The sequence below is a fragment of the Mixophyes fleayi genome, chromosome 12, assembly GCF_038048845.1.
Source record: "Mixophyes fleayi isolate aMixFle1 chromosome 12, aMixFle1.hap1, whole genome shotgun sequence".
NCBI lineage: Eukaryota > Metazoa > Chordata > Amphibia > Anura > Limnodynastidae > Mixophyes > Mixophyes fleayi.
Window position 1 is genome coordinate 63003357 of NC_134413.1, and position 109254 is coordinate 63112610.

General features: G+C 39.8%; 1 protein-coding gene across 1 annotated transcript; it reads right to left on the bottom strand.

Annotated features, from left to right (window-relative positions):
• Positions 1 to 10219: 10219 nt before the first annotated feature.
• On the bottom strand, positions 10220 to 103949 carry LOC142108302 (vomeronasal type-2 receptor 26-like). The gene is made up of 8 exons (XM_075191936.1): positions 103731 to 103949; positions 100476 to 100663; positions 94485 to 94593; positions 91654 to 91817; positions 84945 to 85236; positions 48495 to 48719; positions 18462 to 18585; positions 10220 to 11121 (listed from the first exon to the last, which is right to left on the bottom strand). The coding sequence occupies exons 1-8, from the start codon at positions 103947 to 103949 to the stop codon at positions 10220 to 10222; spliced, it is 2223 nt and encodes a 740-aa protein (XP_075048037.1).
• Positions 103950 to 109254: the final 5305 nt, after the last annotated feature.

Consider the following 109254-nt stretch of genomic DNA (forward strand, 5'->3'; position numbering starts at 1 on the left):
CATGAGTGGAAACAGGTATCAAAGGGAAAACCAGAGGCAAGAATAGAAAACAGGACAAAGGTTTGAGAGATAAAGGACAGGAACACAGGATTGCTGAATTAGCAGCAAAAGCTCAATAATAAGTGTCAGCTTCAGTATTGATCTTAAACAGTTCCTGTTGGTCCTCCTTCAGATTGGAAGCTCCAGTGAAAACATTTAATTTGACCCAAATGATGCCACATGCACACACAAATGTGCATCGCATTCCCTCCTCTAAATTTGGAAAGGCTCAAGAACTCATTTATTTGCCCAGTACAAGACCTTTCAGGGCTTATTTGTGATTTCACCAAAGAGAGTCCAATTGTAGACATTAAGTTCTAGCAAGCAATTTACCATTCATATTCGTTATGCTAGAAATAGATTCATGGGTAGATTTGTCAAACTTTCCAAAAACAAAATGCAGAGGTGTTGCCCATAGTAACCAATCAGATTCTAGCTATCATTTTTCTAGTACATTGTAGAAAATTATAGCTAGAATCTAACGGTTTGCTATGGGCAACACCTCCACTTTTCCTTTTCAGAGGGCTTGATAAATCAAGAATCAGTCAGCATTAAAATTGGTGAAGTTGGTAAAATCATGTCATCATAGATTACATTTTTATCAGTAAGCAGATCGATGACAATTGTTCAAGCTAAGTTTGCACTGCAATGTATTGTATCTAAAAAAAGGAAGAAATATCCCACAGACAGTAGCCCAGCAATTAAAACCTCTATTTTTTTCTCAAAAAAAAAAGCATATAACTATACCCATCTTTCAGGTTAAAGTGTAATACCCTGGTACCCATGAATACTGGCATATTTGATTTTTTACTACTAAGGAAAAGGCATTGTAGATCTTCTATAAGAATCCCACTCAGCTGCTACAAACTAGAGATGAGCGGGCTCGGATTCCGCTAATCCGAGCCCACCCAAACAGTGCAGATCCGAACGGGATCCGAGTACTGTTCGGATATTTCCGGCGGGCAAAAAAATGAAAACGAGGCTCTGTCGTCCAAGTCTCGCGTCGAATCTCGCGAGGAGTGGGAGGTAGGGCCCAGAACAATTCCATCTTGTACCTCTTTTTTTGGCATTATGTGCTCAAGCTACCTCGGTGCAACCTTTTGGCCTAAAAACAATATTGTGAGGTGTTCAGAATAGACTGGAAATTAGTGGAAATGCTTGTTATTGAATGTTATTGAGGTTAATAATAGCGTAGGAGTGAAAAAAAAACCCACAAAACTGGTTTTTAGCACTTTTTATGTTTTTTTCAAAATAAATCCGAATCCAAAACCTTAAATCCGAACCAAAACCTTTCGTCAGGTGTTTTGCGAAACAAATCCGAACCCAAAACCTCAAGCAAATCCGAATCCAAAACACAAAACACGAGGCACCAAAAGTGTCCGGTGAACATCCCTACTACAAACCTCATAAATATCTTTAACATAGAAGCAATCTTCATTTTATAACCCTGTTGTTACTTTTAAAAAACAAATAGTAACATTTTTACCCAGTGAACATGAATTACATATACATATGAACAATAGTCTGGTAAATTAGTGTCAATTATGTATTCAATTATGACTGAGATAACTGGTATTCATAGCATTTAGTATGGTTTGTTTATTTAGCCACAATACTTAGTTAAATGTTGAGATAGATACGTAATTTAGTCTCATAGTGGGGAGATCTCCAATTAGTGGTCTTAAGACATAGCTCTCTGTGGGTCTTATGTAAACTAGGACACAATGCTTTTATTCTTAAAAAGTAAGCTCAAATTGGGACTTTTTAAAATACATACTATACTGTGTATTCAGAACAACACGTACCTTAAAATATATAAGCTCAGGTATGGTGGGAAGGCTTATCAGAGCTGGACTAGTTGCATGTATGAGGGTTTTTTTATTCTCCAAAGACCAGTTTACAGTAACATGCCAGTGCTGCCAACCTGGGCCTAGCTGCAAAGATTGTAATAATGTGCTTTATAATGTACAAACAAAGTGCTAATCCCATTGACAGTTCACACAAGCATTATGCATTTTAAATGTTCAAAGTGACAGATAGAGAAGATGGTGCCTGTTAGACCCATCTCGTCACACAGAGCTTTATCAGATTTATATTATTTGTGCATCTTGCAACTTTAGGTTTGGCCACAGTGAGGCAATAGAAATCCTTTCATATCAAATGAAAGTAGAAATGTCCTTGTTAAAACAATGGCAAAGGGTTTTTTTTTGTTAATCCTAAAGTCTTATAGCTTTATGAATGATTTAGGGCTTATGCCTGCACAATTGGAGCTGCTACATCAATTTTTACTGAGATCTTTGTGAGCGACTGCGGATCTACTGTGAGATTAATGATATTATGGCAAAGAAAAACTTGGTGCCAATGTTAGAAGTAAGTGGGATTGCTGAAGGAATAGTAGATAACTCATAGACAATAGGATGTATAGTGAGACAGGGGCAACGATTCCACGGTCATCAAATACAGGTAAGTCCAATTTTTTTATTGGGGCATCAAGCAAGACTGATATTGTTGACTCACCGGAGGTATGTTGATCAGCACTGTTGGGTGGCAGTTTGGGGAGAGAATCATGATAGTTGGATGATAATAAGGCCTGAAGTCTGCTAAGTTAGAATGCTGATAAAGAGGGAAGGTGGTTCGCGCTCCCTTGTTTTGGTGTATTGGAAAGAACGCTGCCTGGGGCGCCAGGAAGATAAGGGATAGTCCCAACCCTTAGACAATGTATCTTGGAAGTAGAAAATGGGGGTGCCCTTGGTGCACAAATAAGGTGTAGAGTATAGCAATATAGGACCCTAGTATTTTATTACTGATTGCGTCAAGAAAATGACATAAAACATGTATTGCAGATAAATAATATTCAACAATTATCCCCTAAGGGATCCCCCTGGCGCTAACAGTCAATAAAGAGTAGATTCCAAAATGAAAATGGAAATATGTAGGTAACCCTGCAGCTAAGACACAGTTCACCAAACCGTTAAATCAAAGGAATGCACATTGTAGGTCAAGCGCTGGGGCACCCACAATACAGATATTGCTCTATTCCTATCATAGGATACAATTTACGATGAAGCCAAATTAAAATATTAAATTTGAAATTTTATTCATACACCATCTAATATAACGAATATATAAAAAATCTAAAATATCCTCAGTTTGGAATACAAAGCATCACACAAGTTGGTAAGTTCCATTCAATATATGAAACAGAATATATTCCTTATCTCATGAGATCGTTGCAGAGAGGAACAATTACCTACACCTTCTATATATTCATAACAGGTGAAGCCAATCTCTATGTAGATGAAGATATTATTGCATATGGATACAATATGATGCAGATACCCAAATAATAATAAAAAAATATACATTTCCAATATATAGAAACCGAATACATGCATGGTTCAAAAATTAAGGGAAGGGGAGGGGTTAAAAATAGATATTGGCTAAAAATAATAATAATACACCTGAACAAATGGAATGGAAAAAGTGCGTAGAAAAACTTGCTGGTATTGTTGTCCACCGTATGGTTAACGATACATATATATGTAGAGTATAGTTCCACCTATGCATAGGTAACTGTTGTCATCTATAACTCCTTTGTATCATGTATCCGCTTGTTGAACTTAAAGTCCATATGTATAGCAATAAAACATAACCACGTGTGGCTGTCTTGTAGTGACTTATGCACTTCGGAAAATATAAAATAATAGGGCTTACCCGACTTGATCCGTAACCCAGAGTATAACCGGAATTCAAATACAATATTCCGTCCCCTTCTGGATGATTTCCATAAATGGAGCGAGACGGAGCTTGCCCAGGCTGGATCTGTGATCCGAAGAGTGCATATGACGCAAGCACGTTTTTCCGTCACCTCGTATCTGGGGATACACCCCTTATTTGCCCAGGAACCAAAGTTTCGTTGCAGATAAACCAATTAGTTGCAGCGGAAGCTGTAGTAGGTAATAAATCACTCTCCTTTACCTCTCACTTCTTCACACAGCGCTGTGTTTGACGAGAATATGGAGAGGAATCCTGCTGACGCGTTTCGTCCTATATCCTAGGACTTTTTCAAAGCTGTTAATTCTGCACCTTTGGTTCCTATTTAAGGGATAAGTGGGCGTAAGTCTCTGCAGGTAGCAGGCTGGGTCTGCCAATATAAGTATTTGCCGAAAGTCTGTGAGACTGAAATACAGGGGCTGGCTTTGGTGCCGAGACCGAAAGGGGCTGAGGACTTACCCCATACAGATTGTAACCAAACCTTTTCCCTTTAAATGACTGCCGGGACGCTGCTTTTGCATCCAGATGTAGAGGTGTGTTAGGAGCCGGAGAGTCGCGGATGCGCATGTGGTATGAAGAGAAGTGTGCAGTCTTGTCCTCTATTAGCTTCAATCTGAAGCAGCGGAAATTGGAGCAGAGGGACAGCTGATAGCCTACGTGTTTCACCGAGACTTCTTCAGGGGTAGTTGCAGAGGAAAAAGGGAACAGCTACTTAAGGGTAGTCCAGGGGGAGATTGACTCCAACTCCTATATCCCTTCCACCAGTAGCCACCATAATAATTTGATTCAGAATATACCTAAAGGGCAGATTATAAAACAACGACGCAACTGCTCCCAGCTAGATTAGTATGAGGCGCAGGCCGAGATACTGAGAGACCGTTTTCTGGAAAGGGATTACAATTAGGAGGTAGTCGACAATGCCTTCACCACCATGCGGAATACAAATAGGGAATTACTACTGGGCTATATAGTCAAAAAAGTAGAACCCCCCACCATTCCATTCATCTCTAAATTTAGTCAAGACTCAAAGAAAATTGAGTCTATCTTCAGAAAGCATTGGAAGATTCTGCTAGGTGATGAAAAATTAAAACAGATGCTTCCTGAAAAACCCAAATTTGTCTACACCAAAGCAGACAATCTTAAGAAACAACTAGTCAGCAGCACCATACCCCCTGCAATAGACTCCCAAAAGGGCACCTGGTTAGGTGAAAAAGGAAAAGGTTTCTACTATTGCAACAGGTGCCATGCCTGTAAAACCAGCCATAACCACAGCACCAAGCCCATCACCTCCTATATCTGCCACTCCACCAAGGAGGAATTTACTGTTAATGACAAAATCACCTGTGACACCTCTGGGGTTATATACCTGCTACAGTGCCCTTGTGGTCTTTAATATGTGGGAAGAACGATTAGAAAACTCTACACAAGAATTGCTGAACACCAGAGAAACATTAAGAACGAGTTCGAGAAACACAGTGTTTCCGAACACTTCCGTATCCACCATAATCAGGATCCCTTCCAACTCCACTTTATGGGAATAGAAAAGGTTGCTAAACCTTGGGGGGGGGGGACTACATAAGAATCATTTTGCAAGAAGAGTCTAAATTCATTTTTAGTTTGAAAACCTTGATTCCACAAGGTCTCAACATAGACTTTGAACTAAATCAATTTTTATAATCATACAGTCACCCTTGATTTTTCACCCCAAGCTTTATACCTCATATACCTCCTCTGGTATCTATGCACATTTCTGCTAGTTGTGACTTTGGCTATACATGTATTAATTTGCTGATACAATTGTCCACAGGATTGTGGTTAACCAAATTATACACTTATCAACTGTTTCTATCAAAAGAATGACTATGCATTAATTTATCAAAAGAATGACTATACATGTATTTTTTTTGCTGATAGACTCAATTTTCTTTGAGTCGCGACTAAATTTAGAGATGAATGGAATGGTTGGGGGTTCTACTTTTTTTACTATATTGCCCAGTAGTAATTCCCTATTTGTATTCCGTATGGTGGTGAAGGCATTGTCGACTACCTCCTGATTGTAATCCCGTTCCAGAAAACGGCCTGTGCCTCATACTGATCTAACTGGGAGCAGTTGCGTCTTAGTCTTGTAAACTGCCCTTTAGGTATATTCTGAATCAAATTATTATGGTGGCTACTGGTGGAAGGGATATAGGAGTTGGAGTCAACCTCCACCTGGACTACCCTTTTAGGGCTTGACTTTAGTCTGCAACTCTGAAGAGACATGAATGTTGTAGAATAAGTGGGAACCCCCCCTCAACACACAGACACTGGGGGGCAAAAGGATCTCTGATGGTGCAATATTGCTACTCTCATAATTTTGTTTCTTGTAAATGGCGAGGTGGGGGAGGAACCTCATGCAAGCACTCACTTCTGTCTCCAAGTGCTCAGCCCACCCGACTGGCACATGACACGCTTCAAAGATAGTGGCTGGTGGGGAATATGGCTATGTTAGTACTCCAGTCAAACCATGAAGCAGGTGTCCTAAGGTGAGCTATTGAAGGGCAGAAACCTCCCATGGAGCAGAAGGGCAAAAGCTAGCTTGATCGTGTCAGCATAAATACAGATCATGAAAGCGGGTCTCACGATCCTTCTGACTTTTTGGCCTTTAAGCAGGAGGTGTCAGAAATATTACCACAGGGATATCTGGCTTGTGACAGCCGAGCATTCATAGCAAAGTCGCTTTTTGACCTTTCCATATTGGCTCTTTCTTTGATTGCAACGTAAAATTCCTCAAACATTAGACTGTTCACAGACTAAATGGATGGGTTTAGACCATCATGAAACAAGTTCGTTTTACCTTACTGATGAGGTGTTGTTGAAATAGTTAGCCTTCTTAGTACAAGAGCTTGGCTGAGGAGCCAAAGGAGAGCCACAAGACGCATATCAGAATGCCCCCTAAATGTGATGATACCGCAGTACCGTTGAGCCACTATTGGCCTGGGATAGCTGAGGGACACCATAGGTCTGCTCATCTCTGGATTGAGTACGGATAGATGTGGGCCACCTCTTTACTGCAGCACATTGGAGGTTTGTTGGGAACTCACCAATAAATAATTCATAGACTATCTGATTCTAGGTCATGGTTTCTTGCATAGCAGAACAGCTTCCTTGCTGTGATCCATTGAAAATCATTCTTTGAGCCAAACATTTTCTCCTCCATCTGTTTCCAAGGCTGCCTGTAGCTTGTTGGTGGAGTGGCAGATACCATGTGGCAAAGTCCTGCTGGGACAGCTTGAGTCTATTGTTATCCCCCAGCCCCAGGGAGAGTGCCACAAAGCTCCCTGACATTTGGGAGTGGGTGGCTGAATGGTCAGGTGGTGGGGTCATCCTTTCACAGGCTTAATGTGCCCCTCCTTGAGATGTTCCACCCCAGGATTAATGGTCCCCTCCCATGGCTTAAATGGCAGCCACTGCTCCTCCATGGAGAGGAAGTCTGCAGGGACTCATGCCTTGATCCTGTTCCGGGGAAAAGTGAACATTAGTCATAGGCCAGGGCCAATTTGTTGCTGTGGGACTTAATCTCTGGGCAGCTGACTTCCACCTCCAGGCAAAGAATAGATGGTGGTGGGAGGAAGGTGAATCTGTCCCTCCATTGGCTTAATGTACCTATGCCAGGGCTGTACAGCAAGCCTCTGAGAGCAGGAGTCTGTAAAGTCTCATCTGGAGCAGCAGATAGCTGCTGGTGCCCCATCCTGTGTGCGGAATGCAAGTTAGTGGGCAGAGCCAGACTGGAGGGTAACTCTGTCACAGAACTCTGTGTGTGAATGAAGTGGCAAAAATAGTTAAAAGGAGGGGTGAATGATAGGAAATGTACAATTTCCTGTAAAAAATTGAAATATAGTGACATATATATATATACAAGTTAACCCGTGCATGATACTCATGCATTCTAGTCAAATCAAGCTACTTAAGGTTTTTAAAAGGTTCTTGTCATCTTCATCGCCACACACACACACGCCGCTAGGCTTTTATATATTAGATAATGCTAAGAATTTAGTAGGTCAGTGTAGTATATAACTCCGCCCAGCAGGTGGCGCTGCAGTTTGAGCACTCTGTCGCTAGGCTTTTATATATTAGATATATATATATATATATATATATATATATATATATATATATATATAGATATATATATATATATATATATATATATATATATATATATATTCAGAGAGTGAGCAAGAAGTAGCAAAATAGCAAAATCATTGAAAAAAACATCTCTTAATGATTTATTTAATAATTTTGTTCTAAATTTAAGTAAAACAATTCTGATCTGATGTTGGAGAAGTTTAGTCATAGAATAATTGTGAAATTTCCTAGAGACAAAAGAGATTTTGACTCTAATCCTTATTGTTTAGTAAATACATATTACAGAGGTTATATATGAACCAGTGCAAATTGACATAGGCACTTGCTATTTAGTTTGAATTACTTTTAAAAGTTCAAAATAATATATGTTCTATTAAAGTATTGTTTTCAAATAAGCATTGCTTAAGCGATTGTATTGTGTTTCCAAAGCACAAAGTAATTTATTTTAGAAGATGTAAAATGTAACAATTCAATCCATGATTATAACACAGTACAGCAAATACCAAAAGATAAATACATATCGCTGCGCTCGCTTGCGCTAGCTGGTACCTGCGAAAAGTACTTCACTCCAGAATACTGTGGTCAGACAAGACTGAGGCCAGTGCCAGCACAGCTATATTATATACACTCAGTGTTACAGAGAAAACAATGCATATGACGTGGCTTGCTTCTAAAGGTCCAGACTTCAGGTGGGTCCAGTGTAAACAGGTGCACTACAGAACACAGCGGGTGCTGGGTGTCAGGACATGCTGGCACTTGTAGTTCCCAGTGGGTCCCCTAAGTCCAGCATTCCCTGGCAGCCATGGGTTTTCTGGTGCTTGTAGCACTTCAAGCACAGCATGCCCAGACTGTTCATGGCAGTCCATGCTTGCTAGAACCTGTAGTTCACCAATGTAAAATAGTGTGTAATTCATTTATTTTTTTACACATTTATTACTGCACATGGGTGCGGGAAGAGCCCAAGTACTGTCAGAATTCGGCTCGGTACCCCTAGGGAGGGGGGCCACATTTTTTTGCGGCAGGGATACCCCTGCTGCAGGTTTCCCAGCAATAGAGTCACCATCCCCGGCTGGCTAAGCCTAGAGTTGGTTGGAGGAAAATAGGGGGAACCCCACAATGTTTGTCCTCCCTGATTTTCCTCCAACTAGCACTAGCACTAGGCTGGCAGCACTATGGTTAATATGACTGGGGAGTGGGGATAAAAGAGTTAACGGTTAGATTGTCTTTCTTCAAAGGAATGTCAGATGAAACTAAACAGTTTCTGTTTAGAAAAAACTCATTTAGTTTTTGGAGACTTGTACTTTGCTACACGCTGGCTCAGTGTCATGGAAGTACCACAGCTCTCTGTTAAACAATGTAAATCAAACCAGTGGTAGTCATATTTCAGACGGAAATAATACTGACACGAAAATCCCAACAGTGTAAATACTGACATGGAAAAATACAGACAGTGTGATTGATGCGAGTGGGTCCAGCAGTGAACTGTGAAAAACATAAATAAGTAAAGACATATATATTTTTTTAAACATGTAACCCGATGACAGCGATATTTCTTCAGTGGTCAGTGATCAGAAACGGTGTATCAGATTAATACGGCCAGCTGGAGAGTCAGTGAAATTCACACAGGTCTTGTATTTGCTAAAACTTTGATTTACTCAGACAAACACATCAATTTTGAAGAATAGATTACGTAGACATATCACAATCGCGCAAGAGTATAGTGTATGGCATTATGCCATGAATAGAAAAGTACATATCTAAAGGCTAAGCAGACTAGAGAAAATACATTCGATATGGGTATAATTATATTTCAACGTATTTCTAGAAATGTTGCTATTAAGCAGGTACCTTATCTATATACGTCATAAGACCTTGGTTCAATAAGTTTTGTATTTTGATTATCTTTTTGGCAGCCTTAGAAACTACTAAGTACCCATAAGCATATGGAGATTTAATGGAGGTGTGGGCAGCTATTGGTAAACAACATGTTAGCTTGGTCTCTGAAGTTCATAGAGTCAGTGGGCCCAGAACTGAATGTTTACAGTCATAAGATACAAATAATAATAGCAAGACAATGAAGTCTATAAATCACTTGGATATCTATTAGTATCACCATATAAGGTACATGAAAAACTGCACTCAGATAAGGTGCATACAAAAATACATAGGTATATATATGATTAACATCTCAGTCTTTATACAAGCTGAAGACGGAAAAGAAACCTCTCACTTCCTTAATGTGTTTCATATTTTAATTTATTTAATCTCAACTGTTGCATTAAGTTCTATGTTTGATTGCAATACCTTTATTAGTTAACTCAGGTCTAAAAAGTACAAAATAGCACTTGGGAATAAATATACAGACGACAAGCCCACAGCTTGAAGTCAAAATAGCAAATATCTCCACAGCCACAACATATTTCCCCCTAGTGCTCAAATAAGCTGGAACAAATGATATCCAGACACTGCAGAACACCAGCATACTGAAGGTGATAAACTTGGCTTCATTGAAAATATTGGGCAAATTCCTGGATAAGAAAGCAACAAGAAAACAGACAAAGGATAGAAATCCCATAAATCCAAGAACACAGTAAAATCCAATCAATGAACCCTCATTGCACACTGCTAATATTGTCCCAATTTCATCTTCCATGTTATAGTATGGAAATGGAGGAGCAATTCCCAACCATAAAGCACATATTATTAATTGACACAAAGAACAAAAAATAATGATAGAATTAGACAATCTGGGCCCCAAGAGGTTCCTCAACTTGCTTTCTGGCCGAGTGGCATTGAAAGCAATAATTACAGTCACTGTCTTGGCCAAAACGGAGGAGACTGAAAGTGTAAAGGTGATTCCAAATATTGTTTGCCGTAAAAGGCATGTTGCCTTGATGGGATGACCAATGAATATCAAAGAACAAAGGAAACACATCTTGAGAGATATTAGGAGAATATAACTGACTGTTTGGTTGTTTGCTTTCATAACACGGGTATTTCTGTGTTTTGTAAAAAATGCTGTGATTACACAAGTCAAAGAAAAGAGCAAAATGGATACTGCTGTAAAGAATTCCCCCAGAGGTTCACTGTATGATAGGTAAGAAATGTCTTTAAAGATGCATGCGTCTCTGTTTAAATTAGGCCATTGGTCTTCTGGACATTTACGACACATTTCCATATCTACATAGAAAAAACAATGTTATTAAATCACAAATAAAACATATTTATAAACATGACAAATGCAGCAAACTATATAAAATAGAGATGTGCTTTTCGGATTTTATCCAATCCAACATATCCGAGAATTGGTGTTCCGAGTGAAACCGAGTCATGAACAGGTTTTGGTACCAATTTCATACCTCAAAAGGTGGTAAAATGTAATTTCAGGGAAACTATTGATGGAAAACTTGCGAGAGTTTTGGATCGATATCTCCTATACATAGCCCTTCCTCGGTTTATCATCTACCATTTTAGAACAGACAGCACGTAGAGAGGATGTTAGCTGCAGTGCTCTTCTGTGAAAATATTGTATAAAATTAAAGTACATAACACAGAGTTAAACAGGGTGAAATAATGGCAGAGAAAACAATAGAACAGTTGTGATTATGTAAAACAGTTCTTTAGGGAACAGTTTGCTGATCAATTGGCTTAAATTTCAAACAGTCAGATTGTTTAGATGGAGTAGTGGCTACTGGTTGTTATTAATGAATATATATAGTAGTAGTTTATAGACTGAGTTAGATACATTTTGAACTAACTAGTATATTTAGTGGAGAATAACAGTGTGCTTTTGCTGTATCAAAACTGCATGTAGAGTTGTACCGTAGGACTGAACAGATTTCAAATGTCAAAATAAAAATAACCAGCATAAATATTACAGAGTCAGTATTGCTTTATATAAAGGCAAAATAGTGCAACATCAACATTTAAAACATCGCACAATAAACAATACTAAAGGTACCAAAAAAATTCTGAAAAGACTATAATAGTACCAATGAATTATCGACTACTTTATCTGTGATCATATTTCTGCAGCATACAGAGCTCATTATTTACAGTGACAGTGACATCTGTATTAAGTTGGAAAAAAACTGAGTGTTTGTTTCTGAGGGTCAGCAGCAGAACCCTTCAATAAAGACTATATTCTAAACTTCTTTTTCTTTTTTTAATACTTGTCAAGTTGTTAAGGGTCATTCGGTGATATCTATATTAAGTGGGAAAATAAGGGTGCTTGCGTGTCAGGGTATTTCCTGGGCATTTTCAACATTTAGAGACTGCTTGTAGAAATGTCATCTACTAAGCTACCAACTAAAGCAAGCCCATTAGATTAATTAAACAAAAAAAAAATTACTGTAAGGTGCAAGAGAAACAAATGCTGAAACAGTGCACACACACTAAATTTGGAATGTTAGACAGCATGCATCATGGAGCATGAAAAGGCAGTAGCAATCATATGTCATTAGATGGACAGAGGCATCAGTAGATATTTAGTCAAGTAGATATCCAATTGTAAAGCGCTACATATTTGGCGGTCGCTATATAAATAAATGATAGACGAAGGTGGTCTGCACCCATACTAAAACTTTAAAAGACTATGCACACAATTAATTTTGAACATAACAGAGCATCAATCATACACACTGATGCTACAGAAACAAGCAGAGGTCATTGAATGGACAGTGGCATGAATGAACAGAGTTAGACATTTATAAAAGTAAATAGATGAAGGTGGCTTGCACCCATACTAAACAATTCAAAGATTAGTACTATGCGCTTCTTGATGGGCAGAGCATTCATCAGAGGCCAAGACGAGCTTTCAAATACCTTGTTTTACTTAAGTGATTGTTTATGCTAAATGTAAGGTAGATGTGGGCCATAATGTTGCCCTTGTGAATCAAGCAAGGTGGCTCTGATATACATGCCAGTTACCATGTATATCTACATCCAGCTACCATGTATCTACATACCATTGTCCAGTTTGACATTAAGATGTCAACCTCGATATGTCCTTTTGGCTAAGCTCAAGTGTGGTATCTGACCTAGTATGGTTGGTTCGGGTTGCCCTGAATGGACGGGTCCTCTTGGTTTGATTTTGGAAGGATGGTGTTGTTTGAAGCCCGAGGTGACTGTGCCTCCAGGGGACAGGGCTCATAGGTAACCGGAAATGCAGTGGTGGTGGGCCTGTAACCCTCACCTTGCACAACCCTGGGGTAAAGGGGATTGCCTAAGACTTGCAGCAGAGGTGGTCCCAAAGACCCAGGTATATAAATATGGTATGTACATAAATATGGCATGTATAACACAGCCCAACAAAAAAAATATTTTTTTTAGTAGTGATGGATATTCAAACAAATTTAGGATATTTTGTGGGTGCTGAATTAAAAAAGAAAGCATTCTTTTTCAAATTGGCTCTAGTTCTTGAAATAATAGATACCCTCAACTAACAGCTAACTTAGCCATAACCCGTGCATATGGGAATTTATCAGAAAATTGAGAGACACGCAACCATTCTAGGTGTTCACTCCATGATCATCCTAGAATATTCCCTCTCCGTATATAAGTGATTGGCCACCCAATCAGCAGTCAGTTGGAAGTTGAGCGGTTTGCGTTGTCTATTGTGTTTTACTTGTTTCTCATACATGTTATACATTTCTATACATGTAATTAGTGTAAATAAGTCATGTTGTATATGGGATGGTTGTAGTAACACTTTGAATATACAGAGTGTTTCAAGTAAGAATAAAGTCAACTGGTTGACAGGGAACAAATCATTCTCCCACCGTTTCATATTAAGCTGGGACTAATGAAACAATTTGTTGAAGCTTTGGATAAAGATGACAATTGCTCCAAATACATTTGTAGATCGTTCCCTGGACTAAGAATGGAAAAACTTAAAGCTGGAATCTTTGATGGCCCTCACATTAGTGAACTAATCAAGTGTTCTAATTTCACAAAATGTATGAATGGTGTTGAAACTTCTGCCTGGTGCAGTTATGCTTCAATTGTCAAGAACTACTTAAGTAACCACAAAGTAGACAATTATGAGAAACTGTTGCAAAACATGCTCACAAACTTTAAAAATGTGGGTACTAATAAAAACATAAAGGTGCACTTTCTCCATAGCACTTACACAGATTTCCAGATAATCATGGTGATTTTATGTTAAATTATGCCTATGTTTCTGTACAGTAGATTCATTGGACCATTGTCCCTATTTAGTGTTTGTAATATTCTGAAGAGTCTTTGTCAATGACACAAATGCATGTCATGCAGTACTGCTTTATGTTACATTTTGATCACCCCCAATGTAGTTCAACTGTTCCTATATAAAAATTTAAAATTATTAACAGTAAGGGAGCCATATAGTATTCCTTTATTTCAACCTGCTGTTTTGAAATGCAACTACAGTATAGACATAGGTAAGCTCAGAGGATTATTAAAGGTATATGGAACCCCCCCTCTAGTCCAGGTGTACTGAACAAGATATGCATAGAAACTGCTGCACTTTTATCTCTATTACAGACAAGACCATTCACTGACTCTTTTCCCCGGAGCATTGTGAGTAGTTCGTTATATGTACTGTATGCCTAATTTACTGCCAAATTACTTTGTATGCATTTCATTAGGTCAAACAGTGAGATCAGACACCTCCCAAACTATAGGAACATACTTATATTCATTATACTAACTTTGCCTTTTTCGAGTAGAATGGTGGGATTGGGGGATATGTGACAGATTCTCAATTGTGCCATTTGACCATAAGAAATTTGCTCCATCTGTCCACAATCCTAAGGGTACAACACATATGGCCTGAAATAGTTTAAGACATTCTCCATTTACAAAGCATATCTTGTGGGGAAACACTGCGCATGCACAGAAACAGACACTACGCCAAAGAGCGCTAACTATGCTCCTCCCAGGGAGCTATATGGGATATGACTGTATGGGCAGCATCCAATAATGAGGTAACAAAGCCTAAATGGCCTAAATCATATTATAGAGCCCTCTAATAGTCTAGAATATAATATACTATTAAACAACAATTTTTCTGAGTATAAAATGCAGGCCCCAATTAGCCAGCACATTGGTAAAGGCTGGATGCCTGGATAGATCTAGAACTGCCCTCTCTCCCTCTATGGTGCTACCAACTGTGAACATTTTGGATTTAACCTCTGGTTACACAGTTGTGGGCACTAGTAAACTGCACTATGATTAGATAATAATGACCATATTGCTGCTGTTTCTCATGGAACACGAGCTCTTTATGGAAAAAAATAATGCTACTTTAATATACAATAAAGAAGAAGGCTTAATGTACTGTACCTGTCCAATCCATGATGGTAATGACCATTTATACTTTGATGGTATTGTGGTAGTCAATTTACTATGCAGGTTGCGGCATTCCTAATATGTTATAGCTACCAAACAATGCCATTGGCAGAGAACAAAAATGCTTGCACTAATCTCTACTTTAAAGTTATCCCTCAAAACCATACTGTACATGCACCTGCCTAGTGCACAAACATTTCTCCTGTGATGTCATATCTTTTTTTTTTCTTCAGAAAGGTGAGGAGCCTATCCCTCTTCATACATGATCTCCATTGTGTGTGTCACGTGTCTTTATAAATCTAAAACTTATACTTTATTTATGACCCCCCTAATCTCCTGTCTCATTTGTGTTCTATTGCCTACATATGTCTCTTTTACCTATTGCTTCTTCTATTCCAAAGACATAGCCCGGCTTTCATGCGCAATAAAATGGCCATATGCATGGAAAACTGGGCAGCCAAATTTTCAGAAGGCTCAAAAAAAAAAAGTGTCTGGTGCAGGAATCTTACCATAAAGTGATTGTATATGTGGATTATTAAGTTACATAACTTATTTTCCATATTTGAGTCATTAAGGAAAGTAAGGCAAAAAAAAGGAGTAAATGTTCTCTGAAACAAACCATGTTACGATGCAAAGGTTGCAAATTAGTTTATTATTGTGCACATAAGTTACATACTGGCCGTTTTTTCATCTAGCACACCAATACCTGATAGCTTTATTTTTACACAGAAATTTAAAGTTGATCTAGGACATGCCCTACCCCAACTATAAATCTAAACCCATATTTTAAATTTACCCCCCCCCCCTACAATGCAACATGGTTTTGCCCAGATGCAAAGTTACTCCTTTTTTATGCTTTACTCTACTTAATGACTCAGGCCCTTAGTCTGCTTATATTCCAAATGTGGGCATTAAACCCTGTATGTTGTCTGTGCCAGACTGTAGTGTTATTTGTTGCAGGTTATTATTTAAAGATGTTTAGTGCTACCATTTTGTTAAATAAACTTATTTATTTTATTTTGGATATTTGCCTGGGTGATTTTGAACCTTGGATAGGTACCGGGTGGGCCAGCTGTGCGGCACAGAGGGTTACATTAAACCCGGTATCTTCACAGTAATAAGTATACAATTAATGAAATAAATAAATATTAAGAGCAACTGTACAAGATAATATGTAACAATGAGACATTAATATATTACTGTACTAGTGAGTATGTCACTAGAGATGGTAAAATATTGGGATTAACTGTACTGAAGATTGTTATTAGAAATATTATTATAGTAAGATTATCTGTACTAATAAGAACTATGTAAAATAGTAATAAGTCAACTAATTTGAAATAAAACCTCTACAGTAAAACAGTAAATTCTTAAATTTAAATCAATTATAATTACAACAATAGAATACTAAAACTAGTAGGGAATACTGCCAATGGGTTCATGCTTCTGCTGTGGCCTCTCCACTTCTCCTTTGTGTGGGTCTTTCTACCCAGCTGTTGACCTAGAGCAGGGGTAGGCCACCTGCGGCTCTCCAGGTGTTGTGAAACTACAAGTCCCAGCATGCCTTGCCAGTAGATAACCAGCCGATAGTTGGCAAGGCATGCTGGGATTTGTAGTTTTACAACACCTGGAGAGCCGCAGGTTGCCAACCCCTGACCTAGAGGAACAATATCCACTTGCAAAACAGGTGAGGAACTTGAATACATAATAAATACAGATGTAGTTTTGGACCCACTGTATGCCCTTAAGTTGCTCAAGTTGAAAAAGAAAAAACTAAAGACAGTGCTAGTATAAAATAAATTAAAACTTTTTTATATGAAAAGTCTAAATAATGTAGTGTAATTTAGTATAATGAAAGTCAGAATAATTTAAAAATATGTCAGTATATGGCAGAATAACATGAGCGAATCATGGAGATGGCTGCAATATAAAACTATTTCTTTGGAAAACAAACAATCTAATACTAAAATACATGGATCAAATATAAAAGTATATGTAACATGCAGATCAAGAAATCAGGATAAAATTAATATCTTACATAGAAGCAGGGACTGTCTTGTGACCAATTGCTCAAAAGTGAACAAAAATGACAAATAAGTTAGATAAGGTCTCTCCTTTCCCCAAAAAAATCTGACCACCTCTTAAACATTAGCCTAAACTCTAAACACTTTGTACTAGAAGATCTTTGTCGAAGAGTGTCTCCTCAAATACCCACAAGGTATCTTGTTTTGAGAAAGTTAATCAAATATGCTTTTGGAGTGTGGGAGAATGTTCTGGTCGCGAATCAAAATTATGACCCCCAGCACTGTGAGGCAAAAATGCTAACCACTATGCCACAATCTTTAGAAGTAGGGCTGGTAGACTACAATGAAAAATTAAAATTATAATTTTTAGGGTACGTATGAAGCCTTGGAAGCTAGTGGATAAACTGATTGGAGGAGGAAATGTATTCTTGGAAGTGACGAGCAGCAAGGGAGAAGTGTTAGTGGCAGGAGAGGGGAGAGGCAATCAGTGGGGTGGTGAGGCCATGCTTGATGGCATGCGGAGAGGACGGGAAGAATTGAGGATAGATATGAGATTGTAGATGAAGGCCAGAAAGCAGTGGCTGAGGGCTTTGAAGGTGAGGGTCAGGAGTTTAATCTGAATTCTTTAAGCCAGTGCTAGAAAGTGGCAGAGGGAGAGGAGGTTACAACAGTAAAGTCATAATTTATGAAATTTCAAAAGTGCAGCAAAAATGTCATTTGGTGACATCAGACAAAGGTATTTCACCCATTTTTGCAGTGAAACACAAAAATTTGGTGGCCAAGATGGCACGGTCTGTGGGGATGCAAAATGTTGCATCTTCTAATAGAAGAAACTTGGTGGAACAGGACTTTGCTTCATGACAAAGGGCTAGGCACATGAAAGTGTGTGCTTATGCAGTCATACGCAAAAATTAGATTTTGTTTTGTGGGATGAGATGATTTAAATGGGAAAGATGCATTTAGTGGCAGTCACTATTTTGTAGGTGTTGCACAACATTTTCCTTACAGCAATATTGCAAGAATTGTATGGCTACTCAGAGGCAATTTATTCAAAACAGTTATATAATGTGAAATTAAATATGGAAGGAGGTGGCATCTTTTGAATTTTTTTAAATTCAAGAATCATTCTAAAAATGGTAGTTAGGTGCTGAAATCATTTTTAATTACCTGTTTGATTGGAAAACTCCCATTCTCGGCAGGGTACACATTCATAGCAGCAGGCAGCTGATCCCTTTCCTGTAGATTTTCTATATCCAGGGAGACACATTGTACTACAAACAGACGGTGGAGTCTATAAGGTGAAAAATATGAGCATTAATGTGTTGTAATTGGTGTAATATTATATATATATAATGTCTAAAAAGTATTCAGTGTATAACACAGAAGTAGGGTTTAACATCAATGTAATTAATAGCAAACATTGGAAGGCTGGGATTGTTGTGACTGGTTTTTAATTATTAGCCATACCCGACAGAGGCTGTTGGCTACTTTAATGGCAATCCCTACTCTATTACACTAATACAATGCCAAAATATTCAGATCAGGTATTCCAAACTTTGGTCATTGCCTCTTTGAACATAATTCCAGCTAAAAAATTCATAGATATTTCACATTCCATAATTAGGACAATAACATAAACATTACACATATGATGCTTACACTACAACACTCTAATACAAAACCTCATCAAATGCCCCAATTAGCTTTTGAATTGTGCAAACGACAATGTTATGTTTATGCCTTATATTTGGCACATTGTTAAACATGTTTGCCTGATTACTAGAGATTTTCAATTAAATTAATTAAATTGATCCACAAGAATAAGCAACACTTGAAAATATTTACAAGGGGAACACTGCCAGATCCATTGTAAAAATCCAGACATAAAAAAAAAACATTAAAAAAAACAGCATAATGCAGGATGTTGAAAATTATAAATAAGGACTTGATTTTAAGCAGAAAGGTTCAGTTGCTATCATAAGGATTAAGAAGTTGGTTGCCCTAGATAAATATTCACTTTTTCCTTCCACTTGAATGACCTACATGTCAGCATAGTGTAGGTGGCAGCTGCACAGGGAATCAGGATCAGAGCAGTGAAGAGCCAGATAAATTAACTTCCAAAGCCGTTGGCACAAATGTAGGTTATTTCAAGGCTGCCACCAATACCATAGTGACAGATATTTAATTATTCACTAATTTATTAGGGAAGAATTTTAAGGTGAGGAGAGTGACAAAGTGTTGGGTCAGAGGGGACTTGCCCACTTCTGACAAGAGGCAGTCATTAGCAATACACATGGGGGTGAATTTATCAAGCTGTGAGTTTTCAGCAGGTTTGAAAAGGGGAGATGTTGTCTTTAGCAACCAATCAGATTCTAGATATCATTTATTTAGTACAGTCTACAAAATGATAGCTAGAATCTGATTGGTTGCTTTAGGCAACTTGTCCTCTTTTCAATCCCGCAACTTAATAAATTTACCCCATGGTTTCAAATCAGAGGAAAGTAGCAGGTTCAGTATGTGCGGGTGAAAGTGGAACAAACCATTTAGAGCAGCTTTTGCTACAGCTTTCTCTAGATGCATCCAGCTGTACATCGCTACCAAATGCAACAGTATTTCCTTAGAAGCACCAAGTGTGTACAAAATGAAGAGAAAGTGCACAGTGAGCCCCAAGACCACCAAGCAGCATGTTTTCATTGCTGCAAACAGAGGGTGTTAATTGCGCGTATGACCCAAAAAATCAAATTCTCATAAATGCAATGAAATTTCAACAAATCAGTCAATAATCTGTAACCAAAAGCAATCTGACAGTTCTTTAGCATGTGATAACTCGCTTTCTTGTTTTTACAATGTCCTATTATTTTTTCTCCTGGTGGAACCAGATAAATCTGAATAGCAAAACAAAAACCACCATATTCAAATCCATATAAAGTTTTCAATTACCCTGTGGGTATACGCTTACTCCACTGGATCAAACAGCAGACATGTAAAATAAACAAATCTCTGCAGGACACCGGCAGCCTCTTTCTGCGCTAGTATAGATCACCAGGGATAGCGTCTCACTGGGTCTGTGATCCCCCATTGCCACCAACGCGCTTCGATTATAATAATCTTTGTCAAGGTGTGGGGGAAACTCAGATAATGTCCAGCATTTTGAATTCTTGAAAGCCAATGAAAACAGCTTCACTCCATGTGTGAATAATTAATGAGCTAGCTTCACTGGTTTGCTAATTGTGATCCACCCAAATGTAACACATGATCTAATCCCTTAAATTACAATACATTTCTGTTAATAAGCAATTGAAATAAATATACACAAAATATAACATTATTCTCAATTGCTGACATAGAATCATTCATATTATAGACACAATGCATCAAAGGATGATCCTATAACATAAGTACATCCAAAGGGGCTAAAAGATCTAAAGACACAATCAAAATAAAACTTCATCTTTCCTCAAATTGATATTATAAAAAGACATTATATATTTTTTTTCTATTCTGCCCCAACATTGGGATCAAACTCCTAACCCTAAATACTATAAATGGAAGGTTATCCTCTGTGTCCTAGGAGCCTTTTATTCAGACTTTTAACTTTGAAAGTAATAATGAAATCCACTCGTGATTTTTGTTTTGACGTCAATAAATTTTTATTGAGTTTTACAAAGTTAAATGGGGTACAGAAAAAAGAAAGGGTTACAAGCACAGTTGAAGGAACAAACAAAAGGGTAACAAAAAGGGGGGGAACCCCCACGCAGGGGGTAGTCACTCAATTGAAACAGCGATCTTATAACATGCACGTTACTTTAAGAAGCAGAAATAAAATATACACATTGGTCTTTCTCATAATACACCACATGGGGACATATTAATACCTAGGTAGCTCAAATGACACACAGGCAGAACCTATTCATTAGGCTGGGGTTCCTTTTTGAGGGCTGTTGGGGAGGGAGGGGGAGAAATATTTGAAGCTACTCGTGCTCTGCCGGAGCCCTCTGTGACATATTCGTGCCAGCTAAACCATTTGAAAATTGGATTGGAGGCGGATGACGTATAGGGCACATCTGTTGTTTCCATTTCGAAACTATACTGGATCTTAGACACGACCTTAGTGATGCAGGGGGGAGCAGGGGACTTCCAGTTCTGAGCTATTGCTGCTCTAGCGGCTATTAGTATGTGTCCTAATACATAGCGCTTATAGTTAGGGATCACAGACTGGTATATATGTAGGAGGGCTACCTCCGGGTCAAGAGTGACAGAAACTTGCAGGACCTCCGAAATCAAAGTGGATACCTCGCCCCAGAATGCCTGGATCACCGGGCATGTCCAAAAGACATGATAAACATCTGCTATCTGACCACATTGACGCCAGCAGAATTTAGACTTACTTGGCTATATCTTATGAAGGTGATCCGTGGTGAGATAGAGCCGATTGAGGAGCTTAATATGCATTTCGGTATGATTGATGCATCTAGACATGCGGTGTGAGGAAATGTAGATCTTTTCCCACTGCTGGAGGGAGAGAGTCATACCAATATCTGCTTCCCAACGTGTCTGAGTCGGAGTCTTGGAGGCTGGGACCAGGAACTGGGAATAGCGGTACCAGAATGTTATTCCTCCCCTACTACCCGCCTTTGTTAATCTATCTAGAACCTGAGCTGGTAATGTGGACAAAGCATGGGGGGTCCTGGAGGCTGCCCCCACCCAGTGTCTAATTCGCATATATTTAAACATCTCAGACTGAGGCAGATTGTATTTGTTCCTAAGCACATCGAAGGGGAGGAAAAGGGTCTGCGCAAACATATCCGCCAGAGAGACTATCCCTTTATTTTTCTATACAGTAATATTGATATCCGGCATGAGTTTTGACAATGCTTGGAGGGAAAGATTAAGGGAAGGGAGTACAACGTCCTTGTGTGACCCAATAAATTTATCCCATACTCGTAAGGCATCCGAGATGGAGAGTAATTTACGGGCACCCGGTGGGCGGCCTGACCTAGGAATCCAAAGGAGATCCAGCAAGGGGAATCCTGCATATAAAGCCCTCTCGATATCAACCCACGGATTAGCTGCATGAGGTAGTGACCAATCTCGGAGGCAACTCAAAACACAAGCATCCTGGTAAAGCGTTAAGCTGGGAAGCAATAAGCCGCCTCTTGACTTTGGTAAAGACATACGTTTGTATGTAAGGAGGGGGCGTTTCTGCCTCCAGACATATGACATCATCAGAGTGTGGAACCTATCCATCATTCGTTTTGGTATGATATAGGGTATGGTACGGAAGATATACATAAGTTTTGGTAGCAACATCATTTTAAAAGCCGCTATGCGCCCCAGCCAGGAGACCTCAAAGTCATTCCAGTTCTTAGTCAGTGAGGAGAGGTGAAGATAAATCGGGGAAAAATTAACTTCAAACACCGCAGATAAATTTGCCGGGATATGAATACCTAGATATGATAGGGAATCTTTAACCCACACAAAACTTTTGTAAGCTTGAAAGGGAAGATTGTGGTATATTAATGGGAAGGGCTTCGGATTTTGTGATGTTCAGTTTATAAAATGAAGCTTCGCTAAACCGGTCTAGAATATGCTTCAAAGTTATCAATGAGGTCTCCGGGCTGGTTACAAACAGAAGGACATCATCAGCAAAAAGGCACACCGACTGTCTATGTGGATGGATGTCAATACCTGGGAAGTTATCCGCCTGCCGGATTGTGTGGGCCAGGGGTTGTATAGCCAAGACGTACATTAAAGGGGAAAGGGGGCACCCCTGCCTCGTGCCATTAGTGATGGGAAATGAAGATGATAGGAAACCGTTACTGAAGACTTTAGCGGAGGGGCCTTGATATAGGGCTAGTATGGAGTGAAGAACTCTTCCCTGTATACCAAACTTGCACAAAACCTCCTTCATATACTTCCAATGAAGTCTGACAAAGGCCTTTTATGCGTCTAAAGAGAGCAGAATAGCTTCCTCCGAGAACCCAGAGAGGAGGTCCACAACATTTAATATGCGTCGAGTGTTATCCGAGGCCTGGCGGCCTACTACAAAGCCTAACTGGTCCGGATGTATCAGTTGTGGTAAGAGGGGATTCAGACGATCAGCAATCCACTCGTGTTTTTTAGTAATACAAAACAGTAATCTTTCTTTTAAGAAGCCTTCCTCAAAATGCATCCATAAAAACAAGCCATAATATTTGATTACAAAGTTTCCAATAATTAATACTTGTATGTTCAGAGATTAGTTGTTATCCTACATATAGTACTCCCCTATAAATAACTTTGATCTTTTTTATAAATTGATTTGGGAGCACTTAGGGATCACATATTTCACCAAGTATCAGTAATCCACTCCTCCCTCAAAAGAGATATCTTATGCTTGATTTTAATATTCAAATAAAGCTTCTTGTCCCTAAATATAATCCATAGGGGATTGCGTTTTTTACCATTTGGGCGTTTTATTCACAACCTTTATCTATGAACACACCAATATTTTACACTCAAATTAACGAGTGCAAAATCTTCTTTTCCTAAATCGCAAAAAAAATCTATACATACATAGATAAAACCATAAGGGACTCCCCTATAAAAAAAAACACAACTTCTGCACTTCCTAATTCATATGTGAAATTAATATTATCTATAAATACCAATTGCTGGTCACAGACATTGCATGGCCCACCTATTTAGACACCTCAAATGTTGTGCTTAATTCTTTTATTATAGTAACACCATAAAAACATACGTTTAGTAGGGGTATATTATTTTTAAAAAATCTATTCTAAAAGAAACCATATTAGCTCAAAATCGCTGTTTAATCCTCCCGGGGATAATGAGTTAAATTGGTAAATAAAACGCATCTCAAATTGTGCTAATCTGAAGCTGGAAACTTTCTTTCTCCAATCTCCCTCTATTCTTATGATTCCACAGAAAAACACTATGATATGAATACTATGCGTATGCTCTAGTTTACAATCATAAGAGAGAGAATGTAGGGGATAACCTTTCCTAATGTTACTCAAATGTTCAGCACATCGGGCCTGATTCATTAGTGATCTTATCTTGTGCAATAGTTAAGATGCTTATTTTAAGAAGAAACAGGGAGATAAGAGTGAAGTTAAGATAGATTTTCATCTTAACTTAAGAAATTCTTCACTTACGCAGTTGATTTTGCTTCTTATCAGCATGCACAGACCGGATTTGCTTAAGATAAGCAAAAAACGGCAGATAAGATCACTAATGAATCAGGCCCATCTTTCTTTAAGCTTTCTAGAAGTTCTCTCTATATATTGTTTCTTAAATTCGCATTCTATAATGTAAATGCAATTTTTAAAGTAACGTAATGAACTCATTAATATGATGTACATAATTAGTGGAAGTATATTTAACCTTCTCTATCTTCCTGATTTTGTTTTTTACATTCCTACACATCAAACATGACCTACATATGTGGAAACCTTTATATGTAACGTTATCTTCTTTTCTTTTTAGAATAACAGCTCTTGACCATGTGACTTTTTAAATAGCCTGCTTTTCTTTATATAAACCGGGGAGTGTCAGATATTATGTCTTTCAAATTTGAATCCCTACTTAGGATTGGCCAATGTACAGTGGAGATTCCCTCAGAGTAGTGAGGTACAGATAGGTCTGGTACACAATAGCAGCTGTCCATCACGCCAAAGGAAAATCCAAATAGAATAATGTGGTCCAAGCCAGGTCTGGTACACATGGGCAGATGACAGTCTAGCCGAGGGAAGTCCAGCAAAAATAGTGAGGTCCGAGCCGGGTCTGGTACACAGGAGCAGATGACAGCCGTGGAGTCAAGTGTGTAACCTGTTGTTCTGACACAGGGCTTGCGTCAGAGCGCGATTTATATACAGAAGACAGGCGGAGTTTTGAATTTTCCACCGGGAGTCACATGATCGGTACTGCCGGAACAAGGAAGTAGCAGACGGCCGGCTGCACGAAGATCGTGCAGCTGGTAAGTATTACACTATCTAACCATTTATGATAATGATTACTTTTAATTGCAATATTTTAATTGGAATCTGTTGGTTTATTATAATTTTGGGTAAGTACTAGATCTAAAAAATGAACAATTTCTTAACTGTTTTTCAAATGTAAATTTGATATTTAAAGAATTCAAATTTAGTTTTGAACAGAATTCTTTTTAATGATGTATTCTCACCTTGTCATATGACAAAAACATTGTCTATATGTCAATGACATAGGACCAGGTTCGCCCCTAAATTGGAATATTGCCAAATGTAAAACTCCTCCCACCATCCCATGAACATATTGGCATAATTAGGAGTGATGAATAACATAAAGAAGGAAAAAGAAGAAAAGTACTACCAATGCAGAAGGAACACTGGACAAGTAGCTGCTGAGTCTGATAGATTAGGGACACTTCTACATCAATTCAGATAGAATATCGAGGTGGATAGAAATAATAAATGGACACCACAATATAAAAAAATATTAAAATTGATTTATTTTTATTCTACTTTGTTAGTTTTGTTAGTAAAAAAAAAATGTTTCATACATTGGTGTGTGTGTTTTTTTGTTTCTTTTAATTAAATTTTCTATTCATGTATATTTGTACTATAAAGAAGGGACATTTTGAACATAAATTAATAGTTAATATACATTTATCCTTTTGCACTGGATATTAACTCCCAGACACTTTTAGACATAAGGAAGTTTGTGATGAGGGTAGCAGGGCTAAATAAAATATGACGTCAAAGTCAAGGGGTATGTTTACTAAACTGCCGGTTTGAAAAAGTGGAGATGTTGCCTATAGCAACCAATCAGAATCTAGCTGTCATTTTGTAGAATGCACTAAATAAATGAAAGCTAGAATCTGATTGGTTGCTATAGGCAACATCTCCACTTTTCCACACCCGCAGTTTAGTAAATCTAGCCCAAAGTCTTTACTGTAATAAACAAGGTATTTGTTTGCTTTCCACACACACTATTACGGGCTCAAAGTCATTATGCCATTATAATCATATGGGATCCAGTCACAAAATTGCCATAAATCATTACATTTTAAAGACAAAGTAAAAAAAACAAAAAAAAAGTTGGGTCTCCTAAAATACCTGAAACAACTGTAGGGTTGCCAGCCTATATAAGAACTATCAAAACATGAGGGGCCAAACAGCGTGGGTTGACCCTGATTTCATTGTTACCAGAACTAGGCTTTGCTTCCTGCATCATGGGGTACCCCAGCCATAATGGCAACTGACACCAGAGTAGTCAGAACTGGGCTTCATTCCCCAGAGAGATTTGCTGCATCCCCCACCCCCCAAGGGTTCCCACACCTGTGCTGAAAGCACTATGGCCCTTCCCACTCCCTGTGCGGTGTGTGGGGTAATATTAATAGTATAATCCATGAAATATTTTTGTTCCTTGTGCACTACAGGTCCCAGGATGACCAGGCTGCCATTAAGTAGTACTAGTACTACAAGCACAAGCATACTCCATGACTGCAAGTCCATGCTGGGACCTGTAGTGACCCAAAGAAACATGCAAATAAAACAAAGACACAAGTGTAAACATCATTTTTAACGCTATAAATCATACACACATCCATTGACCATGTTTATTGGTCACGTACATGAAGGGGCATTCATCTGTAACACATTGCGGTATTCGAATAAAACCAAAACCCTGGTAGATTATGCTAAATAAGCTCCTAAGATTTCCCCCGCAAAATAAGCTCAATCATCCTATTAATAACAAGCAGGAAATCCAAATGCCTAGTTTACTCTAACGTACATGAGCCATGTAGTCGTTAACAGCATACTTCCATGGACAAACACATTTGTACTCCAAGCCAAATTTTACTTTACATAAACTGTGTGCAATTAAATTCATCTAGCCATGTACCTTTATATTATTATTATTATTATCATTTATTTGTTAGGCGCCACAAGGTATCCGCAGCGCCGCACAAAGTACTAACAGTAGACTATAGAGGGTGAAACCATACAGAACAATGAACAAAAAGTACCAATACTTCAGAAACTCCGGCTCATCATATGAAGTAAAGATGGAGCGGAAGAACAGGTATGGAGACAGGAGGGGAGGGGGCCCTGCTCATACGAGCTTACATCCTAAGGGAGGGTAAACAGACCAGGCACAAGAGGAGCCAGTTGAGGCAAGAGGAGAGAAGGGAGGAGATGGGGGTTAAGTAGATGGTTTGTAGGCTTTGAGGAAGAGGTGAGTTTTGAGTGCACGTTTGAAGGAGCACAGAGTAGGAGAGAGACGGATGGAACGAGGGAGGTCGTTCCAGAGAAGAGGGGCTGCATGGGAAAAATCTTGGATTCTGGAGTGAGAAGAGGTGATAAGGGTAAAGGAGAGGCGGCGGTCGTTGGCCGAGCACAGGGAGTGGGCAGGAGTGTGAATGGAGAGGAGGTTAGAGATATAAGGGGCAGTAAAATTGGAGAGAGCCTTGTAAGTGGTGGTGAGGAGTTTGAAAAGGATTCTGTAGGGGAAGGGGAGCCAGTGTAAGGCAAGGCAGAGAGGGGAGGCAGAGGAGGAGCGGCGTGAGAGGAAGATGAGTCTTGCGGCCGCATTGAGTATAGAGCGGAGGGTGGAGAGACGGGAGTGGGAGAGGCCAGTGAGGAGGAGGTTACAATAATCAAGGCGGGAGATGATGAGTGCGTGGATGATAGTTTTGGTGGCATCCTGAGAGAGAAAAGGACGGATGCGGGCGATGTTGCGTAGTTGGAAGCGACAGGCTTGAGCAAGGGAATGAATGTGGGGGGCAAAAGAGAGAGATGAGTCGAGGGTCACACCCAGGCAGTGAAGTTGGGTGACAGAGGAGATGGTGGTGTTGTTGACAACAATAGAGAGGTCATCGTGGGATGGGAGTCTGGGCGGAGGATAGACAATGAGTTCAGTTTTAGAGATATTGATTTTTTGAAAGTGCTCGGACATCCAGGAGGAGATGGCGGAGAGGCAGTCGGATACCCGAGCGAGGAGGGTGGAGGAACGATCAGGCGAGGAGATATAAAGTTGAATGTCGTCAGCATAAAGGTGATACTGAAGACCGAAGGAGGAGATGAGAGCACCAAGGGAGAAAGTGTAGAGCGAAAAGAGTAGAGGGCCAAGAACAGAGCCCTGCGGGACTCCTACGGGGAGACGGTAGGGGGAGGAGGAAGAACCAGACGTGGATACAGAGAGGGAGCGATTAGCGAGGTATGAGGCGAACCAGGCATGGACAGAACCAGAGAGGCCGAGAGAGAGAAGAGTTTGCAGCAGGAGAGGGTGGTCCACAGTGTCAAAGGCTGTAGAGAGGTCAAGGAGGATGAGTACGGAGAAGTGACCCTTGGATTTGGATGATAGGAGATCATTAGTAACCATGGCCAGGGCAGTTTCGGAGGGGGCGGTAGCCAGATTGGAGAGGGTCAAGGAGGGAATTGTCCGCGAGGTGCCTGGTTAGGCGGCTGCAGACAATCCGCTCAAGTAATTTGGAGGCATAGGGGAGAAGAGAGATAGGGCGATAATTAGCAAGAGAGGTGGGGTCAAGATTGGGTTTTTTGAGGATAGGAGAGATAAGAGCGTGTTTAAAAGAGGAGGGTACTACACCAGAGGAGAGTGATAGGTTGAAAAGGTGTGCTAGGTAAGAGCAGGCCGTTGGAGAGAGAGAGAGCGAAGGAGGTGGGAGGGGATGGGATCGAGAGGGCAGGTAGAAGGTGGAGAGGAAATAATAAGGGAGCAAACTTCTTCACCAGTTGTAGGGCTGAAGGAGCACCAGAGTTGGTTGATGGGGGGAGGTTAAGCGATGAGGGTGGCGGGAGAAGGGGAGGAGGAGATGTTTAGTCTAAAGGCCTCAATTTTGGAAGAGAAGAAAGTGGCAAAGTCAGAAGTGGAGAGAGAAGGCGGGACAGAGGGGGAGGGGGGGAGAGGAGGGAGCTGAAGGTGGCAAAGAGGCGGCGGGGATTGGAGGACTGAAAAGAAATGAGGGACTTAAAGAAAGATTGTTTAGCGAGGGAGAGGGCAGAGGAGAAAGAAGAGAGTATGAATTTAAAGTGGAGGAAGTCAGCCAGGGAGCGAGATTTCCTCCAGAGGCATTCAGCAGTGCGAGAGCATCTTTGGAGGAAGCGGGTGAGTTTTGAGTGCCAGGGTTGGGGAATAATGCGGCGTCGGCGGATAGAAGAGGCCGGGGCAACAGCGTCCAGGGCAGTGGTGAGGGAGTGATTGTAGAGAGAGGAGTCCTGGTCGGGACAGGCCAGGGAGAGAAGGGGTGAAAGGAGAGTTTCGAGAGAGGAGGAGAAGGAGGTGGGGTCAATAGCATCAATGTTACGTCTAGTGAGGGTGGCTTTGCGCGAGGCAGGAGCAGGGGAGGAGGACAGAGCGAAGGAGAGGAGGTGGTGGTCAGATAGTGGGAAGGGAGAGTTGGAGAAGTCAGAGAGATCACAGAGATGAGAGAAGACAAGGTCAAAGGAGTGACCAAGACAGTGGGTGGGGGAAGAGGTCCACTGAGTAAGGCCTAGGGAGGAGGAAAGGGCGAGAAGTTTAATGGTGGCGGGGTCAGAACAGTTGCCAATAGGGATATTAAAGTCGCCAAGTATGATGGAGGGAAGGTCAGAGGAAAGGTAGTGGGGGAGCCAGGCAGCGAAGTTGTCAAGGAACAGGGAGGAGGGGCCTGGGGGACGGTAGATGACGGAGACACGGAGGTGGATGAGGGAGAAGAGACGGATGGAGTGTACTTCAAAGGAGGAGAAGGAGAGGGAAGGTAAAGTAGGAATGACACGAAAAGTGCAGTTAGGGGATAGGAGGAGGCCCACTCCGCCTCCTGGACACTCGTCTGGTCTGGTGGAGTGGGTGAAGGAGAGGCCCCCGTAGGAGAGAGCGGCGGGTGAAACGGTATCAGAAGAAGTAAGCCAGGTTTCAGTGATGGCAAGAAGATTAAGAGAGTTGGAGATGAAGAGGTCATGGATGGAGGAAAGTTTGTTGCAGATGGACCTGGAGTTCCAGAGGGCACAAGAGAAAGGGAGGGAGGGAAGAGGGGAGATGCAGATGAGATTATCATGGTTGACGGAGCGAGGGGGAGGGTGAGGGTGACGGGTTGGGCAATGAGAGTTGGGCGAGAGAAAGGGGCTAGGGGAGAAGATAGGTATAGGAAAGGAGCGGGGCGGCATGATGAGAGACAGGGGGGACTGGAAATGAGAGAAGGGGCAAGAAGAGGGTAAGGGCAATTAGCGCCGAGGTGAAGGCAACAACAGGGGCCAGAAGTGGGCCAGAGTGGTCGAGTTAGATATGGGCTGACAAAGCAGAGTAAGACAAGAACAAAGGAAGGACTGCAGAGAACAATGAAGTGGAGCAGGAACAAAAGGCAGTGGCAAACACAGTTTAAAGTGCTGTAAAGATAAAATAAAATGGAGATAAATTAATTAAAGTGCAAATACAATTAAGTTAAAATACACTAAAGATCTCCCTCTCACTAAAGATAAAATAAAATGGAGATAAATTAATTAAAGTGCAAATACAATTAAGGTAGAATACACTACAATAAGATAAAATTAAATTGAAGTAAAATAAGTTAAAAGAACTTAAGGTAAATTTAAAATGAAAAATAAGGTAAAATACACTACAATAATATAAAATTAAATTTAAGAAAAATAAGTTTAAAGAACTAAGGTAAATTTTAAAATGAAAAATAAGGTATAATACACTACAATAATATAAAATTAAATTGAAGAAAAATAAGTTTAAAGAACTAAGGTAAATTTTAAAATGAAAAATAAGGTATAATACACTACAATAATATAAAATTAAATTGAAGAAAAATAAGTTAAAAGAATTTAAGGTAAATTTTAAAATGAAAAACACATGGTAGTAAATGTAATGGATGGCCGCAGAGAGCCTATACCAGGAGGAACAGGAGAGTCCAGGGAGTCCAGAGATCAGGGTAGTCCACAGGTAGTCGCGGGAGCAGACCGGAGGGACCAGAGTTCAGGAACAGGTGTGGAGTTACGGTGGGTCACGGAGACAGTCCCAGGAACAGGTTCAGATCAGGAACAAGTGAGGCAGGAGTTCCTGAGGGTTGCAGGGCAGGGGAGGCCCAGGGTCCAGGTGGGAGTCGGCAGCAGATGTCCAGGGAAGCAGACCAGGCGGCGGGAGTCCGGGCTGCGGGAGACCAGAAGCAGGAGATCAGGCGGCTGGAGATCAGGCAGCAGATGTCCCGAGGAGAAGGCAGGTGGGAGACAGGCAGCAGGGGACACCAGGAGACCGTCCCGAGGAGATGGCAGGCGGAAGACAGGCAGCGGGAGTCACGAGGAGATGACAGGCTGGAGATCAGGCAGCAGAGGACACCAGGAGACCGTCCCGAGGAGATGGCAGGCGGGAGACAGGCAGCAGGCATCCCAAGGAGATGGCAGGCGGGAGACCAGGCAGCAGAGGTCACCAGGAGACCGTCCCGAGGAGATGAGGTAGTGAGGAAATGTCAGGCAGAAGGAGCCCTCCGGGAGTGGTTAGAGCCAGATCAAGAGATGCTGGAGACCGAGGAGCGGATGAAGGACAGCTAGGCCGGAGCCGGGGGGCTCGAGTAGAAGATAATTACCAGAGAGATCGCCGGAGGGAGCTCAGCTGGATGCGAGGCTACTGGAGGCAGGGGTGAGCAGAGGCAGGTAAGTTCAGATATCAGTTCATTTATGAATTCAAGAGTGCGCAAGTCATAGATACTACTAAACGTGGGTTTAGCTCAGAATGCATGTCTTGATGAATCAGGCCCTTGGTGTGGTTGGAATAAGTCTTCTTTGTGAAAGTCTCCTGCAGTATTGTGAGCTAGACAAGAACATGTGCAGCAGGCAAATGCCATGTGACTGCATTAGTCACATGACCTCAAGAAAGATATCGCTACACCTATGAACAATACCAAAACAGAAATTTCATATCATGCTTGGCCTTTGTTAAACCCCTGACTGTTATGTTTGTCTAGTCACTATTTAATGAAAATTGTCCACTTCGAATAGTCTGGTTCCAACTCACAATGCCATTTAGTTGCAAAAAGTAACAGAGTAACAATTTAATAAAATAAGTACAGCCGATTACATACGCAAGCACTCTGGATCCAGCATACAGTCATTCAATCCTGAAGTCTGTGGTCAAGAAGACTGTCTGTTGGTCCCAGAGCCCCTGCTTATATGCAGTTGGTGTTATATTGAAAACAATAGAGATGATTTGGCATGTTTCCATAGGTTCAGGCTTCAGGGCAGTCCAGTATAATGCAGGTCATTGGTCAGTTCAAACGATGCCCTCCAAGGGTGGGGGTCAGCTCTCCAAAAGATGCATACTAATCTTCCCACCGAAAGCTGGTTCAAACTGGTCTATTTTCATTACACTCACAATACCATTCTGATCATTTATTACCTATAATCCGTAACTCGCATACGCAAGTTGCAACCTCTTAGCCAATAGGAACCGATCTCTGAGGATAAATAGGGGATTAGAATGATATCAGACATGATATGTTTCCTGTATCCTAAACCTTATCATATTTAACTATAAACTCTATTACATTTGGTTATAAACGACTATGTGTTGGAACTATTTTAAGGTGAACTATTTACAAGTGAATGTGTGTAAAAGTATTCGTTCGTGTTGTGGTTAAATACGCCCTTCCACGCAGTACCGTGCTATTTGCAAATTTTCAAGCAAAGTTAATCAGATCGATGTATATTAATTTGAAACGACTATATCCTGTTATTTGACTCTGACAGACCATAACCCTGACACCTCTCCACACCCATATTAAAGACAGGACCCCAATCTACCCTTCATCAGATCATACATCACTTTGTGTCCCTAGTCGGTAATGAGAACTGCATTACACAACTTCTACTCCATATACTTATACACTCTTTCACATACTACCCCATATGACCACCAGCTTCTCTATTACATATCACCCCATAGGCAAACAAGCTTTTCTCACATGGCAACTTAAATGCCCAGCAGCTTTTCTCTCACATGCTAGCCAATTTGTCCCCCAATTTTTCTCTCATTTGTCACCTCAGATGCCCACCATCTTCTCACCAAAGGCCACCAGCTTTTCTTGCACCTATCACCCCATATGCCCACCATCTTTTCCCTCACATGCTACCCAATTTATCACCCAGATTTTTTCTCCTATGTCACACCATATGCCCAACAGCTTTTTTCTGAACTGCCACCCCATATGCCCACCAGCATTTATCTCACATTCCAGCCAATATGCACACCACCTTTTTTTTCTCTCACACCATCACCTGCTTCTCATATATGTCCACCAGCTTTTCTTTGATATGTTATCCCAATAGGAACAAAACGTCCCCTGATTATAACACCCAACTCTACTACAATCCCTCCACAAAAACATAACTTCCCAAATAAAATAACTATAAGCAAAAAGGGGAACCAAAGAAATGAGACAATATTCTTACTTCTATAATTTATTGAATGGTTACAGTAACATTAAAAAGGACTGCCTCTCCACTGTACAGCTCAGCCACAAGAGTAAAATAGGAAGGACCTCATCTCCACTCCCATTTACATTCGTGGAGGTCCGGGGGAAGCCCAAACCTAGTTTCTTGGAAATACAAAAATCAACCTCAAGCATTTTAAAAAAATTAAGGGGCAAATAACTAGCTATTGAAATGCACAGATACCACATTAGTGGCAAACCATAAGGGTTGGGAGCACAACATTTTGACATATTTTGACATCTTGTCTGGTCTACTGTAAAAGAATTGACCAAAATTAGAGACACCTCTGCTGTAACTCCACCTGATCCTACTCTCAACTATCAACATCCAAAGTATGGTGGAGGATTATTATGAATTTTTATAACATATAAAGACAACAGTTTTATTAACAAACAACAATGTTGCTTGGCAGAAGTAGTGTAAGCATGGATGTCTATATAGACGTGTATGCTCAAACCTTCCACTTTGCTGCTGTTTCATCAGTATTGCATTAAGTGTTTGTAATCTGCACTTTACGTCAAAGGTACCTAGTTATATTTTAATTTTTTGGGAATTGGGGTTGATTCGAAGCTCAGTGATGACCTTGCTTTTTGCTGTGAACTTCAATGGCTCTTTTTAGTGCATTGTCTGGAACAATATCCTATATACTCCTGTCAGAGTAGTCACAGTCAATTTTTGGATACCTGGCGGATTTACCCTTCTGAAGTTTGTTTTCAATCAGCCTTTCAATTGTTTCTCTCTCATACGTGTGACCACATACTTTGTTTTTCACTGGTTTCACCATTTCCAACTGTGCAATAGGAGTGCTCTGTGTGACAGCGAACTCCTCGTTTTCATCTTCCAAAGCTTAGTCTGCAGGGGCCAGTGACACACCCATTTGTTTTCTCAGATCTCTAAGCTATTCTTTAAACTGGACATATTTATCATCCTGATGCAGGGCCTCCTCTGTATTATTCTTCTGTCTCTTGTGTACAAGCTCTCTGAAAACCCGTGATCTCATCTGGTTGGTCACGTTTTAACTTAAGTGCGGTCTCCTCAGCTGCGTCTATATATTGGTTTAAATCTCTGTTCAATACAGCATATTCCAACATGATGGATTCCATGCTGCCAATATGCTCTGTGTTACAGTCTGTCTGAAGCAGATCTAATGCCACTCTAGTTGTAGTATCCATTCCTGTGTCTACATAAGTTTGGCAGTTCTCCAGGGATGAAGGGGAGGTATCAACAGAAGAGAAGGAGATTAAAGATGCAGCACGAGCAGACATGGTTTAATACTGTAGAGTTCATTGACAGCACTGTTAGGCTTAAGGCAGCTAAGCTATTGGTAGCTTGTTTTGTGGGGGCCTTAACAAACCAAGCACTTCAGCCACAAAATTGACACTGCTTGTTGCTGGAGTGCTTAGTTTGTTAAAATGTACATGTCCTTTTTAATATTTTACATATGGGTGGGAGGGAGGGCCCAAGGACAATTCCATCTTGCATCACTTTTCTTTTCTGCCACTGCTGTGTGGTAATGTTTCCTAGATGTGCTATGAACTTGCGTGTGTTTGTTTGTTGCTCTATCGCTTAGCATCCAGCCAGCTCGCTGCAGTTTTTGTCCGAAAGTGTATGAAAATAATATTGTGACCTGTGAGGTGGTCAAGATTGACTGGAAATGACTGGAAATTAGTGTTATCGAGGTTAATAATAATGTAGGAACAAAAGAAAGAGCAAAATGATTTGATTTTAGCATATTTTAGCTATTTTTCGAAAAAATGCAGATCAAAAACCAAAACACACCATGACGGTTTTACAAAAACCAAAATCAAACCAAAACACGAACTTAATCCAGATCCAAAACCAAAACCAAAAAAGGGGGTCACTGAACTGAACATCTCTAGTTTCTATCTATTTTGTTTTTAAATGTTATAATAAAGGAATATGATTTTATTTCCATTAATTGATTCAATAATGATATATGAATGATGGAGTGCACCTGGCAGCAGAGAACTTTTCTCTCTTGTTTCTCTGAAAAGATCTATGTGAGCAATGAAAAGGTTAAATGAAGGATGTGTTGGGGTGTTTTTATTTCAAACATAATTACTTTTAAACTTGTTTGTGTGATTTATTTGCATTTTTCCCTGTGCACTACAGGTCCCAGCATTACTGGGTGCCAGGGCATGTTTGTATTTGCGGTTTTGCAAGTGCCAGAATGCCCTGACAGCTATGGATATTCTGTTGCTTGTAGCACAGCAAGCACTAGCATGCCCAAACACTTAATAGCAGACTGTGCAAGCTGGGACCTGTAGTGGTGTGTTTTTTCCTGTTAAACTGTCACCTACCCTGACTGGCAAAGCTTCATGCTGTAATTTGTAAATTACAGGGGACCCCAGACATTAGTCCAGCTGATTTTGCAAGTGTCAGCCTAGGCTGTTGCTAAGTATGGTTAATATTTGGGGGGCATGCTGTTTTTTTATTAGATTTTTTAACTGCTAGCATTACAAGTCCACCTCCAGCAGTGCAGTGAATAAATTAAGTAGAAAGTTTAAAATTAATTCAGTTACAGCAGCCTCTTGTACTGCTTGGATATATTAAACTTTGATAAGAATCCAAAAAAGATAAAGGTATGACCTTCTAAGCATGTGTGTATGTGTACGTACTTTTAATATAATAAGTACACATAGGTAAAATACTTTTTTCTAGAGATGGGTGGGCTCGGTTCCCCGAGAACCGAACCCACCCGAACTTAGGCTATCCGTGTACCGAGCCGAGCAGGCTTGGTACTCTCCCGCTCGCTCGGAATCCAAATCGAGGCCGAACGTCATTGTGACGTCGTCGGATCTCGGGGCTCAGTTCTCGCGAAACTTGAAAATTATAAATACCTGCCTCCACAGCAATCCATCGCCATTTGACAGAGGGAGAGACCAGGGTGTAGTCACAGGCTGATTAGAGCAGGGACAGACAATACAATTCTGATTCCAATTCTGCTAACAATCGATAGAGAAGAGAGGAGGATAGAGGATTTGCATTAATATTTCTGGCTGTCAAAAGTACTATCTGTCAGCAGATTGAAAAAATAATTTGTAGCATTCTAAAGTGCTTTTGGGGTGTCCCCCATTCTTTAGCATTAATATTTCTGGCTGTCAAAAGCAGTATCTGTCAGCAGTATCTAAAACAATTTGTAGCACTACAAGTGCGTTGGGCTCATAATGGATTCTAAGCAGTCCACATATGAGCAGAATCAGCAACCAGGTTGTGTCACCAGTCCTGATGGTAGTGTTCACAGTACGTCATCTAGGAAAGGCGATATCAAACTACAGAGTCTTTTGAAATCAGTCAAAAAAACACACACCAATTTTTTTTTTTACCATGTTGAAGCGCAAAAGAAGTGTAACTGAGGAAAAGTTAAATGCCGATAGAAAAAAAATTGCCAACATGCCATTCTACACACGCAGTGGCAAAGAAAGAATGAGGCCTTGGCCTTTCTCTATTAGTGGCAGATCAAAAAATGTTACTGAGCCTTTTTCTTGTACGGACACTCGTGACAAAGCAAAACCAAGTAAGTTGGAGTCTAAAAGTGGTGCACAAGTACTGTTACGCATGAAAGCCGAGCTGCAAGAAAACAGTAAGGCATTAGAGGATAATGTATGCTCTGAATCAGAAATGACACCAATCCCTGGGGAGATTCCATCCATCAGTGGTATGTCTAATCGTGAGCATTCTGTTAGTGACAGTGTACCCATAAAGAAGGTTCCTTTCAGCAGTTCTGCTGATGTGTGCCTTAACAGCCCGAGTGTAGTCGGTGATACACCAATTGAGGATGCCACTTTTGAATGAGAAGAGGATGAGGGGGAGATTTGTGTAGGCGACGAGGGAACTAATGATGATGTTGATAATTATGATGCAGACAGATACCAAATTGCCTTTCTCAAATTCTATTTATATTCTAGACTCTATAACGGCTGAATAGTTTACTATTTTACTCCTAGTGGAGAGGGGGTCTGATGCAGACAGATACCAAACTACCTTGGTCCATTTATTTTTACTTTCTAATTCCACAGTCTATGCAGGCTGCTTTTTTTCTATTCAACTACAAGTGGAGGGCGGGGGGGAGGGCATAGATAGCCACCAACCACTGTGGTCCATTTATTTTTACTTTCTAATTCCACAGTCTATGCAGGCTGCTTTTTTTCTATTCAACTACAAGTGGAGGGGGGGGGGGGGGGGCATAGATAGCCACCAAGCCACCGTGGTCCATTTATTTTTACTTTCTAATTCCACAGTCTATGCAGGCTGCTTTTTTTCTATTCCACTACAAGTGGAGGGTGTAATATACACCCAAAGACGATGGCTGCATTGCCAATAGGCAAAGATGAAGAGGAAGACAACCAGGTTTGTGTGGAGAATTAAGGACGGCCTACCAGGGATTAAACTGTTTTCTTCCTAATTTATTAGCTTTAGAATTACCTTACTTATCCAAGAAACAGGTGGAGCACTAAATTAGGTTATTTTATGCCCAAAAACATTGATTTTTAATCAAAACAGCATATCAAAACCAAACAAAACCATAATCAAAACCAAAACACGCAAGGGCGGTTTTGCAAAACCAAAACACGAAGGTAATCCAGATCCGAAACCAAAACACGTCAGTGAGCATCTCTACTTTTTTCCATGATATGTGTAAATTTTGGACTTATAAAATTTTCTAATGATACGGGATTTTTCACAGATCACCACTAATTATTTCTTCACTCTTTCTTTATACACATAATCATCATCATCATCAATTTATATAGCGCCACTAAATCCGCAGCGCTGTACAGAGAACTCATTCACATCAGTCCCTGCCACATTGGAGCTTACAGTCTAAATTCCCTAATATAGACACACACTCACACATAGACACAGACAGACAGAGAGGGAGAGACTAGGATCAATTTTGATAGCACCCACACAAACACAGGAAGAACATACAAACTCCACACAGGTAAGGCCATGGTCGGGAATCGAACTCATGACCCTGGTGCTGTGGGGCAGAAGTGCTAAACACTAGGCCACTGTGCTGCCCAAACACATAATGTATATTGACTTAATTTTATACTTCTAGGATACATATTTACTAAACATTTAATATTATCTGTATCACTCACTCAATTTAGATCCTACTTAGGGGTCCTTAAACAATTTTTTCCACTTTTAATTGTATATTCACCTTATCGATTATTATTGATCCATATAACAATTTTTATTTTGATCACTTTTTTATTATGTTTTTTTCTATATTTTTTTTGCGTTTTCACTTGTTACACCTTGACCCAATTGTCATTTCACCACGATGAATACTATTCACTTGCATTATAAGTATAAATCACAGAACCTTTTTTGATATTTACCAGATCACACCTCACACACATGCTTACCTTGGTAGCACAATTGCTATATAATCACATACTATTGTTGATATTTACCAGTTCATATTTCACTTACATACTTACCTTGGCAGCACAATTGCTATATAATCATATTTACCCAATATTTGATAAATTAATTGGGTGGATATAAAAATAAGCAACTTTTATAAATAGATAATATATTTCAATAATAAACCGCTAAGGAAATAATAAATACATGATAAAAAAATAATAATAACTTAAAAATAGCAAACAATAACGAATAAGATAACAATATAAAATACAAAATAGAAAACGAAAAGTAAGAAATAAAAAATAAAAAATTTATCATAAAAAATAACAATATAAATTTAAATGACAATAATAACAGTATATATATTACAATCACAATAAATTACAATAAATCAAAAAGCTAATAAATCCAACTAAAATCCAATAAAAATAATAAGGCAGTACATGGGAAAGGTATAAATTTAAAAATGAAACAACACATAATTTATTATAATAAAATGAGACAACACACTAGAAAATAACAAATATTTCAAATATGACAACTTCTTTAAAAAATAAATATAGAGGTTATTTTCTACATTTAATTAACCCATTTTTTCCACTTTAGACTTGAAAGATCATTTCACAAGGTAGATAAGAAAGTAATCTTCATATTTTGTAACAATCAAACTATATGCACTAAAATTAAATAAAATAAAACAAATCAAATCTCATATTCACTATTGACTTAGGCTTTATATTGGCATAGCATTCCTACATTATATAATTCATATGAGAGATCCATAGATGCCTAACATGAACGCTACGATTACAAGAAACATACTGATTGGCCGCTAGTAGTATAAAATTGACCCTCCTTCGGTAGCTCGGTAATTCCCATGACTAAGCTGTTTGGCGAAACGTACGTCGGGTTGACGTCAAGCTAAATGACGTCACACCCGGAAGTAGAAGCTCATAGCGGTGTTTGACCGCTAAACTTAGTTTGTCTCCAGCAGAAAATTCTCCGATTTCAGTGCATCATGATCACCGCATTTAAACATACATAATGATGCGCTATTACCGCTGCTCCCCTATTCATCCATACAGCCGACAAACTAGCGGAGGAATACTTTATGAACTTAATGCTGTATGGATGTAGATTGACATAAAGGAGAGCTCCATCTTAGCATACATACAATTTACCATTTTATAAGCGGGACATTTTTAACTACCGTGGCACTGAGTAATCCTAATCTCTGAATAAACAGTGACCCTATGTACTAGTAGTTGGCAAAGTGAGAGTGGGCGCTGATTATACACTGCCTATGTGATATACATGGAACAATATGAACTAATAGCAGGTTTAAATATATTTGGACAACTATTCGCCTCCTATATAGTGATCTTTTACATTAGCAGTCAGCAATGTGAAGAGTGGGTGCTAAATATATACTATTCACTGGATATATATTACATAAGACCACTCAATAGCAGTGTTTAATATATTTGGGCACTAATATTTCTCATATATCTGTTCAGGATTGAGATACCTAAAATACACTAACTAGTGCTGCCACCTAGAGTCAGCTTTTGCATTATACAATTATATGCTATGTAACAAGTGTTACATTGTTACTTTGCATATTACAGCTAAGGATAATCAAGAGAGATACCCTGAATCCTACTAAGATATTAATAACAATTTAGTGACCAAGTGTATACAGTTCTTGCCTTTTTAGGCAATTTTTTGATCCACTTTACTATATCTACATGCACAATCTAATAATAGGGTATTTTCACTAGTTTATTCAGGTCTGCAAGACTATATACATTCAGGTCAGCCCTATCATCTGGGTTTTTCATTTTTAATGCTTTCTTTACTCAACACATTATTTTAATATTTTGCCTCCTTTTTCATCCTGGTTGTGTACTCAAAACATTTTTATTATATACTAATAAAGTTTAATGTACTAATTTAATTCAGTGTCTATACCTGGAGTGCTTAGAAGGTCATACCTTTCTCTTTTTTGGATTCCTATCATTGATATTTCTGACCTTAGCACCCCCTCACGATATATACAATATTAGTTTCTTTCCCTTCCTATTCCCCTTTACCTTCCCTATACATATAATAGATTAAACTGAGAGCAATGCGAGGGCTCATATTGGTACGGAGTGCCCCCTCTCAGCCCCAAAACACATATAGATATACTCTGTTATAATGATGCGCACCTAGTGTCAGGACTGAAGCTGCTCCTATTGTTAACTATTGTGAATTAATCCTAAAGTATGAACAAAATACAATAAGCAAAAAACTAGTTCATACATTATCCCTCCTCAATAAGATTTAAATCATGAAAATTTACCATCAACACTCACATAAAATGATATAAATTAATTTATTAAGAAGATAAAATACATAAAAAATGAAAAAGTATATCTCCACATTAGCCCAATAAAGGGATAGCAATGTGAACCAAAAAATAAAAATAAAAGAGAATATTGAAGCGAGAGTGCACACCTTAAAACACAGTATCTCTTATTTTCAAATAAAATTATATTCAAGGATGAAATAAAATTATATTCAAGGATCATTATCTTTAAATTCATTTCAATAAACTGTCCTTCAGTTCACATAGTTTTATAAAAGGTTTTAGATAACCATTTCACTGATTCACCACTGGGTGGAGATATTTCATTTCAACAGTTAGCTTTTGAGTCACAACTGTCAAATCTCCTTAATGTCTTAAGTAGAGATGCAGTGAATTTCAGTATATAGTATTCAACCACTCAAAAACACATACCAGTTGCCAGCTCTTTCTGAGTTATAGTAATGGACACTCTTTTCTTCTATCGGTCCCTGTAAAACCACAAGAACCCACCAAAGCTAAGATCTCTGACATTGTTTGTAAAGTCCCTTGTTAGCACCTGTTTAGACAGCCTGCAGGCGTGCAAGTTAATCACTACATCTCTCCCATTGGCAGCCGTTATTATTATCCACAGAAGACTTTGATCCTTGTGTGACAGAATATAGGTGATCAAACTACTATTTCACATAGAAGACTAATAATCTTATGGGTTTAACATTCACAAGCACCTCTAGTCAGGAATCTATTAGTTTTCCGGATATTGCCCTATCCATCAATAATAATCATATCATCATCAAGACTTATCAGAAAGATGAAGATAGTAATAATTTCCTTTATTGCAATAGTTGCCACTTGAGATCTTGGAAGAATAATATTCCAAAGGGACAACTTTTAAGACTCCGTAGAAATTAAACTGAAGCTGCAGCCTTTCAGACCCATGCACAAGAACTTATCTTATCTTTTAACGATCAAGACTTCCCAGAAAATTTGCTGAAGAAAGCCCTAATTTAAGTTAAGACAAAGGATAGAAAATCGCTATTGAATATAAAGATAGGAATACAATATGTAAGGTTGGTAATGAGCATTTTGGTAGGATAGAGAAAAAGGACTCACTTATTTTTGTGACTTAATATAATTTGTATTCGAGGATGATAAAAGACGCAGTGAGAAAGAGTTTTGCCTTGCTAGAACAATTCTTAGAACATCAATAAATAGAGATCCCAAAATTGTATTCAAAAGAAGCGTGACACTAGGGAGCAAATAGGTCCCCAGGCTGTTTAAAAGGGATAAGAGAAAAGCTAAAGACATTTAATTGGGTACAGATACATTGAGTTGGCTTCCTGAAAAATTGTGAGGCTATTTTAGATGTGATACAAATGGCTGTATATGTACATTCATTGTTAACAGGAAGACTGAGTTCAGTTCATTTGTAACAAAAGAAAAATATGAAATAAAAGATTTTTTAAACTGCCAATCAACCTTTATTGTCTATGTCAGTGGTTTCCAAACTTTTGCAGTTCCCGGCACCCTTAGAGTCTCCATAATTTTTTCAAGGCATCCCTCCAAAATAATTACCAAGCAGTCCTGTTTTATAAGTAGTGTGGTCAAAAAAAACGTAACAAGTATTTAGGTCAGGACAGAAATACTTATTTATTGTATGAAAAAATAATACACATAAATGCAAGGGAAAAGAATATTTTTATATATTTTTTTCAATTATATTTCTGTCAAAGAATAATTTACAGCTAACTCACACTGTGCCCTCCATCTACACACACGCTGTGCCCTCCTTCATCTCTACACACTCTGTGCCCCTGCATCCTGTCACTCTGCCCCCTCTGCATCCAAACACTCTGCACTCTCTCACTCTGCCCTCTATCATTCTGCCCTCTATCATTCTGCCCTCTATCACTCTGCCCCCTCTGTCCTCTCTCACTGCCCCCTCTGCCCTCTCTCATTCTGCCCCCTCTACCCCCTCTGCATCTAGTCACTTTGCCCCCTCTGCATCCTCTCACTCTGCTCCCTCTGCATCCAGTCACTCTGCCCCCTCTGCATCCACTTACTCTGCCTCCTCTGCTCCCACTCACTCTGCCCCCTCTGCATCCACTCACTCTGCCCTCTCTCACTCTGTCCCCTCTGCCCTCTCTCACTCTGCCCCCACTGCCCCCTTTGCATCCAGTCACACTGCCCCCTCTGCATCCAATCACTCTGCCCTCTCTCACTCTGCACCCTCTGCCCTCTCTCACTCTGCCCTCTCTCACTCTGCCCCCTCTCACTCTGCCCCCTCTGCCCTCTCTCACTCTGCCCCACTGCCCCCTCTGCATCCACTCACTCTGCCCGATCTGCATCCTTTGACTCTACTGCCTCTGCATCCACTCCTTTACCCTCTCTCACTCTGCCCCCTCTGCCCTCTCTCACTCTGGCCTCTCTCACTCTGCCCCCTCTCACTCTGTCCTCCCTCATTCTGCCCCCTCTGTCATGGCCAGCAAGAGAAAAAAACAACTTACCAATCCGGCGGCGCCTGGGACACAGCATTCTCCTCTCTCCCGCCACTTGTCACTGAATGTCGGGCATGATGACATCACGCCTGACATTCAGTGAGAATATTCGTTTTTTTAGGACATAGAAGAAATATCCTTAAGGGAAATAGAGCTCACAGGCTCTCATGACATATTGCCCTAAAACATGGGGGTAAAATTGAGGGTATGAAAGTATCTGCGAGTCAGCATATTAAACCTAGATGAGATCGACCATATTCAAATTGTGGATGCCCATCTACCACCTCAAGGTGACCTCTTTCAGATGGGTACCTACACTACCAAAATATAATAAGCAAAAAAATTAGCGCATACATTATCCCTCCTAAATTAGATTTAATCCATCCAAATTGCCATCAACACTCACATTAATTGATATAAATGTATTTATTAACAAGATAAATTAAATAAAAAAAAATTTAAAATATATATTCACATTAGCCAAATACAATGGGAATTGTCCCCAAAACAAAACAAACAAAAAAAAGGAAACTGAAGATAAGGGAGGGGGGGGGGGAGCAGAATAAGGGGAAAATATATGGGCAATTCACAGAAGCACAATTCCACAGAAGTGTTAACCATATATGCGCTATCGCTATATAACATTGATAAAAAGCAGCGAGAACAGCTTATTCTCAAGATATATTTACCTCCCAGAAGTACAAGCTAAAAGGTCATAAAAAATCAAATGATGGGTATGGAATTAAACGTACCAATAGGCGGACCATAGTGTCATGGTGTGAGGTTTACAGCTAAAGGAGCCATGCCATTTTTTAATAACAGTTGTACAAGTTAGTAGTTCAGGATTCTTTCAGTGTGTGGCTATCAGGCATTTTGCTGCACACGTTGGGCCTGAGTCATTAAAGAGAGCAAGGCAAAATACGGAGTATATTTGATACTGGACAAACCATGTTACAATGAAAGGGGTGCAAATGAATTTATTATTTTGCAAACAAGTTAAATACTGGCTGCTTTTTCACATAGCACACAAATATTTGATAGCTTTATTTCTGCACCGAAATTTAAAGCTGATGTAGGACATACTCTATCCCAACTATAAATCTGTTCCCACATTTAAATTTAACTCCCCCTAAAATGAAATATGGTTTTGCCAAGGTGCAAAATTAATCATTTTTTATTTTGCTTTGCTCTCCTTAATGATTCAGGCCCGTTATGTGCTAGATTAGATTCTAAAAATATGTGTTTGTGTCCTTGATGGGGCATGAAAGAAGGGAGAATGAAGGTGAGTTTGGGACTACCACATTGGTAATGCTACTGATGAGTGTATAGATTTCTATCCACAAGTATTTGATTTCAAGGCAGTTTAATTTCTCATCAAACAATAATTTTATTGAGTTGGTTTTAAAGTGCGATTAATTTATTGTAAATGTTTCTTATAGGGAAAAGCTTAAGTTCTTAAACAATGGTTTGAACACAAGGTCTGCAATGTGTGGTTCCTCAGTTTATTTTATTACATGAGGTTTTGCTCAGGAATGTTCCTCTCAAGGTGGTCTTGTGAGTCTCCAATATTAGTTGATTGAGGGAGCTCAGGGTTGCTGGTGCTGTTGTATGGACAGGGAAGAGGCGCAAAGGACACTTACGACAGCTTACGATTTCAGGGGCGGAGCTGGGTGGGGAAGTGGCAGCAACATCAGATTCAAGCCTTGGGCATCGCAAAGGTACATGATTTTCAGTCGTATCACTTACACCAGCTACAGGTCTGGTATAAGTGCCAATTACTACTGATGACAGCTGTGTATCCATGCTAGAACATGTGTTTGCAACCAGAAGCAACTGTAAAAATGTATTTTACGTACAGTAGACATTAGGAAAATCCTAATAAATATATTTTATGGGGAAAAAAACTAAATAAATGTATTTATTCAATAGGTATGAAGTATATCAGGAAAGAACTTTGTCACAAAGGTGAGGGTGTGCAGGAGAAGAGGTTGATCAAGAGTGTTAAAGGCAGCAGAGACGCTGGGTAGATATTAAGTGAAGTATGCTTGCTTAACAAGTGAAAGGACATTGTTCTAAGGTTTGTAAGATGAAAGGGTGAAATTATAGTGGAGGAAAATAGCATAGGAGCAAGACTTCCACCAGTGGTGCTCAACAGTGCAGTGCACTTTGCTGGTAGCGGGTCTGTTTGGTGTGCCACTGTTAGGTTTGGATCATTGGAGACTATATGTGGTGGCTAGAGCTGCAATGTCTAGGCCTGAAGAGAGTGTTTTGTTGTATAAAGGATCAGTTTGATCAGGGCAGGACACATTAGTCATGAGAGAAATTAGCTGTTTTAGGGAAAAAAGGAAATAAATGGCGTCAAGAGAATGTAGGTGTTGCTATATGCGTGTGGATTTGGGTTCAATTGGAATGATAAGATTACGTGAGGCTGAAAAAAAAAAAGGTTGTTTGGAGAGCAGGATGGTCAAGATAGAGAAACTACAGATGGAGCAGAAGCAGGAGAAACAAGGTCAAAGCATAAGAACTAGGTGAGCCAGGTAGCAAAGTTGTCAAGGAATTGGGAATTTGGAACTCTGGGGTGATAAAACACAGCAACACAAAGGTGGAGAGGAGAGAATAGATGTATAATGAGGACTTCAAAAGAAGAGAAAGAGAGGGAGTAGGCTCTAATGACATGGGGTTAGCTGAGAAGCATATTGCGCTAGATACCGGGACCTGAAGAATAGTCATGGATACAGGATACCAGGATTAGCTGAGAAGTATATGGTGCTTGACAGCAGGTTTTGAGGAAAAGGTATGGCTATAGGATAACATGAATACAGAGGAGTCAAATAATCCAGCATTTTAGCAGGCTACAGCACATGAAGATCTGGCACCACATTGCTAGAACAGGTGCCCAAAAAAGTCTGAGGATGAGGGAGAGTGCCAAGTAATCAACCAATGACTGGATAGGGAATGTAATAAAGAACGGGTCTGTGCAAAGGCGACATTCAAGATGGTGGATGTCGGAAAAATGTCTTATTGATTTTAAAATGTAACTTTATTGATTCATTTTAAAATTGAATTGATAAAAACCAGCAAAATATAGAAAAATAAATATACATTTTCTTGTATATTTTGCTGCTTTTTATCAGTACAATTTTAATATTAATCAGTAAAAGTTGCATTCTAAAATTAAAAATATTTTTTCAATGATCAATATCAATGTATATTAGGGAGTTGTTTGTGCACTACTTTTGAACTAACTTCTTTCCTCTTCCTTTTATCTATTGATGATCAAGTTAGTGCTTGCACCCCACAGTTAATAAAAGAGTAATATCTTTGTATATATTACTGAGGGTAAGTTAACTCTACACAATTGGTGCGACAGTAAATTATTTTTCTGAATACCACTGAATATTACTGATTTGCTTCTATAGGGTTGTAGTTGGGTGGGCAACCTACTGGGTGGGCAACTTGTATGACAATAAACATATAAGTATATATAATGTCAAGAAATGCAAACAGAGTGTGCAACGATTCCGCCAGTGTATGTTACAGTTTGATGGTATAACTGAAGATTCCCTGAATCCCTGAATTTCTTCTGTGCTGATGGTACTTGGTCTGTCTGTACCTGTGAAACCAAGACATTTAAACACAAAGGATTCCAAAAAATGTATTGAGCTAAAAGACTCTCTGAAATGCCCTCATTAATCACTTTTTTATTTTAGCAATTATCTTTCTTCTATCTTGTGGAAGTCCAATGGGATTGTGTAAACCATTTGTAAATAAAATAAAGAACTATATTATACAACGCAAATTGCTCACTAAGGGCCTGATTCATTAGTGATCTTATCTGCGTTTTTTTGCTTATCTTAAGCAAATCCACTCTGTGCATGCTCAGAAAAGGGAGATAAGAAGCAAAATCCACTGCATAAGTGAAGAATTTCTTTAATCAAGATGAAAATCCATCTTAACTTCACTCTTATCTCCCCGTTTCTTCTTACAAATAAGCATCTTAACTTTTGTACAAGATAAGATCACTAATGAATCAGGCCCTAAGAGCAGCCACCATTCAACAATTGTGAGCTCAATTGACCTGTACAGATCAAGCTCAGCACTCTGTCATGTACTAGTGGTCCCACACTTCTTTATCCTCTATCTTAGTGGAAGCCCATGAAGGCTGTAAAGATTTTTTGTTGGTTATTAATTTTAAGGGGGACGGGTCAATCGATTAAAGTTTCAAGGTAAATGAGACTTAACGGTTTTGGAAATGTACTTGACGCAATGCAATTTGTTTACTTAAAGCCCCATGGAGCATTACATGTATGGCAGCGTGACATGTTAGATTTCTCTTTTAATGATTGCTACAGATGTCACTTTGTAACCATTTTGGAAATGAAAGCAGAGGACATAAATGATAGTGGATTCATGAATACATGAACAAGGAAAGGCAAAACATTCACAAAGTTTGTTTTTCATTTAGTGTCTGAAATCCCACCTTGTTGAAAGCAACGTTCCATCGAATAAGGTTTTCATCAATTACTAGGTTCTGTGTAGAATTTGTTTGTTCAAATCTTCCAACTCTGACACTCTCTAATGTCTTACTTGGGTATTCAATCCAGTTTAAAATATCAAGCGTTGAATGCATGTCTCCTTTTTCATCAAAATAAACCTCAGTTCCGGCATTGTTTAGGAAATGAACATATTTCAAAGCCTTATGAATCTGAAGAAATGAACAAAAACCCGAATTAATGATTAACAGCAAATTGTTATTAGCTTTGAGTATCTTTTGGATATGTTTCAGGAATTCCACTAGTAATATCTCAAAATTGTGTGTTTTCTCTCTAAAATTCACCTTTGATATGCCTGGCTTCACATAAGATACTATATATATATTTTAATTATTTGATGCTCTAAACAAACCAGTGGTAAGAATTATAGACAACATTTATCTGAACAAATGGTCAAAAGCATGAATAAATGATAAAAGCAATACTGGCATTAGGTCAGATGTTTGGGATTGTGTGTGCTGTTAATATGATGGTGTTATACAAATAAATTATGATAATTGAGACCTTCTCAGCTTTGATAGATTTTTTTCTAATTTTCACTGTCTACATGTCTTCTTGTAAGTGGATAGATCAGTGAAACGGTATGTATGACTAGGGCAAGGTTGTCGAATGTCTCCATTGCTTTTTAATTTAGTTATGGAACCTATGCTTAGAGTCCTCCAAACCTAGCATTTGTTCAAGGACATTCACATTGGTGACATGGAGGTTAAACTATCTGCTTTTGTGGATGATGTTTCATTATATTTATCTAATCACAAATAATCTCTCTGTCCCTTAATGCCCCGTATTGACAAATTTGGAGTAGTTTTGGAGTTTTCAGTAAATTTTGATAAATCTTTAGCTCTATATCTCAGACTGGGATTTTTCCGCCCTTATTGGGCAAGAGAGATGTTCCTGAACTAGACTTCTAGGTATATACCCTATTTAGGAATTTGGCTTCCGAAAAATCTTAAACTCTTACATCGACTTTATATCTCCAAAGCAGATAGAGATTTATCATGTTAAATTGCGGGATGGCAATCTTTCCTTCTCTCTTATGTTGGTATGGCTAATTTATTGAAAATGATATTGTTCCCCTGACTTCTTTATCCCTTACAATCTCTACCAGTATTGCTGACACAAAATGATGTGACAGTTATTAAAAAACATTTTCGTTCCTTTATTTGGAACAAAAGAAAATCTTGTATTGGATTATTTCGACTCCAACAGTCTAGAAACTATGGGGGTATTAACTTTCCTGATATAGATTTGTATAATCAGTCTGCCCAACTTGGATATTTAAGAGATTGGCTGGAAGATGAAAAGCTAAAAATTCCTGCCTACGTTTCTTTGTTTTATTTTGCATTTTTACATTAATCTTTCAATTGATTTTTCCTAATGATATATGTTAGTTTTAGAATACACAAAGCTCAGAATTCCCTTACTTAATTGTATAAACAAAGTGAATAAACAGTTTGGATTTTAAAAATCTATTTGCTTTATATTTAATATTTATTATTTAGTATTGTGAATTTTAGCACACAAATATATTGCTTTACCAAAAGTGATTAATGAACTTTTTTATTTGAAATAATCAATAACTAGAGAAACCCGGCGGTAACTGCCTAAATTTAAACTGAAATGTAATGACTAAAATACATTATTAACAGAATTCAATAACTTTTTTAGACACTACATTACATGTAGAAATTTTAACAACGCAGTATAATGAACAAGTAACTATATTATCAATCACTATATCAAAGGAACTAAAGAATTTCTTTATACACTACAATTTATGTTTAAGTTCTTCCATTAAAGTTACATTGCTGGGCATGGTCCCTGCAAGATGCGCTGATATATGTGGCTGCAAATAACTGTCACAGTTTCCAGACTACCCTGCAGGTCACATGTTCCAGGTCACCCAGCAGGTGCACTGGAAGAGTTCACTGTCACAGTTTCCAGAGCAACTAGCAGGTGCACAGGTGTATTGCCAACTGTCACATTGCATTGTTGTAAATGTCTCCTTTCTTGTCTCACAAGATCTCCCAACTCGGCAACTCCATTCTGCGCAAGATCTGCGTCTCTTATCCACTCTCATTACATTCTCTCATCTCCCTACAGCTGACGACGTTCAAGGAGGCCCAGGAGAAGACCCAAACCAAGAGACCCTATCTACAGACATGGGAGGAACCATCTTAGGGAAAATTTCAAAGTAAGACATGCTTCCTTTAATAGATGATTGGCTGGAGCTCACCAATGAACTGATTGACCATACAAATATTTCCTAAATATTCATAAACATTTTTATCTATTATGTTACTTGCATTGTTCATTGTAACTTGTTTGGGATTCTATATACATTATTCAACTACCATAGAACTTGGTACATACATGATACATTTAGGTGACCTGTCATTCACTATCACTATGCATATGTATGACATTAGACTTTTCATGATTAGTTAGACATTAACCGATACCAGAAACATTACAGAAATGGAAGTTGATCCTTCAATTTATAGATTCACAGCAGGTGCTTGAAATTGTGGAGTTATTCAGAAAGAAAAAAAACTGAGAAAACTTTCTCAGCAACACTGTTGTGAACCAGTTAACAGCTTCTTCTACTTGTAGATAAAAATGCAGAGTTCTCAGTTACATACATTTGCAAATGTACGGTAAGCAATCCACCCAGTCAAGGCGCTTCTGTTGTTAGGTTGGTCGTGGCTGTAAACAATGAGAGTCCCTATACATTGGGTCACACATTCATGTGTTTTTAAATTGAGAGATAACTTACCAAGAGGTACCCCAGGTGCCTACAAAGGGCAATAGAGGACCAGCACACACTGAATGAATAGATAAGTCTTAATTCCTTTGTGAAGCAAACTGTGTTTCATATGAAAGCTAATTCTATCTGTAATGCTTCAGTATATACATATACACAAGTGCCGTCCATGTAGCATATCGTAAAAACACAAAATTGGTGGCAGTGGCAGGCGATAACAGGTCAGGTGGATGGTGAAGCAACTTATCCCACTATAGTTATGGCTAGAGTCCAAAACATAAACTCTTAGAACAGGGAGAAGAGGTCTTCGCTTATAGCAGCTACCTTTCCTATAGAGCGAGTCTTGCTCACAGGTACTTGGATGCCTCCAGGTCTTAACTCTAGGTAGTAGGAGCTAATGTTTGGTGACCGTAGCGAAGTTGTTGTAGGAGGATGTCCAAAAGGCAGAAATGGCTCAGCTAGTGGCCGTGGTCCGGGAGTCAGATGGTGATCAAGGCAGCTAGCAGACAGGTGGGATCCAATAACAGGCAAGGAAGGGTCAGTGCTACAGGCAAACAGGCAAGGTCCAGTAAACAGACAGAGATCAGGGCAACAGGCAATCAATCAGGATATAGAAATACTGCAACATGAAGCAGGTCAGGAGCAAGGAAACAGAACCTATAACCGACAGGGAGACTAAGTCCTCCCTGCCTTAAATATTATTGCTGTCCAACCAGGAGCAGGGCTGGGACCTGCACTAATTAGCCCCCAGATGTAAGCTAATTAACTAAATTAACTGCATGCACCTGACTGTTTGACAGCTTGTCAGGCACGGCTGCAGTGGAGTGGGAGTGTCACGATTGCCCTGGCACACTCGGACCGGAAGTGACGTCCTGGCTGCCAGGGCAACAGCCAGAACAGTAGTAGCGCAGGGGCCCATGACAAGTACAGGAGATGTTTTTCGTGTCTCTTGATTTCCCGTCCCTCCTTTACTGGGCAAGCGTTCTCTCCTACCTCCAGATGTGAGCCATCCTCCATGCAATAATGTTATAGTGTTGCACATACGCATGCTGTAGTGTCATTATTGATGTGGCCCTAATTCCGCTGGTCTGCACGATAAGCTGGCAGGGCAGCTGTTGTTGCAAAACAAGTTCTTAAAGGTGAAAAGGGTAAATAATCAATAATAAGCAAATCGCTTTGCTCGAAAAACGAACTTCCGAGGGACAATTGAAGAATAAAGTCCACGTGGACCGTTAAATAGCCATTGCCCGGTGGAAGTAAGTGGCTGAAGTTCAAATGTTGCAGATATGTTCCATGCATAATTAAGGTGCACCAATTGGTTTCATTTACGAAAACACATATAGCCTAATCTGGCTCTGTTAATGGTGTACAATCAAAGTAAGTAGGCATCTGTTCTAATAGTCCACATCATTTCGAGGTGCCTAATATCAAATAGCAATAATAAAATGTCCATCCATATAATAGAAATCCCCATGAAGTGGAGGGATGAGGGGTCGCTGTCATGGTGTTTAGCAAAATGGTCTGAGACACTATGTGCCTCAAACCCTTTTTTGATGTTATGGTGGTGTTCAGAGATGCAGGTATGAAGTTTCCTGGTGCTTCTCCCTATATATTGTTTTCCACATGGGCATTCCAGTAAATAAATCTGTATCTGAATGGGCAGGTGTTGCCGATGATGTTGAATATAAAGGTTTCTACTTGTTTTACCATAGTAGCTAAGATAGCTATTATTCTATAGTTTTTATAAAAACACTAAGTAGTTTATGAATCTACAGTATTTAAAAAATATATTTTAGTGTAATAACCTTTTTTGATTCATAACCTACAATATATAAAATGTCTATAAAATGCACATAAAAAGCTTTCCTAATTACTATTTGCCCCAAGCATTTAATTAGTGTGCGTCAGTGTGTTCCTTAAATAAACATTTACATATCAGTGCTAGATATGGTGAAATCAACACACATATGGTCCTCATATATATTTGGTGAACTATGCATCAAAACAGTGCTTCAAAAAAAAGCAATAACATGGTGTAGTACATATAAGATTCATTAAAATGTTTGCTTGGCTATTTGCTTAAATTGTCAGGATAGCAAAAGAACGAATAGCACAAAGTTCCACACACTTTCTTGTGATCCTAATATTAAATTAAAAGAGACCAGCTCCCTAGACACCGACTTATTCAGCATCGGTAACACTGAAGAACTCAACTAAACAACTCAGGCTTCAATACATTAAACTCCTCCCACAGCACTAGCTTGATGAACAGGTGACACTCCCACCTTGTCTTTCTAAAGGAATTCTCATCAGGTGCTCTTCTTGATTAGTTTTATTGCAGACACAATGTCAGCTTCTTGTTAGCTTTGGAAAAAGCAATTTCAAAACATATAAATGAAATCCCACTTTACACTAATATGTTGTCATACATATGTCCTCCTTTATAACTTTGAACTAGGTATATTGTTGTAGAATATTGTAATGTCTGCAGCCTTTCCCTGCAGACTCTCAGCTGAATACCTATTTCCTCTCTTAGAGGCCTGTGGCAAGCCACTCCCTTTGTCACAATATAAATTAGAGATGTGTGCCGAACCCCATGTTTTGGTTTTGGATGTGGTGTTGGTTCTAAAATGTATTTGTGCTTTGGTTTTTTAACTGTTTCTGCCAAAAAATTGCAAAAGATTTTGGTCTTGGCTTTGGATTTAATAAAAAATGGTGAAACATAGGTAAAATAATGTCATTTTGAGCTGTTTTTACTCCTACATTACTATTTAAAGCATTAACATTTCTGTCCAGTCATTTCCAGTCTATTTTCTAATGATGTCTTCACAACTAGGATGGACCTCTCATGTCACCCTGTCTGTTGTGTTGGGGACCGACTGTGCTTGCCTTGCCACCGTCCCATTATTGTCTCCCAAATGTGCCCTCTAACCGCAGTAGGAGGGGCTTTTGTTGCTGCCACAACTAGGCTCCTTAGCGGCACCTAGAACCTCATCCTTCTGGGTAACTATTGCTGCTAGTGTACCCCCTGCTGGTACACCTGTGCTGGTACACCTGACCGTTTGCCTTCAAATCACGGTAGCTGTGGCCTGTCACACTGGCCAGAGCTACAGGGTAGCGGGCAGAACGTTATTACTGAAATGCTGCGTCTCAACCACAGAACAGCCAAAAAATGGATTAGATTGGATCTAATTTGCAGGTCACAGGAATTACAGAATGTAAGTAGGCGTCAAAGCAGTTTTCTTAAGCAGTGATGTTTATTAGCTCAGGAAGTCCTAAAAAGGACAATTACACACTCACTAGTTTGAGGTTCTAGCAATATCCAGAAAGTAGAAATACATGGTCAAACATTGTGCTTTTTATATATATTTACACATATACTCTAGCAGGAGGTAATCCAATCTCCTTTCCCTCCTGGATTGGTTAATCCAGGTGCTTCATGCAGCTTGCCCATAAAACACCCTGGAGGGGTTTAACACCTTTTTACATTGCTTCTAGTGGCATCACTACATCTGAGGTTTTCTATTGAATGTTTACTATCAGGAAATAACATTTCTCTAATCTTTTTTTATTGCAATTTAACTTTCATCTGTGACCACTTGCATAGGGCGTCTACCAATAAGTATAATTACCTACTCCTGTCTTTCAAGCTCAACAGACATTTTGTTCCCTTAGCAAAGAAAATGTCTAATGAACATGAGATTACCTGCCTCTAGACAGTTGCAAAACCCCAACATGACATATTGTCTCAAAAATGTTGTCTATACATTTCCATACAAAAAACATACCAATATAAAAGTATAAGTACATTTGCAATGATATACAGAGGTGTATTGCACTCCTAATTAAAATAAATATATCTACAATAAATTATTTCTACATGATTAAGCCACAATTAAGTTATTTTATATGTGATACAGCCACACACCCAATATCCAAGACCATACTAACCACTGGTTAGGGGAAATAGTAGTTGTTTCCATCACTGCAATAGGAGTCACATGTCACACATCGGACTCTCAGATTACTTATCCCTCCGCTGTCTTTCTTGGCTGTCCCTGTGGTCTAAGGGCTCTGTTGGTCTCAGATCTCTCTGCAGGATGCTGCCCAATCTGTCTCCACTCCAGAGATTCCTTCAAAATCAGTGCATGGACGCTGCCCTCTTGGATTCAGTCAAATGTCCCTCACAGTCAGTCAGAATGCTGCTTCAGCTCAGCTGACAAACAGGGGATAACAGTCTCCACTCCAGAGTTCCCTCGTAAACTAGTGCCTTGGCACTGCCATCTTGGATACAGACGCCTGAACCCTTTCAGCTAGTCAAAGAGCTGCTTCAGCTCAGCTGACACCAGCCTCCAATCAGGGGATAGCAGTTACTATAAAAGGACTTCCTGGAGCCCTAACCTGTTTTCAGTGCAACGTTAATTCCTCAGATGCCAACCTGGTTTCTAGCAGTCTGCAGTCTACTCAGTTGTTTCTGCTCAGGCTCAGAAACAACTGTAGTCCAGTCCAGGATTCTGGTTCCAGTCCGGTCCAGCATTCAGTTCCAGCATTCCGGTTCTTGTCCGGTCCAGCATTCTGGTTCAAGTCCGGTCCAGCAATCTGATACAAGCCTTGTCTCCACTGCTAAATCTGATTACTGTCTTGTTATTACTGACTTCTTGCTAGTCTTCAGTGCCATTCATATTCAGTAGCCTCCTGAACTTATAGCAACCACCATCTGTCCCAGTTCATTCTCTCCCATGCTAAGCAACCTAATCAAGCCACCCAACTTTTTGCACGTAGCCACCAGTCCTGTTCCAGAAAAAAAAGAGGCACGAAACCAATAAAAACCTTCACGTCCAACACTACTAGAGAAACACACAAGATTAGGATTAAACTATGCTGTGACAGCAACGGAGTCATTTATTTACTAGAGTGTCCTTGTGGAAAACAATATGTGTCACACATTATTTGACTACTGTGAATATAACTTATGGTGGATTGCTGAATAGATTTCTATATTTTTTGCTTATTTATTTCACCTGAAACCACGCACAATCTACACTCTCGGGGCCTGAGCCATTAAGGAGGGCAAAGCAAAAAAGGAGTAACTTTGCACCTTGGCAAAACCATGTTGCATTGGAGGGGAAGGTAAATTTAAAATGTGGGGACAGATTTATTTTTGGGGTATGACACGATCACCTAGGTCAACTTTAAATTTCAATATAAAAGTAAAGCTTTCAAGTATTTGTATGCTACAGGAAAAGTATTTGCTTACATGCAAAATAATAAATTAATTTGTACCCCTTGCATAGTAACATGGTTTGTCCAGAATCGAATTTACTCCTTTTTGGCCTAGCTCTCCTTAATGACTCAGACCCTCAAATTGCAGAAGTGTATTGTTATCTGGCACCATTGTTTATTGCTGAATTTACCATGTTTATAGGTGCATCCAGATTGCACTTTTATTACACCTGACATATTTGGATTGCAGCCAATCATCATCATCAACAGGTATTTATACAGCACCACTAATAAGGCAGCACTGTACAGAGAACATATTCACATCAGTCTTTGCCCTATTGGAGCTTTCAGTCTAAATCCTCTAACATACACACACACACACACAAAGTGAGAGACTAAGGTCAATTAAATCGCAGCCAATTAGCCTACTAATATATTTTTGCAGTGTGGGAGGAAACCCACGCAATAACAGAGAGAACACACAAAATCCAAACAAGTTAAATAAGGTAATGGTCTGGAATTGAACTCATGACCCCAGTGCTTTGAAACAAAAGTGCTAACCATTAAGCCACAGTGCTGCCCCAATTGCGAGGTAATCACAGCTAAGGTCCATCTACTTATAAGTGATCCTGCAGCATACACTTCAATTATCACTAAGGAATCCCAGTACTGGTAGAATCACAGTGGTTTGACATTACATTCCAAATCACCTTGTCAAAAGAGCAGTTTGCTGCTGGAGAACATACTCCTAAACAGACGATGGAGGTGGGAAAACTAAAAGACCGATGTTGCCACATGCGCAACAGCCAACAGGCTAGCGGTCGTGAGTCAGAACACATCTGGAGGCAGGACTAGAGGGAGGCAAGAAATCTGCAGCGGGGTCTCTTTACATCCACATCCCGCTACCGGTGGCTATTGCCGACTATTTTAATAAAGGAGGACACAGTTCCGTTCACACAGACATTGCTTATTATATAGTAACACACATAGTTCATGAGGTTGAAAAAAAAACACTTGTCCACAAAGCTCAACATATTTTGGATCTCTTGTGACCCCTCTCTTATATTTGAAATTGATCCTGATGAAGTAACCAATAATCTGTTACAGTCAGGAAAAATCCCTCCTGCCCAAATATTGCAATCCTATTAGTAGTTCCTGGATCCACTACTTAATTTCATTTTAATCAATGGCCGTAACCAATATTACCACTAACAATCTTATTGTGCACCAAGTAATCCTGAATACTATCCCTTAATATACCTTACAGTAGTTTCACCAATATTGATGTCAGGCTTACAGGTCTATAAGTCCCTTGTTATCTCAGTCTCTGTCACATGCTGGTCACATGGACGGGTACCGGCGTCATTATCTTCCTCCTGTAAGCGGTGATCAGGGTGTACTAACTTCATTATCGGATCATCATTCACCATCTGCATCTTGTTCTGCGCATGTGCTACCTATTACCCTCTCTTATGATCTCCTATCTGTTCCCATTGGTTCTAGCATTTTGTAGCACTATTTAAACCTCCCATTTTCCCTCTGTCTGATGCCTGTTCTTCGAGTTACTCACTCTCAGTAAGGATCTGGCTTCCTTCGGTCTCACCTGTTGTGGCTTTGCACAAACGTCCTGGGTTAGCTGAACTCCTCTCTGCTGCTGCCGCTAATAGAACTGCTCAGCTGCTGCTGCTGCTCTGAATCACCATCCACGGATCAGCTAGTTCAACTCCACTGCTGCTTCTATATTTGAACTGTCGCTGTACCAGTAACTCACCCGCTGCTCTGAATCACCATCCATGATCAGCTAAGTTCTATTCCTCCACTGCGTCCATATTTGAACTGTCGCTGTACTAGTAACTTACCCGTTGCTCTGATTCATCATCTATGGATCAGCTAAGTTCTATTCCATTACTACCTCTGTTTGAACTGCCGCTGTGTCAATGATTCTCCTGCTATGCAGAGAGTTACCATCTACAGATCAGCTAAGTTCTACTTTACTGCTTTCTCTGTCTGAACTGTCGCTGTATCAGTGATTCACCTGCTGTGCTATGAGTTACCATTTTTGGATCAGCTAGTTCTACTCCGTTACTGCTTTGTTGAACTCTCCCTGTACCAATACGTCACCTGCAGTCGCTCTGAGTTACCATCTACGAATCAGCTAAGTTCCACTCCATTACTGCCTGGATTGAACTGCTGCTGTACCAGTAATTCACCTGCTGTTGCTCTGAGTTTCCAACTATGGTTTAGCTAGTTCTACTTCATCATCACTTCTATTGGAACTGTTGCTGTACCAGTAATACACCTGTTGTTGTTGTTGATGCTCTGAGTTACCAACTACAGATCAGCTAGTTCTACCCCACTATTACCCTTATTCACCCATCACTGTACCAGTATCTGCAGTTGCCCTGACGTGTCATCTGCATCTCAGTTATTATATTTTAGTATTGCTCCCATTTGTACTATCGCTGAACCAAGGACTCTCCAGCTTTTGTTTCCATTTCCAGTGTCTCTCTGACTGGCTGTTACCAACCCGCTGTTGCAAGCTCCACTACTTACTCTGCCAGCATTCATTCAGGGAACCGCGGCCTGCGGGATAGGAGCAGCGAAATGCATACCCTCCTGCAGGGGTCACTGGCGAAAACCTCCTACTCGTTAGACTCCGCGCCCCTGAATGAGTTCTACCCTTTGGCAGATACAAAGGATCCACTAAATATCATTCAGATTCGTGACAGTCTTTTTTTAAATAACGGCACCACAATGGCAATTCCTTCGTGAACTTGATGAAATTGAATCTATGAAAATTAAGAATAGCGGTCTAGCTATTTCTGAGTTTAGCTCCATGAGAACCCTGTTTTTCATTTTCTAATTTAGTGAATCTAATTTCCTTTTTGGATGTTTTTTTTTTTACATTTCTTGCAGATACGGATGGACTCCTCAGTCCCCTCAGTCTTAAACAATATAAAAGGCTTGCTTCTTCCACTTCCACTTCCACTTCTTCCCTTACCTTTTAAATTAGCCACATTGGTTTAGACTTAATTATTTTACATTTGTTTCCCATAGGAATAAACTTAAACGTGTATGTTTCCAACAACCTTTTAAAGACAGACCACTTTTATTCTGTATTTTTTCCTTCAAAAACTGTGTGCCAGTCTGTGCATTTTATAGACTCCTTTAGCATATTAAAATGTGCCTTTCTAAAGTTTAAAGTCCTAGTTGATCCCTTATAGTTTTGCTTCTGGAAATTAATTTCAAATGAGACCATATTATGATCTCTGTTTCCCAAGTGCTCCCTAATTTGAATTTTTGATATTACATCTACATTATTTGTTATTACTAGGTCCAGTATATTCCAGTTCCTAGTTGGTTCCTCTTCTAGTTGAGACATGTAATGGTCTTTTAGCCTGCTCAGTAACCTGTTGCCCCTAGTGGTACTACAATTCTCAGTACTCCAATCAATGTCCATTTAATTCAAATCCACCATAATTTAAACTTTAACTAGTTGTGTAGCCTTTTGAATTTGCTGTAGAAGTTGGGCTTCTTCAGTTATGCTAATATCTGACAGTTTATACCATGTTCCAATCAGTAACTTCTCTGAACTTTTTCCTGCACTGGATTTTTCCACCCACAATGTCTCTATATTATCACCAATACTCTCGTACATAACTTCATGTATACTTTGTTTTAACACTGGCTTAATATAAAGACATACTTCTCCACCCCTTTTATTTACCCTATCTCCTCCAACTTTCTAACCATCCTTCCCCTTAGCACAGCAGTCCCCTCCTCATTCAGGTTCAATTCTTCTTGACAATAAAGATGGCATCTGACCGATAAATCAGCCCAGTGCTCTAAGAATCCAAAACCCTCCTTACTGCACCAATCTGTTAGCCATGCTTAACCTCCCTAATCTCCCACTGCCTCCATGGACTAGCGTGTGGCACAGGTAGTATTTCTGAATATACTACCTTGGATTTCCTTCCCTTAAGTTTGCTACTCAGGTCCCTGAAATCATTTATTAGGACACCACATCTTCCTCTAACTCGGCCATTGGTGCCAACATGTACCAAATCCACTGGGTCATTCTCAGCCCCTCCAAACAGTCTGTCCACCCGAGTCACAATTCATCGAACCCCAGCACTTCCTAGCGGAAGCAGTTATATCCAGCTTACTGGATATAACGCAACACTTTAAACAAAATGCACATGAAATAGCAAGCTGTTTCTGTTCAATACTTATTACCACAAGCACACATACCTGGTATAAAAGAGACCACGGTTTTTTGAGCTTTATTCTAAACTAGAAACCTCACCAAACAATGATTACCCTTTTAAGGAATAACATGGTTCTAAGAAACGGGCATTTTTAAATTAGTATTTACTATTGATTATTGCATTATGACAGAGATCTACCTTACTTATAGCTCCGCTTTTGGCTAACAATGATTGCTCTGCCCGTCGAAAAGTGCATTGTATTAGTCTTTGAAATTATTGGCATGAGTGCAGGCCACATTTGTTTATTTACATTTATAAATGTCTACGCATTTTATGCGTAGTCTATGAAGTTTTTTAGTATGGGTGCAGGCCACCTTTATCTATCAGTATCGACATTTATTTATATTGCGGCAAGGTATATGAAAGCTCCAACCTTGGCTAATAATGAATACTTTGCCCATCGAGAAGTGCATAATATTAGTGTCAGGCGTCGTCACCGCTCGTTCATTCAGTGCCAGGGATGGAAGGCTTCTTCTGACACTCAGCCATGTCCCATTGCTAAGCAATGTGATGCACAGGCGCGGGCTGGGAGAGGGATGGCCGGGGGGCACACAGGTGGCCGCATCATATGACAGGGGATGCGGCCGCCTGTGCGCTGACACGGCCGCATCTGATGCGGCCGCGGGGGGAAAACTATGTTTTTTGCATCCGGGGGGCGGCCGGCCTACCCCCCGGCCCTAATATCCGTCTGACCCAGCGGCACGGCAGGGGGGGGGGGGCGTTGCCCCCCTGCCCCCCGGGCCAGCCCGCCCCTGGTGATGCACCTCTTCTTCCTTGTCCAGCGCCCGGTGGGCGCATGTGCAGTATGCTCGCGTTTCCGTTGCTAGGCAACGGGACACTTTATTTCTCCGTGGTCGGCGGTCAGCTGTTCTGCCACCAATTCACTCTGCCATCAATCAGTTTTTAGTATTTGTGTAGTATTTATGTAGTATTAGTATTTATGTAGAAATACTCCTACCATAAAACCAATGTATAAGCGAATATACGGTCTTTATCAAGAAGGTCAGCTGACCTTCTTGATAAAGACCGTATTAACGGTTGAAACGCGTTGAAGCCCAGACTGATCTGTAAACCAACCTCAATATTTTGCCGATGATAGAGAGTAAGATCGAATCCATTGGATATATGATATGCGCTTATACATTGGTTTTATGGTAGGAGTATTTCTACATAAATACAATTGAGATTTTAATTCATTGTTGGAATTTCTATGTCTTTTTTGTCACATGTTTCATGGGGCTTAAATAAAACCGTTCCTTTTAAACAATATCACGCTAGATGTATATATATTTTTTTGTTTCCATGATCCCAATGTTTGAGAGACATCACGAGGAGGGAGACATGAACTAGCAAGATATTTTACTATTATTATCCAAGAGGAAACGGAGAAGAGCGATAAAGAACCTGCTATATGCTCATTATCTTACATCCTCTGGTAGGAATTGATTTCTTACTTTTGTATATGGAGGTGACGGTGAGGTGGAAGTCACAACTACTTTTGTCCCACGAGTGAACATTGATTGCGAATCCAGCATTGAAGGGATTACATACGATGAACTGAATATAGATGGTTATTGTGCAATTTGGGCATTTCTATTGAAATATTAATGTAATATATTTTATTATTTTTTTATTATTTATTGTTGTTGGTTAATGTGTCTAATGGGCTTGCTTCAGTTGGTGGCATAGCAGATGACATATTTTTTTGCAGCTGCTGCAATGTTCTACATGCGGTAGAAATGCTGAATGTCGAAAAAGACCCTTTTTTAATATAGATGTCACTGAATGACCCTTTCAAAATTGACAAATATTGAAAAATAGAAAAGATTAGAATAAATAGCTTTTTGGGGGTGTCCAGCTGCGTTGACACTCACACGAAAACACACAGCTTTTTCCAAATGAATTCAGATGTTTCTGTCCCACACAAGATTACTTTCGCTAGAAAAATTTAAAATTTTAAAAGAGATAAATAGATTTGCTATTTGGGTTCTGCTGCGAAGAGTCATACAACAAAAGCACACTGTTTTTTCCCACTAAATATGCTAACTCAGAATGATATCTAAATCAGTCTAAATATTAGTACTTTTATATATGCATTAATAGCAACCAGTAACCACTACCCTGTCTAAACTTTCTGAAAGAATGAAATTTAAACCAATTGATCAGAAAACTATTCTAGCTGACTGATCTCTACAGAATTGCTTTAAAATAATAACATGAATCTATTGTTTTCTATGACCCTATTTCACCCTGAATGCTGTTTTAAGAGCACTGCAACTAACATCCTCCCTACATGCTGCTTGTTCTAAAATGTCATAGGAAAAAATGAGGGCGTGCTTTATGTAAAGAAGATATTGATCCAAAATTCTCGCAAACTTTTCATCAATATTTTTCCAGAAGTGATGTTTTGCCTTGTTTTGAGATCCGAAATTGGCATGCGAAACTGAGTCTTGACTAGATTTCACTCAGAACCCCAAATCCCGGATCTGTCGGACTTCCCAATGCCGGACCGCTCATCTCATATATATAAATAAAAGAAGTTTGTTTGTTTGTTTTTTTGTTGGTGAATATCTTAATCAGCCCTGCACTGATTGAGATGAAGCCAAAGCGAGGTGGTCAAGGTGGATCCTGGACAGGTATTGGGTGGGTTAGGGTCCCAGTCGGACCTCCCTTTGGTGTACACTGGGCAGAACTGGGCAGAACTTTGACCCAGGAAGCCTTTTCTGGGCCTTCCACTGCATGGATTTGGACAAAAACTTCACAGACTGGTAACATTGGATCCCAGAAAACATACTAGGGGGCTGAGGTGCGGTTGGACCTCCCATTGGTGTACGTTGAAACACAGTCATTAAATGAAACAGAAACAGTTGTGTAGGAGGCTTAAACTGGGTGAGGAACAGCCAAATTCTGCTGCAAAGGTGAGGTTGTAGAAGACAGTTTCATGTCACAGGTCATACACCATGGCAAGACTGAGCACAGTAGCAAGACACAAGGTAGTTATACTGCATCAGCAACGTCTGTCCCAGGCAAAGTTTTCAAAGCAGACTGGGAGACTGGGAGTTTCAAGATGTGCTGTTCAAGCTCTTTTGAAGAAGCACAAAAAAGCAGGCAACATTGTGGACGCAGTGATTGGCCAAGGAAACTTAGTGCATCAGATGAAAGACACATCATGTTTACTTCCCTTCGAAATCTGAAGATGTCCAGCAGTGCTATCAGCTCAGAACTGGAAAAAAATCATTGGGACCCAAGTACACCGTTCTATTGTTATGAGAATTCTGGCAAGAAGTGGTCTTCATTGAAATGAAAGCCTTGCCTTCAACATGGAAACAAGGCCAAGTGACTCAACTATGTACGAAAACAAAGGAACTGGGGTGCAGAGAAATGGCAGCAGGTGGCCTGGACTGATGAGTCAAAACTTGAAATATTTGGCTGTAACAGAAGGCAGTTTGTTTGCTGAATGGCTGGAGAGTGGTACAATAATGAGTGTCTGCAGGAAACAGTGAAACATGGTGGAGGTTCCTTGCAAGTTTGGTGCTGCATTTCAGAAAATGGAATTGGGGATTTGGACATGATTAATACAGGCAGGTACTTATCCATAATGCAACTCTATCAGTCTGTTTGGCTCCAACTTTTTTCTGCAGTAGGACAACAACCCCAAACATACAGCCAATGTCATTAAAAACTATAGTCAGCGTAAAGAAGAACAAGGAGTCCTGGAAGTCATGAAGAGAAATAAGGAATTGAGCAAGTCTACATCCACAGAAGATCTATGGTTAATTCTCCAAGATGTTTGGCGCAACCTCCCTACAGAGTTCCTTCAAATACTGTGTGCAAGTGTACCTAGAATAATTGATGCTGCTTTGAAGGCAAGAGGTGGTCATACCAAATACTGTTTTGATTTAGCTTTCTCATCTGTTCATTCACACTGCAGTTTCTCCACACCTTTTTATATTTATATCTGCTGATTAAAAGTGTTTGTGAAATACTACACCATATGGCTTTTTAATATATTTTTTCCACTGAGTGGTTGAGAACGGTGATGCAGCAGTAATTATTAGAACATACTATATTTACTTCATATTTCCGCGATCGAGGAAAACCACACCTTGGGATGATTGAGGAGCTACTACACAGATAAGCTGTTATATTTCTTATTTCTGGTACGCACACCACCCTATTACTTATCTGCACGATGTTTCACATTGGGATTTATGTTGACTTTACTGATATGCTGGTATATGCTGATTAATCTATTTACATCCTGCATATGATCTACTACTGTCACCTTATGAATTGAACATTGGCGTCCTACATATTTATAATTATCTTCTGGACTGTTCTATGCCTATTGACTGAACATATATCCTTTATATACCTATGCTATACACCTGAAGGCGCCGTCCTTCCATGCTTGTTTTTTGCTATATATATATATATATATATATATATATATATATATATATATAGGTATAGATATATATACTCGCCTTTCACACAAAAAACTTCTTATCATCAAGTGGAGGGCCTTTTAAACCAAAAGGCTGACCAGGCATCAGTCTAGGGAGCAGGATTTTGGAGTGGGCTGGATTTTTCAATTTAATTTTTTTTTAACTTTTGCATTTTTTTGGGTCCAGGTGGCGCGGCCTTTCCGGAATCATACAGGCTGCCTATAATGTAATGGTGAGCAGACAGGATGGCTGAAGAAGACTGCTGAGAGGAAACTCAGGAACCTGTTAGGCTGTCAGCAGGTAAGTGACTTAAGTGTAGACTTAATTCTAGCCTGCTGCTGGTGACATGAAGTGCCTGATTCATGTTTGGACGTCCATCTGTTTCCGTAGCATATTTTCCATAATTGCGCACAGCGCATGCCCAGAAATTAACATTACGCCAATGAACGCAATTGCATTGACGTCTGCACGCAGCTGACACTTACGACTGTCTATGACTGCAGAGGCAAAATGGGACAGACTAATGTACAGTCAGGGAGTTCAAACACAATTATGGCAAGTCCTGTGTTTGTTGTAAGTGTGCTTGTTTTCAGACATATTTTTTGCACCCACTACAGGTCAGGTGTAAATGCAGACTGATAGTGATGACTGTCAAGACATAGTCTTAAAAAGTATACAGATGCATGCCAGTAGCTGTCATAGACCAACTGTATGTAGCCAAGATATACTATAAAAATGCATTGATGTACAATATGCATTAAATCCTGTTTAATTATGTAATTTATATAAAAAATATATAGATTTTTTTTATATTTGATTTATTTTATAGAAAGGATTATACTGTTAATAGCTATTATTTTAAATTTTTTGAGAAAAAAAAAGTTTTATACGCTCTGATGTGAACTTTTATTGTACTATTGCATGTGCGTATACTGCAGTCTGTTATGTGTGCCTATATACAGAAAGTACTATTTAGGCAGAGCATTCTTCCACCCAGATTCAAATTGAAAAGTATCTTAAATTAGCCTTTGATTTCAATATGGTTGGACATATGCACAGGTTTGTACATTTTCTTTATTTATGTCCAAGTTGCCTGCAGACTTGAATCGGGACCGAAATGTCTGTGGGAAAGGGGGGGGGGGGGTAATATGTCTTGGGCAGTAATGAAATGTCTGGTTGAGGTAAGAAAATGACATGGAGGGAAGGATATGGCAGGAAGGATGATGAATTCATTTGGAGTGATGCAATGGCTAGGGGTGACATGAGAAAATGATTGGGGATGATGAACTTTTCTGAGGGGTGATGTAATGGCTTGGGTGGGTTATAAATTGGCTTCGGAATGATGAAATGGCTTTGGGTGAGGGTGATTCATTGCCTGGGAGGTTGATGAAATGGGAGAGAGAATTCAAAATGCAATGCGAGAATTCAGGACATGCAATGCAAAAAAATATTTTTATCTTATAGTAGAGGGTGTAAAAAAACAGTACAAAGGGAGGAAATCAAAAAGATTAAAATATATAGACAAAACACCTCAAAAATGTTTAGAAAGTTTATGAATTACATTTTTTAACAATGCCCTTAAAAAAACAACACAATTGTAATGTGCAACCTCTTACAAAATTCCCTGGAATAAAACTAGTAGATGGTGTTAGGACTCTGATTCTAATTTGTAGCTGTCCTGCAGTACCTCTATGATACCAGAGGTGCTGTTATTTTGCCACTGGACATTTCCACCTCTCCTGCAGGAGTTAACCTTCCCTGATCATCACCTGCACCTGTTGCACTTCCTTATGAACCCACCTCAAAATTTGTTTCTTGCAGCTCATCACTGGTGTGCTGCTTCAGGTCCCTATTAGTACTTCTGTGAATTTTTCCTGTTGTTCTCTTGATTATCTGACTTCTGCCTTTTCCACCGTTTTGCACCTTTGTGTATGATTCAGACCCCAGCTTTATTTGTTCCAGTCTATTCCCTGGTATTGTTTGTGGATCCACTGACTACTGACCCTGGCTTGTCTGACTCTCCTTTTGCCTGGTTCTCCCATGGATCATCCGATGTTTCCAGACATCCAATACCTGCAGTACTCTGTCTAACATGGAAAACCAGAGTCTCCATCTTCTCAGCTATACCAGGAAATCCAATCTCTTTGTACCTGCACTTGCTATGTTATATCCAGATAGCAGAATTACAAACTCTTAGTTTCTGTTTAAACCAGTGTACCTTTGTATCGTGACTCGATTCTACCAAAAACATTCTGGTTACTCACTATCTGCTACTGTTCACTCAATCTGACAAGTGCCAGCCTATTCTTTATTAACCCCTGCCTGTCTTACTCTGACTCCAGCAGTACAGCTTTCCAGCATTACCTATTGTGCCTATGGTCTTGCAACACCTGTATTAACATTGACCGCATTTTGATATTACCTGTGTGACCTGTTTTCAAAATAAAGACACTCTGTTAGCAATAACTGCCAATGTTTTCCGGTGTATTCCCACTGGGAGCCTTAACAGATGGTAACTGGAGAAGACATTATATAAGTCCTGAACTATTACGATCTGAAATGAGATTAATTCAAAATAATGGTACCTTATGCACTAAAAATTTGAATAAAAACTTTGAGATTAAATGGTTCTTAGATGGATTTATGTCCAAATTATTTGTAATTTGTCAAGATCAAAAGGAAGGAAAGCTTTTGGTTTGGTAGGGCTTTAGTTATACTATTTTTTTGTTTCATGTTGGATTGGGAATCTTTACCAGATATTAGCAAGTCTCTGATGATACAGTGTATGAGAGGTGGTAATATTTAAGTTTGTAAGAAAATAGGGGCAATATGGTTAAGCTATGTACAGGTAGAAGGAAATTACCAATTATTTTCCAAAGGCCTTTGATACAGTGGCACACAAGAGGTTGTTTTACAAAATTAGGGAACTGGGTCTAGGAATCAACATTTGTACTTGGATGGAAAACTGGCTAGAGAATAGGGAACAGAGAGTTGTGATAAATGGAACATTTTCTAATTGGTCAAAAGTCTTAAGTGGAGTACCTCAAGGTTCCGTGCTGGGGCCACTCCTTTTTAATATATTCATTAATGACCTTGGTGATGGTTTAGAGAGTAAAGTTTCTATTTTTGCAGATGACACTAAACTCTGTAAGGTAATAAAATCAGAGCAAGATGTAGCTTCTCTACAGAGGGACTTAAATAAACTGGAGGATTGGGCGGCCAAATGGAATATGAGGTATAAAACAGATAAATGTAAGGTTATGCATTCAGGGATCAAAAACGAGAGCGCAATCTATAAATTAAATGGAATTAATTTAGGAAAATCTATAATGGAAAAGGATTTGGGAGTGCTCGTAGACAGTAGACTTAGCAATAGTGCTCAATGTCAAGCAGCAGCTGCAATGGCAAACAAAGTATTGGCATGCATTATAAGGGGCATAGATGCAAGGGAAGACAGTGTAATTTTGCCACTGTATAAATCGTTGGTAAGACCTCATCTTGAATATGCAGTACAGTTCTGGGCACCACTCTATAAAAAAGATAATTTGGAACTAGAAAGGGTTCAGAGAAGGGCGACAAAATTGATAAAGGGTATGGAGTCATTAAGTTATGAGGAAAGGTTAGCCAGTTTAGGCATGTTTACTTTAGAAAAGAAGCGTCTAAGTGGAGATATGATTACTATGTACAAATACATTAGGGGTCAATACAGAGAACTTTCATGGGAACTTTTTACCCCAAGGACTATACAAAGGACACGTGGTCACCCCCTAAGGTTAGAGGAGAGGAAATTTCACAACCAGCAAAGGAAGGGGTTCTTTACAGTAAGGGCAGTCAAGATATGGAATTCATTGCCAGGGAAGGTTGTGATGGCAGATTCAATAGATATGTTTAAGAAAGGGTTAGACAAATTTTTAGCGGAAAGGTGTATCCAGGGATACGACCGTTAATTAAAATGTAGGATAGTAGGGGATATATGGTAAAAATAGGACTGCAATATTGAGTCTGGGGGGATTTTCACAATTGAAACAGATTGGCAGTTGCTTACTCTGGATCAATTTCAAATATAAGTGCAGGATCGCAGGAGATCCAAAATAGGTTGAACTTGATGGACTGGTGTATTTTTTCAACCTCATCAACTATGTTACTATGTTACTATGTAACTATGTAACAAATACCATTAGTGGTCATTTAATGACCTGTAATTCAGGATTATTAAATGAATGCAGTGGACTTCAGGATCACAATTTAATGTAAGCCATTATTTGGGTAAAATACAAAGATGATAACGGATGCCAATTCCAGATATGTGCTTCCTTTTAGATCTGCCATTACTACCACCTAATATGATTCTATTTTATTTGAAGAAACCCTGATATCTGTGTTTTTGAACCTTTTTTAATGTGTATGTTTTGAACTTACTATGAAAGGATTTTCGCATTAGAGACTTATTTCACCTGTGGGGAGACCATTAATATTTTATATTATGGATGTCTGTAGGTGTAATATCATCTGATCTTAAATCATTTGGTGGTTCTCCAGTTCTTATAATTCACATCTTGAACATCTCCAATCACATTATCCCTGATGAAGCCTGACAATGGTCACATGTGAAATGCATTTGAGAGACCCCTTTTTTTGACACTATATTGGGCACATCTAGACATTCCATATGAGGACTTCTACAGGAGCTGGTGAATTTTTCAAAACAGCAACAATGACACCTGCAACACCATTATGCCTCCCGCTAACACCCTAAACGACTAACCACTGCCAACTCGACTAACCTAATCCAGTTTTCGAAAGGATACCAGACTTCCCCCCTGCAACCACACAACACTGCCGGTTAACACATAGGAGTCTAAGCACAACCACTGGGGCAACCACCATTCATCTGGAGAGGTAAGACAGGTAGACCCGGAAAAATCCGTGGCTGGCAGAGCTAAATGTAAACGTCCACTAACATTTCAATTTATATCACCGCCACTCATATACGCTGATTTTTTGACTCATTCCTTTGAACATTGAAGTTCCGTTGGGTATGAACTGTTTGAACTGTTTGATGTGGCCACATCTTCATTGGCATGCCTTCGGAGCGCCATTATAGCACATTGCTCACGTTCATCCGTCCCTTCCCTCCCCCATTTCCCTTTCAAGTTGTAGGCAGTCATAAGTGTCATTTGCATTCAGACATGAATTTCATGCAATAATGTTTATTGGTGCAAGGTCTGTTTCTTAGCATGCGCAGAGCTATTTCACGCAAAATATATCACGCAAATTGACTTACATGCAAAGGTGAATCAGACCTCTGATGTTCTATCCAGTCCTGTGTTCTAAGGGGTTTGAAAATAGAGAATAGCAAAATTTATCCCAGTCTGTATGCCATTGTGTTTGAAAAAGTCCTCTGTCTATTTTAATGTAAGTCTGCATTTAAACCATGTTGATGCTATTGTAATCGGAATTGTATGTCTATATCCTCGTTTTCCGTATTACACTAGTTGAAATAACGCACCCCACCCATTTATACATGGATAACACTTACAGTATACCATAATACAAACCATTTAAACCATGTTGATATTATTGTAATCAGAAATTTTTGGTCTATATCCTCATTGTCAATATCAAAGACTTCGGAATAGCTAGTACCACGTTATAAACACATAGCTGATCAATCTATGTATTGTATTATAATTACTATTTCTTTTCCTATAACTTACATTCCAAGTGTGAATGCCCTCCAGAAATTTATTTTTCTCCTTTGTATTTTCATATATTGATTGCAAAGCGTGAGCTACTGCATACACAGCATTATATATACTATAGCTGTAATGTGAAAAATCTCTGTAGATGTTTGGTAATTGGGAAAACTGAATCTTATTGTTAGTACAATTAACAGATGATGAATCACAGTGAAATAGATCCATCCATAGGACTTTAAGGTAAACATCATTTGGATAATATTCAAGGTTTAAATCTAAGACAAAGTTTTCAAAACCTGGGATTTTGTGGCTATACATGCTCAATGCAAGGCTTCCATTAAAAGGTTGAAAAGTTAGAAAATCATAGTCAAGCCCAGAAATAACATCCCACTGACAAGAGATAATCCACATCTTCTGCCTAATATGAAACATGTACAATGTAATATGCACTGTAAGCATGTATTCATAGTCACCATAAAGAATAACAACATTGGCTGAAGAACTGCTTAATCTTTCAACAATTCTTTGTCTCTTTGCTTCATCCATGGATTCATGTTTAGGGATAAATTCTAAGAATGCAATGCAGTAACCAATTTGTAGGAGCTCTTTCTGAAGGAATTGGCTGAGTTTTATGCCAGATTCATTCTCTGAAACCAAAATGCCAACCCAGGACCATCCAAAATATTGAATCAATTGTATTAGTGCCTTATATTGTAAATTGTCATTTGGTACTGTACGGTAAAAAGATGGAAATTCAACTTTATCGCTTAAAGCAGGATCCAATGTTGCATAGCTGATCTGTATAAAAGACATAGCAGTCATGTATATTATTCAAGAATACATTAAAAACCCTGTTTAAAATGCAGGACAATCATTATTTTTAGAATTAAAGTAACATATTTGTATATTAATAAATGATTTTAATTGGGTGGAGTTAGTCACCATATAAGTCTAGTTTGCCAAGAACATGACTCATACATTTTAATAAACTAGTGCCAGAAACTGGCAAAACTTTCATAATTTTGAAATTAATGCAAACAAGAAACTTATAGAACCTAAAGATAATGCATTCTGTAATGACAATAACATTCTTATATTTTTGCATCAAATAAGAAAAAACAGTGTTTAAAATCCATTCTCACTTACCATGTTAATTTGGGATCATCAGAAGTCTAAATAATGTGAAAATAAGCACAGTTGATTAAAGATTTGGGGGATGAAAAATTGATAATTGTCCTTGATTTTTTTGGACACAAGGCAGTGTAATCCTACATACAGCAATTTACAAGGGGATCTGGCAACATTCAATTAACACATGCGCCGAATAGTTGTATTTTTATTTAAATGTTTTTTTATTTGCTTTTTTTCTGCAAGCAACTTTACTGCATTCTCCTATGATTGGTCTGTTTGTTGTAATGTCAAGAAACAATCAGCAGCTTCTAATGTTGGTTAGAGGGTTCACTAACAATAGGGGAATCCTCTGCAATTATCTCTCATCTGTGCCAACATTCACAGACATCCCAGATCCTACCATTACCTGCTTCTTTCCGTAACAACTGGGTATAGTGTGCGGTTATGTCACAATTTAAAATGTTGAATTTAAACTTAATTCTCAGCATTGAGCATACACTGCTCAATTGATTATGGTCGGGACAGGTGAAAAATGTCTTGTTCAGAAATAGTAGATACAGACAGATATGTTTGCCATACAGATGAAACAACTTCCAGATGGTGTGTAATTAAAAAAATAATTGTGTTTCACACTGCTACCAGAGTTCTTACCAGAATAGACATTCTGGCTGTTTTATTACCGCTGGCAAGCTACTAAATATTCCTTTTTGGAATCTTCTTAAGATGTTAAAATGAAAAGATTTATGTCCCCAATCCGGACTGCGGACTTGATGTATTTCTCTTTTCAAAATCTGTAAGCTGTTCCTCCATGACAAGATTCATTCTGCTACAAAACAGACCTTAACAGAGTGCTTCTTTTATTGCTGACTGATGCAACTGTTCAGAGGCTGAACTAATGAGTTGTGGGCCCCCGGTGCAGGGAGGCGGGGATGAGGGAATCGGGGCCCCTGACCCTCTGCAGTGCAGCGGACCCCATTATCTCCATGGGCCGTGGTGCACCGCACCTGGCGCATCATTGGTAGTTCCGACACTGCAACTGTTGTATTTCACGATCACTATCTTTCCTCTGATGAAATCGCATTCTTATGATGAAACGCCTCAGAAATATATTCATCAAATATGGAAGAAAATATAACATAACAAATAACTGTATCCACCCCTTTAGATCATTTCAATAATCTTACACTGCAAACTCCTCCATACTTTGCAAGAATCACCCTCAGTTTGCGAAAACTGATCAGTTCAGTCTGTAACATTCTGCTCCACCTTAAATGGCACCATAGTGCTCTGTAACCCTAAAAACCTTGGTGGAAATCTAGACACAACTTCACACATCAGGGCGCATGGCGGGTACAAAACAGGTTTTGCACTGAATGGAAAATGTTTTTCACTTCATAAATAATCTCTAGCATATTAATTTATTAAGGCTTGGAGAGACTTATGGAAAATGGATACTGTCCTTGCAGGACTTTGATTGCAGGAGGTTTGCAATTTAGAAAAAGAGCACCTGGAATCCAGAATATACCTAGAGTATTATTTTCAGATAGTAGTGTTGCCTGAAGCACTATGTGCATCTGGGAAAGTCCAATATTTAACTATTGGTCAGGCAACAACCTAGGAATCTAATGGATCATTTCTCAACCCAAAAGTTTTACATTCCCTACATTAGGAGCTAAGAGTTTAAAAAATGTGTTGGATGTGGAAGACCAGGAGATTTTCCTAAACGATTTTAAAGTACAATTGTAATACTCCACAAGTTTTTTTTGTAGAAAATCAAGAGAGTTGATGTAATCAAGATAGTTCCTCTATTAGTTTTAAAGGTAAAATTTGCTTTTCACTTCCACAGTAATGTACCTATCCCCTACACTATGCATAAAAAAGGATGGGTAACTCCTTGCCTTCTCCGTTACTTAAAGCTATGTGGTTAATCAGAAGATTGAGACCATTGTATCCATTGCTTCTTTAGAACTATATAGACAGACATGAACAGACTTCTTTGACAGGCATTTCTAAGTAAGGGTGAGTAATTTGAATTGGATTGTAGGGATTTGCATAGTGGTGAGGCAGATAGCGGACTATAAGAGAGGAAGATCAGTCTTGCAGCTGTATTTGTAAATTACTGAAGTGGCAATAAATGGGTGGATGCCAAATAGCAGGAGGTTGCAGCAATCAAGATATGAGATGATGAGTATAACGAAACAAGTTTGATAACACCCTAACTAGTCTGTCCCGTGTTTCTCGCATAATGTGGATTATTGCAAGTATTTTTTATAGCTCTTGCTTTTGTTCCCCAGCTCAACAGTGTGCAAAATGGGACATTGTAGCTCATTGTAATATGTATATTGTTTATTGTATATTATTGATGTGGCAGTGAGGTTGTTATTCATTGTCTTTAAAGTAAAGCCATGGGTATTATGGGTTGGGAACAAGTTGCAAGATACTGGTGAGGGGGAAGACTAATTAGTATCCATTGTTCTCACAAGACTACTCCAGAAGTTCGGTCTACAATCTGGCAGGGGAGGTTCTGTGGAAGTACAGCTCATCTCCACTCCCCTCTCTAACCCCCTAGTCCAGGACTCACCAATGTTTAACAAGGAGAGGCCCAGGGGTTTGCCCAGGGAGGGGAAAGCCCTGTGGAAATCTGACCCAAGATATAAGGAGCCACTCCAGGGGGGGAGGTGTTGTTCATTCTGTGGATTTGATCCTGGAAGGTGATGGTTTTGAGTTGTCATTCTCTACCACAGACTACATATGCAGCTGAGAGAGATCCATGGGCTTTGTATTCTGCAATTCAGGACAACCAGGTCACTATAACTCCTTAAACTAGTGGTGTAAGGGACATATTATGTGGTAAACCTGCCTGACATTTATTAACTGTGTGTACCTAATATTCTAGTGATTGTTTTTGTTACAATAAATGTACTATTGTACTGTTCTATCTGCATTTGCCTGAGTGACTAATAAGAACCTTAGAAGGTACTGGGTAGGCTTCTCTGGCTTAGGAAGGCACCCGTGGGTGGCCAGCCAGAGTGGGTAGAATTGGGCCAGATAAGCCCGCTATCTCCACATATTTGGTGGCAAGCAGTGGGGTAACTCAGTCCCATGTTCTCTCTGGGTAGAGCTGCAGGGGAACTGTATCGTGATACATTCCAGGGCTCTGCAAAGCAGTTAGCACTAGAAACCAGTTACCACATTATCCTGAACTTACTCCTGAAGGCTTTAAGGGAGAAAGTGTCACAAAAAGAGCTGTGGGCATTGGGCTAGGGTTAAGATCCGCCTAAGTGCAGGCTTGCCAAGGGTTAAGTACACCCTGCAAGCAGATGTCTGTGTATTGGGCTTTGTTCCAGGAATAGGGGTCCACAGATAGGTGGCTCCAATAAGTGTAGTGGGTCTCAGCCCCAGAGTGCAATACATTAGCAGGTCCCAGCCCCACTGCAAAGATGGCCCTGAAGAAAGGAAGAAAGGGCCATAGCAGTAGCAGTGCAAGATTCAGCACAGATGGGGGCAAATAATTATACCTCCAGAATCCAAAGCTACCACTGTCCCAGAGAGATGAATGGGTCTGTTTGCCCTGGGAGCGCCTCTACATGGTCTAGAATGAGGTCAACATCTGGAAAGGAGTTGACAAACAGGAAACATTGGGAATTCTGTTTGATGTGTTTGTGCAATGTCATGCAGAGGTCAGAGCCTGGCACATGGTGAAAATACCTGAGTGGAAGAAGGCGCTGAAGTGGACAGTCTATAAGATGTTACATTTATTTACTGTGTGTACATAATATTCAAGTGATTGCTTTTGTTACAATAAATGTACTGTTGTATTTTTCTAACTGCATTTGCCCAAGTGACTAATAAGAACCTTAGAAAGTACTAGATAGGCTTCCCTGGCCTAGAAAGCCACCCGTGGATGGCCAGCCAGAGTGAAGTGGGTAGAATTGGGCCAGAAAATCCCGGGTTATTTTCAATAAGAGAATGCCAAAGAGTTTTAGCCGCATGTTGGGTAAGAAAAGGACAGGACAGGGAAACAAATTAGATGTGAAGAATGAAGCAGAGGGCGGACTCAAATGTGAGAGCAATGCAGTGGGCTTGGGCGATAGAGGACATTGTGGTGTTATTGAAGGTGTGGGAAACTTCATGGGAGGTAGTGAAGATGATAAGGAAGGAAGATGATAAGTTTTGCTTTGGACATGCTGAGCTCTAGATAGCTTTGGGAAATTCATGTGGATATTGCAGAGAGACAGTTGGCTACATGAGAAAGTACAGAAACGGAGAGGTCGGGTACTTGAGGCCAAATGAGCTATATAGTTCCCCAAGGGAAGAGGTGTATAGTCAGAAAACTAGAGTTCCAGGAACAAAGCCTTATGTGGCCCAACCAGATACTGGGAGTGTAGGATGTAGAAATGCTAACAGAGTTTTTCGATAGGTAGGAATTGAACTAGGAAAGAACTGTGCTAAGGAGGCTAATGGAGTGAGCCGTGTGTAGGAGAAGAAGGTGATCAACAGTGTCGAAAGAAGCAATGAGGTTTAGGTGGATGAGTATTGAGAAATGACTCTTAGAGGAAATTTTACTAAACTGTGGGTGGAGATGAGACTCTAGCTGTCATTTTGTAGAATGCACTTTTTCAAACCAGCAGTTTAGTAAATATATCCCTTTGACTTTGCTGTAAGGAGAACATTAATTACTTTTAGGGTGCCAGAGCAACTAGTTTACTAGTCTCCAGCGTTCCAGCTTACAGTTATCTTCTATTGCCTGACTTCTCCTGTTACTGACCCCGCTTCCTCTGACCTCGCTTTTGGATCTCCCTTTTGTCCTGCATTGTATACTCCGGTTTGACCTCTGGCTGCTGACTCCTCTTTGCCTTCTGATTTGGTACTTCATCTGCCCGCCTGGATTCTGACTCTGCCTGCACGACCATGAATAGCCCCCCATCTCGCAAGTAGCTACCTGGAAGGGCCGCGACCTGCACGTCGTTCGCCGCAAAGTCCAAACTTCCTTGCGGGGGTCCCTGGTGAATACCGGCGGCGTGTTAGATTCCGCGCCTCCTTGTGTAGCTGTGTCAATACTTGCAGGTGCTGCTATCTCCACCGTGACAGCTTGCTCTGGCCATGTCAACCGAAACATCTAACGAACCTTCTGCTCGAGACCTTCTACTCCACCTGGTTCATAGAGTTGAAAAACAGGAGTCCGAACAAGTGCAGATGCTCCAATGTATTCAAGGAGCCGCTGCACGTCTCGAGTCCCTTCAGGCATACGTGACATCCGCTCACAATATTCCCGTGACGACCGCGGCTGTTGCTACCACCTCATCGTCTCCCGTTGTGGCGTCCTCCGCTTCATTGAGACTTTCCCCACCGGATAAGTTTGATGGAGAGCCTAAAATGTGCAGAGGATTTTTGAACCAGTGTCTCATCCACTTTGAGTGTAATCCAGCTTCCTTTCCCTATGAACGCATTAAGGTGGCCTTCATCATATCCTTATTGTCCGGACAAGCTCTAGCCTGGGCCTCCCCTCTGTGGGAACGAAATGACCCGATATTATCCAATGCCTCTACCTTTATCGAGGCCTTCCGAAAGGTGTTTGACGAGCCTGGTCGCATATCCTCCGCTGCCTCCAGCCTACTAACTCTCCGCCAGGGATCTCTGCAGTCGGTCAGTACGCAATCCAGTTTCGCACCTTGTCCTCTGAGCTTAGTTGGAACAATGAAGCCTTGGTGGCGACCTTTTGGCAAGGACTGGCAGATCGAGTCAAGGATGAACTAACTTCTCGGGAACTCCCTGCAGATCTGGATTCCTTGATCTCCCTGTGCAATCGCATTGATCTACACTTCCGTGAACGTACCCAGGAGCGTTCTGCTACCAGACGGACCTCTACTCGCCTTGCTCCTCTGTTTCAGAACCCGATACCTTTGGAGGAACCCATGCAAATCGGCCAGTCCCGGCTTTCCCCTGAGGAACGTCAGTGACACTTCAAGCAAAACCTTTGCTTATATTGCGGGGATCCTGGTCACATTATATCTTCTTGCACCAAGAGACCGGGAAATGCCCCCTCCTAGTCGGTGGCAGGGAGGCCGACTTAGGAGTTGGAGTTACTACTCCCTACTCTGCTTCTGGCACTGATTGCCTCATGCCCATTTCCCTGGATTCTCCTGTTGGCCCCTTCGAGACCTTAGCCTTTGTGTATTCCGGCTCTGCTGGAAATTTCATCTCCGCCACTCTGGCATCGCAACTCCAATTATCTACTCTGAGCCGTTATTTCTGGATGGGAATCGGATCACCAACGGTTCGGTTTCCCACATCTGCTCTCCCATTCGACTGACGGTAGGGGTGCTACATTCTGAAGTCATCGAGTTCCTGGTTCTTCCTCGTTCTGTTAATACAGTCATTCTAGGATTACCTTGGCTCTAGCTTCACTCACCCAAATTTGATTGGAATCGTGCGATGGTTACCACTTGGGGCCCACAATGTTTCAAGTCCTGTCTGTCTGGCCTGAGACCCGGCCGGTCCTCTCTACCTTGTCGCCTGACATCACCTCTGATTGAACTACCTTCTGCATATCTCTCCTATCAGGATGTGTTCTGTAAGGCTGCTGCCGAGACCCTACCTCCTCACCGACCCTGGGATTGCACTATTGATTTACTGCCCGATAAACCACTTCCAAAAGGCAGAATCTACCCTTTATCCCTTCCGGAGAACTCCGCTATGTCTACTTACATATCTGAGAATCTTCAGCGTGGATTTATCAGAAAATCTACTTCACTCGCGGGCGCGGGATTCTTCTTTGTCAAAAAGAAAGATGGCTCCTTACGGCCTTGTATTGACTACCGGTGACTGAATGCCATCACAGTCAAAAACAGATACCCGCTGCCGCTCATCTCTGAACTGTTTGATAGGATCGCTGGATCTAAGATCTTTACTAAACTAGACCTGCGGGGGGCGTATAATCTCATTCGTATACGTCCCGGAGATGAGTGGAAGACTGCATTCTGTACTAAAGAGGGTCATTTCAAGTATGTAGTGATGCCCTTCGGATTGTGCAACGCCCCTGCTGTTTTCCAATCTTTTATTAATAAGATTTTTCAAGACCTCCTCTACATCTCTGTAGTAGCTTACCTGGACAACATCTTAATCTTTTCTTCAGATTTGGCCAGCCATAGTGGTCATGTAAGAGAGGTCCTGTCCCATTTACGAGCCAATAAGCTTTACTGTAAGCTCGAGAAATGTGTTTTTGAGATGCCACAGATTCCCTTCTTGGGCTACATCGTGTCGGGGGGCGGTCTGCAGATGGATCCTGTCAAGTTATCTGCAATCCTCAAATGGCCTAGACCTATGGGACTGAAAGCTACCAAGAGATATATTGGCTTCGCCAACTATTACCGGCAGTTCATACCAGAATTTTCCTCCATTATCGCACCCATTACCGTTCTGACCAGAAAATCAGCCAATCCTCAGGTTTGGTCTCCGGAGGCTGTCTCCGCCTTTGAAGTACTCAAGAAATCCTTCTCGTCTGCCTCTGTGCTTGCTCAGCCTGATCAGAACAAACCATTCCTGGTCGAAGTTGATGCTTCTGCAGTAGGTGTCGGGGCAGTCCTTTTACAGGAGTCCATTTCAGGAAAATTACTACCCTGTGGGTTCTTCTCTAGGAGGTTCTCTCCCTTTGAGTCTAACTACGGCATTGGAGATAAAGAGTTACTAGCAGCAAAGTCTGCTCTTGAGGAATGGCGTCATCTTCTGGAGGGTGCCCGCCATCCAGTTACTGTCTTTACCGACCACAAAAACCTCATCTACCTTCGGGATGCCCGGTGTCTAAATCCCCGTCAAGCCAGATGGTCCTCATTTTTTGCCCGGTACGACCTCATACTCCCCTATCGTGCTGGTTCTCTGAATTCCAAGGCTGATGCTCTTTCTCGTTTCTTTGATATCTCCAACTCTCCACTCACTGCTGAACCTCCACCGGTTTTAGAATCTTCCTGTATTGTGGCCATCACCCATACTCCCCCTGTGGGTTGTTCATTCCTAGAGCCCCATCTACGCCTAAAGGCTCTCCGTTGGGCCCATGCCTCTAAGATCGCTGGTCATGCAGGTACAGAGAAAACCCTCTCGCTGCTATCACAACATTACTGGTGGCCAACTGTCCATACGGATGTTCGGGCGTTCGTAGCTTCATGCTCTACTTGTGCCCAGAATAAAGTGCCAAGGCAACTTCCCGCTGTCACGGGAAATGGCACTCACAGTCCGGTGAGTGACACCCGCAGGACTGTTACAACCACTTCCTATTCCTGATCATCCATGGTCTAGCATCTCAATGTATTTCATCACTGATTTGCCACCCAGTAGTGGCTTCAACACCATTTGGGTCACAGTGGACAGATTTTCCAAGATGGGCCATTTCGTTCCTTTAAAAGGTCTTCCATCTGCATCCAAATTAGCACTAATCTTCATTAAAGAGATCTTTTGTCTCCACTGGTGTCCTCTGGAAATAATCTCTGACCGGGGCGTCCAGTTCATTTCTCGCTTCTGGAGGGCTTTCTGATCTAGGTATTGGCCTCAAATTCTCCTCTGGGTATCATCAAACTAACGGCCAGACAGAGCGGGTAAATCCAGACCTGGAATCTTTTCTTCGCTGCTTCTCATCACACAACCAGTCTAATTGGAGTCTTCTGCTGCCTTGGGCCAAATTCACTCAAAACAACCATATCCATCCTTCTTCTGGATTTTGCCCCTTCTTTACTGTGTATGGGACTCATCCTACTCTTCCCACGTTCTTTTCCCCACCTTCCACGGTTCCTGCCGCCCATGCTATGACACAAGATATGGCTAAAATATGGGCTTCAACTAAACAGAACCTTCTCAAATCTGGACGCCATTATAAATCTTCCGCTGATCATCATAGAAGAGTTGCGCCGGCTCTCCAGGTGGGGGACAAAGTGTGGCTGTCCACCCGGAATCTGAAATTACGGGTTCACTCCATGAAACTGGCACCTCGCTTAATTGGACCTTTTTCGGTGACTCAAGTAATTAATCCAGTTACTGTTAGACTCCAACTCCCTCCTGGGATCAAGATCCATAACACCTTCCATATTTCCCTCATTAAACTGCTGGTCCTCAACAATTTTTTTCATACTTTTACTGTTCCTCAAGCCATTCCAACTACTATGAGCGATAAATATGAGGTTAGTCAAGTCCTTGCTGAACGCAAATTCCGAGGTCGATTGCAGTACCTAGTACACTGGAAGGGCTTCGGCCTGGAAGAGAGATCTTGGGTTTTCAAAGAAGATTTGCATGCCCCTAGACTGTTAGCCGCCTTCCTTAAACGTCGCTCAGTACCTGATGTTTCCCCCAATTGTGAGGAGGGGGGTACTGTCAGACGCCGTCCCTGCGCCTCCTCGTTAGGCAGGGACGGACGTCTGTCTCCTTCTGAGTGCCCCGTTGAGTCTTCCGGCGGCGGTGTGCGCAGGCGCGCCCGTCGCCATAGCAACGGGACGCGCTTTTAGGACTTCCTGTCGGCGGTCAGAGCGTCTGACCACCGATCCGCTGCCCACCAATGAGGACTGACCACTTCCTATTTATACTCTGCTCTGACACCATTAGGGTGCCAGAGCAACTAGTTTACTAGTCTCCAGTGTTCCAGCTTACAGTTATCTTCTATTGCCTGACTTCTCCTGTTACTGACCCGGCTTCCTCTGACCTCGCTTTTGGATCTCCCTTTTGTCCTGCATTGTATACTCCGGTTTGACCTCGGCCTGCTGACCTCATCTGCCCGCCTGGATTCTGACTCTGCCTGCATGACCACGAATAGCCCACCATCTCGCAAGTAGCTACCTGGGAGGGCCGCGACCTGCACGTCATTCGCCGCGAAGTCCAAACTTCCTTGCGGGGGTCCCTGGTGAATACCGGCGGCGTGTTAGACTCCGCGCCTCCTTGTGTAGCTGTGTCAATACTTGCAGGTGCTGCTATCTCCACCGTGACAGCAGTGTTGTAAGAAGAAAGTGTGAAGACCCGGGGAATTAGAGTGCAAACTCACACGGGGTACCCTGGGACTTATGGGTCAAGTCACGCAAACAGGAGATAGGATAAAATACAATAATATCTTTATTAGAGAGTTGTCTAACACAGGTTCTCTAAATCAGCAAAAAGATGCAACATAAAAATATATAAAATAGGCCAACAGGTCCCAATAAACACCAATTTACATCTAGACTTCCCAGATCTTTCCCACATTGTCCGTAAGTAATGTCCAACCGATTCAGATGTGATTGAATCAAGTGTTATGGAGCTACTATTCAGCAAAGCTAGCAAGTCTGCAAGTCCCAGAAAAGTTTGTAGTCCAGTAATCACAACACTTCCAGGCAAAATTCTTAGCACACTGGGAGCAGCCGAAACTCCAACGCCAGTAAAATTTTAAAACAAAGTGACACCCAAGCCTCTTCTGCAGGCCTTTTTTAAAGACCCACCAAATTTTACATGCTGGGAATCCCTCCCAGCAGAGTTATCCACAGGTCTTAGGAAAAAGGTCTACCCTAATTTGGAGTTCAAAGAGGGGCTGTACAGGAGAGAAGTCATGTTTCAGGGCCAATTAAGTTTCCCTCCCACTGCTGTCATTCCTCAATGTCTAACTCAGTCCTAGGGGAGAACAATGGGATCTTGATGTCATTAATCCCTTGGTGCTGGTGGGTCATAGTCAGTCACTTCCTGTTTTAACGTGATGTCAGAAGGTCTCCAACTGCTCCTAGCTTCCTGTCCTTTGTGTCTTTACAGGAAGTGACTGGCCCAGAATAAAACATCACACCTGACCCTGTTTAAGAACAATAGCTGAACACTCAATCCTATACTTCAGGTTCACTGCTGGAAAATAACTAGCTTGATTATGTCCATTCTGTTACAGAAAGGATGAATTTATAGTGAAGATAATAAGAATAAAATTTCTTCCAGTGGCACTCAGCAGCACGGGAATATTTTGGTAGGTAGCAAATTTGATTGATGTGCAATGTTTGGGGTTTGAGGTTTGGATCGTGAGAGACTATGGGACTTATGTAGAGTCAGGTGTAAGTTTCACTGGTGACCATTAGGACCTGTAGTGCATCAGGGAAAAAAGTAAATAAAACTTACACAGGTGTAAAAATAAAATGTATTTGAAATAAAATTCCACAGTACACATCCCTCATTCAGCCTCTCACCTATTCCCAGGTATGGCATCCTCTTTATCTGTTCCAAATCCATTGGGTCCTGGGCTTCAAATCAGGCCATGGTAAATCCACATGTTATGTATGTGACTGTACTGCCTGTAAAAAGCTAATTGCATTGGCATCTTTTAGCAGCTGATATGACGTCATGTTTGAGGGGTTTACTTTTTTGCCAAGTCCAGGCTCCAATGGAGTTAGAACAGATGAATGGGAAACCATGGCTGCCAGGCTGGATCTAGGGGAGCAATAAAGAGGTTGAATGAGAGATGTGTTGGGGTGTTTTGTTTTTTTCAAACAAATTTATTTTTAAACCTGTGTCTGTTTTTTTATTTACATTGTTCTCCGGTGCTCTACAGCTCCAAGGACAACATTTTTATTTAATATTTATTTTATAAATATTACCCCACACCCACTGCACCAGGGGTGTAAGAAGAGCAATGGTGTTTAAACCTGGAGGGGGGCACAGTTTTTTGGGTCCTATCTCCATAGGGAATCTAGCCACGTGCTGACTGGCCTAAGGTTTGATTGGCATTATGATATGTGCACCCCATGCTTTGGATTTCCCTGTATAAGCCTTGTGCTGGTACTAATAAAAATTTGGGCGGAACCCATGCATTTTGTCACCACAATTTTGCTAGTGCAACCCTAGGCTGGCAGCACCAGGGCTGCTTAAGATGTTTGGGGAGCACAGTTTTTTAAAAAACAATATTCATTTACATGCCTCACTGCGACACGTTAAGAGTATCAAACACTAGTAAAGTAGGATATGCTTTAAGCACATCTCTTGCAATTTGTCTGCATAAATCTCAGTGACGGGGGTGAATCGCTACCTGCCTACCCGAGTCATGATTAGGGATTTGGGCAATAAAGGTATAATAGACAATTGGTTGTAGATAGCAGGGTAAGGCCAAGGCTCTCATTTAGTATGAAAAACAAGACATTATTAAAGATCAGCCACAAACAGCGGAACACCGACGAGTGTTATAGTTTGTTCCAGGCAAAAGAAAGAAATACGCGTCTGCATTTCACCCCCATTACTGAGATTTGTGCAGGGAGCTGGTTAGACTAACCGGCACCAATCCTTCTGCTTAAACAACAGGGAGAATAGTATTGCTACTACACTGATGTTGCCCAAAACCCAAGTTAGAACTTGAGTAGGTAGATAGCAAGTCATCCCCATCATCGAGGTCTGTGCATTAGACCTGACAGCTTAATTGGCATTATCCTCCTACTGCAATTACAGGGACTAAAATATTGTACTGCCACATAGTTATTGTTCTAGGAGATTTATTAGTAATCAAGTTACCTCTTTTGACAAGTTATTACATTTTCTCGGTGATCAACAGTAGGTGACTGGGATTTTTGGAGACTAATTTGTCCTTATTGGAATTAAGGTAATCATACTAGCAGGAGACTCAGGCTACAATAGAATTGACATATATAATAAAATTAAAATGTTCTAATTCTTCAAATCCTATTATACATTATGATAATGCATAGATCTAGAGTCACGCACAGCATCTTTTACAATCACAATATTTTATTCACTTATCACTAGCAAGTTTTGTTGCTTTTATCTATATATGAAAAATAAATATAAGTGGATACAATAATAGTAATAGCAAATTCAGTTATTTTAATGTTTATAGACATAGGTTTGTATTTACCTGGGGTAAGTTGTACAATCCAAACATCCTGGCAAGTAAGAGAGATATTTTAGAGGATATACCTTCCACAACAGCCACCAACTTGTGTAAAGAGTCACAGTGATAGTTGGGTATCGGATCCTTCTTTCCAGAAATAATGTCAAACATTCCAACTACTGATTTTCTTTCAGTCAAACATGAATCCACAATGTGAAAGCCCAGGGTTACATTAGGAAGAAGTTTTGTATCCCTGTTAATCTCGGTGATAGCAAATACAAATGCCAACATATGTTGATAGTTCATATAATTTATCCTAATGGAGAGTGAATTATTTAATAAAAGATCAATATTATGCCTCTGTAGATTTACATCTCTATCTACACCATTCTAATAATCATTGTGTAATATTTTTTTTGCAAATAGTTTCCCATCTTTCTGTCCAATTGCAAATATTTCTTATCTTCCACCAATTTTTATGCTTCATCCTCATCCATGATTCCAAGTTATGTAGCATAACACTATCAGTAATCACATTTTATTGTAACCTTGAGTGAAAATGTGTTTCCCCTAAAAGGTGAAGGTTTTTCCAGAACGTTACCATACATCACTTACTACTAAATGCTTTCTCACATAACCCCAACAGTGCACATTTTGTGGCTCTTTAAAATGGGCAACATTTAGATGAATTTTATTTTGGGACACTCATTTTTATATCTACTCTTTTTCTATATAATATAAACTCCCAAAAACTAATACTGTTGGTGACTTCTTAGGACAGTTGAGATGTTCTATATATACAAATGTAATTGTGTTTCTAAAAAATAAGCAAAATACTGATAAAAATCACTTAAATGTTGTTTATCTTAACAATGCTTATTCCTCATTTTCGAACAGAGGGCCTGATTAATTAAGTAACATAAATGGCGATATCTGCCATATTTATGTAAAATCACCCTGTACATGCCCTGAACTGAACTACACGCCAGTGACCAAAAGAACTTCCAATTCTTCTTTGAGCACATGCACAACCTACGATTTCAAGGGCGTAGCGGAATGGGTGTATGCACGTAGTCAATGTACAGTAAAGGCATGCATGCAGCAGCACCCGATTCAGGCTTTGGGCATGTCAAAAGTATGTGTTTTTCAGTTGTTTCACTAGAAGTCAGGTATAAGTACTGACGTTCATTTATGAATGCTAGAACATGTGTTTGGAATCAGGAGCAACTGTAAAAATGCATTTTATCTACAGTAGACATTATTAACATCATGATAAATCTATTTTATGAGTAAAACATGTGCATGCCCACAAAAAAGGCTTACAATTAAGTTAGTATGAAAAGTCAGTTGTATCTTGCTTATACAACCTTTTACACATATACAGGCTGAACAGTAGAAGCAAGAGCTGTGCAAGTGTAAGCACAGCACAATAATGGGGTGGTCAAGTATTTGTGACTTACATGTAGACCTGGACGCAGGCTCATTTGTCAGGATAACTTTATAAATTGAGTTAGGTTTGCATGTAGGAATTACACTTGCACTAATGTTAGGTCTAAGGCTAAAGCCTCAAGTGGGTTCGGTTTAGAATTGTTTTAATTGAATAATGAGTTTTAAATGTTCCCTTGTTCAGAAAAGTTTCTGCTTTGAAATAAAGTACTAAACTTTCAGACTACGAAGAACCTGCGGAAAAATATTTTATATTAACTCTTCTATCCATCCTCCATTACTAGGAGGTCTAACAGTGGACCTTGGGGCAAATACCCTTTTTGCCTAATAATTAAAATTTACCTGTTGTGCTTATATTCTTTAAAACACAATTAAAAGAAAACAATGTTAAATAGCCCTTCTTAAAAAAGGATACATTTTAAAGGTTAATAATAATATACTAATTATTATTCTATTAATAGAATTCAGGCAAACATATAACTGTAAATTACATATTTGAGATCACATAATAGTTTTATGACCATATAAAAAGTAGAAATATATTTTATCTAAATCTCTACCAGTGTTAAATACATTAGACTATAGATTTAATTAGAATATAAATATTGTTAAATATAATGTTATATTCAACAAAGTTTTGTGTCAAATATATTTGAAAAGCAAAAGGAAGAAAAAAGCAACATAGTGCTCAAAGGAAGATACAGATATTAAAGGTGGTAAGAAAACTGCATATGCAAAATATAGATAGACTCAATAAAAGGATGATAAAAAAAGCACATAAAGATAGTCTAAAAGAAATTATAAACACTAAATACATGCTAAAGCTCAAAATGACACATTAAAGTTAATAAAAACATGAGAAAACATTATTTAGATATATTAGGGAAAGAAACAAAATACAAACTGATGAATAATAAGGCAGAAATGGAGAATAGGTTGAAGAAGACAAAGAAATTGTAGATAGACTAAATAATTACTTTTTGCTCTATATTGAAAATGTATAAGGGGTCAGATATATACTGAAGACACATATTTACTACAGAAGACTTGATGCTTTAACTTGTAATAGTAAAAGTAGGGAAGTCAATGGATTCAGATGGAATAAATCCAACAGTTTTAAAACAAATCAAGTCAGTGCTTACACCACCATTAACCAACTGTGACTGGATCACTTATAAGCAACTTATGGTATAAATTTATTTAAAGGAAATAGCACAGGGCGCTTATATTTATATTTGCAAATGCACTTATTTTTGATATTGTGTATATTTTGGTAAGGGAAATCCTTATTTCTGAGACCAGGAAAGAAACTTGTTTGTTCTAACCTTGCTAGAGGAAATGCATGATTTCTGAGGTATATATCTGAAACAAGGAGCCTTTGTGGAGGAAGTCTTTTGTGTATTGTGATGTGGGGAAATGAGTTGTTTGGGGTTTTGTGACCTTCTTTGGGTATGTGTATTCTGCAGCTGTCGGAAGAAAGGACCCATGTTAATCTCATGTTAATTAGATCTTTTGGTGTGGCGGGCTCCAGCACCTGAAGGCACAGGAAGGTTTAATTAAGACTTGCCAGTAGATTTCCTGCGTCTAAAACAAGATGCAGAAAATCACAGCAAGTTTTAGAATATCACAGATAAGTGTAAATATTGTTAGCTTTGCAATGCATGTAAATCAATGTTTGGGTAAACAAATTGCAACCTGATTCTAAAAATAGCTCAGACCTCAAGGGGGCTGGCTTACCCTTTTACACTGTGTCTAAATCTGTATTAAAAGCACTGACTTGTATTGAAAATTGTCCTTCTTGTTCCATCTTACCTACTCCCCAGTACTTTCAACCAAGGTGAGCAAATAAACATTACTTGCTTCAAAGACCTGCTTGTAAACTTCTCTATTCCTGTGACCTACAGATTAGACCCAAAATCTAAGGTTTGGACCCAGCATCCAGTACCACCACTCTGCCCGCTACCCAACAGCTCTGGTCAGTGTGATCCATCCACAGCAACCCTGATCCATAGGAAGCGGTCAGGAGTACCAGCCCAGGTACACCAGTAATAGAGTACACTCGCAGCATAGTTACTCTGAAGGAACCCGGTTCTGGATCCCAGTAAGGAGTCAATTGATGACAGCATTTGTAAGACCATCATACTGCAGTGAGATGGTGCATTTGGGATAACGAAAGGGAATGGTGTCAAAGTAAGCCCAGCCGGTTCCCAGAAACAACAGACAGGGTGGCATAGGCTGTCACACCAACCAAACAAACAGTTTAACCAATTGATTCTGACTGGTATAATTCCAGGTCATTGAAGAATGACAAATATAGTAACACTAAACAAAAAAAGGCATTATGGAAGGATATGATGACTACGGACCCATGAGTCTTACATCATTGATAAGGAAATTGATATAATAAGTTTTTAGAGTCAACCAAGTTACAAGAGCCAAGTCATCCTGGATTTGCTGCTGGGAGATCATGTCAAAATGTGATTTAATTTTTTGACTAAAGTGATAGATCAGGGACATAGTTTATTTACATTTTAGCAAGGCATGTTATACACTGTACAACACTTTAATTCAAAAACAAAACATTCATGGATTTGTTTCAAAGACAGTGGAATGGATAAGCGATAAGCCCATCAAAGGAAGAGTTATTTACAGTGGACTACATCAGGTATTAGACCTGGGTCCTGTTTTGCTTAATGCCACTTGTGGTCTAGAAGCCAAGGGAAGGTGTGCCTTTTATGAATATATAAACGTCTGTAACAGGATTAGTACCTCAGAAGGGATAAATCAAACTGTTAGTAAATTAAAAGCAAAAGAGCGAAAGATTATAGTGCTGAGTCTTAAATTTAATGCATCAACATCTGAAACAATGCCCTTGAATCCAAAAGCAGAAGGCAGAATAAGTGCTTGTGTAAACAACAAAGCAGAAAGAGAGTTATAGTTTAAGATATTATGAAAGTTAGTAGCAAGAAGAGGGAGGTCATTTTGTCACAATATATGTCACTGGTAAGACCATGAGTACTGTGCACAGTTCTGGAGGTCCTATCTCCAATAAATATTGATAAAAGAGAAATAAATCAGAGAAGGGCTACTAAACGGATGCATGAGTTGTATGACAAGGGGGAAAAGGAAAATCTTTAAGAGTTGAACATGTCCAGGTTAGAGAAGTGAAGGGAAAGGAGTGATTTAAAAGAAAAAATTACATATATTAAAGTTATCAATATAAGGCAGCATTTTCAACAATAAGAGGATTTCTGGAACCAGGGGACGTACTTTTTATTTAGAGGGAAGAAGATCGAAAGGTAACAGAAGGATAATTTTGTTTACAGAAAGGCTGATAAACTCATGGTATAGTCTGCTAACTGTCAATGTGGTGATTCATAAGGTAACTTAATTCAGAATGCATGGAACAAACATACTCTACACATATGGAGCAAAAACACTTTAATATAAATAAAAAAATAAAAAAATCAAATACAGAAAAGGGCTGACAAGATGGACCTCTAGATTCTTTTCTGTTGTAAAATGTTTATGTACGTTATGTCATTCTCTATAATACACAATATCTTAATGACTACAGTAATAGGAACAATACACTAGTAGTACTCCGGTAAAAGCAATGCCATTGCAATTCACTGTTAACACAGATTTTGCTCTACATATACAGTATTAACTGCTTGTGTATTATAAGTGCATAAACTATAGGACTTGTTTTAATAAAATCACATTAGCTGCTTTTTAATACATTTCTCAAAAGTAAAACTTTTAGACATACACACATAGGTTTTAAAACATACACTACATAGCTCAATTGTGAAAGGAAACAATTCTTGTTAAAAAAATGTGTGGGCTACAACACATAATAATTAAAGAACTTAGATATGTTTAATTAATTTAAGGCTGCTACTGCTTTACAATAACACAGGTGACAATTAGTTAAATTGCAGAACGTATTTAATTTTTTGGACTTGACTGAGCTAAGTTTATTATACCAAGCAAAAGATTTATCTTTATGAGCATGAAAAATAACATTATGGCATAAATATTTTTAGACATGGAGCTGTATAATTTTAAGTAAAATTGAATATTTCCACTACAAGTATAAAATTATTGATTTATTTTAGAAAAAAAACTCACAATACTTTGCCAGTAGGTTTATTGCTAAGATGGGTTAATATCGTAAAAATCCCAAAGCATAAATAAAAATAGTTTGCCAAGGAAAAAAATGCTACTAATTATGAATTAATTATGAGATTGATGGCATCTCAAGATTATTAATCTATTTTTAAACAAGTCAATTGTATCATGTTTATTTATTATAGCGGCAGGTACATTTAGCCCTGTTAACCTGTCTCAATATTATATGTGCTTCATTTACTGCCATCTGCTCTAATGACCTATGCTGTCTCATTTGACTTGTGACTTATAGTACATCAGTTACCATGGCTCTATGCTCAGCTGAACACTTAAGCGGGTGTGACAAAGGTGCTTTTCTCTCCACATTTAAAGCACAGAGACTAACAGCTGCAAATTAAACTAATTTCCAAATGAAAGGAGATAACTGCTAGTTATAGGCTGTATGCAGACACACATCCTCCCATCATGTCTCCCTACACTTTTTTTCAATCAATGCCTCCCATTGTCACTAATGAAACAGTATATGTGCATTTAAAGCATTTTTGAGCTTTTAATACTCTACACTTTAATGCACTTTAAAGTACTAAAAATGCAGACATACAATTTAAGTGCGTTTGAAGAACTGGGAATTTAATACATTGAATAATCTTCTGCTCAATACCTGGAGAAAACAGGTGTCTCTGTGAAAGTTTAGAAAAGAATATACACTGATATGAAAGGCCTGAGAAAATGTTGCACTTTCACATCAACACTGTGTTTAAAGTGCCTTATAAAAGACTAGAACATTGTTAGCATTTAAGGTACAAAGTTTAATTAATTTTATAACAATGCAAACATAGTGACAAAAACACTAATAATTGCAATGGAAGTGCAGTTGCACCTTTGTATTGTTATAATGTGAGCATTGCATGTTTAAAGGCAAGGCAATACCAAAACATGCATTATTTTGCCATGGTAGCAAATTGAATGGCCTGTCTTGTTTTACTTATGTAGTTTTTTTTTTTTATGTTTATCCCTGTCCTTTTTATAGTTACTGAAACGGATGTTGCTGACCATATTTCAAATGGAGGAAAGGTTCTCAGTTTTACTTACTTTTCAAATTTATTTAAATTCAAAATGCAAAGGTGATTTACAAGACAAATTAACTACTCACCCAAAACAAGATGCACTGAAGCTGATAGGCAGTTGTGTAAAATCTGTTTCTGCCATTTGCATCACCCCTGTTTGAAAGGTTAGAACTCCTCCAATTATCAGGTCACCTTCTTGATAGTAGCTCTTTGCATTAGGAAATTTCAAAATGCGTTGAGAATTTATATGCTGGCCAGAGTTAAAAAAAAGCATTAGAAGAAACCGCACAACACTGGAAACACTGTACATACTGAATACTATATATACATATATGCAAGCATATATTTAATTATTTAATATCAACCAAACAAGCAGTGGGATGATTTCAGTATTCGTACAAATTGCTTCCTTTGCAGTGATGGCAGTAGTTGAGCAAAAAAAAATACCATGTGAATAATAAAGTGCTGTTTGCTGAGCAGCATTCGTATACTGTGCTAAGTTGCATATTTATATATATAGTCTAGGTCTATCTAATGACAGTGCAAACGCAAACGCAAAGGCTGCAATTTCTACCCTTATAATTACTGATTAATTACATGACAGAAAAATGTATTTGAAAACACTCTGTTGTTTGACATCGCCTTGGCCAGAATTTTACATTATGTAGCTGAACTTACGCAACAAAGGGAAATATGTAACAAACAGATACTCAAGAAATATATGTATTTTACGAAGAAAAGGGTTATATTTGATGATGTGAACCTCAAACTCCTTAAACCCTCATTTCATATGGTGACATTCAATATTGATGTAGGAGAAAGTAATCTGAGTTTTGGAATTGAAATACATTTTGTAAATGTTTTGTAAAATAATCCAAATTTACAAAAATCTCACATCTGTAGCCAATCAACATCATACTTGCCAACTTCCGAGAGACTCTCGAAATTCGGGTCAGTCTCCCGGGCTCCCGTGAGAGCTGGCATTTCTCCCGCATCTCGGGACTCCCATGTCAAAATGACGCGTTTCACCAAGAGTCGCGTCATTTTGACCCCGCCCCCACAACAAAACGGCATTTTACTCGTGGGGGCGGGTCCAAAATGACGCGATTCCCACCCCGCCCCCTCCCACCCATTAGTCACACCCCTCTCCCGGACATTACCTACTGAAAGTAGGTAAGTATGATTAACATGTGTATTTCCTCCCACATGCTGACCTGTACTCATCACAATAAGTGTTCACCTCTGCATCGTAAGCATATATGCCAGGTTTACGTCAAGTGCAAAAATAGCATATTTATGTCCATATACTGATCTCTAAAGATGTATTTGGCTCTGCATTAATAGCATATGTGCCATGTTTATATTCAAGTAATGAATGTAGACATAGACTGGCACACAAGGGGCTGATTTATTAAGGAAAGTAAGGCAAAAAATGAGTTAAAAAGTTAAATACTGGCTGTTTATTCATGTAGCACACAGTTACTTGATAACTTATTTGAACACTGAAATTTACAGTTGATCTAGGACATGCTCTATCCCAATTATAAATATGTCCCCACATTTTAAATGTACCCCCCCCCCCTCTAAAACAACATGGTTTTGCCAAGATTCAAAGTTATTAAAGGTTTTTGCTTTCCTTTCCTTAATGAATCAGGTCCAGGCACACCCTAATACACACGTGAATTTCCATGCTGCAGATGCTTCTCTCTAGCTGCCAAAGATGGCCAAAACGGAGCTGCTGTGCGTGCCCAACCGATGGTGCTTCTCCCATGTTCCTTTGTGGAACTCAAGACGTCTGTACTTGGTGAGTCGTACATAGGAAAATTGAAGCTGCCTACATATGTTTTATTAATATATGTGTTTAATGATAATGTGTGTGTGTGTGTGTGTGTGTGTGTGTGTGTGTGTGTGTGTGTGTGTGTGTCTCTACATGAAATTAGTGGCCCTGCTGATTGGCATAATATGAATTGGGGTCACTACTGTGTGGCATAATATGATCTGTGAGCACAATTTGACAAAATATGAACTGGGGGTAACGCTGTTTGGTATAATAGATTGCAAGCTTGCGAGCAGGTCCTTCTTATCTCTGTCTGTCTGTATTACCAAGAATTGCTTTATTACTGTTTGTTCCCAATTGTAAAGTGCTATGAAATTTGCTGGCGCTATATAAATTATTGTTGATGATGATGATAATATGAACTGGGGAAACTTCTATTTGGCCTAATATGAATCATGGATGCTAGTGTGTGGCGTGCAGCTTTGCAGAGTATTCCTCGCTCATTTTCCCTGTGTGCAGCAATTAGTGACGGAACACTTACATCATTATTCCACAGAAATCCACAAATGATAAATTAGCACTGTGTATATATGGTATACTGCCACATTCCCATTAGGAACTGTTTGGTTTATTTGAAACATGGTTTTTACTATCTTATTATGCATGTATTAACGTCTCTATGTATTTATGTATATTAAATTTGATTCTTTTAATCAAAAATATTATTGCACATTATTTACACATATACAGTACAATATTGTACTTGATTTGGCACAGGGCAAACTGGATAGATCCCATCCAGTGGAGATGATATCTGGGTATGTCTGGACCTTTTCATTCGTTCACGCATGTGTACAGAAGAAATAAGTAAATTAGAATTGAAGCAATATTAAATTTGTCGAAAATAGTCCAAAATACACAGTTAATTCATTATTGCTGATGATTGTTGTCCAGGCTTAGGTTAACTAGATGTAAATGATTAAATATTCTTCGCAAAGTGCTTTTCAATATATGGAACTATATAAATGGCTATAAACAAATAAATAACTATGACAAGAAAGGCAATAATGCTGATTGCACTTAAAGTCATGTGTTTCTGTTTATGTCATGGCACTTACCTGTTTTGGGTTATATATGTACATCCTTGTCCAAGCCAATAGTATCTACGGAAAGGTCTTTGGGTACCTCTTTACTATCCTTCTCCGGTGGCTGCTGAGCCTCTTTTTGCTGCACAGAAATCTGTTGAGACCTGGAGAGAAAGAGGCTCAGTATTAGCCCTTTAATTTGCTTCCTTACTTAGTTTATAATTGTCTTACATTTTTCCTCTATCTCTCCTTTTTGGTCTCGTCTTCTCTTTTCTATCTCTATTAAATGGGCCTCCTCACATCTCCCTGATCTTTTCTCCCCCTCCTACTCTGCCTACCTCCAGCCCCCTTTTACTGCACCATGTCCCTTCACGTGCACACTGGTCATGGCCGGTGATGTTATATGAACCTCAGCCGGTGTTTCTGCCCCCTCTTCAGCCAATCACACTCCCCAATCTCCCACTACCCTTTCACCTCTTAGTCCCCAGACAAGGCTGGTCGACGGACAGAATCTCCGCTTGAGATGTGCCACTTTTGCCATGCGACTGACTCGGCAGACGCTAGCCGACCACCAGCCATCTAGCATGGCCGGCATACCCTTACCACTGTGCGAGGGCACATTCAGAGAGCCAGGCGCAAGCTGTGGAAGAGGTATCCACATCAGCTCACCCTGCTTGTACTGCTTCATCCCTGTTATATCCCTGTAATTTGTTTTTTTCGGCTACTGCTCCATGCCTATTTGATGTGGGGCATAAAAAACAGCAAAAATAAATTGTAAATAAATATAATGAAATAAATATAATTATACTAAATTATCCTCAATTCGAATGTGTGTTGGAAGGTGTTGCTCGCCCCCCTACACTGCCCCAATATAGCTCCCTATCCTTGGTACCCCAAAGATTTGCTGCCTGTCTCTTTTAGTGAGGGCATTTTTCCTCTGGCAAAGGCCTGCTTAGCTACATGCTTTCAAGGTTTTATGGTTTTTTTGGGTCTTCAAATGGGTTACTGCAACCACTTATCTGCTACCCTTTCTGTGAAGTAATTTTTCCTCAAATTTCCTCTGATCCGACTTCCCTCCAGTTTCAGTGCCTCTCCTTGTGTACTAATAATTCTCTTCCTTTGAAGATTGTTTCCCTCCTGTACCTTGTTAAAACTCTTGATATAATTAAATTTTTCATGTCCACCCTTTCTCTTCTTTTCTTTAAACTATACATATTAAGATCTTTTAGGCTTTCTTGGCCAGTTTTGTGCACTAGGCTATGCACCATTTTAGTTGCCCTTCGTTGTACAGTTTCTAATGTATTTATATCTTTATGGAGAAATGGCCACCAGAAATGAACACAGTATTCTAGATGAGGCCATACCAATGACTTCCGTCTTTCTGCTACTGATTCCTCTCCTTATGGAACTAAGCATCTGAATTGCCTTTCTTATTGAGTTGTTATATTGCTTACCTGCCTTTAAGTCACTTGATATAGTGACTCCTAGATCCCTTTCCTCCTCAGTATTCTGCATTAAAGTGCCAATAATACTATATTTAGCCTTTGGGTTTTTGAGACCCAATTGAATGATTTAGCATTTTTTGGCATTAAACTGTAGTTGCCACTCTCTTGACCATTCCCCTAGTCTGCCTAGATAATCATTCATTTGTTTTACCCCTCCTTGTGTGTCTACCCTGTTGCATATCTTTGTGTTATGTGCAAAAAGGCACACTTTCCCTTCATTACCATTTGCAATGTCACCAATAAATATATTAAAAAGCACGGGTCCAAGTACGGATCCCTGGGGATCTCCACTGGTAACCTTTTCCTCCGGTAATTGCGCTCCATTTACTGCAAATCTCTGTTTTCTGTCATGCAACCAAGATGAGGCGTGGAGGACCTTTTGGTCCTTTTGTGTGGAGGGCTCTTGTCACAACTATTGTGAATCTTCCTGCTGGTGTTGACATAGCTCAAGAGGGAGGTGCGGAGTCTAACATGCCACCGTTTTTTTTAAGGAACCCCTACAAGGAGGTATGGGTTTTGCTGCAAGTGGTCCTCCTACTGAGCCACCAGTGAGATACAGGAAATAGCGGGTAGTCAATCTAGAGGGGTTAGCAATGTTCGGACAGCAAAGGTTTTTAGAGATATCCAGGTGCAGTGACCAAGTACAAGCCGGGTCGGTAACGTTCTGGCAGCAGCAATACATAAGGAGAATCCTAAGGAGAGGTTAAGAACAAGTGAAGGACAAACCAGGCAAGCCAAATGAAAGAGCAATCAGAAGAAAAGTCAGGAGCAAGCCAAAATCATACACTGGAATCAATCACTGAACACACTGAAAGTGCTGGAGCTATGGAACCCAATACTCTAGCACCAGTATGTTGCCAGAGACAACCTTAAATAGTAGTCTGAACCAATCACAAGTGCCAGCGGTGTTTTATATTACACCTCCATTAGTTCAAGCATCTACCCACTGTATATGGTTAGACATACACTCTCATTTTACTTGGCCAACTTTGAGTCATCTAAGCCTACAGTGTCAAGCCGACATGTTCCTTGTCCTATAGCAGGAGTTGGATCTATAACAGGAAATATCTCCAAATTTGTTGACTACCATCTTCAACCTATTGTAATAAAAAATAAGTCATGTCTGAAGAATACAGGGGATATCCTGGAGAAATTATCCAACTTAGAATGGGAAGATTATTTTATACTGATAATGGAGAATGTTAGCTTGCTTTATACTATTATTAATCATGAGCTAGGTATGATGGCAACTAGATAGGCATTTGACCAAAGTGAATATAATGAACATCTAAAAAACTTGATTATGGAAAGTATAGATCTCATTTTGAATAATAATGATCTCTGTTTTAACGGACAGTTTTATATGCAGGATGTCCGAACAGCCATGGGCACCGGGTTCGCCCCAAGTTACGCCAATCTATTTATGGCATAGTGGGAGAAACATCAAGTATGGAGTGGCCACCCATACGGGGCGAACTTGGTGTCCTGGCACAGACATATAGATGACATTTTATTTATATGAAAGGGATCTAGGGAATCCCTGGAAGTCTTCTCTAAATATTTAAATGATATCTTGTGCAATATCACTTTGATTTTTTATATAAGTGAGACACCGGTTAATTTTCTGGATCTAACCATATAAGTTGAAAATGGTTCTTTATGTACCAAAACATACTTTAAACCCACCGTCTCCAACTACTATAGTCAGGCTTAGAGTGAACATCACTGAAACTGGCTTAGGGTATCCCCTATAGCTAGTTTAGAAAACTTAAACGGAACTATTCAAATAAAAATAGTTATGAGATTCAATTAAAATTAATGAAAAAACAATTCCTACACAGACGATATAACAATAAAGAAATTAAGGGAAGTGCAACTAAGGTTGCCTTTTTAGAGAGAGAGATCATGTTGGAGAATAATAAACCAAATAAGAAGACCATCCATGAGGATAATATCCGTCAATAGGCCTTTTTTTTCAATATCATTGTAATCAGAAGAAAATGGAGAACATCATTAAACGATATTGGTATATTATCTTAAAAGACCCCGTTCTTAAAAAGTATTACCCTCATTTGTGTATCGCAAGGCTCCGTCCTTAAAGGACAAATTAGTTAAAGGTGTTCTTCTGGCTCCAGTGAAGATGGTCGGATTAAATCGAAGGGATTTTTCAGATGCGGCATTTGTATTGCCTGTGTACCTGTAGAAAGGATTGTAGTAAATACACCCATTTCCAGGTGGAAAACCAAGGATCTAGGATCCATGTCTTTATCACTTGCCATACAAAGAACGTGCGGTACCTTATTGAATGTTCATGTGGCCTTTTTTTTACGTGGGCCGGACCTCTAGATCTCTTAAGGTGAGGCTGTCAGAAGACATAAGAAATATAAAAATGGTATGAAGAGTAATTCCATTTCCGCTCATTTTAAAAAAGTACATTAATGCTCTGAATTGAATATAAAAATGTTGGGGGTATTTAACATAATAAATCTAATTGGAGGCGGAATGATGTTTCGTCCAAATTAGCACAAACAGAGATAAATGGATCCATAAATTGCATACCTTATAACCAGAAGGTCTAAATCTGGAGTTTGAACTGAAATGGTTCCTGAATTAACAACCTCTTTTAGTATTAGGGAGTGTCTCTATATATTAAAATTAGAGTTATTTTATATTTCCACCAGTATTTATCTATGATGGAATATAAAGAATTCTGAGATATTATGTCATTCACCATGTATTAAAATTGTGTATGCTATTTACTATGTATAAGAATTGTGCTTATCTTTGGGTAAGATTTGACTTGTTGACCCTTGTTAAGGCTAAGGACATCCCACCTCTTGCTTGATATGATTCAATTAGCCCTTATGTATATGTAAGATAATGTTTTTTTTTATTATCATTGTAATTAAGAAAACATAATTTACTGTGAAGATGTATGACATACTACCGTTTTAAGATGCTCCATATAGTTGCTATTTTGGGATTGAGATTGATATATTTTTGCTTTTGTGCACCGTGCCCTAACCCTATTTTTAATATCAGAGCCTGGATTGCGGAAGTGCCAATGAAGATATTGTGAGGCAAGCCTCTTTTTAATATCGAGACTTGAATTCCGTAACTGATTGTGAGGAAAACATCTGATTTCTAGCAAGAGCATTAGTATTAAAGGTTTTTCATATTGTATGTTGCGAACCAAGCCTTGTTTTTGTATCTGGGCTTGGATCGCGGGAGTGTTAATGAAAGTCAGGCCTCTTTCTGATATCCTGGCTTGAATTCCGGAAGGGACAGTGAGAAAACTTTTGATCTTCAGTAAGTGCATGAGTATAAAAGGTCTCTTAGAGGCACACATATACTATAAATCTTGACCACTGATATAAGGGTCGAAACGGTTGTGAGTGGCAGAATTACAATACCAGAGATTCAGCACAAATTACCATCATTGTGAGAGACAGATGGCGTGGATTTGCATGCTACATGCTGTTTTATCATGGGACTCTGGTAGGCGGCCTTGCCACTCATATACATGTGCTGCAACTGTGAATTGATTTTATTGCCATTTTTAATTCATTTTTATTAAAGGATAAAGCACTATGTTATATCCCTTGTTTCCTTTATCCCTTTTTTATCCACATATTTGAGTGGAGTTTATATACATCCAAGAGCAATCGAGGAGAGGGTTTCAGAAGTAATGCTGTGAGGAACGTTGGTGCTAAGTTTAAATTGAAGCCTATCTAATATTCATTTGTGTAAGTTTACTAACGAGAGGAGCTCCGAATTACAGGTGAAGGAAATTCCCTCATTATATATTATTATACATTATTATTATATTATTATACATATTATCTCTCTCTCTCTCTCTCTCTTTCTCTTCCCTCTCTCTCTCTCTCTCTCTCTCTCTCTCTTTCTCTTCCCTCTCTCTCTCTCTCTCTCTCTCTCTCTCTATATATATATATATATATATATATATATATTCTCTATCCTGTTGTGTTGCACTTTTTGTTTTCATCGGTTTGAGGACTTGGCTACTATACACTGTTTTTGAAACTGACAGTGTGGAGGTTTTGTTGACACAGCATAGGCAAACAGAGGGGGGGTTTCCTAGTGCCTGTAGCACTAGGGAACCCCCTCCAAGCCTGGGGCACTGTATAATTGAGGTGGCTGGACTCTGTCCTCGCTTCACACGGTTCTGCTTGAAAAGGAATTTCCTAACAATAGTGCACGCAGCATTGCCCATGTATATTATGGGAATAGGAAGAGTTGGAGAGCAGCCAAGCACTGTCTAATATTATAGCCACGTTCCCATGCATGATGGCCATGCCCACTGGCGGCGTGGTGTGGAAATCCCCTCTGCAAATTCTGCGTTTGCCCATGCACAGGGTGTATGTACATAATTTTTGAACATACTACACTATGATTGTTTTTGAGGACATCTACATACATTCCTGAATATCCCTTTAAGTGATCATTAAGTGACATTCTATACACCAATGGACTTTTGAAGATTGGTAATTATGTCCTATACTAAGAGACTGGTATAATACCATACAGATATCAACATGTATTGAGAATATATATGCTCATAGCCTCGTTTGAAGAGCTGTCCAGTAGTTTTGTTAATCTCTATGTACAAGAGATTAGCGCCGCATTGCCATATATGTTTTCTCATTTTGTATGTTCCTTCTTCTGGTCCTCCACGCCTGTCTTGAGGCTTGATGTTGGTGTTGCTGATCTGTGAAACAGAATGATAAATGTGCTATTGCCTTTTACTTTTTTTAATATATTATTAAACCAAAATGCTACATGTATGTTTTGTCAAAATATCAATACACACATTGAACACTCAACATATATATGCAAAATGTATTTGTTGATCTTTACAATGGACATTTGCATAATCATTTTGGCCAGATTGCCCGTTAACAAGATAGTTTTTTTTTAGAAACAAGACTTTATTTCAGTAGTATGTATAACTTAATTATACAAGAAATATTTAATTAATGTAATATTTTCCTACATTCTTCACATTGTGCGTATATTTAGTGGTCCGCATATCTTACATAGAATCTTTTGACAATTTTATAAGAGAATTGACTGAATAATTTGGTCCGCGATTTGTGGTTTGTTATTTACAGGACTTTATTGTATAGTGGTAGAAGTACACATTGCATAGGCCCTTGTATTTGTCTTTGGGCAGGTGGTGAGGAATTACAAAAATAAAAAAATATTTTAAAAACAACATTAAAAAGACATTTAAGATGCGATGCCAATTTAAACTATTAACTTACGTATACCTTCTAATCTTCCTTATACATTGAGGAACTTGGACTGTCTCTTCTTCAAATTGCTCCACCAGCATTGTAACTGTGGGATGAAACATCATATGCCCAGTTCACATCTCAAACACCTTTTTGCAGCATGGTAGGCCCTTGCTGAGGTAAGTATGCAAGTTTTTTGTGTGAATCTGTAACTGGTCCCAGTTTTTTAGAGACACCTTTAACCTCCCCAGTTTTTTAGAGACACCTTTAACCTCCTCCCCACTATCTGGGGTTGTGGTCTGTGATTTTTTTTTCAATCACCATTTACATGTTGTCTGATTTACTACCCAACTTTACTATGTGACCTTACTTTTCTGTGGAGCGTCACACAGACCCAATTTTATTATTAATAAATACCCTATGAATTGGTCCATCTTTTGATTCCAAGCATGCTTAAATACAGTGTATTCGTAGAGCTTACACTCATTTCCTTAACTTCAATGTGGGGCAGAATTATTAATTTGACATATGAGCAGCTCATCATGACTGGCTCATCATGCTATTGAGGAATATGTGGTTGATCACTACTTTTATTGATTTTAAGTGGTATATTTTGATAATGAATTATTTTTGTCAATATCACATATAGCAAAGTAAGCACATGGGCTCTTTGAGCCAGACACCATGCTGAGCGTTTCCCAAAAGTCAAGTCAGGTGTCAAAAACCCCATCCCAGGCCAGAATATATCTCACAGCAGGGGTTCTTTGAAGCTGCCCCAGGTGACACTCCTATCTTCTCACACTGGAATGTGCAGAGCCATAAATATACATACTACAACATATCGCCCCAACACAAGGGGCTCGATACTCTCACCTACCAAATGTGGGGATCCCCGCCGGCGCCAGGCGCCGCTTCCGTTCGATGGTGGCAGCCATCTTGATTCCAGGTCTGCGCATGTGCAGACCCGTTGTGTTAGATAGAACTCCTCTTCTCTGCTCCCATTTGTCCAGCCTGTCAGCACCTGGGCCAGCACTCAGTTGCCTGTTCTTTGTTTGTCAGCCCTGGCTGTGTGAAGACTTGGTACCCTGGCTCCAGCTTACCTGCTTCCTTTATTTCTGCATGTCTGTCTCAGCTCTGCTAATTCCTGGATATCAGTTCACAGAGTTTACCATCCTTTCCAGCACATCAGTTCAGCTGCACCAGTGTGTCTAATCTACAGTTCTCAGCTCACAGAGCTCTCTTACCTGTTCCTGTATCTCTGCATGACTGGCTCAGCTCTGCTCATTCCTGGATATCAACTTACAGAGTTGCCATCCTTTCCAGCACCTCAGTTCAGGTACACCAGTGTGTGTAATTTACAGTTCTCAGCTCACAGAGCTCTTCTACCGGATCCTGTATTTCTGCATGTCTGCCTCAGCTCTGCTTATTCCTGGATATCAACTCACAGAGTTTACCATCCTTTCCAGCATCTCAACTCTGCTGTTCAGTATGACTAATCTACAGATCTCAGTTCCCAGAGCTCTCCTACCTGTACCTGTATTTCAAAAACATACTGGTAGGTTAATTGACTTCTAACAAATTGATCCTATTCTGTGTGTGTGTGTGTGTGTGTGTGTGTGTGTGTGTGTGTGTGTGTATGTATGTATGTATGTATGTGTGTGTGTGTGTGTGTGTGTGTGTGTGAATGCTTGTCTGTCTGTCTCTGTCTGTCTGTGTGTGTCTGTCAGGGAATTTAGACTGTAAGCCCCAATGGGACAGGGACTGATGTGAGTGAGTTCTCTGTACAGTGCTGTGGAATTAGTGGCGCTATACAAATAAATGATAATAATAATTTCTGCATGACAATCCTAGGATTCATATTCCCTGCAGTGAATCGTGACAGTAAGAACAGGCCCTAAAATATATAAAAGAAACAAAAAACACGACGGATGTCTCTGGAGAACCCTCAGCGAAGGATATGCTCCAGCATTTGGTTGGGAGAGTGGAGCAACATAAAAATACACAACTCCAAGTACTACAGTGTCTTCAGATCCTTTCCACTTGTCTAGATAACCTTCAGGCTGCATGTCCTCCAGTTCCTCCACCACCTCCGGTTGAGTCAATTGCCCAGCAGGCCTCTACTGCATCTCCCTCTACGCTTAGACTCCCCATACATTCCAAGTTTGACGTCGACCCTAGTGCTCCAGTGGAACAATGAGGCTCTAGTGGCTGCCTTCTGGCAGGGACTTTCCGATCGGGTGAAAGATGTTCTGGCCCCTCAAGAGTTACCTTCCACTCTGGATGCCCTCATATCCCTTTGTAACCAGGTAGATCTACGATTCCGGGAGAGGTCAGCTGAGAAAGATCATTCCCGTCGCTCTACTTTTAGGCTGGCTCCCCATTTACAACCTCCTATCATTCCTGATGAGCCAATGCAACTAGGGAAAACTCGTTTGGCTCCTGAGGAATGCAAGAGAAGACAAAGGAACAACCTTTGCATCTATTGTGCAGAATCCTGTCATTATCTCAATTTATGTCCAAAGATTTTGGGAAATGCCAAACCCTAATCTGCTCTCGGAAGGTCAGGTTGGGGACATCTAAATCCTCCTGTATTTCTGGGTATTGCTCCATTCCTGTTTCCGTACAGTCTGCTTCTATTAAGTTTAACTCTTCAGCCTTATTAGACTCCGGAGCAGTTGGAAACTTCATTTCCCATTCCTTGGTCTCTCGGTGGTCTTTGTCTACAGTATCTTTGAAGATTCCTATTATCATAACTGCCATTTATGGTTCTCGTCTCCCCAATGGGACCATTTATATACAAATGAAACCAGTCACCCTTCGATTGGAGCACTGCACTCTGAACAGATCTTGCTGCTTTTACTGCCTCAAACTACCACACCCATGATCTTGGGGTTACCGTGGCTTCAACAACACTCTCCACATATGGATTAGAACTCTTCTCAAGTCCTGGCTTGGGGTCCCTCCTACCACTCTCATTGTCTTGCTCAGGTCAAACTGCTCCATGTGTCTACAGTATCAACATGCTCTCCTCCTCCAGCATCACCTCCTCAATACTCCTGGTTTTCTGACATCTTTGACAAGGAATGCTCCAAGCTTCTCCCACCTCATCGCCCCTGGGATTGTCCGAATGATCTCCTTCTAGACAAGACTCCCCCCAAGGGACGTGTTTATCCTTTCTATCTGCCAGAGACACAAGCCAAGTCCACCGACATTCGGGAGAACCTACAACGTGGCCTTTTACCTCATCTGCTGGGGCAGGTTTCTTTTTTGTGAAAAAAAAGACAGAACCTTAAGACCTTGTATAGACTACTGTGGTTTGAATTCCATCACTGTAAAGAATCGCTATCCTATCCCCTTAATAACAGAACTGTTAAGATTAAAGGTGCCAAGATTTTTGCTAAATTGGACTTCGAGGGGTTTACTATCTCATCAGAATCCGAGCAGCCAATGAATGGAAGACCGCCTTGAACACTCGGGACTGTCATTACGTGTATCTCGTCATGCCTTTCGTACTATGTAATGCCCCCTCTGTTTTCCAAAGTTATGTCAATGAAATCTTAAGAGATTTGCTCTACTCCTGCATAGTAGTTTATCTCGATGACATCTTAAATTTTTTCTAAAGATCTCAACTCCTAACGTCTACATGTCTCCGAAGTGCTATCCAGACTCCACAAGAAACACCTCTTTTGCAAACTGGAGAAATGTTCTTTCGAAGCCCTGTCTATGTCATTCCTGGGTTACATTGTTTCTGTCACCGGGCTACAGGTGGATCCCGAGAAAATTTGTGCCATCCTAGATTGGCCACTACCATCTGGCCTCAAGGCTTTCCAGTGTTTCATAGGTTTTGCCAATTATTATAGACAATTTATCCAAGGATATTACTCCATTATCGCTCCAATTACAGCTGTCACCCACAAAGGAGTCAATAGCAAGGTTTGGCCCTCTCAGGCTATAGAGGCCTTTACATTTTTCAAAGGGGCTTTCTTCTCAGCTCCCATCCTTAGAGAACCGGATGACTACCTACCTTTTTTTCCTTGAGGTTTACGACTCTGCAGAGGGCATTGGAGCTGTACTCTCACAAAAATCCAACTCCAATAAATTCCTTTCTTTCTCTTCTCGCAAATTTCTTCCTGCAGAACGCTACTACACCATTGGAGACAAGGAGTTACTCGCCATGAAAATGGCACTCTCTGAGTGGTGCTACCTTCTGGAAGGAGCTCGGTTTCCTGTTACCATCTTCATGGACCATAAGAATCTCTTATACTTGCAAACCGCCCAGTGCCTTAATCCTCGCCAAGCTCTCTGGTCAGTATTCTTTTCTCGTTTTGATCTCCGTATGACTTTTAAACCTGGCTGTATGAATAAAAATGCAGATCCCCTTTCAAGAATTTTCTCTACTCAAAATTCTGACCAAGTTTCGGAACATCCCATCTTGGATCCCAAGTTTCTACTTTCGTCAACCTTGTTCTCTAGTCCTGTTCCACCTCCAGGCAAGACTTTTGTCTCTCTTCATCTCTGGAAGAAGCTTCTACACTGCTTCCATGCAACCTGCTTCTCTGGTCAAACGAGCTTCCTCAAATCATTGGAAATCATCTCACGAGACTATTGGGGGCCTACCCTTCGTTCTGATAGAAAAGAATTTGTGGCTGCCTGTACCATCTGCGCTCAACACAAATCCTCCCATCAGCTTCCTACTGGTCCTCTTGTGCCTCTACCCATGCCAACTAGACTGTGGACACACATCAGCATGGATTTTGTAACAGATCTTCCACCCAGTCAAGGCTTCAATACTATCTGGGTTGTTGTAGACTGCCTATCTAAGATAGTACATTTTGTTCCCTTAGTTGGTTTGCCTTTTTCTCCATTTCTGGCACAGCATTTTATAAAGGAAATCTTACGGCTCCATGGATGCCTTCTAGAAATCGTATCGGACCGCAGAGTCCAATTTGACTCCAAGTTCTATCGAATACTATGCAAGGCCTTCAAGATTCAATTAAATCTCTCCTAAGCATATCATCCGCAATCTAATTGCCAGACAGAGATAGTGAATCAAGACCTTGAGACCTTTCTCAGAATTTTTTCCTCCGCCAATCAAGATAACTGGTATGAACTCCTACTCTGGGCTGAGTTCGCCCACAACAATCTGTTTCACGAATCTACATCTGCAAATCCGTTCTTCATTGTCTATGGGTTACACCCCTCTCTACCCAAATTCTCAGCCCTCCCTCCCACCTAAGTCCTTGCTGTGGTCAATCTCCAGCGTGATTTCTCCTTCATCTGGTCCCAAATTGTTACCTCGCTCAGGAGAACATCAGAGCGTTATAAATGTTTTGCAGATAAGAGACGACTGGCTGTTCCTGCAATTAAAGTGGGAGATAGGGTATGCCTCTCTATCCGGAACATTCATCTCAAAGTACAATCCATGAAATTTGCTCCACGTTTCATCGGTCCTTACAAAGTCCTACAAGTGATTAACCCTGTCTGTTTCAAACTACAACTTCCTCCATCTCTCCGTATCTACAATACATTTTATGCCTCTCTTCTAAAACCACTCATCATCAACAGATTCTAGTCTGTTTCTCCTTCGTCTCCTCCACCCAAGCTTCCACAAGAAGTGGAGTTCGAGATCACCAAGATTCTGGATTTACTACCCAACTCTACCATGTGACCTAACTTTTCTGTGGAGTGTCACACAGACCCAATTTTATTATGAATAAATCCGCTATGAATTGGTCCATCTTTTGATACCAAACACGCCTAATTACAGTGTATTCGTAGAGCTTACACTCATTTCCTTAACTTCTCTGTGGGGCAGAATTCTTAATTTGACATATGAGCTGCCCTTCATCATGCTATTGATTGACTGCAGGGTGATTGCAGGTTTTGTCTGTCATTTGTGTCTTCACAATTTCTAAGTTATTTTACTAGGGGTTAAGGATCGCTGTCTTTTTTGTTTATCAGTATTAAATCATTATTGAGGCTAAAGACAGAAGTGCGAGTTTTAACATGATGTCATCATATAATTCTTGGGGTGTGGTTTTTTAAAGTTACCTGCAGAAAAGTGAGCAATTCTCTCCCCTCTCACATCCCTGAGTAATGGTAGGAGTCATACCCAGTACATAAAATGCTAAATGAGCATTTTACCCTATTTCTCATGTGTATTAAACTAATAAAATGCTTATGGTTGATAACATAACGAATAAACCCTAGTCTTAACCTTAAATTTTGAGTAATATAATAAAAGACACCACACCGACTTGTTGGCAAATAAATCTAATTTATTTAAATAAAACTGTAGCTGCTATGGTGGCGGGAGAACACTGTATTCGACCTTATCCATCCATTACGCACACTGTTTGCTAAACTTAATGGGACAGCTGTCCGCTGACAATCCGGCACCAGTAACCCTCTGCGCTAATCGCAATGCACTGCAAGTCAGCCCAGATGAGCTGTACCGAACCTAAGCCGATTCTTTGAAGGGCAGACCATGCTGTTTTCACACACCAAGCACCTCCTGTTACCCCTGGGGTTGAACCACAACACCCGCACCAAACCAAGGCCCATCATTGACAGATACATCCAGAGTTTAACCACAGCCCATACCCACCACGGCCTTTGACATCATTACCATTACAAATCCTATCGACATGTGGTGCCAGGTACATCCAGAGCTGAACCACAGCCCGTACCTACCACGGCCTTCGACATCCATACCGTACCAAGACCCATTGACATGTGGTGCTAGGTACATCCAGATATGAACCACAGCCTATAGCTACCACGCCCTTCGACATCCAAACCATACCAAGGCCCATCGACATGTGGTGCCAGGTACATCCAGAGCTGAACCACAGCCCATAGCCTACCTAGCCCTTCGACATCCGAACCATACCAAGGTCCATCGAAATGTGGTGCCATAACATTGGGATACCCTTAAACAAACCAACCAAACCAAAAATGTGTTGTTACTTTTAACAATATTAGTATTATCAATTTCTATAATCATACATATTCAAGAAAGATATAGGAGATTAGAGGTTACCATACATGTCACTATCCCTATGTTGTCTATGATATTAAGTGTTCATGTAGCCTGGTTTATATTGAGAAAACAAAACACCTTGGTCAGAAAAAGCTTCTAGTAGCTAGATACTTTGTAGAAGAACATCATTGAGTTACACATGTGAAACATATGGTCATTGCCCACTGTGGCAGGAGGTGGGGTAGCAGGTACTCTGTATAGTGGAAAGCTGCTCGGTATTGGTTCGTAGTGTTGAAACCCCACATGGGCTCTCATTGCTAAGTGTAAAGAGCTACATTTTATCATTGAAAAACTCAATTATATTTTACAGTGTAAAACATAATTAGACTGATACTGAAACAATGTTCATTATAGTAAGGTTTTTAAAATAGAAAAGTGACATAATGTTGTTATTAGGGTCACTTTCAGTGGGCTTTGTATAGCATTACATTTTTTCTGCTTCACCTACGTGCCCGTATGCCCATGTGGTCACTGAATATCACTGTTGGTGTCTAAAGTGCTGGTACAAGTTTAGGATAGGCATTGTGTTGTTGCGCGTGACGGATTCTCTTTGAAAACACCTCTATATGGACTTCTCTATTTGACAGTACTTGGTTCTGGATTCTGACTGTTTATTATCAGCTCTCTGGCTTTATATTTTGATTACATTTTTGGAAGCCTTAGTGACAACTAACTACCCATAAGCATATGGAGATTCAAGGGAAAAGGGGGCAGCTATTGGTAAACAACTTGGTAGCCTGGTTCATAAAGTTCAAATACAGGCAGTGGGCCAAGATTAGTTTTCAGATTAGTATGTTTTATAAAGCCAAATCATAACATACAAATGTCAATATCAAGACGAGGGGCCTGATTCATTAAGGAACTTAAATTAAGAAGTTTCTTATTTAAGTCTCCTGGACAAACCCATGTTACAATGCAAAGGGTGAAAACTAGATTTCTGTTTTGCACATAAGTTAAATACTGACTGTTTTTCATGTAGCACACAAATACATGATAGCTTATTTGTACACTGAAATTTAAAGT

Excerpts from the sequence above, each read along its gene's own strand:
- LOC142108302 (XM_075191936.1), bottom strand. The coding sequence starts at position 103,949 with ATGGCAGTTATGATAATAGGAATCTTCAAAGATACTGTAGACAAAGAC. Across the intron at positions 85,237-91,653 it reads TTCAGTGCATCTTGTTTTGG|GATAAATTATATGAACTATC; the intron begins GTGAGTAGTTAA and ends ACTCTCCATTAG. Across the intron at positions 11,122-18,461 it reads GGAGTTTTCCAATCAAACAG|ATATGGAAATGTGTCGTAAA; the intron begins GTAATTAAAAAT and ends TTTTCTATGTAG.